Raw genomic sequence first — 144,179 nt, forward strand, 5'->3', positions numbered from 1 at the left:
AAAAATGTTGTAATAACTATGTATAGTGTCAGATGGGGATCATATTTATCAGGATGATCACTTAGTGATTTAATGTGTAATCACCGGGATGTATACCTAAAACTAATACAATATTGTATATCAACTGTGATTGACAAATAAAATATATAGAGAGAGTAAAAAATATTCCAATCATTAACTAAGACAATATGTATAAGATTTGATTGGCAGCATAATTATTTGGAGAGCTCAGTGTGACTAAATTAGATAGAGCTACTACAAAATTAGTTTAAGGCAGAAAGTGGTTATTGATTGGTAGCCCTGAGTAATTATGGGTTAAAATAAAGGGTTATTTGAAATATAAACATATTATAACTCTAGGCATTTATACAGAAAGATTTCTATAAAAGGACATTTACTATAGAATAATTTATAAGAATAGAGAGATTTAAAACAATATAATTACCTAAACTTAAGGAATTAGTAGAATCTATGATTTTAGATGTACTTGTCAAATTACTTTTGCTATTAAATATTCTAATATAAAATTATTAAATGTGAAAAATAATAATAATAAGTAATATATCATATAAGATATTTAAAATATTAAAATGTGAATATATTTATTTCCAACCTTTTTTCAAGATTTTGTACATAATACATAAATGTTGTTAAGGATAATTTGCATTTCTTAACTTTTCCTATATTTTATAATGTTTAATAAAAATATTACTACTTACCAAGTTTTTTTTTTTTTTTGAGAGTATGTTTATTAAAGCTAGGGACAATGAAATAAGGAAAGACTTACCTAGGTTTAAAAAAATAATTTATTGCTATAAATTAGTTTTAGTAATGAAACCCAATAAATATTTTCATGGAGACATCTGTTAAAAAACACACTATAATATAAGGAAATAATTGGAAATAAGTTGGTGGTTAATATGCCAACTTATAAACATAGTTGTTAGTCTTTGCTAAAAAAATCTGGTTTAAATTAACACTGGTGTTTTAACATTTCAGAGACTCTCTTAAATGCTTCTGAATAATTTGTTTTAAATTTTTAAACAAACACAATTCTTAATGGATTTGCATTTGAAAAGCTCCATGGCTATTTTATAATATATATTAACTTGTCATCAACCCTAAGTCAAGAGGATTTGCAGCTAGACATGTACCTAGAGGGCTGATAGCTCCTTGAAATGTTTTGTTGGGCCATATAGACCAAATACTAACCAACTATTTTTAAAACTAAAATAGACATAAGTACCTCAGTAACTGAAATTTACCTTTCTGGGCTGTGATGTTTGGCCACAGCTAATATTTTTAGTGAAGAAAGACTTGATTGAGTTGTTAAGTTTTAGATGAAATTATAAGGGAACAAGGAAAAACTATAACATTTATTATCAATGATCAATGTACAGAATTATATTTGATCACTATTTATTTATTTATTTATTTTACTAATGAAGACTGGCTTGTTGTTCAGCAAACTATTTCTTTTTGTCCCTAGGTTGAAAATTATACTACTTTATTCGTTATCTTTTAAGTTAGTTTAGGTCATGTGAATGAGTTTTTACTGAATATGACTGAATGTGATACACACAGCTTTTTTTGGAAAGGGGGTAATAAATTTTGAATTAAATTTATTGTGGTGACATTATTTAATATGATCATACAGGATTCAGGTGTGGGTTTTTATGTTACAAGATCTGTACTAGTATATTGCTTTGTGTACCCATTACCCAAAGTCAAATTTTCTCCCATCACCTATGGCAAAAACCACACTACAATTTGTGTCCATGAATGTCAGTTTTATATCCCACAGATACACACAACTTTTATACCTGGACTAGAGGCCTGGTGCACAAAAATTTGTGCACTCGGGCAGGGGGTCCTTCAGCCCAGCCTGCACCCTCTCACAGTTTGGGACCCCTCGGGGGATGTCCACCTGCCACGTTAGGCCCGCTTCCCAGGGGACTGGGCCTAAGCTGGCAATCAGACGTCCTTCTGGCAGCCTGGCAGCCCTGGGGAGACATCCAACTGTGGCTTAGGCCTGCTCTAAGCTACAGTCAGACAATCTCCACCACTGCTCCTTCTACCCCTGCTGGGCTCGCAGCCCTCAGCCCGGCTTATGGCTGAATGGACCTCCCCCTGTGGGAGCATATTGACCACCAGGGGGCAGCTCCTGCATTGAGCGTCTGACCCTTGGTGGTCAGTGCGTGTTATAGTGACTGGTTGTTCCCAGTTAGGGTCAATTTGCATATTATACTTTTTTATTATATAGGATGGTAAAAGCTTCTATGCAATTTTCCTTCCAGTAAGCTGGTTTTAGAGAGCCTCAGTGACCTATAGATCAGCAGAAACGTAATATGAAAAAAGCCAGTGTCTGAGTTATCGTGTTTAAGGATGCCCAATGAAGAACCGCAATGAGCTGTTCTTTAAATAACTTAAGTCAAGTCTTAGGAAACTTAGGGATTTGTTAGAGCAGTTAACATATCCTAACAGAAGTTAGTACTCTTATAGGCTGCCCTTTAACTAAAAGCTAAAATATGTGATACTAACTTAACTGATAGGAAATGATCAGCAAAGAGACACAGACCTCTGCCTTTAAAGATATCTTACAGCTAGTGAGTGTATAGCTCAGGGTAAGTCATTGGAAATAATCAGATTGGTGGTGTGTTTTGATGATTATTGGCTTTTTCAGTTAAGATATAATAAGAAAGAGATGCTCTCAGGTGAGAATTATTTGACTTTGAACAAAATATTGAAAAATAATTAGGAAAGTCTAGAGATCTAGAGACCTTTGAAAAAGATAATTTTTTTTGGATGCCAAATAATAATATCCTAGACTACTAAAAATAGGTCATGAATTCCAAAGACCCAAGATTCCTCACTTAAAATTAATAAATATCATATATCTGTTTATGAGTGCTACCTTCCCACTTAGGTTTGTTTATTTATTTAAAATTTATCTTTATTGTTGAAAGTATTATAGATGTCCTCAATTTCCCCTCATAACTCCCTCTATTCCACTCCCATACGCCACCCCCCCAACACACCCCCAGCCTTCACTGTACTATTGTCTATGTCCAAGGTAGTCAGCATTAGTGTGATGAAATAAATTAGCTTTAAGAATTATGTCTAGAAAAAAAGTTTGGGTGAGGTTAGTGGAATGATAATTAATTGGATCAAAAGATCCTAAGTTTTTGAATGAACTGTATTTCAAAGAAACAATAAACCCAGGCCTTCTACTCTCCCCAAAATCAACTGATTGTCCAAGTGTTTAAAAAATCTTTTAAGTTCCCAAACTAGCAGCACAAGAAGTAGAACTGGTAAGCACTGCAGACCTCAAGTTGGCTGTATTCCCTAATAAATATGGTCATGGATGGTGTAACCATATATTTTATCACCAAACCAATGTTTTAAAGAATGAAAGGGGGTGCTATTAAAAATAATGCAGAGATAACAGCCATATACTAGTACTAGGATGCTCTGAGCAATCCCTAATGATGGACAATAAGGAAAGACAAAGAACATACTAGAAGGAAGAGCCAAGGATTGCTAAAGATAAGAGACAATGGTATGTCTCTCAGAAAGCAGACACTGATCTAATCAAATTTTGCACACCTCCTGGGTACAAGATTTTTATATGATGATCCAGCAGGATTTCAGATCTAATATGGACTGATGCCTGCTGTTTTCTCCCAATATTCCTTTTTCTGGCTCACTGAGTTATCTGCTCCTTATTCTAATGTATTTTGGGGTGTTGGTGAGTGTTGGTGTATCATTTTCATTTTTATGTCTTTACTAGAGGTCCGATGCACAAAATTTGTGCAAGAGTAAGCCTTCCTTCACCTGGCTGCTGGCACTGGCTTTCTTCCAGCACCTGGGCTTCCCTCCAGCTGCCAGCACCCGGACCCGAGATTCCTTTGCAGAGGGAGGCCCCGCCCACCCGCTGCAGCCCTCTGGTGGGTGGCCTGGGCCTCCCTCTGCGGGGCAATCATGGGGCAATGGCCGGGCCCCCAACCAATTGCATCGCACCCGCCTTGGCTGGCCTGGAACCAGTGGGTGTCATAGCGTGGTCCCGGATGGATGGTCTTCCAGATGGTCGTCTGGATGGTCATTCTGCTGTTCTGCCATTTGGTCAATTTGCACATTACACTTTTATTATATAGGATATCAAGAGTAGCTACTGAGAACTATATATTCCTGATAGGTCTTGGACTTTTAACTGGATACAACTACTAAAAGTGTCTTTAAGTTGGCTCTGTGAGGGAGAAAAATGTATGTATTTTATAGCCTGGGGCTGAGTAAAATGGTTATTTTATTTTCTAAGGTGCAGACCATGGCAAAAAGAAGCTGGTTAATTATTCATCAAATATGTTTCATTCTCCCATTGGACTCAAGGTAGCCTGCATGTCCTTTCCTCACTTCTGTTACATATGGCAGGTTGACTGAGCCTTGCCTCATGGAGTAAGAATACAAGTGATATTCACCACCTCTGGGCCTGGCCTATAAATGCTCCTGCATGATTCTCTACATTCTCTTTTCCTCCTGTTTCCAGCTGGATGCAGAGATCTAGGACAGAATCATACGTCCCTAGGGTATGATGAAGCCACAGATGGAAGGAACCAGAGTCCTCAAATTGGCATCAAACAAACACCTGCACTGATGTGTTATATGAGTGAGAAATGAGCCTCCATTGTGTTAAGCCCCTGAAATCTGGGAGTTGTTTCTAAGACCATTTAGTTGAGTCAACCAAATACATTGTCTTAGTGACCCTACTCTCTACACTCTGTTTCAAGTTAGTCACATATAGGATGAAGACAAGTAATAATTACCCATAAGTTACTTAATTCATATAAAATCTCTCTGTCAACCTGTTAAAGTAAAATTTTTAAGAAGCCCAGAAAACAAGCAATGCAATGAGAGGATAGGAGATGTATTTCCCAGGGACATAGTGGTAAAGGCAAAGGTCATTGAAAACAGGAACTCAATCTGTTATTGGAGATTGGTCCAGATCTTGTCTGGAAGGCAAGCAAATTGATTGACAACTAAGTCTAATGATTGATTTCCTGAATGGTGAATTATTTTTTTCTAACAAAATTGAGTGATTTTCACATAGTCAGTTATTTGCAGTTTTCCACAACTTTCCTGCTGAATTATGGAAAATTAAGGGTGCATAAAAGGGAAAGTTTGATGCTTGGCTGTGTGAAAGTTCGTATGTGGAAGTAAGAGTTGAATTAAAATGAAATGAGAGTGTGGAGAGGGAAAAATGACTGCAGCTCTCTAACTGTACAAATGAACAAAACATACACAAATTAGCAGAGCAATGTATGCAGAGGTGTGACTATGTATACAGCCTCTGTTTAATGGGGATTTCCTGTTTCAATAACTGTAAGTTGGTGGTCTATCATAGTTCCTGATGCATAATAGGAAAAGTGTGGGTACTCAGTAAACTAGAGGAGAAAGGACATATGTTATTCCCGAGTTTATGTTTAGCTGATGACATTGCAAACTACTTTTTAACCTAAAAAGAGAGATGGCACTTATATCTGTCATCCCATTTGGATTCTATCTACATTTTGGTAGGTAGGATTTGAGTTTTCAGAGTTTATTTGTATCACACATGGCACATAGTATATTCTCAAAAATGTGTTAATTGGTTATTCTTATTTAAAAAAAAACACCTCTAATACATCTGAAGTTGCTCAGTAGTTCACTCAAGTTTTAAATATCACACCTTTAGGAGATTATCTCTGATTTTTTCACAAAATGTGAGAGGTGGTGAAGGCAGTGATGGGACGTAGGTGGATGTGCACTGAAAGGAAGGCTAGCTCCACAATGCTGCCTGGAAAAAAAATTGCATCTTGACTCTGTGTCTAATCCTTTCTGTCTTCTCCCATTTCTCTTAGTTGGGTGTCTGTCCTTCCACCACCTGTCTGGCAATAGCTTATAGCTGGTACTCTTAATGCTTTTTATCTGCTTCAATATTTTTTTTCTATAACACACTTGCATAATTAGTATATCTAGTGGCTTCTCATTTATCCACTTATTCTCTCATTTATTTATTCCAATGTCCTGAATTCTGTACTGCTAGCTTCAGCTAACCTGACAAATTCTAGATCTTATGAGACTAAATTTATGTATTTGGCTACTTTTTTGTTCCAGCCTTTGTTTTCAGAAGCCATGCTGTGACTTACCTAGTCCTCATCATTTCACCCTAATCGATTAATGTACAAGTACTGACATGACTCATGTTAGCTGCTAGGAACAGAATTCCTGCATTGTGTTTGCTCACTTTGTTAAAGAGGTATTTAGAGATATGAGAGAAACCCTTCCCTACATCTGACATCATGAATGATGAAGTGGAGTGATTACAAGGAAAGATAAAGAAGGCTCTGCTTACACAGGATGTCCTCAGAGGTACGTGGACTTTGAACTGAAAGAATAACGTTCTATCATTACTATTAACTGAATGATCTTTCTGCAATGGCATTGTGGAAATGCTTTATGGGAATTTTATTCATTCCTCACAATAACCCAAGAGGAGATGCTCTGCTGTTCCCATTTTGCAGATTCGAAGCACTGAGGCAGAGAAAAGTCAAGCAGTGAGTAGGTAAGTGGAAGAACTGAGCTTCAGACCCAGTTTGTCTGATTCTAAGGTTTCACATTATGCTGGTTTCCTCACTGTAAAACAACTAATGTGTTTATGTTGCTTTACAATTTGCCAGGTACTCTTCTACATATTCTTTAATTCAATCCACATAGTAATTCTGTAATGAAAGCACTATTGTTTTCCTCATTTATAGCTGAGGGAATTGAGGGTCTACAGTGTGATTTGCTCAAGGTATCATTGCCTTGGATTGGAGATTAAGATTTCCCATTATGTCTTCATTTCTCTGCCTCTCAGTTGTGACTGCACAGAGAATTTCTAATCAAATCATGTACACACACACGCATATTCCCTGTGGCCTTATTCAAATGAAAAATGCTTCATCATTATATAAGTAGTGACTGCAAACACCAAGCTAATGAGATTTGAACTGAGAACAAAGATCGGGGCAGCTATATATTCTGCTAAATAAAAGCAACACAGGGAATTACAAGAGGTCCTGCCCAGAAACTTCAAAGGAAATATGCCATTCTTATTAAGAACTCTTAATGCAACCTTATCCAAAACAGAATGCCTGCTATGGGTATTTTCTATGCCATACTCATGCATAACATTGCCCACTAGTCAATCTGACACACACACACACACACACACACACACACACACACACATACACACACACACACACAGAAATGATGGAAATTTCAGGTGTTAAATTAGTCACCCTAGGGCACTTCTACATAGTCCCTTGAATGCAGTAAAGGAAATATATGGAATGTGACAAAGAAAATTAATTAAAGTAGGCAATAAAGACTGCTGAGTTCAAACAAATTGTGGGCCCTAGAACATACGAATTCTATACCTGCACGCCAGACATCATGAAATCCAGACAAGCTAAAGCATGTTTTTATACTTTAATAAGGAAAAGAGGTTGTCATGTCACTTGGTTATTCAGAAATGCATAGTGACCACCTTGCATCTGAAAATTCTAAGAAGGAAAATTTATTGAAGTCTTACAGTAATTTCTTCAGCAAAAGCATCCGAGTGCTTAATCTAATTCCATGTGGGGTTTTCAATAAGAAATGAAGTTATTAAAACCCATTTTACCAAGAGTCCAAAGAAAAAGAACATGTGCTTTAGAGTTAGTTCACTTATTCAAAGATGTTAATGTTAGTCTGGTTTTCTATTTTTTCAGTCTCCTTGTAATGCTATTTTAATCTTTTTCCCCCTCTATAATATCTTCATGTCCATCTCTCAGAAATAGCTAGGGGATTCTCCTTTGATTTTTCTTTGTGTGAATACTCAAAAATGCTCTCTGTGGGACTTCTCCCTTAGGTAAAAACCTACTACCCCTTTAGCATTCATTCATCCACAGTTTTCTTTGTAAAATGCAATGGCAAGGTGGATAGCCAAACTCTGTGACTACCCTATGTTTTCCATAATCTTTTTATCCCATTTTAAACTCTTCACAAGTTTCCCTTACCTGCTTTGGGACCTGCCTGCCCTCTGTTTCTAAACTTCTCATTTAGACTCACCGACAACCTTCCATCCACAGTTTCTCTAATTCTTTTGGGGGAGAAAAACATCATTGAGCTGTCACTTTCAAGACTGTTTCTGTACATGAGTGAAGTCAAATTTATATCGATCAAAGTGACATGTTTGCAGAGCCAACTAAACTGAAACATCCGTATAATTTATGGCTTGTTATGTTTGATGACAAACAGACATTTTAATTAAGTTGGAGGTTGAAGCTTTTAAAAACTTCTGCCTGAATTTTATCACCCACAGCAAACTGAGCCTTGGATGAAAAAAGACATAAATAGCAGAATGGGTCCTTTACATATACATGGATAAGGATGCAGGTATTTACACTGTTTATGTAAGATGGGATCGAGAAATAAAATACCAAGAATGTCCCATTGCCTCATAAAAGACATCTGTAGGAACCCTGTCTATAAAGAAAGTTTTCTTATTCTCCCCTGAGCCAAAACTCATAGATTCTTAGTCACAGGCATAATATTAATAGTAATTTTCGTAAATACAGAGCTTTTCCCAAGCACCTGCCCATGGAGTAATGTGCCCCTGAACCCTTAGGAATGACCTCATCTGCTGTATTGTCACAGTTAGTACCATGGGAGGGGACAGAACAGGGGAATAAACCTAGAGCCCATGGTTCAGAAATGCTCTTTGGCCCCCTGGCTGAACCCCCTGGCCTGTACCAGACTCAGAAGAAGCAGAGGGCCCTTAGGATTATTTCATTAGCAACTTGTGTCTTCTTAAAGAAATACACAAAAAGTCTGGAGCTAACACTTAATGTTAAATATGACTTTGAAATTTCAAATATAGAAAAACTTACTGAAAAGTGAACATTTTGCTGTTTTGAGAGACAAGTGGGGGCATATTTTTAAAGTTTATAATTTTGTTATAGATATCTATATATATAAAAGCCTAAGTGACCAGCCAACTGGCTGACAGTCTGATAGCTATGACATGCACTGACCAATAGGGGGCAGATGCTCAATGTACAGGCATGGAAACATGGAACAGACTGATGAACCTCAGAGGGAAAGGGGGAGGGAAGAGGGAAAGAAGAGATTAACCAAAGATATTTTATGCATATTAGAGGCCCAGTGCACAGATTCATGCACTGGTGGGGTCCCTCAGCCTGGCCTCCATGGATTGGGCTGAAACTAGCTCTCCGACATCCCTGCAGGGGTCCCGGATTGTGAGAGGATGCAGGGTAGGCCGAGGGACCCCACTGGTGCACAAATCCGTGCACCAGGCCTCTAGTTAATCAATAAACATAAGCTTTTCCCCAAACATTGGTGTGCTGGTTTGCTGGGGCTGCCATAACAAGGTACTAGAGATTGAGTGGCTTAACAGACATTTATTTTCTCACAATTCTGAAGGTCAGAAGACTGAGTTTAAGATGTCAGCAGGGTTGCTTTCTTCTGAGGCCTCTGTCCCTGGTTTTCAGATGGCTGTCTTCTTCTAATCTCCACAGTCTTAATACACAATTTAGTCAATAAAGTCTGGTACAGGAGAAATTAAAGCTCATAAGAAGATGAATTATGCTCAATTAAAATGTTATTTTCCACATAAAGTTTCACATCTTGAAAAGTATTATAAAACATGCTTAAAAGAGCCCAGCCAGCATGGTTCAGTGGTTGAGCACTGACCTTTGAACCAGGAGGTCACAGTTCGATTCTTGGTCAAGGCACATGCCTGGGTTGCAGGCTCAATCACCAGTGTGGGGTGTGCAGGAAGCAGAAGATCAATGATTCTCTCTTATCATTCTCTCTCTCTCTCTCTCTCTCTCTCTCTCTCTCTCTCTCTCTCTCTCTCTTCCCCTCTCTCCCCCTCCCTTCCTCTTGGAAATCAATAAAAATGCATTAAAACATGCTTAAAACGTGTTTAAAATATAGTTGATGATATATTTGAAAAAAATAACGTGTGTGCAGAGATGTATTATTTTAGCTATCTAGAAGGGTTAAAAGCACATCTAAATGTTTTTCATTGTTTAATTTTAGCCTTGAAATAGCGAAGTGATTGCTGCTATTATTGATATGCTGGATTTTTTTTATTTATTTCTGCTGAGAGAACTAGAATGTCAGAGAGGTTGTGTTGAAGAAGAGCTCTCTTTAGAGGAGATCTGTATCTCCTCCTATTCTGGCTGGCATTCTGCTGGTTACACATTTAAAATGGGCACTAAGGACTCCCACTCTATGTTATAATTTTTGTTAAATGGGCAAAAAGTATGTTGGTACTATGTTTAAGAGACTATATTATGTGTTACAAAAGTAATTTCTACAATATTTGATATGATACTATAGTCCTAGTTTCTGAAAATACTCCTATGATTACCTTTTGTAATATAATTTTGGAATTCCATTTTATTCTTGATAATAGTTCGATACCAAGATTTCTAATTCAACCTGTCACCTTGAGTCTAAATCATACAAACACACAGAGAAGTACACTGGACTAGAACTACCTTCTAGGCAGGGAAGTAGCATCTTTAATTTTTCTTTTACAAGTTCATGTATGGAGATAAGACATAAATTTCTATTAAACCACACAGCATATATCTCTGCAAAAATGACTAATTAATTATTTTAAGGAGGAGAAGCTGTGATGAAGAATGTTCTATTTCTATACAGTAGAGTTTTTTCAGTTTTATTATGATCAGTGTCACAGACATCGATGCAGTACTTGTGTATCGATGTACATGAGCATTGTTATCTGGTAGTATTGTTATTTGAGAATTCCCCAACATAAAGATGAAGGAGCACCCAAGGTATCTATAATGAGATTTTATTTTCACATTTCCGGTAACACATCTCAATCATTTCCTTCTGTGACTCTTCCGAGGAAATTTTCAACAGGATTTACATACGAAATAAAATGTATCTTGGAGTCAAAAGAGATTGAGATCCTCCAAGGACTAATTATAAACTTGAAAAAAATTTTGGCAGCACTCAAAGATATGGTATAAAATGCTGATGAGTTTTGAAATGAATTATAGTCATGATAAGAACCAACACCTCAAGAAGGATTAGAAATAATTAAGTGGAAAAAGACCGAATTAAAATGGGGTCTATTTTAATAGGGGTAGATATTAAATAGATGCTCATATGATCTGTGATAACTAAACATTGCTAGATTGTTCTGCAATGGAATTCTTTAGAATTATAATTTTTGCTAATACTATTATTGTCCCCTAAGTGATTATCCCCACAGTGTTAATTGTCTCTTTAGGAAATAATAATTACAAATTAGATTAACAAAATATTAGTATTGTAGGGGCTGTAAAATATAGAAAAATGAATTTATTTGTTAATTTCTCAACTGATGAAGTAATGTATGCTTATTTAAAATATTCATTATATGGCCATGCAGAGAGTAAATATAGAAATCTGCTTTTATCTGTCCTTAGTCTTTTTCATGGAATATAACCATTGTTAAGTTTGTAAATGTGCATGTCAATATATGTAACCAGCATATTTCATTATCTGTTGCGCTGTCTTGACATGCCAAAGCCTTATAAACTTAGCAAGCAATAAAATTTAAAATTAATTTAGCATCCTTGTTTTAGTTTTTCATGAAAATACCAAGTACCATTTATACCATAAATCAAAATGTTTAAAAATATATTTATTCCCCCTGAACCCACCCCAGGCTCACTCTCCATGAAGCTGAATCTCTGTCTCACTCCAGTTCATACTAATGACTGTTTCCTGAATAGAGACTAAACTGGATTGTTCTTATCTCCCATTCTCTACCTTCAACTCAACTTTATGGTAGCAGAGTTGCAGTTTCTCTGTTTCCTTTCCATATTTTGTTTTGTTTTGTTACTAGAATTCTGTGTCTCAGAGGAGAATCAGGAAGCTGGCCAAGCACGAAACTGCTTTCCTTAGGGGAAGAAGGAGTATAAAAACCCCAAGATGAATGCATTCCTTCAAGTTTGCCACATTTTCTTGTCTGTACACATATCAATGTACCTGGTTTATTATCATGTACAACTTTAAATTACAGTTCTAACTTTGGATATTCACATTATAGTTCCACCAGAGGTCCTCATGTAGAAATGAGGTCCCTGGATTTAGAAATAAGTAGTAAGTAATAATATAATTTATTGAAGAGCAAGTGTCACCCATAGATGCTTAGTTTTTCTAAAAGAAAAAAGAACACATTAAATTTTCAGTAACCTCTGAGTCAGAAATTAAAGAATTTGCATCAAGAAACATGTTCTTTAAATGAGAAAACCTTTGGGTATATTGCTCAGCTGATAAAATAAGTTTCTGATGAATAAACAGAAAACATAAGTTGGAACTGAGCCAGCTATGGGATTTGCTAGCAATAGACTGTTGGGAAAAAATGCAAGTTCTTTGTAGTGTGAGTGGTGTGTTGTCTGGTTTGTTTAATTTTTGAAGTTGACACATCACACATTGTTGAACTGACAAGCTGAATGAACTTGAGTGTAGGGCAAAAACTACTAATAAGCCAAGGGCTCTGCCCTCACTCATGAGTCATCAGTGGTAAGAAATAAATGCAGATCAGTTTGTCTGGAAGAATTTCCAAACTTGTCTGGATGTTACGGACATGTTGTGAACAGTGCCATGTCATCTGAGAAACTTAAAACAATGTTATTTTAAAGCAATATGCCAAGAATTGAGATAATGCAGACGTACATTCATATTTGGACAAAGTGACATCTTAATGAGACCAAAGCAATATGTTTCAGACTATTGAAAGCTCTGAGACCTCATCACACAGGGAAGTCATTAGAAACAGTTTAACTTGAACCCCAGAATGAGATCACAGAGTTAAAGCCATGTAGCACGTCTGGTAGAGAATCATGGAAGGAGATAGGGCTGTATTCCTCAGTGTAATATTTCAGGTCATTGGAATATAATCTAAACTATAATTGAGTTAAGTCTGTGCCGATGGAAGGAAGGAAGGAAGGAAGGAAGGAAGGAAGGAAGGAAGAGAAAAAGAAGGAAAGGAGAGAAATTCACAAAGAAACTTAAACCGAAACTAATTAAATAGATTGCTTGGTGTCATAGTGAGAAAAAAAGGACTGCCCTTCCCCATAAGGTGAATGGGAGCCAATGTAATGAAAACTACTTGAGTGAATTAACATGACTTTTTCATTGTATATTCAAATAATTTAAGGAAGAAATCTACTCTTTGGCTTCCTTTGAAATTTTCTTTGTTTTAGAAATCCTTCTGCTGAGGAATCATACTGTCTATTCTTGGTATTTAGCTTTTACAAGAAAAGATGAAATGTGAATCTTAGAAGGGCTCTTGAAGATTATCAACAATAATTATTAAGGACAAAGTAACCACTGAATGGAATCCTGGTAAAAACTACAACAGGGAATGTCTGATTGTAAGTAGTTAAGAAGTCAATTCCAGGAGGCTGATGAAACTCTTTTAATAGAGAATAAGGGAAAGTAAGAGAAGATAATTTACTATAGAATAAGATTGACTGTCCTAACCTGACTAACCAGCCTTGGAGCCCAGATTTTAAGGATATAGTTGAAATACCTGTTAACATTTTTTGGGCTTTATGTTTGGGAACTATGAATCAAATGTATATTCAAACAGACAATGATTAGAATTTGCATAACCATTAGAATCATATGGGTTTATAACTATCACTAGCAGGAGTTAAATTTTTCACACAACTTTCTCATGTTATATAAACTTGTCCCAACCTCTTAAAACTACTTCAAACTAAATATTTAAAGATAATGTCCTATTTACTTTTCTATAAAGTGTAATTTATCTAACCTGATATATCTCTGATAATAAACAATATAAAGCACGATACGGTTATTAACTCATCAGTAATGTTAATTTTAATTTCTAAAACCGTGGCTATAACAATTGAATAAGTTCAATTGCAATCACATGTATTTTATACCTCTTTTGTAGGAAATTTAATTTGGAGGTCATATTTCCCCCCTTTTGAAAAATGTTCTGACCATGACGTCAATGATAGTCTTTGTCAACTGTTACCCACCAACTCACTTTCCAAAAGCCCCAGACATACATTTCAGAGGTCATGTGCTCGTGGGGAAGTTGGCACCCTCTCTGTCTTTTGCGGTGGTATGAATGATGTCAGGTAAGCCAGTCCGTACTTTCATCCTGATAGTCACTCTTCTAAAGTCAGGTGTAGGCATGAGATCTAAGCCAGATCAATTACATTGAATCTCTTCTGTACTGGACATGAATGAGGAAGCTGTAGCTCTAGGAAATGCTGAATCTGTGATCAATTTAGGCTAGGATCCAGCCTTAGACTATGAGACCGCAGAAGGCAAAAGAGTGAAAGTACTGGCTTATTTGGTGATATTGTTGTTCTGATGTTTTCACTTTCTATTACCAAGGAATGGTATGCATCAGGTTATGTCATTCATGCTGCATGTTAATGTCCATCAATGATTAGCATAATACTATTATTTGCATTGGTAGTCTACTTTTCAACTCATGATAAAGGGTTTATAACACACATCAAAAGGTTTTTAATACAAAATAAAAGCTAGTGGCTATGGGGAAAAGAAGTATAAATATAGGGGCAATTTATCACTATGCATTTCTAAACAGTAAAGAGGATGGTTGGACTGAAGCTAAGAGTTTGCATTGAAGGATATTAAGACCCAGTGTTGAGCAGGTAAGAAATTGTCTTTACATACATGTTGATTTCTTGTTTATTCACTTCAATTGCTTTTTTTGTAGATTGAAGATAAATCAGCATAAAGCAATAAACTGTTCATTGTGCTAGTGTTTTGTTTGTTCTTTCAGCCAAAGTATAAGGTTCAAAAGGATATAAACGTCTTCTGGCATTTACCTATTGCATTCCTAGAAGCCAGTTCAGTACCTGACATTTCCTAAATGTCTAATTTAAATAATTAAATAAGTTTTAATTCAGTGCCAGGCTACATAGGGAAAAACTATTTCTGACAAAATTGAAATCATAGATATTTTAAAGTAATATGATGGCAAGGTATCGTTATTCTTCCTTTCTCTTCTTCCTTTCATTATCATGGTTTAATGAAGTGGTCATTTGTATGGGGCTTGTGCATCAACGACCAGGTCATACAGTGAGATAGATAGATGATACATATAGAGATATGATAATGAATAGTTTTATGTATCAACCTGACTAAAGCGACGAGGTGCTCAGATATTCGGTTAGACATTATTCTGTGTGATCCTTGAGGGAGTTCCTGGATGAAATCTGTATTTGAATCTGTAAAGCAGATTGCCCTTCCTAATATGCCTTTCATCTAATCCACTGAATACCTTAATATAATAAAAAAGCTGAGTAGGAGAGAATTCTCTCTCTCTGCCTGACTGTCTTCAAGCTGGGACATTGGTCTTCTTCTGCCTCTGTACTCAGACTAAGAATACAACTTATACCATCGACTCTCCTGATTCTCAAGCTCCTTTGGCTGGGGCCAGAACTATGCCATTGGCCCAGCTTGTTGACTGCAGATCTTGAAACCTTTCCGTCTTCATAATCACATAAGACAATTTCTTGTAATAAGTTCCCTTATATATATACATTATACATATATATATATATATATATATGTGTATAACATATGTGTGTGTGTGTGTGTGTCTATATTATTGATTCCGATTCTCTGGAGAACTCAGATTAATATAGATAGACAGATAAATACACAATTAATGGGAATATATAAAAAGATATGATAAAAATGTTAATACTGAAGAAGTAAAGTGATTAGAGGAAGAGTTAAGTTAATGAGGAATACATATCATGGTTGTGAGCACCAACATTTCTATTTTATTTCTAAAATCTACTATTTTTACCATATTAATCCACATATATTTTATTAATTTATTCATATATTTACTCTTTAATTTATTCATAAATCACCCATCTTTAAGTCTCCAATGACTACCAGGTTAAAGACACTTGCTTAATCAGAAACCCTCAAAGGATCATTACCTGTGGTAAAAACAACAACACAAACAATGAAAGATTCCATGCTAGTGTTAGGTTCCATGAGCCAAGGGGAAAGGAAAGAATGGCTAAATCGGACTAGTGAACCAGGCTCAATTTCTGAGAATAGATGGGCACTTTAGTAGCACTCATGGGTTTCCTATATTTTTACACAATATCTTCTTTGGTCTTTCCAAATATCTGAAGGGAAAAACAGAATACGTAGCACCTTTTTTGAAATTATAGTGATTTTGTCTCTATTTCAAACTCTCAAGCTACTCTCTGAGTTTGCTGCACCTATTTTGTAAAAACTAGGTAAATGTGAAAAACATACCACAACACTGAAAGTGTTTTACTCCCTCAAATCAAAGATGCTAACCTCTTGCTTGAAGTCTGCGCTGTATCACGATCTTTGCACCCAGGCTATTGAAGCCTAGCTCTTCAGGGTGGAATCGTCTGTATAATTTACTGAGGCTTTAGGCAGGGTTATGTTGGTCTAGCCATTAAGTAGTTATGTTAGGAATAAAAAAGTATTTAATAGTTTATTGGAAAGTCAATGGCATAATGTGTGAGGTGCCTCTTTCACAGTATACTAAAAGTGTCAGAATTCCATGCAATTTTCCACACATAAAAATGGCATAATATCCTACAGGTGTTAGCTATTTATTTCTACTTGCTTTGCTCATTAGTAAAATATTTCAATACATAGTCTTCTATATATTAATCCGGCATGTCCAAATGAATAGCAAATCTACACAAGCATCAAAGTAGGTTCTAAAAATATATATTAAACACTGAGAACTTATAACAATTTACCTTAAAAAGGTTCTTTGTTGTGGTCAATTTTTACATCAACTCACTGTGTTGATTACATTGTTGAATGTAAATTCTTTTTGTAATCCAAAACCCTTTAAGAATAAGACCATTATTTATTATTTTAATGGTAATTTCCAGTGGATGTGTATTTTCAGGGACTACATGCTGGATATAGTTTGTGCAGTTTCCCAAATACACACTACACAGAAAACTCCACAACAGGTGCTCTGACTTATAAAGTTTGCCCATAATTAAAGAGTTTCCATTTAAAAAAAAATGACCTTGTAATTAATTGTAAAACAAATATCTACCTTGATATTTTCCATATTTAAAATGTATACATGTTACTTTGAGTAGATATGTTTATTAATATATTTAAACCTATTGATAAATAAGCATATTGTTTATATGGTATTTGTATAGCTATTTACAGTATTTATTTATTTTGTACACAGAGATGTATTAGCATACCCTTAGAGATCAATGTAAGGGTATATCCAATGTGAATCATATGTCATCAAATCATCATCACAAATCCTTTGTGAAGCAGAAATATAAGGCATGTGTTTTTGTATTATAGATATAATTTCTACAGAATCCATAAGAATATATAAAAAATAAAATCTATGCATGTATAAGTGTTATCCATATGGCCTATTCTTTAAACTTGGTCTCACTTAGCTCCCTTTAAAAGTCTTATCTTAAGAATAATAAAGAAACAACATCATTACACCTGCCAATTAGTAGATTGTTAGCTATGCCTTCAGTGACCTTACCATTTATTTCAGATTCATAATAAATTTATTTACAACTGTGAAAAACAGTGGTGTTTTCAAGAGGATATCCTGCTCTGTGGTTTTAAGAGTATTCTTCTGTTCTTAAGGGTACACAGTCATTCAATAATAACTGCTCTAGCAAGTTCAAATTATAACTGAATATTTTATTTAGGTTATTGTTCTAGATTTATCTAATTAATGTTTTCAATTATCAGGTCAAACAACTTAGATGGAGGTTAAGCATTTCTTTTATCTCTCTTTATTTTGTTTTCAATTACAGTGAAAGGAATTTTAATTAAAAAAGGATATATAAATAATTATTCATGTGTTTACTGATTCCCTCTTAGAAATTAGGAATCTATAAATCTTGTTATTTATTTGGGTTGGAAATAGCAACATATTCATTTAATTTCTACTGACCTGCCCAGCTGGCTTGGCTCAGTGGTTGAGCTTTGACCTATGAACCAGGAGTTCCAGGTTTGATTCCTGGTCAGGGCACATGCCTGGGTTGCAGGCTCAATCCCCAGTAGGGGGTGTACAGAAGCAGCGGATCAATGAATCTCTCTCATTATTGATGTTTCTGTCTCTCTCTCTCCCTTCTTCTCTGAAATAAATAAAAATGTATTTTAAAATGTTCTACTGATCTGTTTATATTTTAAAAATTAAATTATTCAATCACAATTTTTTAAAACTTTCAAAATTACTTATTATTTAATCTCATTAATTAGTCTTACCCTTTTTCTCATTTGCCATTTTAAGAATTTATTGATAAAACTACAAGAAAGCCCACTGCATGGGAGAACATATTTGCCAATGATATCACTGATAAGGGTTTAATCTCCAACATTTACAGGGAACTCATACAACTTAACAAAAGGAAGATAAACAACCCAATCAAAAAATGGGCAATGGACCTAAATAGACACTTTTCGAAAGAAGACAGAAGGAAGGCCAAGAGACATAGGAAAACATGCTCAAAGTCACTAATCATCAGAGAGATGCAAATCAAAACAACAATGCGGTACCATCTCACAACTGTAAGAATGGCTATCATCAACAAATCAGCAAATGACAAGTGCTGGCGAGGATGCGGAGAAAAAGGAACTCTTTTGCACTGCTGGTGGGAATGCAGACTGGTGCAGCCACTGTGGAGAACAGTATGAAGTTTTCTCAAAAAACTAAAAAGCGAACTCCCATATGAACCAGTAATCCTACTTCTAGGAATATATCCCAAGAAACTAGAAACACCAATCAGAAAGGATATATGCACCCCTATGTTCATAGCAGTACAATTTACAATAGCTAAGATTTGGAAACAGCCTAAGTGCCCATCAGTAGATGAATGGATTAAAAAACTGTGGTACAGCTACACAATGGAATACTATGCTGCGGTAAAAAAGGAGTTCTTACCATTTGTAACAACATGGATGGAGCTGGAGAGCATCATGCTAAGTGAAATAAGCCAGGCAGAGAAAAATAAATATCACATGATCTCACTCATTTATGAAAAATAATGAACAACATAAACTGATGAACAAAAACAGATCCAGAGACAGAGAAACATTGATCAGAACGTCAAACCTAAGGGAAGGTAGGGGAGGGTGGGGGTAAGAGGGAGAGATCAACCAAAGGACTTGTATGCATGCATATAAGCCTAACCAATGGACACAGACAACAGCGGTGTAAGGGCATGAATGGGGGGGGGGGGGTTGGGGGGTAATGGGGGAATAAGGACACATGTAATACCTTAATGAATAAAGAAATTAAAAAATTAAAAATAGGCAAAGAATATAAAAAAAATAATTTGAGAGTGGTGCAAATTTCCATTTACTTCTATCACCCATAACCCAGCTCATATTATGCTGTGATTTCCATTTGTAAATTCTTAAAGTTAACATGTTTCCCATCTGTCCTTACTAGATATTTGCAAATCTTGCTATCTGTTATATTTCCAGTCATTTTAAGGTAAGGCTGCCAGACTTCTCTTTCCATTTTCCTGAGAGATTTGAAGTAATGAGAGGAGAGATACACAGGCTCACATCCCCTCATCCACCAAGTTCTCCACTTCTCTGCAAACACATCCCCATTGCCCAGAATGAACTACCTGTGTTCCCTGCTAAGGCCACCTCTCCCTATGAGCAGATTTCATTATTTTTTTTACTTTTCAAGGAAATCATCCAGCAATTCTCTTTTTTATCATTAACATTCCATTCAATGTCACATCTTTTCAGTCATCATAAAAATGTTGCCAGGCCTCTAATATACTTTTTAAATGAGCAAAAATAACTAAACTAAATAAAGCAAAACAAAACACTCATGACCTCACCAATCTCCTGAGCTCCACCTGAATTCTCACCTTCCTTCAATCTCTATTCTCATTTTCTCTAATTCCTCTCGTCCCCTGTTGCTGAATCCAAACCAATTTGTTTTTCCACTCTCTACTCCACTCCACTCCACTTCCCCTTTATAAGTCACCAGTAACTTCCACATAGCTAAATCCAATAGTTAATGTGTAGTCTTTATACTTCCTCCCCAAACTCATGTCCATCTATAACCTCAGAATGTGACATTATTCAAAAAGAGTCTTTGAAGATGTAAGTAGATGAGGTCACACTGGATTAGAGTGAGCCCTAATCCAGTGACTGGTGTCTTTATAATTAGAGATAACAGGAACACACAGGGACGAAGGCCATGCGACTATGGAGGCAGAGACTGGAGTTATGCTGCCACAATGAAGAATGCCACGGATTGTGAGGAAATGCCAGAAGCTGGCATGGAGAAGACAGGACCCTCCTCTAGAGCTTGCAGAGGGAGCATGGTCCTTCTGGCACCTTGATTTCAAACTCTAGACTCCAGAACTTGACAGCCCAACTTTCCGTTGTTTTGAACAACCCAATTTGTGATTCTTTGTTGAATCAACCCCAGAAATCTGATAAGTATTATTGCTCATTTTCTCCTAATGTAAACATTTAATTCAATTGGCTACCAACACACCACATTCATCTGGCTTTTTCTCTCCCTTCTCTGCATGCTCCTTATCTGTCTCTTGGTCTTTATCTCCCTGACTTCCAAATACCAGAGCACCCTTGGTCTGAATCCTTACTTCTTTTCCTTTTTCTAATAACATTACATTGGTGTTGCCATCCAAGCTTTCCATATCATTTATCTACTCATGATTCCTAAATTTATATTTCCAGTCCATACTTCCACCTGAACTCTGTATGCAGCTTCTTTCTTAATGTTTCCACATTTACATCCAATAGGCATCTCCAAAATAACATGCCCAAACTTGGTAAGTCAATGAGTAATACTATTTTGTGTTCTAATTAATAGGGAACATTTACAGTCTCTCTCCAACTAATAAATTATGAAAATTAATACTCTGATTACAGCTTGGATTAAATGTCTTGGTACTGTTTCTTCATCAGAATTTTGGTTTTAGAAACATGAAACATGAACTCTAAAAATAATAGTTCATCTCTGCTATTTCTATAACTCACTTTGTCACTTTAATTAATAGATTAATATTATCTTTTAAGAAATTCTATAACAAAGGAGACAGTTTTATTAATTGAGGAGAGGAAATTTAAAGTATAATTTATATACTATCTTAGTGAAATAATTTATTTCCTTTTGTATATATGAATGTATTAGTATATATGTATTTGCACAATAGATCTACTTGAGTAATTTTTAGAAGAATGTAACGTCACTTGTTTTCCTTCCTCTCTCTCCCTAAAAACAATAACATTTAAAAAATTAAAAAAGTATAGACTATCTTATATTAAACCTCAGAATTTCTCAATAACACATAAATATGCAAACACAAGCAGTATTACTCAAAGTATTCTTTAAAGACAGGTAAAGAATAGAAACTCATTATTAGGAATGCTTCACATTTTCAAGCAAACTGAGGAGTGTAAGAACTCTTTTTGCTCCCTCAAGCAATACCAGGAGATCCCAGGGGATTCTTGATGGGAAAGGACCTCACAGAGGGACATAACTAACAACTAATAGTGTTAATTGTCAAAGGAGACACTGAGAAACATGGGAACATACACGTTAGTAAAAAGTGGTAGATTGGAATAGAAAAATTTTTACCTGGGTTATGTACTTGTTTAATGGATTGAGGATTCCAGGAAATGCAATGTTTCATCCTAAAATGGTAGTACATAAGCACTAAATGATGTGAACATGGAAGATATCACAATTAACCTGGATCTGAGTATGATCATGATGGGTATTAGCCAGTTTTGTGCTTGTTAGAAATATCTCATAAGCACATGGATGGAAAAGGAAAGTAGAGTAGATAAAAACTAAACAAAGAAAATGACTCATGAAATAGGCCTATGAGTGAGTGAGGTCAAGTAAGACATCCTTAGGTATTCCAGAAATAAATGGATGGCATTTTAAATAGAGGTGGATGTCCTGCATTTGTCCAAGTGGACAGGAAGCCATGACCTTCTATTTTAAATTTTCATCCCTGACTCTTTGCCTTAACTCCTGAATACCATATGTAATTGCATATTTGACTTTGCTACTTGGATGTTTAATTGTCATCTCAAACTCAGCATGTCCAAATTATTACTCTGGATATCTACCTATTTCTAACCCTCAACTTTTTCATTCATGCTCCAAAATGCATCCAGTCACATAGAACAAAAACTCAAGTTATTAATTTTGCTTTTTTCTTCATTACAGATCAGATGTCATTCCCTGATATTCATTGGTTTATAAAATAGGCCTCTCACTATCATCAACATCTCCTTGTTTCCTCTGTGTTTTTTGTTTGTTTTTTAACTTCCCCTTTGGCAGTTAGTTCTGGCTGCTATAACAAAGCACCATTGATAGGTGGCTTATAAACAACAAAAATTTATTTCTTATAGTTCTGGAGGCTGGGGGAGTCCAAGATCAAGATGCTAGCAGATTTGGTCCTGGTAATAACTTCCTTCCTGATTCAGAAACAACCATTTTTTTTGTGTGTCCTCACATGGTAAAATGATTTATGGAGCTCGCTGGTGTCTCTTTTATAACAGCCCTAAATCCATACATGAGAGGTTCACCTTTATTACCTAATCACCTCCTAAATGCCACTCTTACAAATACCATAACATGGGGAATTAGGTTTCAACAAATGAATTTGTGGGGATATAAGCATTAAATCTATAGCAGCCTTTAATCTATATTATAAGCTAGTCATGGTAACTGTATATTTTATTCAAAATCAAATCACTACTCCCTGCCTCCTCTATTACTATGCAAACCACCATCATGTCTCTGCTGGATTACAGCCCTAGGATCTAGACTATCCCTCTTAAATATGTTTCTACATAGTGCATAGGAGCCATAATAATCATTTATAAATATCAATCATATCATGTTATTTCTGACTCATAACCTCCAATGCTCTGGCACTGCATTTATTGCAAAATGCAAACTCTATCCTGGGCCTGCAAGATCCTATGGGATCTAGCTTACCATGCATTCCTCTATGACTTCCTTCCACAGCACCCAACTAATCATTCCTTGTTCTCATGCTCTGCTCTTCTTCCTTTTTCTCAAATAAGCCAAGATTCTTCCTACTATAGAGTTTTTGCCTTATTTGTCATTCATTTACATCTTACTGTAAATCTTCTTTAACTGTTTCTTGTAATTTAAGTTTCAGTTTTAATGTAACCTCACAGAGGTTTTCCATTACCATATGATTTTAGTTATACTAAGATAAAATTCACTCATATTAAGGTACTTTGTATTATGATATTCATAATTTACTTAAAAGTGTCTGGCTTTACAGTTTTATAGTATGTATTTGCCAATTGTCTTGAGCTTTGATTATAAGGGAATCTACTGCCTTAATCAAAAATTTACATTCCTGGGGTGGTTTAAATTTGCCTTTATGGCAAGAAGCATATATGCAGGGTGAACTATTATAAGTTTTTCAGCCATAACATTGAGAAATTAGATTTTGTTGGCAAAATTAGTGCTCTTTTTAACTGGAATGATGAATGTTTAGGATGGGGTCTCATTAATAAAGTTAAAGTTATTAACCAAGAGTGGTTTACTTAAATGACTTATATAAATGCAACACTTTTGCAAGAATTGGGTATTAATATCCAGAAAGGTCTAGAAAATGTGCCCTTGGGGATGGGCTCTATGAATTAATCAGTAATAGTCTATTCAACCTCTGAATTTGGCAGTTTCCCATTTGATTTTGGTTCTAAGGGGAACACTTCTGTAATGAAAGTTTATAAAATTTATAAAATTTATAAAAGGACATTTGTAATCTGTTTTGTGATTGCTTTGCCAACAAAGTTTAACTAATAACTGACAGTATTGTACCAGCAATTGGTTTGGAGAATGCTTATCAACTTGTGGGTAGAATGACTAATTATTGCCCGCCTCAAACATATTACTTTTCTGACTTACTAAAAAGAATGTAAGAGTTGTGCCTTACTATGCTAGTCTTTTCTCCAAGTCTCCCACCCAGTGATTATCAGGAGAACAATTATTCAAAAGTCCAAACTGGTTTGACTTAATTATTCTGATCGCTGCAATTGTTCCTTCAGGAAGTATTTAACTGGCCTTGGGACAGTGCGGGAGTTAACCCTTCAGTTAGACACTCCTTATCCTGTTTCTATTCTTGAGACGACACAGAAATATACCTTGAGAGGAGAAGGCAATTTTTTTTTGTTGTTAATGCTCACCCAAGGATATCTGATATTTTTCCCAGTGATTATATTTTTTAGAAAGAGTGGGAAGGAGAGGATAAAGGGAGAGAAAAAGAGAAAGAGAGAGAGAAACATGGGTGTGAGAAAGACACATAGGTTGTTTGCCTCTTGCAGGTGCCCTGATCGGAACTGGGGATCAAACCTGCAACATGTCTTTGACTGGGAATCAAGCCTGTGACCCTTTGGTGAATGGGCTGAAGCTTTATCCCTTGAGCCACACTGGCCAGGGCAGGAGAAAACATTTGCTTCCCTGTGTCAAACATAAGCAACTTGTCTTCAGTTAGAATATCCTCTGGACTCTGTATCACACAGTTTTCCATGAGAAGCTTCTTGCATTACTGCCATGTGTAGTGAAGTTTGCTGCCAAGTGTAACTCGGGGACTGCTCAGCGCCCACTCATACTCCCTGGCTAGCTAAGCTACATGCTGGCCGGAGATTCTTAGTGATGGGCCAAATTTACCATCCAGATGGTGACTTGGTTTCAACCTTGCCCTCCATGCTTGTAAACCTTGCCTTGAGATCACTTCATGTTGACATAACAGGATCCATGAAAGGGTATCTGTCATTTAAATCAAAATTTAAAAAAAAAACAGGAGAAATAAAGGTTTCTTGAGAATGCTAAACTAAATAGCTCAAGGTAGGGAGAGGAGACACTATGAAAGAGAAACTGTTTCCTGAATTCTAACAAAGAGACATCTGCAAGACACAGACACAGTCCTTGCTTTTATGATGTTCCCTTAATAAATAAAGTTATTTTACACTCTTTAAACTGAAACACTGGGAAAATAAATGCAGAACAACCTATTTGAACTCATGGCTCCCTTCTCTTTCTTGCCCCTTCATGTTATCATCTCCCAAATCATAGACAGAATTTTGGCTTGCAGAATATTTCCTCCCATGTGTTATAATGTTATCTTACATGACAAAGGAGACTTTGCAGATATAATAAATGTTATTAATTAGCTGACCTTAACATGAGGAGATTATTTGGAATATCCAAGGGAGCCAGATGTAATCACATGACCCTTTCAAAACACACACACACAAAGGCAGACGAAAAAGTGACAAAGATAGCAAAGTGAAAGTCAGAAACATTGGGAGCATAAAAAGGCCTTACCCATTGTTTCTGGCTTTGAGGAGGAAGGATGGGGGCATTGGCTAAGGATTTTGCATGGCCTCTAGAACCTGAGAATGATCTGCAGCCAACGACCAGCAAAGAAATGGGGAATCTCACTCCTACAAACACAAAATGGGGGATCTCATTCCTTCAATTGAAGGATCCTGGAAGCAGATGCAGCCTCATTGTCCCTAGAGTTAGAGTGCACAACCTTAGCTCTGACACAACCTTGATTTAGGCTTTGTGTCACTCTAAACAGGGTATCCAACCAAGTCTGTCTAAACTTCAGATTTATTAAAACTCTAAGATGATAAATTTAGGTTTTATTAAACCCAGCTTTTGTAGTCATCGGTTAAATCAGCAATAAAGGTAAACTTTTGTAGACTAGAATTATATTTTCTATACTGTAATAAAAGTCTAATAACTGAATTATAAGCATTATTGTTGACATTCTAAAGATGAATTTGGAAAAACTGAGACACCATAATAATTACAGCTGAGCATGCAAAGGTATTTTTTTGCTATGAGTTCGAGTCTCTTATGTCTACTGTTCATGTATGATAATTACACTTCATGACTACCCTGCAGAGATTCTGCACTAAGAAATGATTCAAAAGGAAATATTACAAGGTGTTTCCTGAATATTGCAAAAAAAATCACATAATTGCCAGTAAAGTTTTTCTTCAACTAAAATTAATTTATTCCTTTGCTTGGAGATCCAGGTTTAATAAAACTATAGACCAAGAGGGTTACTGAAGATAACTTTATTTTCCCTCTTCTATTCCTTATGTTGAATATCCCCAATGTGTAATTTCTTTCTCTAAAATTGTAGATTAACTTTATAAGAACCCACCTTTCTCATTTTAGTTTAGAGCTCAGCTTCTCATCTACTCATGAGTGTTCTGCTTTTGAAAATGCAAAAAAAGTAGGTATCTCTCATGAAGATATCTGAATATAGCATTATCTGAGAGTTTCTTTCCATATGTCTATCTATATGTATAAATGTGTGTATGTTTGTATGTACGTGTATATGTATGTATGTCTGTATCTTTACAGCTCCTTCAGCTTTATCCTCTATCTTACTTTGTTCACAGAGAAAATATTTTAATTTGATTTTTTGCAATTGTTTGTACAATAAGTATTAATATTTTACAAGCTCTAAAAGAGAAGTAAGGCATGTGATGAATTTATATTATTACTGAAACTTGGTAATATGAAAGTGAGGAAGTAGAATGGAAGAAAGTAAGATAAGGGTAACACACCTCAAACATCATGAGGTTAAATTTATTCAGCATCATAATCAATAGCCATACATATGACCATGATTTAGAATCTCACTTAACAACAACAAAAAAAATGCTTTTTTCTTCAAATTCTTTATAATAATCTTCCATGTATTATAACATTTGCCCCTCACAGTTTGATTTCCAATATGTAAATGATAGTAATTGGATAGTTATAATAGAGGTTCATTGAAGAAAACTGATCACAAGTAATTCCACTAGTGTTGTAATACTGGGGATTAAACACAGGTCTTTGGATATATGTGATATATCAGTTATTTTTCTGATATATTGCAAACACTTCTACTTCTTTAGGTTCCTGTTACATTCATTTGGTTCAAGTTCTTGCCATTCAGATATCTACACTAGTTCTGGACACTCACCATTGTTACTTTGACACTGTTATTGAATATATTGTTAAATTAATGTTCCAGAAATACAAGTTTTACTCATTAATTTCTTATGTAAAAAAACAAAATTTTGGCTCATAGCAAAGCCAGATTTCAAAGATCAAAATCATATGAACAATTAAGGACCCACTAAATGTATAACATAATGAATGTTATGAAAATGAAAAGCACTAAGAGGCCTCTTCCTTTAAGCAGTGAACAATTTATTTGGACAGATGTTGAAGTGTCCAAATAAATTAAAACACTATGGAAGTTGCCCAACTGGTGTGTCTCAGTGATTGAGCATCAACCTATGAATCAGGTGGTCAGAGTTTGATTCCTGGTCAGGGCACAAGCCTGGGTTTTGGGCTTCAACCCCAGTGTGAGGTGTGCATGAGGTAGCTGATCAATGATTCTCTCTCATCATTGATGTTTCTATCTCTCTCTCCCTCTCCCTTCTTCTTTGAAATCAATAAAAACAATTTACAATAGCTAAGATTTGGAAACAGCCTAGGTGCCCGTCAGCAGATGACTGGATCAGAAAACTATGGTACATCTACACAATGGAATACTATGCTGCCATAAAAAAGAAGGAATTACTACCATTTGTAGGCACCTGGATGGAATTAGAGAACATTATGCTAAGTGAAATAAGCCAGTCAATGAAAGAAAAATACCACATGATCTCACTCATTTGGGGATAATGAAAAACATTATAAACTGATGAACAAAAAGTTAGTTACAGAGGCAGTAAAGCATCAAACAGACTGTCTAATTACAGCGGTAAGGTTAGGGAGAGGTGGGGGAAATAAGAGATCAACTGAAGGACTTGTATGCATGCATATAAGAGTAACCAACAGATGCAAAACATTGGGGGGTGAGGGCATGTATGGGAGTGGGGTGGGGGGGGGGGCAATGGTAAGATATGTACACATATAATACCTTAATAAAAATTTGAAAAAAATATATATTTAAAGAACCTCGCTATGGAAGTCTATTAGTGTCAACATATGGGTATGCAAATTTACAATCAAAAGAACTAATTTTGTGAGTTTGAAATGTTTGAAATGGCTATGGTCAGAATGATTCAAAAGACTATAATGAAAATAATTTGCCTTAAACCAGGTTGTAAAATATTTAGATAGTTGAATGGGAAGAGTGACGGATATTCGAGGGATGACAAAAATACACAGATGAAAATTAACATGGGGTTTTGACATTACAGTGTGTCCCTATCAGAATCACCTATAATCCCATAGATAATTTTAAATTAAATTAGGGACATTTTTGACATTTGACATCAGAAGTTAACAGTTTGTTAAAGTCATAGAAAGTTTGTGGGCAAAGTATCATGCAAATGCAAGATTTTGGATAAAGAAATCTGATATTAAGGCATAGGATGAATTATTTAGAGGGAAATTGGAAGTAAGACAATAGTTAAGAAGTTCAAAAATAGGAATAGAAGGTGAAAGCTAAGGGGATACAATAAAAATATGAACATTTACAACACAAATTCTTCTACATGTGAATTATAGTTTTACTTAAAGTGCTTGGGAATTTAAGAATGTGCCTTCTCTTTCTCTAGCTCAATATTTGATACATGCCTGGCATAGAACTAGAGTGGGAGGAGAGGGAAGAGATAAGAGGATAAAGTCATTCCAGTCTTTAATTTCAAACTACTGCCCTGGATAACTGGGTAGAAGGGGACAGAGAAAGCTATTTACTTTAGCACCAGTGAATCAGTAGAAAGGTCTGTAGAAGGAAACCAACACCCTGTGAAAATGTATTGACAACTACTGATTTACACATAATTCTTCTTGTACATTAGACACCTTTTTCTGATTATATGGTAAACACCAATTAAACTCTTTCCCTTGCATATGCTGATTAGATAAAGAAAATAAATTAATGGTTATAGATGAGTACTGTCAAATATTTGAAATACCAAAGGAAACCTTAATTTACAATGATTTTTTCAATGTAATTTTGGATTTACTTAAATGGTCTCTTATTCTTATGTTCTATTATTAATCAAGGCAATTATCACTAATTCTACCAATCCACATGTTTCCAATGCTGGAAACATAGAACTCAATAAAGCAATATCCCTACTTACCTAAAAATTTATGTAAATATGTTATACACAATGTTAACATTTTATTCACTCACATACAAAAAAAAAAGCTATGCAAACATGGAAAGCTGATCTGTGAAAAGGATCTTCCCTACAGAGTGAGAAAGATCTGGGCTCCTGTCAGAATGGAATAGATCAAAGGACCCATGCTTCCATTTTAGTCTGAAAATAATATTTTTCTTTCTTTCCAATTTAAGAACCTACTTTATCAAAGATAGCCATTGTGCACCATCTTGTTTGGCTTCCTCATCCCATTTCTCTGTGTATCTGAGGTCCTATGGTGACATGGGGGAAAAAAAACAACTCTAATATTTCTACTTCTCAGTCTTCCATGCACCATCTGTGTGATCTTGTCACATACATTTAGAAACTTTCATTACCTATTCTGAAGGGAAAAATGTAAGAAGAAAATGAAGAAACATTTAATTGAGAAGCTGAGATATGAAAAAGCACCAAGAATTGTTTTAGTAATCTAAAATTTCCTTGAGCATATTTATAAAAATTGTGTTTGATAAGTAATAAGAAAGCCCTGGCAAGTTAACTCAGTTAGTTAGAGCATTGTCCCAATACACCAATGTTGTGGGTTCAATCCCTGGTCAGGGCACAAACGAGAATCAACCAATGAATGCATTAATATGTAGAACAGCAAGTCAATGTTTCTCTCATTCTGTCTCCCTTCACCTCTCTATCCCCCCAAAATAAATAAAAAATAACTAATAAGAAAGAGAAGCCCAGCTGGCATGGCTCAGTGGTTGAGCATCAACCTATGAACCAGAAGGTCATGGTTCAACTCCCAGTCAGAGCACATGCCCAGGTTGTGGGCTCGATCCCCAGTGTGGGACTTGCAGGAGGCAGCCAATCAATGATTCTCTCTCATCATTGATGTTTCTATCTCTCTCTCTCTCTCCTTCTCCCTTACTCTCTGAAATTCATAAAAATATGTTAAAAGAAAACTTTGTATGTAAAAATTAAGACACATTATAGAAAAGAAAATATTGAAGAAGTAGCCTTGAAAGAAGCTGACAGTAAGGAATTCAAACACATTTCAGTTTGGGGTTAAAATTTCCTAAAAAGCCCCCTTCCACCCATATGATTGACAAGGAAAAATTTTACCCTCATCCTTCTCTATCAGTGGTAGAGGAAACTTTGAAGAACGACTGAGGCACATCCAGCACAGGTCTGTGAGCACAGTGGGTTCCCAATCCCAGTTACTGTAATTGTTCTCATTGTTCATACTACAAAGGGAGTGTAGTGTATTTTTCTATTTGAAGGAAGTACATTTACCATATGTTTTCAATAGTGTGAAACACACCGGCTGGCACAGCTTGGGCATTCAACATATGTTTTTGTGATTGATTTCTACTCCGTACATCCAAGAAATGCTTATGAATCCTCTTGAATGTTTGGCCTGCCATGATGCATTATATATGCTTGAAAAACATTGTTTCCTCTTTGTCTTCCACGCCCAAAACCAAAATAGTCAAGATTTTCCTTGCTTTGAATTAACAGCCAACATGACTTCACTCAGGAAAAACTTGGGAGTGAACTCTGCCAAAAATTTAGATATGTTCACATCTATACCCACACACAAAACAAAGAGTTTAGGAAAGCTTCACTTTGCCCAAGTATCACTGTGATGTTACAGAAAAGGTTGATACAGGAAGTCAGAAACTTACCTCATACATCTGCTGATTCATCAACTTGGTTTTTTGTATGAAAAAGAATTGGTGTGTTTTTCTCACTCTGTAGAATAGATTTAATCATTTTTATGTCAGGCACTACTTTATTTATTTTTTTATCAAAGAAGGAAAAACAAAAACAAGTTTTGCAAATAAGGGAAAATAATTTTTTCTAGGTCTTTGTTTATAGCATTATCTAAATGTTGCATTGTTGATTCCCTTCCAGCATGGCCAATGGACTCCTAAAGATAAAGAATGAGGAATTCAGTTTGGTTGGTTGGGTCTTCTGGGTGGAATGTGTACAATCTAAGAACAGAATGGAGAATGACCTGCACTAAGCTTTTGGCGCTGTTATACTTATCAGAGGCTCAATGACACTTCTTTCCCCCAGATCAGGCTACCACTATAGGTCTAAGCCCTCTGATTGTATGTTCCCCAAACGTAGAACCACATGTCTTTCCTAGTAGAGAAAAGAACAAATAAGGGTGGAATTAGAAATGTTATAAAAACAACCACCTGGGTACAGGATAATTATTGGCTCAGAGGTGGCACTGAATGTCCTGTGTTTACCATCTGATGTTTACTTCTTGGGAAGAACTGATATTTAAACCTCAATCTCTAGCAAAATTGAGATGGGGACTATAGTATAAAATTTACTTAAAATACTTGGCAAATCTGAAAGATTTCCAAAATACTAAACACATGCACCTCTTCTGTCCCTTGGCAATGTGTGCCCTCAATGTGTTTTGTCAAGTTCTCAAGAAAGCAGAGCAGTTTTAATGCCCTATCTCTTCATATGCTCTTCCATACCTGTTCTGATCATGAACATATTGCTAATCTTTCTCTTGTTATTCTAAGACTATGTCCAACTTCCTTCTGGAAAGAATATATGTAAAATTTCAGAGTCTATCATTAAAAACTGTTTAAAATTGATGAACTTTTAATGAAACCAAGTTACTCTATTTTGTAAAGTTTTAATTTCCCATCCATCCATCATATTCACACTCCTTATTTTTACTGTGACTATAGCTGTATCATTCAAATAAATAATCCTTGTTTTCTCAGCTCCTTGCATTAATATTGAGGAATTTAAGACCAATGGAAATAAACCTACGCTTCTTGTGGAATTACAGTGCTGGAATGTGATCCCACATCTATTTCATTAACTACTATTGTATACTGACTCTCAAATATCTACTGAATATCTTAGTTTAAATATCACACAGCCATTTAAAAATAAACAAAAAATACAACTAACCTTTTCCCTCCTTTCCCCAATCATATTCCTAAGCCTCTTGTGCCATCTTCATTCCTCATCACAAGTGTCCACCTTTTACCTTATTTCACTATGTTTCCATTAAAGGAGATCTGGGGTCCTCCTAGAGTCTTCCATATTTCTTATACTCACCCAACAGTAAGTTTTGAGCCTATTTATGTTCACTAACCAAAGGCTACCAAGAATACAACTGTAGTCAAACAAACTTGGTCTATTACTCACTGCCACAGACACATGTACACACACACACACACAAACCATACAACATGGGACCAATGGGGTGTCACCATAAGAAGGAAGGGGTTAGCTCTAGGATTTGGGCTCATGTTAGATGACTTGGGGAGGGCTTCAAGGAATCAGGAGTTTGTTCTGGATTGAGTAATGTCAGAAAGCAGAGATAATTTGTTGATATGTTATCTTCACAATTTAGAATAAAAGTGGGTTATGTAATAGGTTTAAAAAAGTGGCACTCAGGTGAGCAAGGTCAGTGACTTCTGGGCATTTTTGTGGTTTGCACAGTCTGCTTGATTTTGTCTATGTTCAGATATGCTTGTGGAGGTGTCTTGTTTTGGTCCCAGTCCACCACAGTCACATATGTTATTCTGTAATGACAATGGCCAAGCTGTTGGTGCCAGGCCATACACCTTAGCCCTTATTGGCTCTGGTGTTCAGGTTATCCTGATCTGTCTCTCCCTCACATACATCTTATCCCTCCAAATGCATAAACCCTCCTAGTTGCATGACCACCTGGTGTTTTATATCTACCTGTCTTTGATAAGAAGTTACCTTTTCATAGAATATGACTTTTGTGTTTTTAGTTCTCTAAAATCTTTGTAAATTCTTCTGCAAACCATCCTCTAATGATCCCCTTTATAGATGATCCACCCTTCCCTTGATACCTCCAAACATCAGTAGGAGCATAAACTCTATAAGTGTGGGTTATATAGTAAAATGCTCAATGAATATTAATTGAACATATAAGTAGATCTATAGTAATTATTTCTGCAGCACCTAGAAGAAATAATGAGCTATTAGAACAGACATGTTTTAAGAACAAGTGACCAATGATTTCTGTGTACTTGTGAAGATAAGGGTAAGAAATGAGGCAGAAATGAATAACAATAACCTAGCCTTCAAGTAGCTCATATCAAATAGAAAATATTGAATGTTTGATAAATTTAATTAAAATAATGGACCTTAGTATTGTAGAGGATTTTCTTTTTTAGTATTGTAGGGGAGGGTTGAAAGAAAGTGGGTTAAAAAGAAAGTCATATGAGACCATATTGCTGCAATGGGTTCAGGAGTGCACAAGCAAAGATACTTTCTATTGATTTTCAAATGTTAGTGCTATGAAAAAAGTAGCTTCATGCATAGAAAGAATTATGTTGGTTTTGTTCTACTTCTGCTAAAAGTGAAAGTTTTATTTGGTCATTATTTGATTGACCATTTATGTCAATTTGCTCTTTAGCACCTGAGAATTATCATTTGGGAAAGTGTACATGTTCAGTTCAAGGCTACATGGAGAGAATTATTTGCTTTATAATTTAAGGTGTAGGGAATTTCTGTGCAGTACCTATAACACTTAAAAAATAAATAAATGTCAATGAATGTGTGACGTTATCTAGAGGTCCCTTGACAGAACAGCAATGTGGAAAAACTTGCCAGCTGCACTTTCCTGTGATAGTGGAGGCAAATATGGTTAGATTCTCCTTATGTGAGCAGTTATAACACCTGACAAATACAAGGGCAACTTTCAATTTGAATAATCAGCACTGTTAGCAGGCCTTAATTGTTCTTTCTCACAAGATACAGGAAGTAAATTCAGTGTCCATGGGTAAGAATTTTAAAAGAAAGAGTTTACAAAGAGTACCACCATGGGTAAAATTTCAATGTAGATTGCTCTTATTACCACATTTCAGTTCACTTTCTTCTTAGAAAACAGTGTAAAGTAGGTAAAGCAAATATTACCCCTGGTTGACAGAAGAGAAAACACACAGCTAATCTCTGCAGTACCACAGAGCTCATCACTAACAGATCACAGAACTCCTTCCTCCAGAGTTGATACAATGCAACATAATCCTTCTTAGCAAAGTGCTCTGAGAAGCTATTCAGGTATTATTATCAAGGATGGATTTATTTGTTCAAGAATATATAACTTGATTAGAGGCCCGGTGCCCGAAATTTGTGCAGTGGGGGGGTGTCCCTCACTTGGCCTGTACCCTCTCCAATCTGGGACCCTTGTGGGATCGGGCTTAAACCGGCAGTAGGACATCCCTCTCACAATCCAGGACTGCTGGCTCCTAACTGCCTAATTGCCCCTAACCGCTTCTGCCTGCCAGCCTGATTGGCCCCAAACCGCTACCCTGCCGACCTGATTGACGCCTAACTGCTCCCCTGCAAGCCCGATGGACCCCAACTGCCCTCCCCTGCCGGCCTGGTTGCCCCTACTGCCCTCCCCTGCTGACCATCTTGTGGCAGCCATTTTGTGACAATGTTGTGGCAGCCATCTTGTGGCTGGATGTCACAGGATGCCACCTAGGCTTTTACTATATAGGATGCCCAGCCAGTGTGGCTCAGTGGTTGAGCATCACCTTATGAACCAGGAGGTCACAGTTTGATTCCAGATAGGGGCGCATGCCGGGGTTGTGGGCTTGATCCCCAATACGATCATTCAGGAGGCAGCATCTCTCATTATTGATGTTTCTACCTATCTCTCCCTCTCCCTTCCTATTTTTAGAAAAGAAGATAAAACTAGAAGTGAGTTTATGGCCCTTAAAGTCTCCAAGGTCATATAATTCTAAAATATTACAAGTTTCACCAGGAATGCTCAGGGCCTACTCAAGAATGCAAACAATCCTCTCCACTAATATTTACAGGGTAAATTAAGATTGTTGGTAGAGTATTAAATTTGACAGTAAAATAATAATCAAGTTCTCAGATTAATTTAAATAGGCTAATTGAAATAAGTGAATATTCAAGAAAATTTAATTGTAATGGACAAAAAGCTGTTCCTAATGTGGTAACTAAAATTTCTATTGGTAGTTCATCTCATGGTAAAATTCCTGAACATGCAATGAAACTAAAGCAGTCATATTTTTGTCAAAAAATTAAAATTTAAAGTCATCAAGACTGCATTATAAAAGTTACAAAAGCCTCCATTAATCAAAAAAGAGGGGATAGAAGGGTAATATCATGTAAGGAAAAATATCCTATAAGTAAATTACATCTAGCAAATTTTTACTTTACAAAATTAGTTTTCATTTGTAATGCTAACAGCAAGACACGCATGAAAAACACACATGGTGTCTAAATAAGACAAAGGAAAATCGTTTGGGCAAAAATAAAAAGGATCCCAAATCAATTATATAGAAAAGATTCCTTTATTAACTTTTGGTCGAGAATATGTTTGTATATTTTCAGAAAACAACTCCAAGACCATGTGGATTCCTGCAACAGAGAGGAATTGACAGGTCTGCTCCAACCACGAAGACAAGAGGAGAAACAGTCCAGAGATGGAAGACGCTGATGACGCCTTGCCACGCGAGCAGTCAGCAGCTGTGCGACACAGCAAGTTGCCTAGGACCAAACCAGAGAGGGTCAGACCTGCATTGCCACCATGTGCCCACCATCCAGATATCATTGCTGACATGTACACATAAGGAACTGTTTGACATTGAAATGGGGACTCAGAACTGTTGGACATGGAAATTGGGACTCAAACATTTTTTGTTATTATATGTTTATTTCTAGTCTGCAGAGGCAAGATTTTTTAAAGGAATGAAATGGGGAAAAAATAGATACAGAGGCAAAGAAGCATTGAACAGACTGTCAAACTACAGTGGGAAGGCAGAGGAGGTTGCGGGGGGCGGGGGGGGGGTGCTGTAAGAGATCAACCGAAGGACTTGTACACATGCATTTAAGCATAACCAATGGATAAAAAACACTGGGGGGAGGGGGCAGGTAAAGGCATGTACTGGGGGGAAGGGGAGGCCGGGGGAAGGTTAATGGGGAAGGAAAAAAAAAAAAGGAGACATATGTACTACTATTTGTAATACTTCAAACAATTAAAAAAATAAAAATAAAAATAAATTAAAAAAATAAAAATAAATAAAATAAAATATTACAAGTTTAAAAATGATCAAATATACAGTATTATTGTGCCCCATTCCATACATTATAGTATTATTCGACATGCATTATATTCTAACTCACCTTATTAAACATTTCTTGTCTTCTTTTTGTAAAATTCTTCAGAAAAAGGAGCTGAGAGAGTGACATCTGACATCTTTGAACACTATATTACGTGAGATATTTTGTATTTAATGTAATATTAGCTGAAAAATATCTGTAATGTATGTGGCTAATTCGATAGTTTCATCTTAAAATGGCTATACTTGAGATTTACTTTTTTTTAAAGAACATTTTTTAAACAGGTACTTCAGATTATTACAATGCTTTTAAGCTCATTGACTGCTGGCCATTCATTGAATACTGACCATAGAGGAAAAAATGTGATATAAATAGTTTTAATAGAAATCATCTCATTTGTATTATTGTACACATATTCACATTAATGAATATCAATTGAATAAATCTGTATCACAGTGTAAAATACAGAGATAGTATTAAAACTTCTAAGTTACAAATTATAATTATTTAGATAATTTATTTTATATAACAAAATTTCATATATATATATATAACTTACTAGATCCTAGGTCCCACTTTTCTTTCTAATCTGCATACATGTATATGTTGGTATTACCCACTGTACTCCCATAGGCCACCATGCACAGATATTAGTTGTCCATATGTCTTGTCAAACTCAGGGCTTATGTGCAATGATGAGCACATTTTTTATTTTTCAACTTCATTATTTATGTCTCATATAGAAAGATGTTCTCTATGGTGTCTTCCCATCCTATTTAGCACTGTTAGTTTAAGCCAACTTAATTCTTCTCAGTATTTAGAAATAATACAATATTCTAAAAACAACATATTTACAAATGTTTATAGATCTTTATTGTTGCTCTATCTCTCCAGAAAAGCCAAGTTAGTAATTTACTGTGCATCTAAGTAAAAAAGCTCCAATGGCTTTTTGAAATTCAATTAGCAGACTTGTCCTAAACATCACATAAACAACATTTCAACTTTTAAATTATATCAGCAAGAAGGAACAGTTTATATTAGTTACGTCCAGAGGAGATAAGGAAAGTAGGAGATCCATCGCAGTGCTTATCAAATTGAGGCTAAACAATTCAGGGGCCACAAATTCCCCTTTATAAGTATTGTTTTTAAATTAGTTTTTCCATTTCAATGATAAAATAGAATGTTATAATAACTATAATTTGGGTTATCTTGATGACTGTACTAAACCCTACTACTGTTCAAGTCACATGTACACAATAAATATTAATTCAGAAAATAAATAAAACCCAAATAATCACATAATAATTGAAATCAAGCAATCTCTTATATACCAGATTACTACTATGTAAATACGTATAAATGCTTTAGACAGGATGCAATAATAAAAAATTGTTTTGTGTTTGGATGATTAGATTATGGATATTTTATAGTATTTTTGAATTAATGCCACTACTTAAAAAACACACACAAAACTCCCTTTAAAATTAGTATTTTTCTCCATTCACCACTTTTTGCACAACAAATTAAAATGAATTCAGATATTGTTATCTTGTTAAGGTAAGACATTTACATGTACTTTCTATCTTATTCAGGATTTTTCTGGCTTTGCTTTGATCCCCTGTGTGTGTGTGTGTGTGTGTGTGTGTGTGTGTGTGTGTGTGTGTGTTTGCGTGCTTGTAATTCTTTTGCCATTCAGTCAGCTAATCTTCAGAGAAATGTGCATTGTTTCTGAGGATGAGAGAGCCTCAAGGAAACAATGTGAGCTGTGCACTTTCAACCCGCCTGCTTCCTGCTTCTCCAGTCTCACTGTAAGTGATGTAAAGTGGCATTATCTTCTTCCTATCTTGACAGATACCAGGTTGAAAGAACACCATGTGGCCGCCAGGCAACGGATCCTCTCCTTTGTTCTATTTAAACCCAAATCGCCAAATGACAGCCTCCAGAGGCTGGAGCAGCCTCAGCTCTGAACCTCCCCTGGGAAGAAGCCTCCGCCAAGATTTCTCAGGCCGGGTGTTCAGTCGTGATGTTTGCTGGTGTAGTTTTGTTTTGTTTTGCTTTATTTATACCTCTAATGACAAAGCATTATACTTCAGCTTTAACAAAAACATTAAAATAAGTGACTGGAAAGTGTTTGAATGCAATACTTAGACAACAACACCTCTCCCTGTCCAACATATACATTCTGAAGAAATTGGAATTCCACCATAGGAGGCTGACAAGGAGACTCCGTGGGCTCATTTGCCAAGGATGTCTATTTCGTTCCATTTCACTTCATTTCTTTCTTCTCTTCCAGTATGTACTCTGCCAAACTCGGAGACAGGCTTTCATGATACGTGGATGATCAGAGAGAAAATCCTGCTCTCACATTGCTCACTGTCTGGGCTGGGGGCTGGGGGAGACAGATAGATAAACAGAGCTACGAACCATGCGGGCCGTGTTCTGTCACTGTGCAGACAGGGCTATGGTGCAGAGGGAAAAGAAGGCCTCACACGTTCCGAGGCTTCAGGGGATGCAAACTGGGGAAGCCTCCAGAGAAGGACCTCAGAGAACCATTAGAAGTCTTTAATACATACAAAGGCAGAAAAAGAAGAAACATCAGGCATGTGGAAAGCTTGCATGGGTGGCAGCTGCAAATTATTTTAAAAAGTGTCCATGATAAAGGTAGACTAGAGCTAGAGGCTGCTGTCTGAACTTGACTGAGCTCCTTGAGCAGGTTACAGGCACTTCCCAGCACGGAACATATGTCCAGTATGTAGATACATTAGCATGCATTAGATAATTGATTGATTGAATAAGTGAATGACAGCCCCTTCCTAGTCTGAGATACAATTAAAAGCCAAGCCATGGAAGGTTGACTTATACTTTCCATTTCCTTCAAGCTGCCAGTGGCGGTGAAGCCCTTGCAGTTGTGATGCTGGGCAAAGAGCAGAGTCTAGTAGTCACTGCTTTCCTATTGGGGGGCGCTGCTGTCAGTCACCTGAGAAACCATGTGACCTGCCTCATTCCCTTGCCTCTGGTAAGAGGAAAGCTGCCATTGAACAAGTGAATAGGCTGTTTTAAATGCCAGAAACACTCGGACCCTTATTTTCATAAGGACTTTAGGAACCAAAAGTTGTATTTGTAATAAATAAATGACTATTGATAAGGAAGCCAGAAAGTACAAATAGGTTATAGCAGGCAGGTTATGAAATGGCCATTTAATGTCAGTCATATGGAGGAATAGCTTCTTTAATTATAAATGCACTCATTTCAAAGGCATACCACAGAGCATAAAGTCTAACAGGAAACTGCTGAATTCATTCCAAGTGGAAAAATATTAAGAAACAACTTTAATAAATATATAATATCTACCAATTAAGCTGAAAGAAGTTGGTTTTGTGGAGAGATATTATTCCTATAAAGAGTGAAGTTTACAACATTTGTTTTCAACCACAGTTTAAGTTAACAATAGTTTAAATTATGAAATGATAGAAAATTTAATGTATTTGACTTTTGTGATCTGGAGTACATGTGTATCAAGAGATTAACATACACACACATATATGTATATATATGTTATAATACATATATATATATATATATATATATATATATATATATATATATATACTGCAGTGATATAAAATTTAGGAGGAGGGGTTTGCCTTGAGATGGTTGAAAGTAATCCTAAGAAATATAAGTTGAACAACTCTCTTAAATATCATGTCAAACAAATATACTTTATAATAATCTTTATAAAATCAATATACTAGAAATATAATGTGCATAGTCATTATAACTATTAGCACTTCTATATTCTATATTTTAATTTTGCTAATCTGAGCCTATGAATTAGTAGGGTTTAATAGAGTTACCTGCATTACATAAATTATTATTCGGGCCATTGATTGGCATTAAGGAAGTCAAATAAGGCTTATATAACCTACTTTATCAATGGGAATTACATTAGTTAATCCAGGGTTTTGTAACCTTGGTCTCAAGTAATAAAAATCACCCTAAACTAACATTTCTCCCTTTCTATTATTAGCCTCCATTGTGTAAATTCAGCTGTCTGGAAAACTATCCAGCCTTAAGAAGTAATCTAATCATTGCGCTTTTTATCACATTGAAACAGTCCAGGAGAGAGATAAAACTGAGAATGGAAAATTAATTTTTGTCAAGTTTGAAGCTCAGAGAATCATAGATTCTGAAACCTCAAGTTTATTTAAGTTTATAAATAGAAAATAAAACTTTAGCCAAGATCAATGCTAATACTTGGCAGTTTTACCATTGTTTACATATTCATTGAATTTCATCAAATGTAACTGGACTCTCAGTGTCACAATTTATTTCCAATCAGGAACAAGTGTTTTGAAATAATATCTCTCTTGGTTTGACCTTATTAGAAATGTGTGCCTATTTCTTATTTCTGATGTGTAAAGAGGAACATAGCTAATCTGGCCAAATATTTGAAGAGATGAGGAAAAAAAAAAAAAGTCCTGGAAACCATGTGTATTTACAATTGCTAAGAAATGTAAAGATTGAATCTATTTAAAGGTTATTTCTGACTCTATTTATTTTATGGACCTTAAGTGCATTCAGTATAAACCAGATGGAAAATGTTATCAACAACATAAATCCAGAGTCTAATGTGTTCAGCAATGTGGGAGACATACAATGATGCTACTTTTTAGTTGCATAAGCTATTCCCACAGGACCCAAGGGACAGAGCAGACTATTAACTCACTGCTCCATTGGTGGTGAAACTAGCTCAATATGGGAACTAGATGTCTGTCTTGAATGACTCAGAATTCACCAAATGACTGACCTTGAACATGTTCCTAGAGTGAGAACTGAATTTCACATTTCAAAATAAGAACTCTTTTTCTTTTGATTTTAAAACCTCTAGAAAATGGACATCTTCCCCATATAAAAGCAAAGTAAATATAGCAAGCAAGGCTATTTTGATTGGAAATGTCAAGTTAAACAGCTCAAGTAGAAATTATGTTCATCTCCCTTTTCTCCCCAAATGTCAGTGGGTTGCTTAGAAGAGCAGTGCTCAGGGTAACCATGTTCCTGTTATGGCCCACAGCCCACTGAAACCTGACAAGCAAAAATACACACCATAAATGATCATGTGTCACGTTCATGATCAGGTGACCCATCCTGTCAAAGAACATGTTTTCTTAATATCAAAGAGAAGAAGACTGAGGATGAATCAAGCCAAAGAATTTGGCCATTTTTTACAGTAAATATATCAGACTCCATTTAAAAAAATATATTGTTTGAGACAACCTAATTAAATATGGTTAAAAGGACTTCAGATTCTTGAAAGATGGACAGATTTTACTGAAGAGGTTAATAGAAATCAGATATGGTGAAATTTACACATCCCTGGAATCACTTTTAGAAAAGCTAAAGATTCCTGTTAAATCGTCTATCCAGGTACAGTAAGCATTGCTTTAATCAACCCAATGAAATGCTGTATTTACCTGCTGAAAGTGTCATTTCTGGGCTTTCTATATTTGGCTTTGGCAAAATGCCAACAGGGGGGAAAAACACAACAAATGAGAACAACAGAAAGTTGACTTTGACTCTCTCTTTTTGCTATCTAGAAGAAGCAGCTGTCTGCTCTGATATTTCATTTATCTACCATCACTCAAAGATAAATTTAAACAGCCTCTCTCTGCAGAGTTTTAGTATCATGCATCTGCTCAGAAGGATGTCCAGTATACATGCTGGCATAGAATTTAAAAAAGCAGAATAGAAGAAAATGGAATTCATAAAGTAATCTTGATCTGTGACTGAAAACAAAACTTCTAATTTCTCAATTTCATTTCCTTGTAATTAATTGAGATATTTTTGCCCACTCCGACCCACTTACTTCCCTCAGGAGAATATTTCACAGCTGGCATTAAGTTCTCTTAGGTTATAACTTCTGATCTTTAACGTAAATGTTCTTTCTCTAGGTTGTTTATTTTTTTCATAGTGTTAAACTTTCTTAACAAATAAATCCATTATTTCTCTTTCTAGGTGATGTCATTCACTATTTGGCACAATTGTAATAGTTATGCTTGTTTTTCATTATATTTTCCCTTTAAGATTATTTTTTTTTATCCCTAAGATATGTACTCTGTAATTATGTTAATCCGAATGCATAAATCAAGCCTGTCAGACCTTTTCATGTTTTTATTGCTCTTTTCCAAATTCCACTTAAGTCTGTATCTGCGTGCCCCAAACAGGGATTGTGCCAAAATTTCAGGATATTTTGATTTCATAAACAGTGTTATACTCGATGGCCTATTGGAAGTAAATGGGAAATAATTTAGTTATTTGCTTTCGGAACAGAATACAGACTGAAAAAAAAATGAGTGAAATTGATGAAACTAATATAGTACTAACAGTGTTAATACTAAATAATACTAAAATCGTAGAACCAAACAAATAATGGTTGCATACTTTATAAAGACCTGATTTTGTCTCACGGATTAAATAACATTTCACATTATTTTCTGTCATTCCATATACTGAATTCAACAAATATCTACAAAGACCCTGCTGTGTACAAGTTGTTTCCTCAAGGATGAATGGTGAGCTAAGAGGTAGGGGATGGAAACTCATAATTGTAAATACTATGAACCACATTGTGTTCTCTGTTAGGACTTATATCCACGATCTGAATACAATTCTCCAAGGCAGCTGTCAGAGATTTACAAGTTGGGTAAACTGGCTTCAGACATAGTACATACTTTGTTCATCTAACTTAGTTGCCATCGTAGCTAAGATGTAAACACAAAGTTTAGTAAGAGATGAAAATATTATTTAGGAATTACGTAACAAATAGCACATGACAGTTTAAATTATTTAGAGAACAATCTTATTTAACTTTGTTGGGAACTAAAATAAATGAGCATAAATAGCTCAACATTGTAACTTCTACTTAACATTGTCCATAATAATTCCTCCCAAATTCCCAATCAGTAATCATTTGCTAACTTGAAAGCTACTTAAGCCAAATTGATCATGATGTAATAATTATCTATATACAGACAGAAATTATACCTGCTTGTCCATTGGGTCATGGATGAGCATTAGATAGTGACAGGGAAGTGGCATGGCCATAGTAGCTCAAACTAAGAGTCATTCTGTAAGATAGATCTAAGCAAAGTATTTTCAAGAAATATGTACTTCTGGCTTAAAAATGGCCTGGGATCTGGGAGAATAATAAACTTTTTGTAGAAGAATGACCATTTCCCAAGGAGAACATAAAGCCATTATGTTGCTTTTTAAATAAATTCCAGACCAATCTTCTCATTTATTGATAAATATATATTTATTAATCAAATGAGTACTTATGGAGTTACTACTATTTGTCAGGGAGTATATTAATGGTGATTTATCACATTTCTTTAGCTACATCTGTAAGTTCTTATTTTTGTCTATCTCACATTTAATTATTATTTTTGAAATGTCAACATGCTTTGCTTCTCAGTTGAGCCTGTATTTTAATGTTACTTTATGTATTCTGCATCTATTTCATTATTGTCATCATTCATTTATATAAAATGCGAATGAATTAGAATAAACAGAGTTCAAAAGAGTTTTTTTTCCCCTTTGTTTCTTTTTAAAGAAGCATCCTCGCCCTAACCGGTTTGGCTCAGTGGATAGAGGCAGCCTGCAGACTGAAGGGTCCCAGGTTCAATTCCGGTCAAGGACATGTACCTTGGTTGCGGGGACATCCCCAGTAGGAGGTGTGCAGAGGCAGCTGATGGATGTTTCTCTCTCATCGATGTTTCTAACTCTCTATCCCTCTCCCTTCCTCTCTGTAAAAAATCAAAAAAATATATTTTTAAAAAAGAAGCATCCTCATGCCTAGCTGGCATGGCTCAATGGTTGAGGGTTGACTATGGACCAGGAAGTCACAGTTTGATTCCTGGTCAGGACATATGCCTGGTTGTGGGCTCGATCTCCAGTTTGGGGCATGCAAGAGGCCACCAATCAATGATTCTATCTCATCATTGATGTTTCTATCTCTCTCTCCCTCACCCTTCTTCTCTCTGAAATCAATAAAAAATATATTAACAACAACAAAAAAGCAGCATCCTCATTTAGGTATAGGTAATGGTATTACAAAAGGTATTCATCATCTCATTTTATACTCCCACAAAAACACATTATGCCGTTTATTCATTCTCTCTTTTTATGCATCATGCTTGCTTCTGATGATTACTAGCCTACTCTATAGACCACTGATTTGCCCTTGTTGGTGTTATTCAGAAGAAATATTCTATAAAGTCAGAAATACCATAGTGTCGAGAGAGTTTTACAAAAGGCTTTGAATTGTGGAAACATCATCTGAACACCTATATGACATTCATTATAACTACTTCACAGAGTTTCTGGTGAATTGAAAACAGCACTATCCATCTTTTCCTTAAGGTAATAAAGGAAAGAATTTCATCTTATTTGAAGCAAAATAAAGTTTTAGTATTTGGACTGCATCTACCTCTGTGCATTTTAAACCCAAGAGTATATAATTTTATTTCATTTGTTCCTTTTTAGAAGATACAGTGAATATCTGTGTATGGTTCATGACAAGAATTTTTATTTTATTTGTTAATTTATTTACTCAAATATCCATTTACTATACTCACACACACACACTGGACACTACTATGTTTCAGTTAATGTTCTGGCTCTGAGCATATGTCATTGAGATAAACATACAAAAACCTCTGTTTTTATGTAACTTTTGATGGGAGAAGATAAAAAAATTAACAATAAATTTAATAAATAAGCATATGGCTTGGTCTGAAAGAAGTTTGTAAGTATTATGATAAATAATGAAACCCAAAAAGGGTTATTACCAGTGTTTTGGATGACAGTTGCAATTGAAATGAAGTTATCAGGATTCATCAAGAAGGTGACTGAAAAATGATAAGAAGGAGGTAAAAAAGTTTATGATGTTACTATCCAAAGAGCAGGACTTTCAAAACAGCAGATAGTGAGTGTTGGAGCATGATTGGTCTATTTAAGGAAAAGGAGGATGCCATTGGATCTTGAACAGGATAAACAGATATGAAGGGCCTTTACTTCATTGTTAGTATCTTGACTTGTACTCCAAGAACAAGGTTTCTCAACTTTGGCATTGTTAACATTTTGACCCTCATGATTCCTTGTTTTGGGACACTGTCCTGTGTACTGTAGGATTTTTAACAACATCCCAGGCTTCTAACCACCATCTGCCTGCCCATGACCACTCTAGTTGTGAACACTAAAAATGTCTCCCAATATTGCCTAATATCTTCTAGGAAACAGAATTGCCCCAATTTAGTACCACTGCTCAAAGTGGAATGGAGGAATGCACATGTTGAATAGAATACCCCCTGAATTTGTGTCTATCTGGTACCTGTGATTGTGACCTCTTTGGAAATGGGATCTTTACAGAGTATTCAAGTTCAGAGGAGGTCATACTAGATTAGGGTGGGACTTAAATCCAATGTTTGGTGTTTTATCAAAGAAATGAGAGGGGCTTCTGTATTCAAAGGCACTGGGGAAACACACACAAAAGATAAAGGCAAAAATTGGAGTGATGCAGTCATATGCCAAGGAGTGCTAAGGAGACAGTGCAGGATATTTTCCTAGAAATTTCAGAGGGAATACCTTCCTGCTGACAACTTATTTCTGACTTTACCTTCCATAATAGTGAGAGAATAAATTTCTGTTGTTTTAGCCACCTAGTTTGTGGTACTTTGTTTTAGCAGTACCATGGAGGGCTGTCATAGATAACTGCATGGAGGGGCATCATCTGACTCAATCACCCTGATGCAGTACAGACAATAGACAGTTTTTAGATGGGGAGGGATGTAGAAATAAAACCAGTTAGAAGCTCCATGCAACATTTCAAGACAGAGATGTTGGCAGGTTGGACCAGGGAGAGATCACAACGGACATGATGAGAAGGATTTAGACCCTCATGTGTTTTGAAAATAATTAATAGGACTTGCTGATGGATTGGATGTGAAAGAGAGAAGTTAAGAGTAATTCCAATTTTAGACTGAGTATCCAGAAGACAGAGAAGACTGCATGCATCATCTACAGTTAAGATTAGCAGTTTGGTTTGGAATTGTTTAATGTGAGATGTTTATGAAATTTCTAAGAGGAGCTATTGAGTACGTGGTTTGATATGTGTCAGGATTTCAAGTAGAGAGTCATGCTGGAGAGAAATTGAAGAGTCACTGCATATAAGCGGTATTTAGAATAGTAAAACTGGGTCAGAAAACTAAAGGAGTGTGTAGATGGATAAAAAAAAAACTTACCTCAAAGTTAAGAGGCCAGGAATAAGAGAAGGAATCTATAACCAGTGAAATGTTAACAGAATCAAGAGGAAGTTGACTTTTGCAAACCAGTCTTTTTTGGCTTATTTCTATCAAATAAAATTTTTTATTATAAATGTATTTTAATGAGAAAAGTCATAGAAGTTTTTTAAAATAAATTGTACTCCAGGAAGATATCAATAGTTATTTTTCAACTTTATATGCAGCAGGTCAAAATGTGTCTAATGATACTGCATAAAAATAATTGAAATTGCAAAGTATTTTTATATTTATATTGTTAGACTATAAATAGAAGGCCTGTTCTCAATTAAAATAGTTTAGATATGTGTCTGATATTTTTATCAGCCTAGAAAAGATATCTCTGGATGAGAAGAATGATACTCAATAAAAACACCAGAAACTTCCAATGCCTAGGTTTTCCCATTTTGTGAAAGCAGACTTTGGCTATGGGACACCAAAGAATTCCATCAAAATAAAAGGGAAGAGGGAGAAAGAAAAAAAATAGTTAAATATTTCAGTAGATATTGTAGATCTTTACATTCTACAGAAACTGGATCTAGATACCTGAATCAGATTTTTACTCCATGTAGAAACTTAAAAGAAAAGCAGGTCTCCATATGATCTCAAGTTATGCTATGGGATCAGTCAGGTCCTAACAAGAAGCAGATGAACTATCAAAAATAGGATAAAACAAAAAGGTTTTATTTACAAACTGGCTAATTTATAAAGGTGTAATTATATGAAACCGGAAGAAATAATGCAGTAATCCAGGCATTCCATTCAAAATGCCATGTGAACAATAATGGCCATATTGGTAACCCTTCTTTCTGAGGTTCATCTCCTCAACCCTGATATCCATTATTCATGACAATGGAATTCCAATAACATGCTGCATGGTTTTCTACTGAGTGAGCAATCCTGCAACCTAGACTAAGAGATGAAAAAGAATTAAAATTAAAGGTTAATGTCACTTTTTACAGTAAGTTAGCTCTTTTAAACAGATGTATAAAAATGGTGGCCTTAATGTCTAAGTATATTTATTAGGCATGGCAACATCAGAAAGTGCCATGAACAATGTCAAGAAGGAGCCTTTCTGCCCAGGAAGACGAGTTACATGGGGTCTCCATGGCAGCTGGCCTTTCCATCAGAGCTGCCAGCCCGCATAAGTACTAGTGACTTGCAACTGAGTTGCAATTCTGTCTTGGTTATGAAGTCAAATTTAAAACTGAGATAAAAATGACTGTAAAATAAAAATATAACCCCATTAATGAACAATGTACATTTCTAACCAAATATAAGGTTCCATCACCTATGTGAAAAGTCTTCCAAACTGGTTTTAAGTGAAAGTAAGAGCTTCTATTATTGTTTTAAGAACCAAATAAATTAATCACCTCTCAGTAATAACCCAGTGGCATAAAACAGTAAGTACTTTCTTTTCATAAGCTGCTCTTATATGAAACAGGAAATGATATCCATCTGGAAAAGCTGGCTTTTTTTCTGATGCTAAAATATCTATACTCTCAATTTAAAAAGTAGTGAAGGTAGTATTTGCATATCAACAAGTAAGCTACCGAAAATTGATAGAGCCGTAAATCTTGCACATATTTTGAACAATATAAGGAAGAAACGCTAAATTGTATGTTGATCTCCCAAATTTAGTGCCATTTGGGAGGAAATCAACATTAATATTTGTAAGAGCTTGACAAAATTGGATTGTCACATGTGTGAAAAAATAGTTGCATGCAACAATTTTATTGAAGTATAAGTTTAATGTATTGGTTTGTGTGCACAGTCCATTGATTTGTTTGTGCTGTGGGTGTTTGCTGGGATAATGAATGGTTTCCATATGAATTGAAAACCTTTAGGAAAAAGGTAATGGTTTGCCAGTGAATCAATACTCAGAAGAATATATTGGTCATGGCTACACTTCCACATTGGTTTAATATATTAGCTTGGAACATACTTTGCATGTGTATGCAATAATACTGATTTCTTTATTAACTCCACATTTAAATAGTATAATTGTTATGACCCTTTCTTTTCAAAGGACTGAGACTTGAAATTGAGTTGAATTAGGAGGTTAAATGGCTGTTATCATCAGAATATAAACTTGTGGTAAATATAAACATGTGAAAAAGCTTATCACATCTAGTCACTGGTCTATAATTTTATTTCAACACTCAGCATTTGCACAGATTTTAGAAGACAATAGAAAAATATCATTGTTTATTAAAAACAAATTCCTGGAAGTAAAAATTATTACCATGTGAACAAAAGTAAAAAAAAAATTCATTCAGTACTAAATCCACTTAGCAGCAATATGGAGTAGTGAGATGAAAGAAACCAACTTGGATTTAGAAAGCAAACATTGGGTTTTCAGTCCACCTGCCAGTATACCCATAAGTTCTGTCTTTTTTTATTGTCACTTACTTTAAGCTATTTTACCTCATCTGCAGTATTGATAGTAATTGCTACCTGGCCACCCATAGAACCACTGGAAGGATCAACACTTGCAGAGGAGGTCTGTAAAACTAATGTTCCATATGAAGAATAAAGGTTGGTGTACACAGTTCTGAAGAAAGTTTTCATGGGCTCATTGTCCATATCTGTAACTAGGTGTTTCATTATTTTTACTTTTTATACAGATTATTGGAATATAAGTCATATACCATAAAAGTCACACTTTTAAAAATATGCAATTCAGGTTTTTTCTTTTAGTATATTCACAGACTTCTGCAACCACAATGATCTAATTTCAGAATATTTCATAACCCAACAAGAAACCCTGCATACATTGAGGAGCCACTGTCCATTGCTCCTTGATCCACAACCTTAGAACAACAAATATGCTGTTTCTATGGATTTTCTTGTTCTGGAGATTTAATACAAATGAAATCATACAATATGTCATCTTTTGTGATTGGCTTTTTCCACTTAGCATAATATTTTCAAAGTTCATCTATATTATGACATGTATCAATAAGTCATTCCTTTTTCTTTTTCCAAATAATGGCCCATTACATTGATGTACCACATTTTGATTATCTATTTATAGTTTATGAATATTTTAATTGTTTCCACTTTTTTGGCTACTATGAATAAATACTGCTATAAACATTCATGTATACATATCTTTGATTTTTATTGGTTTTATATGTGTGTGTGTGTGTGTGTGTGTGTGTGCGCGAGGGGAGAGAGAGAGAGAGAGAGAGAAAGAGAGAGAGTAGAATGGCTGGCTCATATGGAAGCTCTATGTATAAGATATCAAGGAGCTGACAAAATGTTCCAAAGTTGCTGTATCATTGTAAAATTCTACCATCAATTTATAAGGGTTCAAATTTCACCACTTGCTATTGTCTTTCTTTTTTTAATAATTGCTTTATTGATTAAGGTATTACATATGTGTCCTTATCCCCCATTGCCCGCCCCCCGCCATTGACTTTCTTTTTTATTTTAGCCATTCTACTTGGTGTAAAGTGATTTTGATTTGCATTTTCCTAGTGTTTTATAGTGTTGAGCTATTTTTTATGTTCTTATAGACCACCTCTGTATCTCTTTTGGAGAAATGGAAATTCAAATATTTTGTCCATTTTTTAATTGGGTTACTTATCTTTTTGCTGTTTAGTTGGAATAGTTCTTTATATTCTGGATACAAATTCTGTACCAGATATATGATTTTAAAATATTTTCTCTTATTCTCTGAGTTGTATTTTCACTTTCTCGATGTTGTACCTTGAAGCACAAGATAGTTTAATTTTTGTGAAGTCCAATTTATTTATTATTTTTTCACTTATACTTTGGTGTAATATTCAAAAAACCACTGTCTAGTCTAAGGTAATAATAATAATGTATTCTTATATTTTTCTAGGAGTTTTATAATTTTAGCTCTTATATTTAGGTCTATAATCCAATTTTTATTTTAAGAGCCCAACCTTATTTTTATGTTTATATCCAGTTGTCCTGGTACCATTTGTTGAAAAGAATATTCTTACCCCATTGCAATATCATGGCACTTTTGTCCAAAATCAGTTAACCATAATGTCATGATTTATTTCTGGACTCTCAGTTCTATTCAATTGATCCATGGATCTGTCCTGTGACTGCACCACACTATATTGTTTACTGTAGCTCTCAGGAAGTTACAAAGGAAAGTGTGAGTGCTCCCAGTTTGTTCTTAATCGAGAATATTTGGATAATTTTGATTCCTTAATTGCTATATAAATTTTAGGATCAGTTTGTTAAAAGAAAAAAGCATAATTTCAGTATATTTTTCTCACTTTTATATGGTCAACACCTTTTAAAATAATTTAATTGATTTTTTAGAGACAGAGGAAGGGAGAGGGAGAGAGAGAGAGAGAGAGAGAGAGAGAGAGAGAGAGAGAGGGAGAAACATCAATGATGAGAGAGAATCATTGATTGGCTACCTCCTGCGTGCTCCCTACTGGTTATCAAGCCCGCAACCTGGGCATGTGCCCTGACTAGGGAACGGAATGGAATGGAATTGGCCATCTCTTGGTGGATATATGATGCTCAACTACCTGAGCCACACTAGCCAGGCTAGTCAATGGCTTTTAATGATGCTTGGATCACAGTAAGCATTTTCAAATTAACAATTAAATAAATTGATCTAAAACAAGCCCAAAGAGTAAGTAATATTTTTAAACCAATATAATCACTTTTGAGCCCCAAATATGCATCCTCCCAGGAACCCTTTCTTTGATTTTAGTTCTTTACTTTTATTTATTATGCCTATTTTCCAAAGCTACACAGAGTTGTGGGCACAAAGAAAGCATGATGGTTTTTATATGTGAGAGTCCCAAAATATGATTTATTTTTATGGTAAAAAATTGTATTAAGATCACTTACATAAAGACAATTGATTAGGTTTGTTTGGAGATTTCTGTGCTCCTACACTACCCATCTCTCTGAATGTATGGTTCCTTTTATCAGCATCTGCAGGTCCAGTTAGTCTTCTTTTTCTTTCTTCTCTGAAAAACAGGTTTCTCTACTTTGGTGTGAACTTGGCCACTTGACTTTTCATGATTTCTCAATTCAAACTCTTAACACTTACTAAGGAGAACCTCAGTGGACAAACTCTAAATTTTTGTGCAGAAAATAGAAGCACCTCAACAACTTTGGTTGGTCACTTCAGTCATTCTCCCCTCACCCAGTCAATTGTGACCGGAGATCTTCAGGGTTATGTAACATAAACATAGTTGCAATGCTCAGAGCATGACCTTGAATTGCACCCCCAAGGGAATTGCAATATCTAGACCTGTGACTTTATGAAAGGGAAGGGTGGAAGAAAACTATTTAAAAAGTATTAAAAGAAAGACTACAGTAATAATAATATGAGAATATACAAATAGCACCATATACAAATAGCATATATAAGTTTATTACAAATAGCACCATACTATGCTATTAAAATAATCATAATGATTTTAGGATCAGTGATTCTTCCCCCTTCCATATTTTGGATGTTTAGATAGCAGTGATGAACTGAGTTAGTCTAATGTTTGAAGGCTCAGGATCTATGCTGCAGTTCTTAGAATAAGTAGCTCTCTGGTTTTGGCAAGTCATGCCATCTTCCCGCAAATTGACCCATCTGGGAAAAGTAGCTTGATTTCAATTCCTTGAACTACCTCCGGTTTTAGTCCATCTTATCGTTGGCATAAACATGGGAGTTCTTAATGATGGGAATGATAACAGCAAAACACAGTTGGTCTGATCATGACACCACCAAATATAAACTTTGCCTCTTTAAAGCAGAGCGAAGATATGGGAAATTTATAAGAGAAAAATCAATCTTTTAACAGAACACATACTTTAAGTAATTGAAATCGTTCCGATAGCACAAAGGCAGCCCTCAAGCAACTACAAACAGGAGAATGGAGAATGGCATTTTCAAATGACATCATATATACTCAGCGCTGCTTTTACTTTAAGTGATTTCCAGTGTATGCAAGCAAAGTGTGCAGCTTATTTATCATAAAGCTAAAATCCATACAAGTCCTTCAGATGTTTCAATAAACGTATGAAAAAGTATTTTTCAAGAGGAAAGCCAACTAGCAATTTATTTTTCTCGTGGTTTGAAATATGTTTAAATCAAATTTGATGTCATGATTCTTTTTTAGACTCCAGATACTGTGGGTTCTCCTTGACACTTTGATTACCTTAGAGAAATACATTCATTTGACCGGATAAATAACTAAAGTTGGGGAGAAGTAAGTATAATTTTAAAAGAATATAACTTTGGAAGGATCACCCAACTATCCCCAAATTCAAATGCAATTAATTTAAGGCACATGTATTCTGTCACGTGTAGAAGATATATTATAATTAGAATAATATGCATTATAATGGAAAGCCAATTACTTTACTCTAAGGACATGCCATTGGATTTATCTAAAGTAACAGAAATGCTCAGAGTTAATTAAGTTTGTCTTTTGCTAACAAGAAATTGTGTCATATTATAGGAAGATTTTAGAATACTAAAAGGTCAATCTGTATTGTAAAAAAAATCTGCACATAAATGTTTTATGAGGGATTGGCATAGAATAACATATGAACCAAACCACAGCCTGTGCTTAGCCCTCTAATTGGATTTTTTTTAAGTTCTGTAGTTTAATTAGGATGATATCTGCTGTAGGTAACAGAAAAACAGATACACACTTTACAATTTTGGGATGCGTTTTGGGAGTTCAGAGGTGTCTCCTGCCTGGTGTTTGGTTTAACCTAGAGACCTCTGGTTTTCATCTTGGTGATTGCAAAATGCAGGCAATAGTTCAGGCTCCTGCATACTTGGTCATTTGGGGGAAGAGAGAGCTTGTTTTCCTCCTAAAGGCAAGGAGTTATCTTTCCCAGTGTTTGGTAGCAAAAATTTATTCTTTATCCTTGCTTGAATTAGGTTGCAACTATTTTTTAAATGGTCTCTGAAATCAAGGGGAAAAAATTAAGAGATTGTTACCCTAGACCTTAATGCCTGAAGAAAAGTGGTATGGTATAAGTTTGTAGGAGTGAATTCTCTTCAAAGCATTCTGGCCCCTGAAAAGGTCAGGATCAACATACCCAAAACACATATCTAAGTGTGCATGTGAGGGGTGTGGGTAGGGGTGTATGCCTATAGAAAGTTTGCAAAAGTTTAGGAAAAAGAAAAGTAGGAATTTTACTAGATATAATACAATGTCTACCATACTCTGTGAACAGTGGCCTGGAAATATTTGGTAAAGGAGGATTGAATCCTAAAAATTTACATTGCTCTCCATAATAACAATAACAATAAAAATATATCTTAGAAAAACATCCCAAACACCAAGTTCTCTATCTTCTGCATCCCATATAACTACTGTATATAAAGAAGTTGTTCAACCGCACTACAACTGATCTTTTCAGAAAATCAAATCATAATTTGCCCCTACCTCATATGACCCTAAATGGCCATATATACCTATATAAACTACCAGCTAAAGTTACTCTTCTAGTTAAGCCTTTGGCCTCACTTCCCTTCACATATACCATGCTTATTACCCTTCTGAATCTTGCTTATGTGATGTTATATTCTCCATATACTTATCTGCCTGTGCATATTCTAATCCTGTGTTAAATTGGACCTTTCTCTAAAGGCCTTTCTAAGTTAGTGTACATGGTCTATCCAGAGGTGGGCAAACTTTTTGACTCGAGGGCCACAATGGGTTCTTAAACTGGACCGGAGGGCCGGAACAAAAGCATGGATGGAGTGTTTCTGTGAACTAATATAAATTCAAAGTAAAGGAGCGGAGGGGAGAGCAAGAGAACCGGATAGAACAGCCGGATCCGGCCCACGGGCCGTAGTTTGCCCACGGCTGGATACTGTTGCTTTTTCCAATCTCCCAAGGCAATTATAGTATAAATGATTACTATGATATTCATTTATTTAAAATATGTGTAGGCAGTGTATTAATTGGCAGACATTCTTCTAACTTCTCACCATAGAGATAGAAATATTTTTGTCTGAAATGTCTAATATATGTGTGTGTATGTTTGTATGCATATATACTTCCAATATCGCTCAAGTAAGTGACAATTTTCTTAAATGTTAGAGCTATTTCATAGATTTGTTTCTATTCCCACAATCTACTATTGATTTTTTTCCTAAGAGAAAACAGATTCAACAAGAAAGTAGGAAACACTAAAAAATTGTTGTGACTTTCTTTTCATGTTTCCATGGCACTGGTAGACAAAGGAAATGTTATTGAATTACTATTGCCAAAGTGGGACATTTTCAAGTAATTCAGAGCATTTACTATGTATTATATGGGAGTGAAGCCCTGGTCTTTGGGAAATGTTGCCTTTATTTTAACCAATTTGTAGATGAAACTATAACATTTCTTTAGTCTGGTATCTTTTGTCAATACCACAGATTTGAGTCTAATTTCATGTTTTGTATAATTTTTTGTTAAAGTTGGTTTGCCCTTGACCTAACCTTGTCTAGCTTTCTCTATTGTCTACTATATTGATGTTACCTATAGCAGGAATTGCAGAATATTACATATAATCAATGATAACATCCCTGCTACCCAAACATGTATGTACTCACACACACACACACACACACACAAAACAAAGTTTCTGGCCAAACTGTAGATTGCCTGCCAATTTACATGGAAAGCTCCCATTGTTTAATCTCAGGAGGTAAGAATTACGACCTTGTTCTTTAGTGCTGGACACATGTTTACTAACCTTGGTATGGCCCCGTATTTAATTGACACACCAATTTGAAGACAGTTCATTGACTCACAAATATTCCATAGAGAAAGGAATATTTCTCTTTACCTTCTTTTGTCTAGTCCCTCTAGCTTCATAAATCATGCTTGTTCACTGATTAATTACTGTCAATGAAGAAATGAACATTTTGTTCTCAATATATTCACTAGAAATCAGAATCCTAAACACATGTATAACTTATATTCCTGCATAACCTATTTCAACTCATCCTTACTTTTAGCACATACATCTTATTCCACGCAATGTCAGATAGGAATAAAGGAGTGGGTTTAGGGATTCCCTCTTTTTCACACTGATTTATCTTTTTTCCTATGGGCCTGAGAGATGAGTTTGCCATTAATGAATTTGATTGATTAAGAAATGTAGGCACTCTTTCATTTGATTTGGGAAATGATAAAATGTCAATATTGAATGAGAGGAAAATTAAGTTCCTCTCACCACTTTTAGTTTGTGATGATAAATATATCTATATCTATATATCTAGAGATGAATCATGAACAGTCAGGTTTTCGCAAGATATATGGGAGCAAAGAAAAAATAGAAGGTAAGAAGGAGTGGATAGTTAATGGTGCACTTTCACTTCACAGACTGAGTCTCTTACTAGAGATTGTCAACTCTTGTTTGAATATATTTATTTATAAATTAATTTGTGCTTAGTACTTAAAAATTATATAATCCATCAAGTATGGAAAAGTACGGAAAAGAAGGTTTATGCCATTTTAAATTGTTTTTCATGTTTCTTAGACTCTTATCACCTTAATGTGCAGGTATGCTCAAATATCCTTTACACTTGAACTTATTAACTTTGATAGATTGAAATGTAATTTGGTCCCAGCCAGCATGATTCCATGGTTGAGTGTTGACCTATGACCCAGGAGGTCACTGTTTGATTCCTGATCTGGGCACATGTTCAGGTTGTGGGATCCCCAGTGTGGGGTGTACAAGAGGCAACTGATCAATGATTGTATCTCATCTTTGGTGTTTCTATCTCTCTCTTTCCCTCTCCCTTTTTCTCTGAAATCAATAAAAATATATATAAAAAAGAAATGTAATTTGGGGTACCCCAGTGATATTATAATATTTACATATAGATAGCACACATCATTTGTGCCTTTCATTAAAGAAATCTTTAGAATATTACAAATGAAACTTTTCAGCTGCAGCATAAAGAGGAAGATTTAGGAAAAGTGTAATCACTCTTGGGGAAGTTTGATTTTTAAAAAAATCATTTCTGAAACATGTGGTGAGCTGATATTATGTTGGAAATGAATTTAATCTAAACACGCTATGGTTTATGAGCACTGTCAAAGCCAAACACAGCATAATGAAACTTCATTTTAATGTGCTCCTGTGTAATATTTTCTAACATTTGCCAATTGTTTATTAGATTTATATAGCACCTATTATCCAAAGAGCTCAAGACATGGTTCAAAGAATATTAAACTAAGGCCTTCAAATAAACTCTCCTGAAAGAATTGGGACAATAGGATAAACACCTTAAAAAGCCACATGCACAGAACAGGAGTCATAGCCAGAACCTATGAGGCAATTTGTCTCCATAAAATGGTTTTTGGTACTATATCCTGCCCAGTGATACTTCACTCTAACTTGATTATGAACTCACAATTTAACTTGTTATGATTCAATTTGGGTTCTAAGGGAACTTCCATGATTTCACATGCATTTGTAAAGAAATATAAAGTTTGTGATATTAAAAAGGAAATGTGGCATCTAAAACCTGAAGTTTCTTAGGTTTTTAAAAAAGTTTATATTAAAATTACTTCATGTTTTGCAATTATAGATTAGTTTTAGTATCTGGAACCAGTTCTTAAGCTGTAATATTACATGGTAGCTGACTTAAATTTACCTGGATAATGTTTTCATTCTTTGATGATACACACAGGCTACCAAACAACAGTCACTAGATATTTTTCATGACATTTAGTGAACATGTCACTTTTCTACATTCTCCCTCAATACAGGCATTCTACTATGAATATAAGTCATATAATTTTAGAAAATGATGACACTTTAGAGTTCAATTACATCCTTTACTTTGAAAATGAAGTTTTTGAGACCCAGATATTTAGATAATCTGTCCCAAGCCACTGCCTCAGTTTTTCACAGGATTAGAACTAGACTGAGTTCTAGCTTGTTCATCTTTCTTCTTTAAAACAGTGCTTTTTATAAATTGCTATGATTTTTTTTAAATGACATTTCCAAGCAACCTGGGTATATTTTTTTCTTAAACTCGTAGGTATGTGGAACCTTGAGCACACCACTGTTTTGAGCGTCACTCATGGTGATAAACTTTGCCTTCCAGCACAGGACATAATGTAACCAACCTTTTTATATTTTATTTTTGTAACCAACCTTTCTTGTCACACTTTTACTGATGCTTCTACGCAGAGGGATGGATTAGACAGTCTGAATGTTCAAGGGGTTTGAATTCTTGTCATTGAAGAGGAATTCACCTTAGCAGCCTAAGTCAGTGCCTAGCTCTCACTATCTGACAGAGATGCCTTTCGCAGCTCTGAGCTCTGCCCTGGATCTTGCTGATGAATCATTCCATGCAAGCATTGCATTTTACTGCAGAAGACCAGTGATGTAAGTGTCCTGCTCAAGGTGACACTTCTTGGTATCAAGCACTCTTGACTCTCTAGTGTTTGTTGTGTTTTATACCTGAGCAATAATTTTGAGGTCAGGTAACAAAGCAGACTAGAAACCTGGTCTCTCAGACACCAGAGCTCAACTTTAGGACTTACTACACGTTTGTTCTTGGTTTCATTAATTAAGTTCCTTAAGGTTCAGTTCACACACTTATAAAACTGAGATTATAGTAATGCTTGGATCATAAAAGATGGTGAAGATTTATTGATGATATGTTTATTAGGCTAACTTTAAAGATTCTTTAGTAGTTCTACACACACACACACATTTAATTAATGCCATTATATCATTCTCCACTATCCTAGCCATATTTCCAGAGAATGACTGCAAAAACTTTTGGTAAATTCATTTGAAAGAGAAAATTCTAGTATGATACCAAATAATATGTCCTGTTCAAATTCCTTAAATAATTCTTTTTAATTCTGCCTTAGATTTATATATTCAAGTTCTCTTCTTCTAGCCACATTCTAGTCTTAAGGACAAAATTGATCGAGATAGGAAATACACCAGTATAACTATTGCAATCACTATTTTCATGAGGGTGAAATAAAGTGTGTACTCTCCACACTCTCATAGAATAATATGTGGAAAACAACAGGTATAATCAATCCCAAATAGAAGGTAATCTCAAAGTCTTTCCTCATCTCTATGATGCAATACAAAATATTTCCACATGGTTGAGATTAAACTTTCTTTTGTTCACTTCTCTTGGGAATAATTTCAAATTTAATGTAAGTATTGTGTTATTTTAAGCTTGAGATGGGCTATTTTGTTGTTATATCAGCCTTCAGTTCTCAATAAGTTAACTATGAACAATTGAAGTGTTTAAGCTTTGTAATCTTCCTCCTAGATCTCAATTTACTTTCAGAAAATACATAATAGCGGCTATTATAAATTGGCGTAAGAATCTAAAGAGATTGTAGGCATGTTTCTGGACCTACTCGCTTTCCAGTTTATGTATATCTTATAGATTTTTTTTTGTTAAGTCCTGCATCCTGTTACTCTGCTAGGAAGTCTGTAATGTGAGGATACCAGCCTCACCCATGCATGAGTAGTATGTCATTTATTGCTGGTGCGGTGGGTTCACTTGCTTAACAACCTAAGTTTTCACTTGTGATTTTCTTCTCAGTCTCCCAATTGCTCCTACACTCAGACATCAGTTTTCTGGTGTGGGATACACGGCCTCTGTTTACCTAATATAATATTACTAGAGGCCCGGTGCATGGATTCGTGCACTGGTGGGGTCCCTCGCCCTGGCCTGTGGGGATCAGCCAAAATCGGCTCTCTGACATCCCCTGAGGGGTTTTGATTGTGAGAAGGCATAGGCCAGGCTAAGGGACACCACCAGTGCACAAGTTGGGCTGGGGAGGGGCCACGGGAGGGCTCCAGGGTGTGTCCGGCCCATCTCACCATCTCACCTAGTCACGATTGGCCGGACCCCAGCAGCAAGCTGACCTACCAGCTGGTGGTCAGTGCATGTCATAGCGACTGGTCGAATGGTCAAAAAGTTGGACACTTAGCATATTAGACTTTTATTATATAGGATATGATGATATGAATCTTGGCCAGCTTTTACTCTGACCTTTAATCTTTTCCCAGTTCATGTAACCCAGACTGTTCATCTCTGGGCAAAATAACATGTTTAAACTCTTCACTCTTTATGGTAGCCTTGTCAAAATTTTACTAACAAATGACAGCACAGAAAATGGGCTATGCTCCCCCATAGTTGTGGGGTTATTGCTCACACTAGCACCCTTCAGTGTCTTTGTTCAGCATATCGATATAGCGTCACATCATTTTTTAATGTTCACTCAAAGACTGTGGTGGTCAGCCATGGGCATTGAAACAAATATTAAAGGAATCAATCCACTAATTACTAGTTTAAGGTAGCTTGAACATATATATATACAGTTTTGACAAGAAGCAGCTTGGCCATGTCCAAATGTTGGAAATAGCATTTGACCTATTTATCATCTCCTTTATCTTCATCCTTCAAATGGACCCCTTATTAATCTCAGAGGAAAGACTGGGGTGGGGAGAGATTAACAAGGGAATTTATATGCATACTAGAGGCCCAGTGCACAAAATTTGTGCACGGGGTGGGGGGTGTCCCTCAGCCCGGCCTGCACCCTTTCCAATCTGGGACCTCTGGCTCCTAACTATTTGCCTGCCTGCCAGCCTGATCGCCCCTAACTGCCTCTGCCTCGGCCCCCACCACTGTGGCTTTGTCCAGAAGGAAGTCAGATGTGCAGAAGATGGCTAGTTGACCCAGTCTAATTAGCATATTACCTTTTATTAGTACAGATATGCATAGCCCATGGACATAAACAATAACGAGGGGAAGGCCTAGGAGGGGTGAGTGCAGGCTGGAGGAATCAATGGAAAAAAAAAGGGGATATCTGTAATACTTTCAACAATAAAGATGTTTTTAAAAAATGTTGGCACATAAAAAAGGGACCCCTTTCTTCCTATCTCATCCACTTAATCTCTTACTCCTTCAGTACTTTACTATCAAAGTTGGGATGACACTAATATTATTAGTTTCAATAATTTCCAATATAAATATTTATTGATTGGTTAACTGTTTGCAGTTTTAGTATTAATTACATTGTATCCCACAGTCCAGTTGGAATGATGGCTTATAGCGTTCAAACTGCCTGGGAGCTTTGTTATTTTTTCCTCTAAGAATTTCTGGGTAGAAGAGCAGGTGTCAATTTATCACCAAGTTCTGGAAGAAGCTTTTATAAAAGCTCTAGTCTCTTCCCCTCCATCCTTCCCAAATCCTTTATTGGAGCAATGAAAGTGAAAATATTTTCTTCACTCTCTTAGGCAGCAGCAACAAGGACTGTTATAATTATGTAGGTTAAGCATGAGAATTGGAAAATTATTAGCATTATTTGCAAAGGAAACATAGGTTAATTATCATAAATGTCAAGCAAATACCACTAATCCTTAGTTATTATGCATATGAATAACTGTCAAAATGAAAATACTATTTTAAATGTGTGTGTGTGTGTGTGTAAGGAGAGCAAGACAGAGGGGTGGGGAGAGAGAGAGAAAAAAAAAGAGGGAGAGAGAGAGAGATTTCAATGGCCATAGAGAATGGGGCTTTTGTATCTTTGAGTTATGGAATCATTAGGAACTTATATTTTAAAAAATAAAGACTAGTGAAAGCAGTTGTATTATTTTCCTAATAATAAGAACATGTTCAATTACTAAAAGTTTACTTAAGAGTATTTGATAAAAGCTCTGACGTGATAATTACAAGGGTCCAAAAATATAAGAACATTCTGTTATGAATGTGGTGTCTATATTTTTAAACAACACATAGAGAAATAATTTATAATGACTTTATCCTGATAGAAAGTTAACAAAAATATGCTTTGTAGTCTCTGGAAAATAATTAATTCAATGTATTCAGAGAGAAAATACCTTCATGAATTCTAATATTTAGAATGACTCTCTCAACGTATGTCTTTCTCCAAAGTTTAATATTGTATTCCTCTTGATTAAATAAGCTATATATATATATATATATATGTATATATATATATATATATATGTACACATACTAGTGGCCCTATGCATGAATCCGTGTGTGAGTAACTCGCTGATGCTTGCCTCAGCTGGCCGCCCCACCCACTGCCGCTCATAGCTCTCTGCTGCACGTAGCTCGCTGCCCCGCCCTCCTGTAGCTCTCCGTTGCTCATATCTCACTGTCTCGCCCTCCTGTAGCTCTCCACTGCTTGTAGCTTTCTGCCCTGCCCTCCTGCTGATTGGTCATTATGTGACAGTGTCCCGACCAATTTGCCTATTACCCTATTATATATATATATCCTCTATAATAATAAAAGGGTAATATGCTAATTAGACCAGACATCTTCCAGATGTCAATCCAGACATCCTTCCTGATGAAGCCAGGGTCTGAGAGAAGCCATCCTGGGTCCTGGTTGCCTGTGGGTGCTGGAGGGAAGCCGGTGCTGGCAGCTGGGGAAGGAAGGCCTATTCTTGCATGAATTTTCATGCATCGGGCCTCTAGTATATAATAAAAGGCTAAGATGCAAATTGTCCCCTTGGGAGTTTGACCAGGAGATCAGGAGTTCAATTGCTCATTATGATGTGCACTGACCACCAGGGGGTGGTGTGGAACATGGCGGATGACCAGTGGTGGTGGTGGGGCACTGAGGAAGCAAGGGAAGGAGGAGGTGGGGAGGCTGGGAGGCGGGGAACCTTATCAGCCCTGATCGCTGGCCAGGCCTAGGGACCCTACCTGTGCACAGATTTTGTGCACTGGGTCTCTAGTGTGTGTGTGTGTGTGTGTGTGTATGTGTGTGTGTGTGTGTGTGTGTATATATATATATATTTTTTTTTAAACTTTGTAAAATAATATTCATACCATTTCCCATAATCTTCATGCTCTCATTACACAGTTAAATATTAAACATAGTATGACAGATCACAATATATAATTAATTTAAAGGTTAAAAATTATTTTAAGGATTTGAACTCTATAATTTCAATTACTTATTTTTGGGTTTACTTTGATCATTTGTGAATTTCAAAATCCTCTAAGGTTAAAGCAAATACTGACTGTACTTACAAACTACCTTCTGTACTGTGAAACTTGCAGGGGAGTAATATCTAATACCAGCCCAAATCCTACACTTAAGTCCTTCCAATGCCAGTCCTGTTGCCAAAGGAGGTAACTAAAGTTATCAGTTTTATGCTGGGATACTGCTGGATCAAACACAGTACTACCGTTTCACTTGGTATTCATGTCTGCCTGCACATGTGGGATGGCTACAGGGCTTGTCCTGGTGATGGTGCAATATGAAGCTCAAAGGAGGAGAGCCATGCTTCCAAATTGGCCGCTGTCCTCTGAATGCATTCTCAACATCATCGGGGCTTATAGCATTGTCATTAATTTGTGAAGAAGCAGCATTTTTATGATTACACTTTGAGTCGTTGTTAATGGGGCATGTGAATTTGATTGGTTGTTCATTGAAACGGTGGGTTAGACAATCTTCAGATGTAGTATTCCTACTATCAAATCACAGGTCCTGAACCTGCAGCAATGATCTGCTCTGAGAAGGCAATTCTAGAAACTTTAGTGTACAATGTAGAATACTAAACATCACATTTACTTCCAAATCCATTGTTCTGTTATGAGGCCTGTGCAAACACAAAAAATCAGCAGAAGTTAGGTTTTTTGCAAATCTTGTGTTGTGCTGCAGCACCTCAAGGTGGTTCCGTAGAAGGCAGTCATCCATGTGCAGGACACGACTGTAGCACGTAAGTACAGTTTCAGTTTTGATTGCTCTAGTGATAAGTATCTTGATATTCCCTTTGGTATGAACATTCCAAAGAAGACTTGTCTATTCTCATTTTCTTGGTATCTGCACACTCATCAATGCTTACAAGTTTGTCTTCTATAGATACCAGCCAGCTATGATTAGAACAACTCTTCTGTGTATGTCTTGCAAAGGAAGACAATTTATGACAATTTATGTCAGTGTGCAGACAACAAATGCCTATAAACCTAGAGGTGCTAAGACAAGATCAAGAAAGAGGGTGAGTTTCAAGAGAAGACAGAGCAGCCTTAGATGTGGTGTGTGTGTGGGATTAAGGTATCTGGTCCAACAGTAAAATGTATTTGCCTTTGCTTAACACAGAGTAGCTGTAAATCAGAAACCAGGAAGGGCAGATTCTCTTAGAAAACATTTATCCTGTAGGGATTAAGTGATCAGAGATCAGGAGAAAACTCAAAGAACCATGAACTGAAGAGGGAGTGCTGGGTGAGCAGGAAGCAGCTGTATTATAGCAGGCCCGGGAAACCTTGAAATGTCCCAAAGGAGGAAATTATCTCTCTACATCAGGATGCTTGATGATGCTAAGTGCAGAATTAACTTTTCAGTTGGGACTAGCCTTGAGCTCAGAAGAGGAAACAAGCAAAGTGGAGCTTTTAATTGTCTGTGAAACTAAAACGAAATCAGAACTGAGACTTGAAATAATGAAATAGTGTGGTTAAAACATTTATGAAGTTATAGTGACACCTTTTTACCATATTTATAAACTATTTATCTATTCATTTATTCCTCTATTAAAGTGTTACTGATCATACAACTGTATCAATTTTTTGCTATCTTGATATATAAAAGACTAAGCGTCCGTCTGTCTGACCGGTAGCTACTATCAGGGATCAGACTCTCAACGCAGGAGCTGCCAAGACATGCACTGGCCATTTAAAAATAAACGGCACCACGGACCTGGCGCTGACACATCAACACTCAGCTTCCCCCAAGTGGGACACAGGCCCATCACCAACGCAGAGCGACACCCCACCAAATTGCAGCCAACACTGCCAAAACCCATGGCACAAAATGTGGCGCACAGCCCAGCCCAGCTTGGAAACAGTGGCTGTGGGCACCAGGTAATGACATCACACAGCAACGTCCAGCTTCCTCTCCCTAGCAACTAGCCTCCTTGCAGTTTCTTCAGCCCAGGAACACAACTTGCTTTATAGCCAGGTGCAAACATTTTACACTTTAACCAAATGTCTGTGAAGTGTTTTCCTGTGCCTCATCTCATCTGATCCTGTAGTAGATAGATAGGAGACTCAGTATAATCCTATTTTCTTTTCATTAGCTGGAAAATAGAGATTTAGAAAGCTTAGAAACTTGACCCAACTGAAAAGAAGTAAAAAAATGGTGGAACTTGAAAATGACTTCAGGTTTTCTCACTGCACAGAATATAGTCAAATATTTGCTACAGTTAAATATGTTACCCTTTGTTCTCCCTGTGTGATCTACAATAATAATCTGATTCATGTTGCTATTTACTGCTGTGTTGCTGACAATTACCTGAAAGAGAAGTTTGGGTGCTTCATTGCACTGGAAAAAGTTTAGCTAAATCAGAAAGGTCTAATTAAGCAAGTTTATTCTATCCGATATAATAAAAGCCTAATATGTAAATTGACCAAGTACAGAACATCCAGCGGAACGACCGGTCACTATGATGTGCACTGACCACTATGGGGCACACACTCAATGCAGGAACTGCCCCCAGCCTGTAGGCCCCAGGTCAGCCAAGGCAGGTGTGAGCAGGGGCCCCTGATTGCCCCACTGATCACCTGACAGAGGGAGGCTACCTGCAGCAGCAGAGGGGGTGGGGCTGGCAAGCGGGCGGTGTCAGGCCGGCGTAGGTGGGTGCGAGTGGGGGGGCCCTAATTACATTGCTGGTCTCCCCACAGATTGGCCCTGATCACCGGCCAGGCCTAGGGACCCTACCTATGCACAGATTTTGTGCATGGGGCCTTTAGTTCTATATAATTAAAGGCTAATATGCAAATAGACCGAATGGTGGAACAACCAGAACAACTGAACAACCAAACATCAAGTTGCTATGACATGTGCTGACAACCAGGGGGCGTGTGTGGAACATGGCAAGCATTGGCCATGGTGGGATGGTGGAGCAGATGAGCAGGGGCACCAGACTAAGGGTGCCGGTCGCTGTCATCAGGTTGAGCCTCTGGCGGTTACTGAAAATTCTGTGCTCCCGCACACCGTGGTCCTGCCCAGTGCTCGCATCCAATGCCAGTACCAGCCTTGCTCGAACCCACAGCCAGTGCTGGAGCTGCCATTCACACCTGCTGCTGGCATCCGGCACCAGTCCCGATTGCTCAGCACCATCAGCAGGTGCAAGCAGGGCCTGCCAGCCCCGATCGCCCCTCAGGGCTTCTCCACCTCCCCCTGCTCTTGAGGGGCAATTAGGGCCAGAAACCGCCTCTCACACCCACTGCCAGTGACCACCTTGTTCACACCCACTGCTGGCTCCAGAGCTGCAGCTCGCACCCATTGACAGCGCTAGCCCCACTCCCACCCACTGCTGGAGGCAGCCCCAATCACTCCACTCTGTCAACAGGTGCGAGCGGGGCTGGTGCTGTCAGTGCTTGGGAGTGACAGCAGCAGGAGTGGGGCTGCTGGCAGAGAGGGGACTAGGGGCCATGGCAGGAGGGATCCAGCAATGGTGCAGAAGATGGGCCGAGACCCACTCCTGTGACCACTGCAGCCTCTCAAATTGATGTTTCTCTCTGTCTCTCCCTCTCTCTTCCAAGCTCTCTAAAAATCAATGGAAACATATTCTCAGGTGAGGAAAAAAGAAAGAAAGAAAGAGAGAGAGAGAGAGAGAGAGAGAGAGAGAGAGAGAGAAAGGAAGGAAGGAAGGAAGGAAGGAAGGAAGGAAGGAAGGAAGGAAGGAAGGAAAGAAGGAAAGAAGGAAGGAAGAAAGAAATGTCCTATGAAAGACACATCTTGAAAATGCCTAAAGAAAGTTGTCATTTTTTCATGGTGAAGGCACTGGAGTCCATGTTGATGAAAACACCTTGGCAGCTGTGACAGTGGCAGCAGCAGTGGGGGGATGGGGCTGGTGCCTTCCCCTGATTAGCCCAGTCACCTCATGATGGCTCCCAGTCTGTGAGAGGGGGCAGGCTGGGCTGAGTGACAGCACCCCCAGTGAACGAATTCTGTGCACCCGGCCTCTAGTATATCCTATCTAATAAAAGAGTAGTATGCAAATTAATCATCACTCCACTACACCCACAAACCACGCCCATAAGCCACACCCACCAGCCAATCAGGAGTGAGTATGCAAATTAACCCAACCAAGATGGCTATGGACCAGAGAGAGCAGGAGGGAGGCTTGGGTTTCCCCGGCGATGGAGAAAGCCAAGCTTTCCGCACACCGTGGCCGGCCTAGGCCTGCACTCCAGGCTACAAAGTTTCAATTATAGAAGATAAATAAATCCCAACAGAAAATGGCTGCCACCACGGAGCGAGCAGAAGGCTTGGCTCCACTCCAGGCTACAAAGTTTCAATTGTAGAAGATAAATAAATCCCAGATACCAGGGCTTCCACTTGGGTCTCTGGGGGGCATGGCCAGCCTGCAAACCACCACAGGCCCCTCGTCCAGGCCACCCCATGCCCCAAGGGAACCCTCACCCTGATCCTGGACACCCTTCAGGGCAAACCAGCTGGCCCCCACCCATGCACCAGGCCTCTATCCTATCTAATAAAAGAATAATATGCAGATTGACCATCTCTCCAACACACAAAATTGCTGCCCCCATGTGGTCAAAGATGGCTGCCCCCATGTGGACACAAGATGGTCACCACAAGATGGCCAGCAGGCGAGGGCAGTTGGGAGGGACCAGGCCTGCAACGGAGGGCAGTTGGGGGTGATCAGGGGTCCCAGATTGGAGAGGGTGCAGGCTGGGCTGAGGGACCCCCCTCTTCCCCATGCACGAATTTCATGCACCGGGCCTCTAGTATATATATAAAGGCTAAGTTGACTCATGCATGCATGCACGATACATATAAAGCTCTCCCTGGTGCCAACCATAAGCATGTGCTTCAATCTGTCATTGTTGATCATGAATTTGGTTGACACTTCTATTACAGAGAAAGGGCAAATAGCAATATTAAAATATTTCTTCTAATTTCCTTTCAGTTTGCACAAATCCTTGCACTGGGACACTAGTGTATATATAATGCCTGCCATTACCTTAGAGATGCATTTTTTTAATTACAAAAGTTATTCAGATAGCCTGAGTTTTAATCCCATTTTTGTCAATGTGTCTCCTGTGGTTTTATTTTCCTCTTGTGTAAAATGGTAATAATAATACTGATGTCAGGGTTAAGTGGGGATTATTTGGGATGATTTATATAAAGAGCTCAAGTATTTTCCACATTCTGGGCACTGTGCTGCATAATGAAGACACATGATAAACTTACCTTTTTGAGTGGTTTATATTCCACATCTGTAAAATATTTTCTGGTTCGATTTCCAAATCACTGAAATTTTCCAGGGCACTGCTTTTGCTTTATATCCATCCTCCTCCAGGAACTAGCTCGATATACAGTATTCAATAGAATGCATTTGATTTGCTCTATATCTTTGTAAGGTAAGAGGGCCGCTGTGTAATTTCTATTGTAACCATACCCCGAAAGTGCAAATATGCTTTTATGGTGCCTGAGGGTCGAATTGCTAGATTATGGTGAAGGCTGGTCAGCAACGAAGTCGTTTGGATTCCTAACCTAATGGATGTTCCCCTACTCACATCTAATCTACTACTTATTATTTTAATTTTTTGAACATATTTTATTGATTTAATTGAGTAAGGGAGAAGGAGGAAGAGATAGAAACATCAACAATGAAAGAGAATCATCCATTGGCTACCTCCTGCATGCCCCCCTATTGGGGATCAAGTCTGCAATGTGGACATGTGCTCTGGCTGGGAATTGAACCAGTGAACTCCTGGTTCATAGGTCGATGCTCAACCACTGAGCCACACCAGTCATGCTACTTGTTAATTTTATGGGAAGATAATTTAGCAGAAATAAAGGATTGAGAAAGCTGGGCTTTAAAATAATAAACATTTCATCTTTTTTTTTCATGAATTTTTATAGAGAATTCCTGAAGATAAGCATGTCTCAAAAAGGGATGAATTGCTCAATCTGATGAACAAGCATGCAGAAAATGTATGTACTCCTTTTCTATGCAATACCTTCTAACCCCCAATTAGACAATTTACAGTCTTTTGTATAGATAATGGGTAAAAATGGTTAATGCTTTACATAAAAAAACAAAGTTAGTAATTCACCTTTGAGTTCTAACTGCTAAATACAGTTGTATAAAATAGATATATTTAGATACCTAATACTTAGGCTATTCTGTACTTAAGTACAGAATATCATGCCAAGTTAACTTTTTTCAGGAACTATTCTTTTTGGTGGTGGTTAGGTAAGGGGTGGTGGGGGTGTGGAAGGTGATATGGAAAAATCATGAACAAAGAAAGACTACACACAGAAGATTAGAGCCTAATCTTGCTTGTAGAAAATATACATGACTATATATAATTATTTATTCCTTAAAACAAAACTCAGGCTCTTATGTCCATTTGCCATGTGTCACATACTATATGGGAGATGGTTTTAGGATTAGAAGGGTTGTAAATTTTTTTAATTGAATTATAGTTTTATTTAGCCAGTGCAGAATAAAAATGGGAAAAAATGATTATCTTTTTCTTTCTCTCTTTTTTTTTTCATTAAAATGTAGACATAAGATTTGACCTGGTAAATTGAAGATACTTTTGAGTTCATTGAGTTTAACCTCCCACTTAATGCAGAAATGACCAGTGTAATAGTTTTAATAGGCATTCATTCAGTTTCCATTTTAACTCTTAAAGTGAGTATCTCCATAGCTGGCTTATGTCATTTGAAGAGGTCTGAATAAATTCTTCAGCATATTAGGAGTAAATTTGATTTGCTGTAATTTCTAAATGGAGGGTATGATGCTGCCCATAAAATTATATGGAATGTCTAATTTCTCTTTATAATGGCTCAAATATTTAGAGAAAATTATTTTGTCTCATCAAAAGTCTTCACAGGGATGTTGTTTTAATTCTTTCAACTATTCTTCATATGATATGCCTTTCAGACATGTCTACATCTTAGTCTCTCTAAATTCTTCTCTAAAATAGATCATCTAAAACTGAACACAGTATTTCAAATGTGTTTTAACCAGGTACAGAATATCATGAAAGGTTAACTTTTTATTTTCAAAAACAATTATTTTTGGTGGTGGATGGGGGCTAAAGGGTGGAAAGTGATATTCTTTTTTTCAGTTACATCATCCAATGATTATGTTCACCTCTTTTTGAGCATGTAACAAAAGTTTTTCATAGAACATTAGTGGTCCTCATTCTACAATGGGGGAATGAGTCTCTTGAGTTGATTTGTGTAACTTTTATTTCCTTTACTTTGAATTACTTTTGTTTGAACTTATTATTCCAGTAATTTGATATCTAATGCATGTGTATATATCAATTCAAAACATATGCTCCACTGCAGTCTGCTGCCTGAGTTCTAATCCTAGTTCTGTGTATTGTGGGCAAGGCAATTAGCATCACTAAATTTAATCATCTGCAAAATAGGAGCAAATAGAGTAGCTTCTCATAAATTAGATGCAATTTGTAAACCAATTAGCTTGGTGCCTGACACATGAAAATTCTGGAAAAAATGTTTGCCATTATTAAAGTTACTAGCTGTCACAGCAAGTATGGTAACCTATGCAAACATATAGCTGCTATCTATTCTCAAACCATAGTAAGAATCATGATCAAAGAAAGACTGCACATAGAAGATTAGAGCCTACCTCTACTGTTATTACTATCTCTTTAGGGTATTCTTCCATATGAAAGCCAACTAAATTAACATTCAGGGAAAACTCCCCTTATGCATCAGATATTGACTGCTGAGCATCATAATGTTTTCAAATTGTTTATATAAGTAATATTTTAAACTATGCTATATTTATATTTAGTAAGTAATGTCAAGTTTCTTAAATTTCAGCTCCAGAAATAAGTTTTTCCCAAGTTACAAAACATCAGAAATACATGTGTTTGGTCCCAGTTTTGTTATGCTATTCTCAGTTTCTATTATTTTTAAAATGCACTATGACTTTGTAAAAAAAACAATCCATGCACTCATTCAACACACATTTTTTGAACTCCTGGTATGGTAATGTATGTTTCTTTATTCTCAATAAATTAATGATCCATGGGACAAACTGAACATGATCTTGCATTTTAATGTTTGATTTATGTAAGATTTCTAATAAAAGCATGGACAAGAAGAAAATGACTTATTTTGGTAAGATTCTTCAGTTCCTTGATATCTAATTTTCATGAATGTTGGTATTTGAATTCAACAGAAATACCAGTGTTTTCTACAAAAATTTTGACCCATTATGAATTCAGCACCTTCACAGCACCATGTTGTCTCATAGAATTTCTATGAAGCTCATTTTTATTAATAAAAAGTTATAAGCAAAATAATTTTCAAAAGTTTTAAGCTTTTTCTGTCATCTCAATTACATATGCCCAAAGAGTAGACCCAGAAATGTCTCCTTTGAGTTGTAACATAGCCTATAAAAGTCTACCTTATTCTTAGCATAGTTAAAATCCTTGCACGGTTTTGCTTATAATTGTATTAAGAAATATATCATATGTAAAAGTGAATATATAAATTTATATGTGCCATTTTAAATAATAAAATGACCAACACATATGCTTTTAAGCCATTAATTTATTCATCACACTTTCCACTTAAAGGTAACCATACTGACTTGTGTATGAATAAATCAATTGCTTTTCTTTGTAATTTCTAAATATGAAAATCTCTTACCATATGTATACATGTACCAATATATTATATATACTATGAAATTTTACATAATATTGACTCACTGTTGCTAATATCTTGTGAAGTGAGTTCTGTTTTGTATTTTATTTTTAAAAATCAATTAATGTTCAATTTTTAATGTTGAAAGTTCACTTTAAATGTTGAAATTCCATTATATTGATGAATTGAGTTATGGTGCTTTGCATTGTATAAATAAACCACAGATGTTTTACACATGATAATATCATGACCAAATTTTATGTCTTTCTAGAGCATACATGTAAGAATATTTTCAGATACATATACCAGGGGGGTGGATTGTGTGGGTTTGATATTGTCATCCTTACATTACTAGATAATGTCATATTAGTCTTCCTAGTGTGTGAATCAATTTTCCACAAGCAGTATATAATACCTCGCCTGAGTTCACAGCCTTTACCAACACTTAATATTCATTTACAAATGTTATGAGTATAAAGTTGCACCTATCTGTGATGTTGTATTAATGGATGTCTCCTAAAGCAGGAATACAGAGACTTCTAAATAAGCCAATCATTTTTAGCAAGTAAATAATCACCTATATTTTTACATGTGGGATGTGGAGAAACATTCTGGGGCTGGATTGGAGGCTTGAAATTTAGTAAAAGAATAACATCAAAAATCACTAGGAGCCAAGAGAAAGCATTGGGCATCTCCGGAACTGAAAGAATTTCAGAATACTGAGGAGTAAGGTAGGCAGGAGGCAGGATTAGCGAGACCTGAAAAGAACGTGAGAGCCATATAAGGAGTTTGAACTTTATTCAATGACTAAATCCAATGAATGAAGAATTCTTACAGTGATGCCTGTGGGAGATCTACTCATGATACTTGACCTGTTAGAGAGACTACTCAGGATACAGTATGTGAAGTGGACTAGAATGAAGTGGCCAAATTAATGTAGATTGTGGAAGCCAGGAGAAATGGAGAACTATTCTGAAGATGAATTTGTAAGACAGAAGAAAAATATCAAGAATGACAATCAGATTTTTAGCATAAAATAGAGGATAAAGGGAGAGAATTTAACAGAAAGATATGCAATTTCAAACATGTGGAAAATTTTCAGTGGGATATCCAAGAGCATATGCACAGTAGAAATGGGGTTTCTGTTAAGCAAATATAGAGATTCAAACATTACTGGCTACAGACTATTCAGAATCACTGGTCATAAATTTTTTAAAAATATTATTGAGTAGTTTCCAAAGGGGGAAAATCCTATTTCAAAGTAATGCATTTTTAAAAGACCACGGTGATAAAAAAAAAATCTTTCTGAAACATACACACTCACACCTGTCGGGCAAGTTACTGGCTTTTTTTACATTGAAGAAAAGTTCTTATCTTCACCCGTATCCTTGGGATTGTCCACAACTAAATCTGTGAAATCTGTGAAGGAAGATTTGAAGAAGGTCTATCTGAGCCCAAGCGACATTAACTTGAGAATTATCGAGAACTAGCTGCATTTGTGTAGCATTTTCTTGTTGCTAATGGTGTCCAATAGTTGGCATGTAGATAGAGGACTCCTTAGGGACTTACTCTCAGGCCCTTGATGAAGCCTATAGATTTGGGGTTTTCAATAGCAGCACTATCGACAGTGTGGGCCAGTTAACTATTTCTTGCAGTTGCTGTCATGTGCAATGTAGGATGTGCAGTGGCATTCCTGGCCTCTACCCACCACATGCCAGTGGCTCCCCTTTCCAGTCATGGCAATCAAAAATGTCTCCAGACATTGCCAAAGGTCTTTGGTGAAGTAGATCCAAATTGCCCACAGTTGATTTTAGAGACACAACTATAGATATGTGAGAAGACATGTTAAGGTAATGTTTGAAGTAATACCAGTTCCCTATGTCAATTAAAAGCATTATTCTTATATTTTGCTCTGTTTTACAAATTCTTATTCCCTTAGCCAAAAAAAAAAATTACAAGCAGAGTTTTTGTTATCATTTTAGCTGCAAGCTGTGCTCTCCACAGCTGGTAGCTGTCTCCATTAAGAAGAAATGCCTGCCAAGACAGCAGTTCACAATATTACCTGCCCTGTAAGACATGTGCTATGATGAAAATCAGTCGCTCTCATCCCTGTGGCCAAATCACATGAAGAATGAAGCCACCTCACAAAAACAACTGGCAGCCAGACACCTTATTCTTGAGCTAATTTAGCAGGGGATGTTTTTGGTTGGGGAGGATAGGGAAGAGATTGATTCTTAACTGCTGTTTTGACAGTAGGTATTGAAGTAGGTGACACTATGTTTCTGCTAAACTAGAGATATCATTCCTGTTTTTTCTTCATTCACTCTGTCCAATTCTCTCTAGCATCTTGTGAATTTATGTCACTCAAAGATGTAGAAAGCCTTGTGATGACATCTGTATTGCTGATCAAATAATACGGTGTGCCATGCTGTTCTTTTTCACCTGTAGTAAGTTTAGATATGATTGTGTAGGTGTGTTTTCCACACCAAGTTTAATAGTGTGATTTGAAATTCACAGAAAACTAAGTAAATATTTTAAATTGAATTTGCTTAGAAACAGTTGGACATGTGATGGACCTTTCAAATGCTGATTTTTCCTTGACCTCCTTTTAAAAAGGGATGACCTGAGAAACATAGAATCAAGTATCAGTAGAACTAAGTTGTGTTTGAATGATTATATGCAGTGGGAAGGTGACAGATGCCGAATCAATAATGAATGAATAATAAGAATATGATTGTATAAACAACTGTGCGCAAAGAGCTATAACAGCTTATTTTCAACTTTAATTTTTGAATAAACCTCTTCAGTATCTTACAAATTCCTGCCAATAGATTTGAAAATCCAGCCTGTCAGTAAAGATATTGCTTCTCCTTTACTCTTTCCTCATTCCCAACCAATGCAAGAAAAGCAACTTTTGTAAATGCATATAAAGTGCACACCAACATTTCCCCATATGGCAAAAGTGTTCAATATACTGTTACCTGTCATTTAAGTTGGCATTATACAGATAAAAGGCTTACAATATTTCCTGTTTTAAATTAATATTTTTTTAATTTTAAAGTATAAATTATTAAATATTTGATACATATAGAACCCATATGCTACATATGTAAGTGATGAAGCATAATAATAACATGGATAACTAGGAACCCATCTCTTATAAGAAATGGAACATTGTGTCTAAATATGTGTTTCTCTCCTTTCCTTGCCCCTTTCCTTCCCCAACAGGTAACCACTTCTCTGAATCTAGAGTTTATATACTTTGATTTCCAAATTTCATTTGATGAAGTGGCAAGGGAGGGTTTTAGATAGCCCACCTAAAGCCTTCTTGATCATTTTCCATGATCCTTATTTTGACCTACTTCTGCCCGGTTCTCTGCAGCCTCCTTTTAGATTTGGACTCTGGCTCTGTCACCCCCTAGTGCCCTGATCCACTCTCCAGATTTGATGTTTCAAAACAGATTGAGTAACCTTTAGCCATCAAGAAAATGCTCATGCTGTTCCTGAATATTTGCTCTCTGTTCCTAAATATTTAACCTTTTCTCTAGTCCTAGGCAAGAGTCATGGTCACCAACAACTTTGACTAGCCCTTGAGTCAAACCCACCCTAGCATCATCCTAAGAAAGAGACTTCATTAAAGTCAATTACTTTTGATTGAAGATCAAATAAACATGTCTTTCATAGTCAGGGTTTCCTTCAGTCTAACCCAGTTCAGCATGATTAACAACTCACCTCGAATTAACCTACCAGGAGCTTGTTATTCAAAAGCTGCTTCAAGAAAAGTAGTGCATCCCCACTCCACAATTCTGATAATACCCAGCAATGGAAAGCTCTACAATATAGAAATGTTGGGGCCACCCTTACACAGAAGTTTCTACAGAGCATGGAGTGGAATCTAATGCTGCATGGAGATAGCAGCATTTTATTAAGAATAACTATAATTAAAGAGTGCATTTTCTCAACTTTGATAAAAAGAAACTCCCTCTAAAGTATATAAGTAGAATTAAATGCCATCAGGTCCCCTGCCCTAGTCTACACAGATCTCCCCTAGAATATATTTTAGGGTGCTTTTTTAGTTCTCACTGTTACAAGTGATAAAGTTTTCACCTGTTCACATGGTGATTGTGCTGGAACATAATAATTCTCACTGTCAGAAACTTTTATAGCTTAATTTATCTTTTTACAATTTCAACCTTTTGAGATATTTGTACTTCCCCAATTATTCCCCTTCTGTATATATGTTTGTGCATGATCAATTTTCTACATTCCTTTAGTCTTCTGTTTAAAACTACTAGTCATTAAATTCTCTTTATCCTTTAGGAATTAATAACTTATGACAAATGTAGGTTGCATACTGAAAAATTGTGGGAATTGATCAAATATATGATTCCTTTCTTATCGGTTATCTTACCTGTGGCCCATTGTCCAGTTGCTGTCATATCATCTCACTTCTCCCTAAAAAATAATGATTTGTTGTCTACTGTTCATATCACATACAATTATATATACAACAGTTTATTGACTTTTTTTCAAACACTGATGTTTTAAATAATAAATGACTGTTAGTTTATTTTCATTTGTATAATTGTTTTACATTCACTTGTTTCTGAACGTTGTATCTAAAAGTTGCCGGGATACAGATTTTTAAATGTAATTTAATTGCATTTTTCATTAATTAGGTCATTACCTATAACTCCTTTCCAAAGATTCTAACTTGATATGATCTAACAATGGTTATAACCTAACCCTGCTATTAATTCATTCTCAAATAAAAACATTGCTATTGCCTATTATTTATTGAGAAATACAGAAACTTTTACGATGATACTTTTATCTAGGTAGATTTAGCTCGAGTTTGCCAATATGCTCACTCACAGATCTCAATTAAATTACATTATACTGATACTGTTGTAATTAATTAGTTATTAATAACAAAGAAAGCAAAGGGGAGGCCAGACATTGCAGGCATGTCATTTGGGCAGCTTCATCAGGAAGCTGCAACTTTACTCTTCCTGGGAATCCAATGCAGAGAAGGTGAACACATACCTGGTGAAGTTAGGGTGACATAGGCAGGTGCTTTCTGTCAGTCACAGCTGAGAACAGAGATCATTGGCCAGATTGGGTGTGCCTTCTAGAAGGGTGCAAACATTTAGGGATATACAATCCCCTACCAGGGGTCCTCAAACTTTTTAAACGGTGGGCCAGTTCACTGTCCCTCAGACCATTGGAGGGCCGGACTGTAGTTTAAAAAAAAAAAACTATGAACAAATTCCTATGCGCACTGCAGGCCAGGAGGAGTCCGCTGCTAAGCAGGACAGGCAGCGGCACCCGGCAGGCCAGATAAATGTCCTCGGCGGCAGCATGTGGCCCGCGGGCCGTAGTTTGAGGATGCCTGCAACAAAATAGTTTTCTCTCTTGTGCTTTCTCAGGGCCCTTGGAACTCCTGTTACTTGGGGTGCACGCTCTTGGCTCCCTGGCATTCTACCGTGTAGCCCAGGGCCATGCTGACCGCGCCCCCCCCACCCCCACAACACACACACAATGGACTAATGGACTGCAACTAGCCTAATGCTGTACTGGACCCTGGAAAGGAAACTCTGACTCTGATTTTAGCTTTACTGAAACGCCAGCTACACTTCTTCTATGACTGGACAAAGGGAAATGGGACTTTGGAAACCCAGGGGTGTAATTCCACAGAAATAAAGCTTTCTACTAGATCACATCCTCCCTTGCGAGTCTTAGAAAATTCTTTTTCTAGGGATAGTGCAAGGACCCCAGCCCCAACAGCAACCTGGGGAGACAAGGCGCATTTTTCTCTGTAAACAATACCAGCAGCTCTTTCCCTTCTGCACGCCACTGAAGATCCTGTGTCGCCATGGGTCGCCGCCCCTCCCGGTGTTACCGGGTATTGTAAGAACAAGCCAAACCCAAAGTTTCACTTCTGCTGAGGTGTCCCTGATGCCAAGATCCAAATCTTTGACCTGGGGCAGAAGAAGGCGAAAGTGGACGAGTTCCCACTCTCTGGCCACATGGTGTCAGATGATTATGAGCAGCTCTCCTCCGAAGCCCTGTCTGGAGGCTGCCCTTATTTGTGCCAACAAGTACATGGTGAAAAGCTGTGGCAAAGATGGCCTTCACAACCGAGTGCGGCTCCACCCCTCCCACGTCATCCGCATCAACAGGATGTCCTGTGCTGGGGCTGACAGGCTCCAGACAGGTATGCGGGGTGCCTTTGGAGAGCCCCAGGGCACAGTGGCCAGAGGCCACATTGGGCAAGTCATCATGTCCATCCACACCAAGCTGCAGAACAGGGAGCATGTGATTGAAGCCCTACGCAGAGCCAAGTTCAAGTTCCCTGGCCGCCAGAAGATCCATATCTCCAAGAAGTGGGGCTTTACTGAGTTTAATGCGGATGAGTCTGAAGACATGGTGGCCGAGAAGCACCTCATCCCAGATGGCTGTGGAGTCAAATACATCCCTAATCGTGGTCCCCTGGACAAATGGTGGGCCCTGAGCTCCAGGGAGTCTCCGTGCTGCCCCACCTTATACCCACCAATAAATCAACTTTCTATTCCCCCCCAAACAAACAAACAACTTTCTATCCCCCCCCCCCAAGAAACAAAAAACAAAAAAAAAACACCAGCAAGTGATTTTTTTCTAAAATGGAAATTTTGAGATATTATTATTAGCAATTGATAAAAACAAAGTGTAAAATAGTTTTGCAAACTTCAAGAAGGTGCTTGTTGGTACACTATGTTTTATTACAGAAGTTTACAACCTTGACCTAATTTCCATGTTTTTTAAAAACACTAATGTTTGGACCCAACATCTTAATATTCTGCTTTAATTTATGTGACTTGAGGTTCAAGTTTCAGTATTTTGAAAGCATCCCCAATGATTCAGAAGTGCAACAGATTTAAGAAAACTGCTGTATTAAGACACCTATTTCCGTATGTATGTGAATCTAGCAACAGTTCTAGACTACACTGCAAATGGAGAGTCTATCTCATCAAGACAGTTTTGCCTTGTGGTTCAGGTTATACACTTTGAAATCAGACAATATGCCATTAGAATTCTGAATATATTGGACCTGCTATGTTGGAAAATTACCTAAACTCTCAAGTTATTTACGTTTATGTTCTCAAATATAACACTGAACTCACAGAATTATGGTAGGGATTAAATGAAATAATAAACACCCAACATATAAACTATTTGTTAGAATACTTAACATATAATAAACTTTCAATGAATGATCATTCTTTTTACTAGATTACCAAGAAGAAGAAAAACTCACTTAGATAAATGTTTGAATAAAATAATATGACATCTAAAATATATTCTAATATCTATATGCACTATTACTTTAATTATACTGTATTATGTTAATGCAATGTAAACAATGCATATATATTTCCAAATGAGAGAAATAAAAATAACAAAAAATCCAAAAAGTAGTCTAGAAAAAAATCTTTGAAAATTAAATGGACATGTATCAAACATTTATCATGCCAGGGATTGTGCTATTTCTATCACTATAAATAATGCAAGGTATAAAGTATAAAATAGGAAATTTAATTTGAAATAAGATGGCAAGAAGTGAAGCTAAAAGTTGCTTCTACGTGCAAGCTCTATTGAATGAACTGGGCTGACCTTCAGCAGAGGTAGCTTCCTAATGTACCATATAAATACAGGGGCATTGGCTCCTAAAAAATAGACAAAAACACAGAGACAGTGGAGAAAAAGGATCCCACGGAGAGAGATAAATATACTCACTGTATTTCCCAACATGTATTTTTTTTCCACAGGAACAATGCCTAAAACGTAAAAGAAAAATTAATTACAAGGAAATGCAGTTAATCCTAACTGTACACAGTCTTACACAACGAGACAATCAAGACTCAGTGTCCACACTGGGAGAGAGAATGAGTGAATTAGAAAGTGTCCTGGAAGCAGTAGTGTGTAGTGGTTAAGAACATGCCTTGGCCAATCCTGGTTCTGTCACCTTGGGTATATCAATGAATCTTTATGCCTCATTTTACATAGCTACAAAAGGGGCATAGTGTTTGGTGACACACAAATGAGGTGACCAGTTAGATGGTTAAAAAATTGACATCCTATTAATAAGTGCTATATACTAGTAAGTCATATATATTATTACTAATACATTTATAGCATAGAATGGTATTAGTCTAGTATGTTTTTGTGATCATAAGAAAAGGAATATACTTTTGAGTGTTATAAAAATAGTGTAAAAGGTTTATGATTTTTAGCTATGTAACTATCATACCGGAAGAACAATTGAAAAAAATAAAATAAAAAGCAACAGCCATGTTAACATGAGACCTGTGTGGGAAGTGAAAAGGTAAATAATTCCATATTATTTTTATCTTAATTTGCATTTGTCTTTGTATTATAATTTTCTAGAATAAAGTTATACTAATTTTATAACTAAAACAATATAATATATGTATGTATATTTATATAGGAGTTACCCCTCATTCTCTATGAAAAGTGTTGGTATAACAATGATAGCGTTTCCATCTTAAATGTTTGGCGGAATTCACAAGTGAAGCAAACTTAGTGAAATTCCTCAAGGATGGTTTCTGATCACTGATTACATATATATATATATATATATTCTCTGTCAATGATATATATTTCAGAGATGAAAGGAAAGAGAGAGAGAGAGATCAATGATGACAGAGAATCATTGATCGGCTGCCTGCTGCACATCCCCTACTGGGGATCAAACCTGCAACCTAGGCATGTGCCCTTGACTAGAACGGAACCTGGGACCCTTCAGTCCACAGGCTGATGCTCTATCCACTGAGCAAAACCATCTAGGGCCCGATTACATTTCTTGACATCTATACTACATTTCAAATTTCTGATTTTTTTTTTTTTTTGGTCACTCATGTATTTTTTCAAGGAACCTGTTTACTTTGTCTAAGTTTTATAAGATGATGTTCATAATATCTTCTCATCATCTTATTAATGTCTATAAGATTTGTAGTAATCTATACTAAAATATTTTCTCTTTAATGTCTTTAGAAGTTTATCAATTTTACTGACTTTTCAAAGTGCTCGCTTTGGACTTTGTTGATTGTTCTTGTTTTATCTCTGGTTTTATTTTCATTGATTTATGGCTTTAATCTATTATTTGTTTCCTTATGTTACTTACTTTTTATTTGCTCTTTTTCTAGTTTCTTGAGTAGAAGCTTATATTGTTGCTTTTACTTTAATTAAAAATATATTATGAAAAATGTCAAATTTTCATTGAAGTAAAAGAGAATACTATAATGATTACCCATTAATTATCACCCAACTTCAATGATCATTAATATATTACCCAATCTGGTTCCATCTCTACTGCCCAATTGACATCCTTGTTGGTAATTTTTTTACAATTTTGTTGAGGTATAATTTACATGCCAATCATCTTCTGTAAGTTCACAAAAAGTGATTTTTAATAAATGTATAGAGTTGTGAAACCATCACCACAATCCACTTTTAGACCATCTCTGCCATCCCAACCTACATTGCATTAGGGATTCAATCTCCCAAACCTAGCCCCAGGTAACCACTAATCTTTCCTTCTAAAATTTATGTCTTCTGGAATTTTATTTAATTGAATAACATAGTGTATAGTATTTTGAACCTAACCATCTAACTTCCTTCACTTAGCTTAATGTTATTAGGATACATTCATGTAGCAAGCACCATTTTATTGCTAAATAGTTTATGTTATCTATATAAACCATATTTTACTTATCCATTCATTAATTGATGGATATTAAATTTATTTAAGGCTCTTGGCTATTACATATAATACTGCTCTGTACATCCATGTATAAGCCTTTGTGTGGACATATGTTTTGATTTTTCTTTAGTTGATATTTAAAAGATAAATCACTGGATTACATAATAAAGTTATGTTTAGTCTTTGTATGAAGTGCCAAACTTCCATTGTTTTATGTGTCCTGGAGTGATGCATATGGTTTCTAGCTTCTCCACATTCTAGCCAATACTTGTTAGTGCCTACCAGTTTTATTACAGGCAATCATATGTGTATAAAGTGATATCTTACTGAAGTTTTAACTTGCATTACCCTCATAATTATTGATGTTGAACATCGTTTCATATGCTTACTGACAATTTGTATATCTTTTGGGGGAAATTTGCATTTACATATGTTATGAGTTTAATTATGTTCCCCAAAAAGATATTTTGAAGTCGTAACTCCTGGTACCTGTGAATGCTACCTTATTTGAAAATTGGGTTTTACAGATGTAATCAAGTGATGATAAAGTCATACTGAATTAAGGTAGGACCTTAACCGAATACAATTAGTATCTTTATAAGAAAAAGAGAGATGTGCCCAGCCAGCATTGTTCAGTGGTTGAGCATTGACCTATGAACCAGGAGGTCAATGTTTGATTCCCCATCAGGGCACATACATGCTTAGATTGTGGGTTCAATCCCCAGTGTGGGGCGTGCAGAGGCAGCTGATCAATGGTTTTCTCTCATCATTGATATTTCTATCTCTCTCTCCCTCTCCCTTCCTCTCTGAAATAATAAAAATATATTTAAAAAAATAAAAAAGAGAGACAGGCAGGGAGAATAGCACATGAAGATGGCACATGAGGGAAGAACACTGTGATGACAGAGACAGATGGCAGGGATGCAGTTGAGGAATGCCAAAGACATCCCACCCTTGAACTTTGTAATAATGTTTATTGAAGTGCACACATTTTTGTTGTGCATGTGAATTTCAACTTAACATTTCTTTTTACTTTTCTGGCTCCAGTTGTTGGTGTCATATTAAAAATTCTTTGCATAACGCAAGGTCATAAAGTTTTTTTTCTGTTTTCTTCTATAAGCTGTAAAATTTTAGTTCATAAATTGAGGTCTCTGGTCAATTTTTATGGCTGAAATTAGAATAGAAACTAAATTAATCCCTTTATACAAGGGATTCCTATTGTTCCAGTATCATTTGTTGAAAATTCCCCCATTGAATTCCTTGGTCATCTTTGTTGAAAATTAGTCAGCCATAAGTGTGAGAGGTTATTTCTGGATGTTAATTCTATTCCATTGATCTAATGCCTGTCTCTATAGCAGCTATCTCACTGACTTGATTACAGTAACTTTATTTTGAAATCAGGTAGCATAAGTTCTTCACTTTGTTGTTGTTTTTTAAATATACATATATTTATTTATTTATTTCAGAGAGGAAGGGAGAGGGAGAGAAAGATAGAAACATCAATGATGAGAGAGAATCATTGATTTGCTGCCTCTTGCACATTCCCCACCGGGGATTGAGCCTGCAACTTGGGCATATGCCCTGACTGGGAGTCAAACTTTGACCTCCTGGTTCATAGGTCGATGCTCAACCACTGACCCAGGCAGACCAGGCTTTTTTTTTTTTTTTTTTTTTTTTTTTTAACATCACTGTGTGAGAGACACATAAGTTGGTTGCCTCCCACACATGCCCAACCAGGGCTGGGATCCAGAGGAGCCTGCAACCCAGGTACTTGCCTTCTACTGGAATCGAACCTGAGACCCTTCAGTCCACAGGCCAAAGCTCAAATCACTGAGCCAAACTGTACAGTACATCTTATCAAAATTGTTTTTTCCTATTTAGGGCCCTAATCAGTTCATATAAATTTTAGAATAAGCTTTATAAAGTTCTATTAAAAACTTGCTGGTGTTTTAATTAGAATTAATTCCATCAATAGGAAAATTTGGGAAGAACTGTCCTGATAACACTTATTTTCCTATCCATATACATTAAAATCTTTCTATTTTTTAGATTTAATGTCTCTCAGCAATATTTTATAATATTTAGTATACATATCTTACCTTTTTTGTTGATTTTTTTGCCAATAATTTTATTCTTTTTGGTGCTATTATGAATAATTTTTTTAAAATATATTTTATTGATTTTTTACAGAGAGGAAGGGAGAGGGATAGAGAGTTAGAAACATCCATGAGAAACATCGATCAGCTGCCTCCTGCATGCCCCCTACTGGGGATGCGCCCGCAACCAAGGTACATGCCCTTGACCGGAATCGAACCTGGGACCCTTGAGTCCACAGGCCAATGCTCTATCCACTCAGCCAAACCGGTTTAGGGCTATTATGAATAAAATTTTAAATTTCTACTTAAATATTGTTCATTGTTATTGGATAGATATGCTATTGATTTTTGTATATTGATCTTGTATACTGTGACCTTGCTGAACTCATTGAATAGTTCTAAGCAGGAATTTTGTGGATTCTTTAAGATTTTAACCTTTAGGAACATACTAACTAAGAATAAAGTCAGTTTTACTTCTTTCTTTCAAAATGGTATGCCTTTTATTACTTTTTCTTTCCAGACTTCTCTGGCTAGAAAGAATCTTCAGTATAATATTGAATAAAAATGTCAAGAGCAGACACTTGTCTTGTTCTTGATCTTAGGAAGGAAACAGTCTTTTATGATTAATTTTGATGTTTACTCTAAGTTTTACAGATGCTGTTACCAGCTGAGAAAGTTTTCTTCCGTTCCTATTTAGATAATTTTTATCAGAAATGGAAGTAGAATTTTTAAGTGTTTGTTATATATGTGTTTAAATGATTCTGTGATTCTCATTTTTAAATTTGTTAATATTATGTATTACGTTAAATGATTTTTGAATTTTACGCCAATCTTCCTTCCTCTTTGGTCGGTTGTAAAATTCCTTTCATGTGTTGTAAAATTTTGTTTGCTAATGTTAACTTAAGAATTTTTGCATCCATGTTCTTGAGGGCTATTGGTCTAATTTTCTTGTGATAATTGCTTGTGATGTCTTGCTCTGGCTTTGATATCATCAGATAAATACTGCTCTCATAGAATGGGCTGTGGATACTTCCTCCTCCTTTATTCTGCTGAAATATTTTGTGAGAATGGATATATATGCTTTAAATATTTGATGAAAATATTCAATGAAGCCATCTGGGACTGACCTGTTCTTAGTGGGAAGGATTTTAATTACTAATTCAATTGTGTTACTAGACTGAGATATTCAATTTCTTCTGTTGTCAGTTTTGATCATCTGCATCTTTCTAAAAAGTTCTTGATTTGGTTATTGTGTATGAGAATGTAGTGTATAGTTAAAAACAAACAAATCTGGAAATTAGGACACCAGAGCCAAGTCTAGGTTTTTCTCTGATAATATTGGTAAATCATTTCATATCTTTGGGCAGTTAAACCTCTTATTGCCTTAGAAGGAAGTAGCCAGATAACCTTTGAGAGACCAATAATTAAGAGATGCCTTCACATGAGCATGTACAGTTGAACGGTAACGTATTTAGTTGCTGACTTCTGGATGATGTACTTTGAAAGTTTTTATATTGTTTATCTGTCATTTTTCACCGATGTTTTGTTTTTTGTTCTATTTGTTGATGTTGCATATTCAAAGCTTTGAAAATATTTACTATAATATGTTTCCTTACCCCATTGTTTCTAGAGCAAGAGACCTGGTTAACCAGGAAAACTCATTTAAAGAGAAAATATAAATTTTATGATATTTAAAACTTTTTGGAAAGTCTGTGATTAAAGACAAAGCAATTTGGCAGTCATAAAATGTTTTTGTTTCTCACCACAAAGCCACAAGTTTTCATCATTTGTAGAAAATAATAAACCTCTGCGGAATTATGAGATCATTGCCAATGTTGTTTTTTGTTTTGTTTTTTTTTTTGTAAAATAAAGCACATCACGTTTATTTAACTTTTTTTCTAGATTACCTAATGTTATAAAGTAGTGGTCACTTAGGAGATGTAACATAATCCTGAATCTTTGAATTATCTTTTTCTGTGATCCATAATAACAAATATACTTTATAGTACAACTTAAAGCGGCGCACGCGCACACACACACATCTCCTCTGCCACAGTCATAGACTTATAAATGTTTCCAAAAGAATACTTGGAGAATGTACAAGTGCACTTCATAATTGCAATTCAATTTTATTCAATTTGGTTTTATTTGGGGATGAGGTTCGGAATTCCCCACAAATGTATTTTATCACTCGCTAATAGGTCACAGCCCACAATTTGAAAACTACTGTTCTAGTTAATATAATTGGCATTCAAGTCATGTATCTCATACAGCTCAAAAGTAAGTCACCCTTACAGAGGTGTTCTGCTTAGTATTATATAGAGAGCTGTTCAGAGCAGGCCAGTCAATGGGTGGTTAGAGGCCTTTAACATGCAGAGAAATTTGGGAGATGGCACATTTGCTTGAGGGATGTGTCAACACCCCCACCATTTACCATACCTTCCCTTCATGTACATCGTCCCTGATACAACTTAGAAGGTGAAAGAATATATGCAGACATATTGCTTTTGCAGTCAGAAAAGCTAAAGTTATTAAATATATCATACTACGTATATCCTAGGCTTGCCTTAAGAAAGCACTACATACTGGGTGGCTAAAAGCAGAAATGTATTGTCTTGTAGTTCTGGAGGCTGGAATTCCAAAATCAAGGTATCAGCAACACTAGCTCCTTCCAGAACCCACAGGGGAATCCTCCATGGCCTCCGCCTGGCTTCTAGTGGCTTGCTGGCATTCTTTGATATCCCTTGGCTTGCAGCTGCATCACTTGAAGCTCTGCATTTGTTAGCACATGGCATCCTTTCTGTGTGTCTCTGTGTTCACATGGTAGTCTTCTTATAAGGACTCTGGACATATTGGACTAGCAGCCTCCCATTCTCCTCATGACCTCATCTTAATTTGTAACATTTGGAATATCTATGTTGAAATAAAGTCACATTTTGAGGTACGAGGGCTGGGACGTCAACATCTTTTTTGAAGGCACACAATATAACCTGGAACCTAGGAGATCCATTTATCCACACTCTCTCATTCCCAGATTTACCTATCAAATATCACGGTGTTAAACTTCACTGTCAGGAGATTTTGAGAGAGGAGAATTGATTGAAAAGAAAAAAAAAATTGATTTCAAGTTACAAAAAAGGCAGAAGAAAAATGTACTTTAATTTGCAGTACCACCTAAGACTGTGTGTTCGGCTTTCTAACTCAGAATCATCCTAAAGTGTCATTCTTGAATGCATACTCTAGTTTGCTTTCAACCCCAAATGTTGACATGGAATCTTCTGTTTTCCTCTCTCCTCTTCTTTGCCTGGTAAATAATTCCGAATTCCTACAGTCATCAATTCAGTGTAACAAACCTCGCAGGGATCACTGTTGTTCAGTTATATTTGCAAGAATGCTGAGCTTTGGATTAAAAAGGAAAATCCATCAGCTGTGTGGCTTTCCCCTGCTGAACTAGAGACCGGAAAATAAATGTTTTCACCTTTAATGACCTCCATTGTCCTGACTTCACAGAATCCCCAGTGGGTGGCTAATCCTTTGGAACAATACAGTACAGATGTTTCACATGATAAGAGGCTAATTCCAGACCAATCAGAGCCGCTCCAAATGTCAGGTCACCAAAATAAAGTTAAAATATGGGGCCAACAGATGCAGCCTCCAGAGTCTGGTCCCTTTGTAGGTGAGGTCATCCCACAGCGACGGGAGATATCTTTGCTTTGTTTAAGGCAATGGCAGCTTTCTCCTCAGTGAGATTTGAGCTGCTCTGGGTGTTCTCTTATACTTACTCTGTCCACTACTGTCAGAAATTTCTCTCAAAATAAACACTGCTCAACGGTATCTGAACTTTTACACTCCCATCTATCTTCATAGGAATTACTGCCATGATTTTAAATCTGAATAAATAAGTAGTTCAGCCCTAACCGGTTTGGCTCAGTGGATAGAGCACCGGCCTATGGACTCAAGGGTCCCAGGTTCGATTCCGGTTTAAGGGCATGTACCTTGGTTGCCTGCACATCGCCAGTAGGGGGTGTGCAGGAGGCAGCTGATCGATGTTTCTCTCTCATGGATGTTTCTAACTCTCTATCCCTCTCCCTTCCTCTCTGTAAAAAAATCAATAAAATATATAAAAAAATAAGTAGTTCAGTTATATTTAACAATTAGGAACAAAGTTTTGATCAAGCAGAGAAAAGTCCCTAATTTTCTACTGTGAGATAAAGAATTATTTTGCATAAATAAATAAAAATGTTGCAAAATCTTCTGGAATTATCCAGATAAATGCACAAAGTTTCTTTTAATTTTAGGTTTATAGTAAAAGTAATTCTAATATTATAGTCTCTGAAGTAATAATACAATTGTAGTTAATATTAACAATTAATTCATATACTTATTTCTTATATATTTTATTTTACAACTTACTATTTCACCTATAAATTATTATTTTCTTGATTCTAAGGACACACTTCTAAACAACAGTTTTTCTTTTAAAAGAAAGATCATATTCAATGACAATTCAACTGTAAGTTTTTTTTCTCAATTTGCGAAACATTAAAAATGTGAAGAATCATAAATATTAAGATTGAGAAAATACAGAAACTCCCAGTAATATATAAAAATGTCCATATTGCAGAGAGTTTAAAAATTCTTTTGATAAAAGAATGCTATTTAGATGTCTTAGGATATATATTATTTTAAACAAGTTTAAAGCTATGTGTAAAAAATAATAATAGTTTTGGAGATGTAAGACAGTAAAAATATTTTATATGATTCATGAGATGATTTCATTTTTTTCTTTGTAAATCTAGGTTGGCTTTAAACTCTGTGAGTAGGCCTTTTGCCAGCTACAAGTCATGGAAAATCTTCCCCAATTTTTCTTGTGTTGGAGCCAGTGGAGTTGCCAAAATAAAATAACTGGGAGCACCAAGTTAGGGTAATAGATTATCTAGTCTATTGCATTGGAAAGAATTGTGGTCTATGTCAATTTTCCAGATGAATTTCTTTGTTAAAATGAGGTAAATAAAAAAAAAATTTATCTCCCCTGTGGGGGTGGATTTTGCAGAATAATTATCTCCTTTAGCCATTATTTCCTTTTGGCTCTTTCTTACCCATATCAGCACAATCTCTCACCTCCCCAGCAATACCAACTAAAACCTTTGTTTTGTTCTGTTTTAACTATTCTTTGCTCTTCTTTGAAAATATCCTGGTTTTCCTTTTACTTGTTGAAGTTTAAAACTGAGAATGTATTTAGCAAAAATAAATAAATGATGTGTGTCTGTTTAACTTGTTTATCCCCCAAATTTTTTTACAATAGTTTGTATATACTTAGGAGTTCAGTTAACTTCTGTGATCAGCTACCTTTCAGCACTGTCATTTGGGTACAAAGAGGACTATATCTCTCTCTCTCTCTGTCTTCTCCTCTCTCTCTCTCTCTCTCTCTCTCTCTCTCTCTCTCTCTGTCTCTCTCTCATGTGTGTGTGTGTGTGTGTGTGTGTGTGTGTGTGTGTGTGTTTGTGTCTCCCTTCCTCTCTTTTTCTTTCTCTCTCACTGTTTTTTAAAATCTTTTCAGATCTTCCTTCCTTCTTTCATTCTCTTTGTTTTCCATCATCCTTTCTTCTTCTGTTTCTTCATTTTATGCTTGATTACTTTTGCTATAAAGAATATTTTGGCCTGGCTGTGGTGGCTCAATGGTTGAGTGTTGAGCTATGAATCAAGAGGTCATGGTTTGATTCCCAGTAGGGCACATGCCAGGGTTGCAGGCTCCATCCCCAGTGGGGGCATGGAGGAGGCAGTCAATCGATGATTCTCTCTCATCATTGATGTTTCTATCTTTCTCTCCCTCTCCCTTCCTCTCTGAAATCAGTAAAATTATATTTCAAAAAAGAATATTTTGTAGTAAATTTAGAGTTGAAAATAGATGCACAGAAAATTAAAGTTTTCTGGTTAAGTCAGCTCAATTATGTAATACATTCACCATTGTAGTATATCACCTGCTCCCCAAACAAATTCTTATACATAAAAGAGGTTTTAATTTTACACTTTGTTGTATTTATTTGTTTTTATTTAGTTTCTTTAAAAAATAATAATATTAAAATTTGTAAATCTAACTACAGGTCAGCTTTACCAACAGAACTATGGCCAGCCCATTAACATGTTTGTTTTAGGTTATTTTTTCAAAGCTGCCTGCACCCAGGAGCTGAGCAGTTAAGAGATGGTAGTTCTGTGAACATAAAACATAATCCAGGTTGATTTTTTTTTCCAGGCAAGGCCAAGGCTTCTGATTAGTTTATGATCAATTTATGGTACTGGCAGTTGAAAATAAAGTAGAATAAGTTAACTCAACAGGCTTGATTTTTAGAGTGTTCATTTAGACAGCTCGCACATTGAATGTTGATGTGGTCTTTGCACTTGAAAAGAACCTTATGGAACATGAATTATATTTTTAAAGTCTGCATTTGGCTACTGCCTTATTTTATTACAGTGTTCCCATAAAATCTTAATACTAATATTTAAGAAAAAAATGAATATCTATGCCAAATTGATAATAACAACAAAAGAACATCCAAAAGTCAAGGAAGTTTAGAATCTTTGGGAAAGAAGAAAGTACTTTTTAAATATTAATAAACACTTGGGGATAAAGATGGGAAGAAAATTAAATGTTTGGCACCAACTGGCCTTATGAGAACGACAGATAATTTAGCAATCTACAAAGTATTTCTTAGAAGCAAAACCCAGGAGATCCATTAGATCTATAAGCCTTTACAGTGAACATCTGTGGTTTATCACATTATGTAACATTACTTATTTTATGTAATATTATATATAATTTGTAACATTAATTGAAACTCATTAATAAATGGATTGAATATTACTTTAAATGAAGTCAAACTCATGAGAATTATAATGAGACATTTTTGCTTTTCTATTTTATCAAATCCTTTCCTCTAAAATATTTTTTACTTAATCTGTTCTGAACAGTTATTATGAATTTCTTGAACTATTTCATAATTTGGGATTTCTAACTATTAGGCTAATAAGAAAACTATGCATGAAGATAACTATCTGAACATGTGTAGGCTCATCCATCATACTGAAGAAAGCTTTAAATATTCTGGGGAATTTCTGCTTACAGCCCGAGAGAGAAAACTTATTTAAAACAATAGGATTTTTCTGGTCACGTGCCATATTTCCTGATCCATTGTGTTTGGCACCAGGAAACAACTTGGCATGAGCCCCTAAAAATCCATCAGCAACTGTGTCAACTTTATCACTTCCTGAGCTCATGCTTGCAGGAAATGGATACAAAAACAATGATTTAAAAGGGGAAAAATTACTCTCTGCCATTGAAAAAAAAATCATATACATTCAACACTTACTTGCTATCGCCTTACTGTAAATAAACTGGAAATTTGTCTTAATGATAGGCAATGAGTATATCATATCAGTTGAGCCTTCGTCTATGAAATAAAAAAAAATGCATTACCTATTTTTCATGTGCTTTTTAAAAACTGGAACAGATTATATGAATTTCAGTTTGTCTGGAAAAGGTAGTAAGAGATGAGTGATATATGTCAAATTCAGAAACACTATCAATATTCTACTTCTGGAGAGAAATAGTTATTTTACTTGTTATATGGAAAGGTAATAGGTGATCAGAATAGATGACCAAATGAGAAAGAGGATTCCTAGAGCAGAATGGCATAATGGCAGAAACTACTCTTCATTGGGGATTTTCAAAGAAATGGAAATATACAAAATGTTACCTTAGATTGCTTTCAAATCAGAAAACATAACCAGTAAAAGGTCATAAAACCATTTAAGTATTGGTGACCTGATACTTTTATCTTTTTTAGCCATGGACTATAAAACAAACTCATCCCTGGTCCCATCCCCTCAGCATCCAGCTTGGCTACTGGCTGCCCTATTCTGATTATTGACAATATTTGCAACTGAGATATTAATAAGTGATCATTGCTAAATATGCATTCCCTATAAAACAGTCTTGGCTTTTTATCAGAGTTTTATTGCTTTTTTTACTACACAAAATTTCTTCCAGAGAGCTCTGCTTTCAAATTTGATTAGATACTACATGGAAAATTAAATATAGATATTCCTTGAATAAATTGGCATTCAGGCAGATATAAGAGCCCCTAAAGTGAAGGACAAGTAAAAGCTAAGATACTCCCCCACCCCTTTTTTTAGTAACATCTGTCTCTTCTGAAATATGTCTCATGCTTGGTCATATTTCTATTAGACTGATGATTTGGAGATAATACTAGATGATGTCTATACTCATATACCCAGCCATGTTTCAAGTTTTCATTGTATTTTAGAATATAGTTTTGGACATTTGGATTCTTATTTCATAATTAAGAATGCTGAATCCAGTGACCTAAATGAGTCACCTATGTCATAGAAAGGGTAAGTAGTGTCTCTCTTGACTCTTGACTTCAATACAGTGTCCCCACATATTCATGGTTCTGAAGAATACTAAAAGGTTTGAGCTGAAACCTCATATGCCATCATTGAGACTAGTTAGGGTCATCCCATTGGATGCCCCAAGCATACCAACCATTATGCAACTCAAGCAAGTCCATTTGGATCTATTTTACATATTGAGCTTTCTCATACATTTTTATTGGGAAAGGAGGTTTGAAAACAAATCATAGCACTCTACCATTACTTCACACAGATTACTGCCATAGTTACTTAAGCACTACATTTAAATTTGAGTTTTAAGTGTGAGAAAGACTAAGCTGGAAGTTTTTCAAACAGGCTTCCAACTTGATTTCATAAAATAATGCAACTTAGAAGTGCTCTGAAGATCAAACTGTACTTTTTTGAGGTATATTATTAAGAGCAATCCAAGGAAAATGAAATAAAAATGAATACCAAATAGAATATTTGGCACTTCTTTGCCAGAATTTTAAAAGGTAGATGAACAAATTATTTTGTTTGGACTACAAAACTATGTCATGAAATACAGAAAGCACTACTCAATTATAGTGACCAGGTATTCTTTGTATTCTCTTTGTTGAAAGAGAAATGCTTTTCAACTCTTCAACTGAATGTAAAGGTGGTACAAAAAAATCCAAGTTTATACTAAAATAAAGAAAATAGTTATGCTAAAATAAACAAAGTACATAATGAATAGAAGAAATAGTAAGAGAGTTTTCAGTAAATATTAGGATCCTTTAATATTAAATTCAAAGTTAAACATGATTATTTATGGTGACAAATTCTATAAGTAAAAATATCTAATAAACATTATATCATTCATTTACTACATATTGATGATTATCATTATGCTTGGTTGTTTCATTCTACAATGCCACCATGAAAAGAGCTATTTTCTCCTAGGAAAAATACTGGTTTAGGCTCCTGTGAGACTCTGGTCACAATGGGTCAATACCTGCTTTAATGTATCTTTCTGTTTAAAGACACCTTATTTAGTATGACTGGTGATTCTTTAACATTGAACACAAAGCCAATAGCACTATAAGTCATTTGTAAATGAAATTTATCTAATACATGTATTTTCTTGATAAGGCACATCACAGGCTTCTCAAGCTTAGTAACACAGACAATAACTTTAGAAATATTCTTGGGTGATATTTTCAACAGTGACTCACCAACCAAAAACAAAAACAAGCAACACACAAATGAGAAAAACATGGCACTAAACTTACTGTGGAAAAAAAAGAAAACATCTTTATGATAGAAGAGCTAAAACAAGGTGGCCTTGTTGAACTTCAAATGAGAACATATGTGACAGGCTTATCATTTATTTTTGCCCCTCTGTCCATATCTACAAATGATTGTGAAGGCATTACAAATATTGATTCCAGGATAGGGGTGTTTACAAATAAGTTTTAGCGAATAGTTGAATTCACAAGTTGGGAATCCATGAATAATGGGGATTGAGTTATTGATTGAGAAACCTCCATATCTCCAAATGGAATGCATGTTTTCATTATTTATTTTACTGGAACTCTTAACAGTTATAACTATTCCACTCCCTGCTTTTGGGGGAGTTTTTCTTCCTTTCATTACCAGAATATTACACTCTTCTTCCAGATGTTCAGCTCCTCCCACTGCCTTGCCCTTCTGAGTTCCATCTCCTTCACCACGTTTGTAAATATAGAATTTTTTTTCAGGAACAGTCCCCAAACCTCTCCTCTCACTCTATTCACTCCCTACACAATCTCTTCCATACTCAGAAGACTATCAAAATTTTATCTCCTGCTCAAATTCTCCCTCTGAGCTTCAGACATATATACAATGGACTACTAGACAGTTGCCTTCACTGTCTCAAAAGCACCGAGAAGCCAATGTGCATAAAAGTAAATTTATGATCCTTCTCCACAAAACTTGAACTTACAATCTGAAGAATTTACGAGAGAAAGAAACTTTTATAGCACAGGTTCTGGGAAATATTTTAAGAATGACTTTAGGTAGCACACGGTGAAACAGTTCTCCTCTCCATATTAAGCAACTGAGGTTATTTTGCAAAAGAGAATGCAGACAGGAAACATCGCAGTAGTCATATATAAGGCCTCCATTCCCAGGAGCGGGGCCATCATCATCCCAAACTATATCATCACCACCTCTGGTAGTATAATACCCTGAGTCCAGGATTCAAGGCAAGCTGATAAACCTGTCAGATGATTTCATTAGGCTTCTTTGTAATCAGATTAAACTTCCGCAACTAGTCATGACATAGCAGCTAGATCTATAATTTTCACACACATTTCCCCACAGTCTTGTGGTGAATGTTTCTACATTGAACCAGTGAGCTAAATTTTACAAGATAATTTTTCTGATTACATATTTATATCTTTTAAATCTATACTAAGAGTATATATTACTTTTAACTGATAAAGTAACTAATATCATCCATAATTATAATAAACATATATAACAATTTTGGTCAGCCTTCTACATACCATATTTATTTGTAGTATCAAAAAATTAGTGTCTGCACAGACCAAAGTAAGTATTTATAGAAAGTGAGGTTTCAAAATTCAGCACTTATACTTATTCAGCATTCTAGTTAATATAAATTTTTAAATTTCAAATTTCAGCTCTTGAAATCTTGTTGCTATTCAATACATATTTTTAATGAATTGATGAGACAAATGATGAGAGATTGAGAAATTATGTATTTTTACCCATTTTCTGGCCTGTAGTTTTCCTCATTCCAGACACAAAATACACTTTTCTACATGGCCATCATGACTTGTCCTTTTTAGACTAGTTTATGACTTGGTAGCTTATAAAAATTCTTTTTAGAATTTTCAGTATCGGTCAACTTATTATCAGAATCATATTTTGAGTCTTCGTCATACTTAATAGGACTTTGAGAAAGATTGCTTCAAAGAAGATAGCTGATGAAAACTTACCCTGTAGAATAGCTATTAAAATATTTAATGTTATTACACAGGCCTTGAAAAATAACTATCTTAACACTAGCTGTTTCCATAGAAAATTTGGAAATTTGAAAATATGTACCCATGTAAAATGAAATATAAAACCAATAATAGTTTGCTCAGCATATTGTATTTTTAAGGTAACATTAGCTGCTGAAACAGGCACTTCCCCAAGTTTCATTGTTTTAATTATTATTATTCCTCATGGAACATGTATCCTTCCACATAATTCAGGACTCAACCTTCTAGCATATGGCTCTTATCATAAAACTTTGGAGATAATACTTTATTCTTAAAACAAATATCATTAGAATCATCTATTTGATGATTGTTTCTCATCATCAAATAGCTAATCACTCCAATGTGAAAAATACCCTAAATATATCCTATATAATAAAAGGCTAATATGCAAATCAACTGAATGGCGGAACGACGGGTCGCTATGACGCACACTGACCACCAGGCGGCATACGCTCAATGCAGGAGCTGCCCCCTGGTGGTCAATGTGCTCCCACTGGGGGAGCGCCGCTCAGCCAGAAGTTGGGCTCATAGCTGGCAAGTGCAGCAGCAGTGGCAGGAGCCTCTCCTGCTTCTGCAGCAGCGCTAAGGATGTCCAACTGCTGGCTTAGGCCTGCTCCCTGAGGGCTCCCGGACTGCAAGAGGGTGCAGGCTGGGCTGAGGGACCCCCCAAGTGCATAAATTTCGTGCACTGGGCCTCTAGTGTAAATATAATAATCTATTATGGAAGATCCTTGAGATCAAGGACTTCTTTGTTTTGTTTACCTTTGTTATCCATGTTCTTGTTGCTATTTTTTTCTCTCCTTATGTTAATTCATCTAATCAAGATGCTCAAGCCATCTTGTCTCACAATCTGAAAGTCTACTAGTACATACTATCTGATTCTAATTATATGCCCTTTTAGAAAAGATAAAACTATAGAGAGGGTAAAAAGATCAGTAATTGGCAAGCATGTGGAGAGATGAGAGGATGATTGAATAGACAACACTTTAGGGTAGTGAAGCTATTCTCTGTAATCCTATAGTGGTGGATACATTTGTCAAAACCCATGGAACTTTAAAGTACAAATAATTATTGCAAATTTGAGAATGTGCCCAAAATAAAAATTCAGGAGTTCAGGAAATGCCAGCAGGATGTTTCACAAAATGTTACAAAGGAATCTAATTTCATTGCAAATGCATAAGATGACCTCAATGAAGGATGTGAGGGAAAGGTATTGACCTAAGTAACTTTGGAAATGAAGTGGGTCTGCAAGACTAAAAGCTAAAGAAACTGCACATGGGTACTCTACTTTAGATGAAATGTGCCCCTCAGAGGGGTATGGGTTAAAAATGTAGATACTGATTCCCATGTACACATGTACATTAGGATGGAATTATTTAGCAAGTGGATGGCAGTTAGCAGAAGCCAGGGTATCACTGTTGGAGTGGGAATTAACAGGCACATAGGGGAGAAGGCTAAAATATTACATGTGGGAACTGATTAGAGTTGGGAAGATCAGTAAAGACATAATACTGATATTTATATTTATGCTAATATTTAGCTTAAATGCATATAAAGTTGTATAAAATGTTTAAATATATATTATGTGTATGTTATTTATATTACATATGGATTATATATTATATATAAGTATTATATATGAGTTAATTATATATATACATCTATTTCCTCACTTTCTCAGCTGGGAGAGTCCAGAAGCAAAGATATCCCAGTAGCAACTAGCACTCCAACCTCCCAGATCTTGATTTATAATATTGTTTTTCAATAAAAAGAACTAGGAACCTTGGAAAATGGCTTATTTTTCCAAGGACCTGAACAGGAAATATACAAGATGCACTTGAGCATCTTGTAATTGCTGAAAGTAAGCAAGTACTCAAACATAAAACCATAATATGGGACAGGAGCCAATTAAAAGCACTCCCAATGGCCAAAGCTGGAACAATTAGAACAAGAAAACAGACAAAATAGCATTGGAATTTAACCCAAAGGGTAAAATAAATATCTATGAGTCCATAGTGATATAAATAACAATAGAATATTTTAATAATTGGTCAAGAGGAAACAAATCTCCTGTACAATCAAATTCTGAATCATTTATGTAGATACTCTATTCTCAGGGGCAACATCCTTCCCATGCCTTATTTATAAATTTCACACAGTGACTCCTTCCAAGGAGTGCAATATGGAAAAGGGGAAAAGGAGTAACTTTAGAGTGCAAAATCCTGACAAATACTACTTCAGCAAGTGATTATGGTCACCATAAATCATGTTGATAATGTGTATACTTGATATAAAGTGAAAACGGCACTTCTCTCTGTGACCTTCCTCCTTAAAACAAATAACCCTAGTCTAATCATGAAAAACATCAGACAAATCCCAATAAGGAATGTTTTACATAATACTCTTGTGGATTGCTCCTCAAAACTCTCAAGGTCATCAGAAACCAAGTCTGAGTAATTGTCACAGGCAAGACCATGCTTAAGAGGACAGGGACTAAATTCAGTGAGGTGTCCCGGTTCATATCCTGAAAGAGAAAAAAAGACATTTAATGAAAACTGAGGAAACCTAAATAAAGCATGGACTTTAGTTAATAACAATGTCTCAATACTGGTTCTTTAATAGTGACAAATGTACCATGTAAGATGTTAATAAAAAAGGAAACTGACACTCCAGGTGTAAGATGCCAGCCCAACAATGGAAAATTGAGCAAATAAAAAAAAATAAATGATGCAAGAAAATAGGTGAAAGCATGCTATAAACTACTAGTAAGTATCTTTTCTGTGAATGAGAAATGAATGGGCAGAGAGCCAATACTCATAAAGTATATGAAGCAGTCTAGCTCCTTGGATAAAAGTCACAAATTATTGAAGCAAAATGTTATTTAACAAGCAATAAAAAGCACAAAATTAAAACATAAGCTTGCTATACTTGTAAAACTTTAAAGTGAAAAATTAAAACAAACCAAAATTCTTTTAATATTTATAATTATCCAGATACTTTTTAACAGAAGGACAGTGCTTATAAAACAAAGGATTTATTATTTCTAAGAAATGGTATGATCAAATTGATTTCTTCATAAGTTGTTGATAGAATCATGTAATTCTTTTGAATAAACATGTAGCTAATAACTATCCAGCTCTTTTTAAATTCATATAACTTACCCTTCACATTTTTCTGAAACTTCTCTAAGGAATGATCAATATATGGGACTGTAATGAAGTATGAGGTTTATGCATGGATATATTTCTAACATCATCCTATATAATAAAAGGCTAATGTTCAAATTGATGGAATGTTGGAACGACCGGTTGCTATGATACCCACTGACCACCAGGGGGCAGACGCCCAATGGAGGAGCTTCCCCCTGGTGGTCAGTGTGCTCCCACAGGGGGAACACCGCTTAGCCAGAAGCTGGGCTCATGGTTGGCGAGTGCAGCAACGGTGGCGGGAGCCTCTCCCACCTCTGTGGCAGCGCTAAGGACCCCTCGGGGGATGTCCGACTGCTAGAGGGTGCAGACTGGGCTGAGAGACCCCTACTCCCCCCAATGCATGAATGTTGTGCACCAGGCCTCTAGTTTATAATAAAAATGGAAAAAATAATGTGAAAGCTAGGCAACTTATGGTTCATAAACATGGCAGAATATTAAACTGTTCTAGTTCTATACAAATTAAATTTTATAGCTAATGTTAAAAACAATTGCATGAAGAATAAAAGGAATGTAGACAATTGTATCCCCTTTGTTTCTTTTATAATTCATTTAACTCACTGAGTACTATTCTGAGTTGAAATATATATTTAAAATAAAACACGAGTTGCTTTTTACAGTCTTTGCAAATATTATCTCTCTGCAATTTGTAAAATGTAAAAATTAACAGCTTAATTCATTAGAATCATTTAGAGAATTATTACCTAGACATTTATAATTTAGTTAGATCTTCAGTTAGTAGAACATTTTATTCAGAGCAATTGTACTCTTCAGAATTTTTTTAAGTAGGTTTTTTAATTTGTTTCTTGTTTTTGCTTTTTTATATTACCACATGCTGCTGTGTGATATTGATCTAATCCAGGGGTGGGCAAACTTTTTGACTCGAGGGCCACAATGGGTTCTTAAACTGGACCGGAGGACCTGAACAAAAGCATGGATGGAGTGTTTGTGTGAACTAATATAAATTCAAAGTAAAGGAGCGGAGGGGAGAGCAAGAGAACCGGATAGAACAGCCAGATCCGGCCCGCGGGCCATAGTTTGCCCAAGGCTGACACTGTACCTTCACTATATGCATTTGGTTAGGAGGTTTCACAAAACAGAAGCTAAAGTTTCCAGACACAGATGTGAAACACTAAGCAGCTCTGCCTCTAAGATTTTAGTTAGAATTTCAGCTAAGCAAAGAGGTAAAGAATTGAGATCAGCCCTACCTGGTTTGGCTCAGTGGATAAAGCGGCAGCCTGGGTTCGATTCTGGTCAAGGACACATGCCCCGGTTGCAGGCTCAACCCCCAGTAGAGGACGTGCAGGAGGAAGCCAATCAATGGTTCTCTTTCATCATTGATGTTTCTAGCTCTCTCTCTCCCTCTCTCTCTTCCTCTCTGAAATCAATAAAAATAAAAAATAAAAGAATTTAGATCAGCGAATACCTCAGTGAATATTACGATGCACCAGGATTCCATTTTAGAGATGAAAAATCCATTTCCTCACTTTTCTTCCTCCTTAACATAACACATAATGGCACATCCATTTTTTTATATGCTATTGCTTTTATCCCTTGTACTTTTCAACCACAGAATGATATACAAGACAGTGATATCCAATTGTATACTATTGTAGGAGTACAGACTTTAAATTGAGAAGTCAGAGTTGCAATATTGATTCCATCTGTGACTAGTTTATGTAGCTCTTAGACAAAGCATTTACTTTTGCTTTGTCTGAGTTTCCTCATCTCCAGATGTAGAGTTGATGTCCATTGGGCAAGATTCATGGTGAGAAAAAAATAAAGTATAGATCCTAACATGCCTGGCATGCAGAAATTGATCAAAACATTTTATTTTCCTTTTTCTTTTTTGAGTGTCATTGTTTCCACAAAACTTACACTAATTAAGATTCTATTAATCAACACATTCCACCTAAGAGACTGGTTGGTAGATTCTTCTGTTTAATTGAGCTAATTAAACAGAGGACAAACTGGATGCTGTTCTATTCAATGCAAGTATCTTCACAAAACATGCTAAATAATTATCATGTACATTTCATAAAGTCATAGAAATTGATAAAGGTGTTGGTTTTAAGTAAAGCCACTGTCATTTTACAGCCTGTCGAGATTGTACAAATACACACAAGAAACATTATTTCTTTGAGAACTGATTGTTGTTTTTTTGGTTGTTGTTGTTAAAATATATAATTTAAATGTGTCTTATATCATCAAGATATTTCATCTCTATAGTAACTGGGAAAGGGTCACAGTTGCTTTAATCTGAGGAATAATATACGTGTGTCACTGTTTGGATGCAAATTGTCCTCCGTGAAAGCAGCTCATTGAGATGATTGATAGTCATCACCTTCAGCTCACTGTGAATGGATAGCATTTGGTAAAGAAATAACTTCTGTAATAAGACTGTCCTGTCCCTGAAGTCATTTGTTGACTACTCCCAACACACACTGGCTCTGCAACCCAGCGTGTACACAGACTTTGGCTATGGTTGGAATTCTGGCTCATTGGCTGCTCTTATTATGACAGCCATTTATCATAGACCTGGGACCATGTTGGAGGTCATGTTCTTCCAAATGGATAGGAGTTATATTAAAAACAATTGGAGCAGCAGTTCCCACTCACTCTGTTCCCTACACAGCATCTGTCCATCCAATCAAGTGAACTTCTTGTGAAAGTTAATAAAAAGCACTTACTCTAATTATCACAGATATAAATTTTTATTTATTTTAAATTTTAACTTCTTGTTGTTGAACCTAAATTCAATTACATTTTTGTTGTGTTGTTAATGAGACCCTATAAATAATTGTACAGCAATCCACAGATTAAATATATCCAAATTATCATGACCTTACACTCTTTAAGACTTCTTTTTTTATTTTATTTATTTTTTTATTGCTAAAGCATTCTTCTGGATTCCCAAGTACATGGAAACCATTAGGTTGAATATTGAGGGAGAAGTATTTATGAATAAGTCAATATAAGTCAATATTTCTGGTCTCAACATTATAATACTCTGATTAGTGTTGCAGTGACTTTACACAATTTCTGTTATGACTATACTACCTAGGCTATTGTACTGAGAATGGTAAAAATTGCATTTATTGAGTGTTTTATATGTGCCAGGTACTGATTTGTGAAGACAGATGGTATGATGCACAGTGCATGGGTGATGGAACCATGTGTCTTAGATTAAATATTTATTCTGACATTCAGTACCCATTGTGGCCTAGAATAAGTCAGCATTCCTGAACTTAATTTTCAAAAAACATGTGATAGAAAAAAAAAAAAAGGCTTTCATTGTTGTTATAAGGACTAGAGATAATGCATATAAAGCAAATGTGACCTACTATCTATACTAATAATAGAGGAATATGCAAATTGGCTGGGATGCCATAACATAATGACTGAACAACAGGGACCTGAGGCTGCATGGCACCTGGCTGGGGCAGGGGACCTCAGGTCATGCCCCCTGCTTGGTGGGGCCTGACGGGGACCTCAGGCCACGCCCTCTGCCCAGCAGGGCTTGATGGGGACCTCAGACCGTGCCCCCTGTCCCAGCGCTGGGCTGGGGGATCTGAAGCTGCGCAGAGGGACCTGAGGCTCCACCCCTTGCCCAGCGGGGTTTGACGGGGCACCTGAGACTGTGTCCCTGACCTGGTACAGGGCTGGGGGACCTGAGGCTGCACCCCCTGCCCCGAGGGGCTTGTCGGGGGTGGGGCCAGCCAGGTCTGGGTCTCACCCAATGGGGGTGGGGCCGGCTGGGTCTAAGTCTCCTGCATTTTCTAAGTGTGTGCGGGTGGTGGGCAGGGAATTGACTCTAGGTCCTGAGCATGCCCCAGACTCTGACAGGAGGAAGATTTTCAATATACATTTTACTAATTTTCTATGATCTCTGACACTTCTATTACAGAGAAAGAGCAAATAGCAATATTAAAATATTTCCTCTAATTAATTTCCTTTTAAGGTGCATGCATTTCATGCACCGGGCCACTAGTATAATATAAATGGCTGTAATACTCATATTGCTGGGGAGGAAACAAACTTTCTCTACTCTTCTAGGTTCTTCTGGCTAGTCTAAGAATTAAATTGACATGTGATAGAGTGACAGGAAAAAATGATGAAATTTAATTATATATGGATATACTGGGTGGGGTTCCAGAGAATATGGGGTCTAAGGATAAAGTGGGAAGTTAAGGTGTAAAGGCTATGTTGAACTAAGGCTAAGGAGATAGTGGTTTGGGACTTCAAAGGGGAAAGCAGATGTTTGGTAAAAAAAAAAAAAAAAATGTGTGCTGGACCAGGTAGAGACAATGTGGCACAGAGTGGACTCTGGTCTCCAGGCCCTGCAGTCTCCCCCACCACACAACATTGTATTAAGCTGTAGTTTTCAATGATGATAACTCTCTTCCTGAAACAGGCTCTCTATCTAAATTATTTTAGGCAGTAAGTTCAAAGGTTCTTCCCAACTCTTGTTTCTTAAAAATAAAGCAATATTTATGCCAGAGAGACACATTTTGGGATGGTAAATTTTGCTTTCCTACAATCTATATATATAAAAGCCTAAGCGACCATTAGGACCAAATGACTGGAACGACCAGAACAACTGGTCGACCAGTTGCTAAGACGTGCATTGACCACCAGGAGGCAGACCCTCAATGCAAGAGCTGCCTTCTGATGGTCAGTGCACTCCTACAGCCAACTTCCTGCAGGCCCCCCCTCCACCTGACCACCCCCATGGCCCCTCCCCTCACTCCCCAGATGACCAACCTCCTGTGGCCTCTCCCCCCTTCTGGCTGCCCCTCCCATAGGCCTCTATCACCAGTCAGGCCGAGGGATCCCACCCATGCATGAATTCGTGCACCGGGCCTCTAGTAGCATTATAATAGTCCACCCATATTCACAGTTTCACTTTCTGTAGTTTCAATTATGCAGTCAATGGTGGTCTAAAAATATTAAATAGAAAATTCCAGAAATAAACAATTCTTAAGTTTTAAATTGTGCACCATTCTGAGTAGCATGATGAAATCTCACACCTTCCCACTCTGTTCCACATGGGGCATGAATCATATCTTTATATCTCAGTGTTTGTGTTCAACTAATCCTTATTTTACTTAATAATGGCCCCGAAGTACAAAAGTAGTGATGCTGGCAGTTTAGATATGCCAAACAGGAGCCATAAAGAGCTTTCTTAAGGCAAAAAGGTAAAAGTTCGTGACTTAATAAAGAAAGAAATGTATGCTGAGTTGCTAAGATCTACAGTACTGGTAAGAACAAATCTCTTCATAAAATTGTAAAGAAGGAAAAATAAATTTCTGCTAGTTTTGCTTGTTGCACCTCAAACTGCAAAAATTATGGCTACAGTGCATGATAATTGCTTAGTTAAGGTGGAAAAAAATTAAATTTATGAGTCAAAGACATGAACCAAAAACGTGTTCTGATTAGCAGCACTGAGTTGCTCCAGAAAGCATTGAGCCTATATGAAGAATTGAGCAAGGGATCCACTGAAATGAGTGACATGAAGCCATTCACTGCAAGTAAATAATGGTTATACAGTCCAGGAAGAGATTTGGACTGAAAAATATAAAGGTTACTGGAGAGGCTGGATCTGCCGATGAGCAAGCTGCTGCTACATTACCAGCAGAGTTGAGGCTGATTAGAGTCTGAAACATCCACTGTAGGTCTTGGAATATATCTACTGCACATAAATGGAGACTACTGCCCTAGTCAGTTTGGCTCAGTGGATAGAGTGTGGGCCGGGTTTGATTTCGGTTAATGGCACACGCCCAGGTTGTGGGCTGGATCCCCAGTGTGGGATGGGCAGGAGGCAGACAATCAATGATTCTCTCTCATCATTGATGTTTCTCTCCCTCTCTCTCTCCCTTTCTTTATGAAATCAATAAAAATATTTTAAAAATAAAAAATAAATGGGGACTACTATATACATATGCTTATCAATTAAAAAATACCTTACAATATTGGTATTATCCTTAAAAAGGTAAGAAAACTAAGGCAGAATAAATTTAAATAATTTGCCAAATTTATCAACATAGTAAGAAGAAACTGGTTCTCACTTTATAACACTCTCACTTAAAAACCCAATTCTCTGCCTATTACATGTTGGCTAGAAAGAAATGAATGCTGAAAATCTCTTCCCTAAGTCATACAATCAATTCAATCCAAGGTTGTGAAGGCTTGGCAGGAAGAGTAGAAAAGACAATGGCTCCCATCAATACAGTGCCAAATACCAATGGTGTATGGACCAGTATTAAATTAGCAAAGCTGAAGGCACGTCTGAGGGGATTGGTGCACAGGGTGAGATGGACCACAGAAGAAAGGACTTAAAGATCTTGGTAAAGTGGTGCCCTGGAATCTGAGTTAATGCCAGGAATTCTAGAACAGAATCCAGCTTCAAAGGAAAATGCAGTACATGTAAGTTGGGTGTGTTTGTCATATGCTATATGAAGATAGATGTTCTGGCTGGCCAAAGTCTTAGAGGGAAATAAGTAAAAATCAGGAATTTGTATAGAAGGTTTCAGAAAAGTTAAATAATTATGTGAAGAAACCTGAAATAAGGCAATGAGTGAAAAGATTTTGCCCCACTTAAACTCATTCAAATTTTAAAATTAAGGATAGAAAAATCCTAAATGTAGTACAAGGCTGATGAAACTAAATATATCAGTGTGCCAGTTTCTGCCAGCAGACTCACAGGATTTGAACCCTGGTGCCATGGTAAAGGTCTAATAGAGAGTTGTTTCAATGAATTTACACATTAGATCTCAGAGAGCACAGAATAGATACAGCAGATCTTTTCCAATAAATTGCATATTCCCAGTTAATAAGTAGGTTTTATTTTTAATGGTTCCAGGGCATAGTGCAGAGTATAAGGATGTGTGTGTGTATATTTGTAAGGGCACAAGAAGGTAAACCTGAAATTCAATTATTCCTTACCACCTGCAACTGAGTCAAACAAAGAAAGTGAGAACAAACATAGATATAAGCATTGGATTAGTAGCTCATACAGATTCTCTCTATGGTTATATTGTCATTATGGAATTACTGTAATAAAAATGTAATTTATAAGTACAGTTTACATATCATATGCTATACACACATATTCATATTACCAAGTGAAATGAAAGTTAGGGGAATGTCAAATAGGAAATGATAATAATAATGAATCAAGATATAAAGAATGAGTAATAAGTTGGATTCCAGAAGCCATACACACACAAAAATTAAACTTGTTATTTTAGAAATCGCCCCACAAAATTTATTGAGTACATGCAATGTTCTTTAAATATGTGAATATTAAAAATTTAAAAATTCATTAAATTATTCTTAAAAGAAACACAATATAAGATTAATTGTGTACCTATTGATACAATAGAATGTAGATCGATGATTTATGTTTCTTCAATTACCCAATTTTGGAAGATGAGTGAGAGAAACAAACTTGTGAATTCAGCATTTGCTTTTTATAATTTAAATCAATTAGGATATTCTTGAGGCAACCTATATTCATATTTCTGCTTTACAACTTGTATAGTCACCTCCATAATTCAAAGAACATAGAATATTATATAGATTACTAGAGGCCTAGTGCACAAATTTGTGCACCAGTGGGGTCCCTCAGCCTGGCCTGCAGGATCAGGCTGAAACTGGTTCTCCGACATCCTTGAGGGGTCCCTGATTGCAAGAGGGCACAGGCCAGGATGAGGGACCCCACTGGTGCATGATCGGGGCCAGTGTACATCATAGCAACTGGTCGACCAGTCGACTGTCTGCTCCCTGGTAGTCAGTGCATGCCATAGCGAGCAGTTGAGTGCCCTTAGCATATCATTAGCATATTACCCTTTGATTGGTTGAATGGAAGACTGGACGACCAGACACTTAGCATATTAGACTTTTATTATATAGGATCTTTTTATATAATTTCAGCATTCATCAAATTCTAATTTATTATTTCTTTGCACTAAAAGTTTCATGAGGATAGCAGTGGAACTTAGGGGAGCTGCTTGGCTCACTAGGCATTTTATTTGTTTGTGAATAGACCAATGATAATGAAGGAAGTTAGGATATGCCATCCCAAAATATGCTTCTTTGGCATATTGATTATTTGGACTTAGTGGCACTTGAAATACAGCAGATGCAAGAAGGGCACTATGACTTTTTCTTCCTCAAAGCAGGAGATAAAGTTCCCATGTGAAAGGTGCCTTCCTTATACCAGGATGAAGAAACATTCTTATCTCCAGAGATGGGAACTCAAGATAGAGAAATCCAGGCAAACAGATCCTTTTAAAATAACTCATACCTTCTATTAGTCTCCCCTATATTTTAGTTGTTTTTCCACAATCACTACTCTTTGTGCAATCCAGAGTATAATCACTTAGGCCCAGTTATTTATGTGGGTCTTCATTTTTTCTTGTGAGGGTTCCCAAGTGCATGTAAATAAAATCTGAACGCTTTACTCCCACTGATCTGTTTTACATCAGTCCCAGCCAGAGACTGTAGGAGGGTGGAGAGAAATTTCTCCTTCCCATGCAATACAGAACAGAAAGTACTGACAAAAAATCAATGATATTTGACAATTTCAAAAGAGTGAGGTAAAAGGCTTTTCTTCCTTTTTTATAAATGGTGTTGCAACAAGATTGACTTAGAAAATGATAAAACTAGGGTCTAATTTCCCACAACATAGCAGGATACATTCCAATTGTATGAGGTACCTAACATTAAAAACAAACAAAACAAATGCTGAATGAAGACATGAGTGTATTCGTTCATAACCTAAGGATAAGAAAGTTCCTCATTGTGACTCAAAACAATAAGGCAACTGAAAATGTTGATACATTTAACTATACAAAGATAGACACATTCACTTCATGGGGAAATCTACTAAGCAATGTGAAAAACTGCAACAAAAAATTGCACTATAAAATATTATCTGATAGAAAAGATACAGGAAAAATTGAGATTCAAGGAGCTATAGCTCCTTTTTTTTTGTCATTAAAATGTGACTGGTCTTCTTTGGTTGTTTCAAAGTTCAGGAAAGCTCAGACAGAGTGTATAAAAACATATTTTTCTCATCTGACAGTTCAAAGAATAGTTTTTCTGAACAAAGATTGTTCTCCCATTGGGTCAATTTTTATAATTATAATCAAATAAAATAATTAACCTAAAATAATTATAATACAGATTTTCTTACTTAAATTTGCTAAATTATAACAGCAGCAAAGGTTTGAGGAGGAAAAAAAGCCTCATGTAGAAATACAGTAGTTTGTAACCCCAATGCTTTATTTTACTCTTTTGAAAAAGCAAGAAGCATTTTAATGCTCTTTCCAACATTCATATATAAAATGTAATCAGCGGGATGATATTGTAATAAAGCAAGTCAACATTCTTGGTAAAGGGAATAAGTAATGCAATATATACAACTTGCCTTGCAAAATCACCAGGGAAAGAATCACGAAAATATTTACAAAAATGTTTCAGCTTCAGGAAAATTATTGGACAGAGTTAAGCATAAAAGCATGGATTCCCTTGATGCAGAAATGTCTTTTTCCAGCATAACAAATCATGGCAGCACCATACTTGTGACATAAATAAGATGATAAGCAATTTGAATTTGACTCTAAAGAACCCCACAGAAGAACCCAGTACATATATAAGGAGAGGAGATTCTTAGCCTTTATAAAAGAGATTCAATGTGCCAGCTCTCTTGAGACTGTGCTGGAGGGATCAGCTATGTCAATCTCAAACTCAGAATGGTCCACATGTTATCAAGATTGTTATTTTTTTTCTTTTCCCCCTCCTCCTTGGCAGCCAGGCTGGGAGCTGGAGCCATATGGTCAATGACTCACTGAGAAGGCAGAAAGGGAAACTTAAGATACAAGACTAGCATTGATCAGGCTAGACAAAAACACAACTGTGTGAAATTCTCACACACACACAAAAATTCTCTCATCATATTTCCAGGGCAGCTCTACTAATGGACATCCTCACGTCATACTAGACACTCAGCAATTATTTTTCTGATGGATTTCCTCATAATCTGTTTCAGATTAGATTGGCTTACAAAAATATTTTTTCTAAGATTGCAGACCACCAAGGAACTACTTATTCCCACATATAAAATATCATTCTTTTAGTCCTGAAGTTAGAATATTCTTTAATTTATATCTTTCCCCAACACACATACATAAAAACAACCCAAAAACCCACCAACCCATTCCTTACCAAAAACTATAACTTTGTAAAGTGGCTCTAGGTAACAAAGGGAAAATTTCACTGAGGTTCAAAGTTACTCCAGCAGTTCTGGGATAGGTTCACATTTTGACAATTCTTATTGTCATTTTTACATCCTATCTAATAAAAGAGTAATATGCAAATTTAACATACCTCCGCTACACCCACAAGCCCCACCAACCAACCAATCAGGAGCGAGTATGCAAATTAACCCAACCAAGATGGCTGCAGCCGCAGAGCGAGCAGGAGGCTTGGGTTTCCCCGGCAATGGAGGAAGCCAAGCTTTCCACACACCCTGGCAGGCCCAGGCCTACACTCAAGGCTACAAAGTTTCAATTATAGAAGATAAATAAATCCCAGATACCAGGGATTCCACTTGGGTTGCCGGGGGGCATGGCCGGCCTGCAAACCACCACAGGACCCTCGCCCCAGCCACCCCACGCCCCAAGGGAACCCCAACCCTGATTCGGGACACCCTTCAGGGTAAACCAGCTGGCCCCCACCTGTGCACCAGGCCTCTATCCTATCTAATAAAAGAGTAATATGCAAATTGACCATCACTCTAACACACAAGATGGCTGTCCCCATGTGGACACAAGATGGCCGCCACAAGATGGCCAGCAGGGGAGGGAAGTTGGGAAGGAACAGACCTTCAAGGGAGGACAGTTGTGGGCAATCAGGCCAGCAGGGGAGGGAGTTAGGGGTGACTAGGCTGGCAGAGGAGAGAAGTTGGGGGTGTCTGGGGCTGCAGGGAAGGGCAGTTGGCGGGGACCCAGGCCTGCAGGGGAGGGCAGTTAGGGGTGACTAGGCTGGCAGAGGAGAGAAGTTGGGGGTGTCCGGGGCTGCAGGGAAGGGCAGTTGGCGGGGACCCAGGCCTGCAGGGGAGGGCAGTTAAGGGTGACCAGACCTTCAGAGGAGGGCAGTTAGGAGCAAACAGGCTGGCAGAGGAGCAGTTAGGCATCAATCAGGTTGGCAGGGGAGTGGTTAGGGGGTGATCAGGCTGGCAGGCAGAAGCGGTTAGGGGCAATCAGGAAGTCAGGCAGGCTAGCAATTGGGAGCCAGCAGTCCTGGATTGTGAGAGGGATGTCCGACTGCCCATTTAGGCCCGATCCTAAACAGGCAGTTGGACATCCCACGAGGGGTCCCAGATTGGAGAAGGTGCAGGCTTGGCTGAGGGACACACCTCCCATGCATGAATTTCGTGCACCAGGCCTCTAGTCTATATATATAAAATCTCAGCAACCAGAACAGCAGAACGACCAGAATAACCGGTGGCTATGACATGCAATGCAGCAGCCAACCAGCCTGATCTAGGCCCCGACTGGTTCCCCCTGCACCCTAGCCACCCACCCCTGACCGCCCACCCCTGATTGGCCCCCAACACCGTGATCAGAGGGCGGGCCGGTTGGCCAACCACCCATTGCCCCTCTCCCCTGCCAGCCCGCCTCCCACCCATGCACAAATTTGTGCACCGGGCCTCTAGTTTTATTATACTCTATGATGTCAGGTGATCTGCTGCCTGACATGTTTGTCTCTGTTACAATGACTCAAATGGAGAAGCTGCCTCTTTTAACATGGATGATGGTTCTTGTAAATATTCTCTTTTATCTCTGGTAACTGATGTATTAGACAGATCTCAGAGAACATATTTTAGGGTTACTTCTGCTTATTTTGGTCTAAACTGAGAGAGAAGACAAGGAAAATACCCATTTTGAGTACCAAGGTTTTGCCAGGGATTGTGCTAGGTTTTTACTCACTACCTCAATGAAATCTCATGACTGTCCCTAAATCAAGTAACTTGCCCAAGGCCATTCAGAGAAAGCTTGGTTCATTACTTTGGATTAGACCTTAAACTACATGACCACAAAGTCTATATATGAACTTTTTATTTTCTTAGGACAATATTTGGAGTTCCAGATGTTGTTGCACAACGTGAGAAATTCTGTAATTAGTTTTAGGAATTATATAATTGGTTCTTTTTTTTTTCAAGTCAGTTAAATGAAGTCTTTTTAGCAACTAAATGCTGATATTTTGCTTGAGTTAGTGGTTAAGTCATGATTCTATCCCTATAACACCCTTCTCTGTTCATGAGTACATGTGATCACTATTATGTCTATGTTATTTAATATGTTTATGTAAAATAATGATGACATAATATTAAATAACATAGTATGGGTACATTATATAATATATTTATGAAAATAATGATGATGTAATATTAAATGGCATATTATCAAATAAATTATTGATAACTAAAAGGGGAAGGTCATAGCTGTCCAAAACCATCTCTCAGTATAGACAATTCAATGTTTTAACCTCCTTCAGCAGCCCAATAGGGTAGTCATGTAGTCAAGCAGTCTACTTGTTCTCCAACTCATGGCAAAAAAGCCATGCCATAATCAACGCCATTAAAACATATTGGCATGGCCTTAGAAATGCAATAACTTTAAAATTGTATAATGTTTATTTTAATTTTGAAAAGCAACCTATTTTGCTCTTACCAAGTATAGCAAAAATTCATAGAAAACCACACTTACCAAATTATATTGCTGGATTTGCCTTGGTAGCATCATCACCCAAGATAAATATATCACTAGAGAACTTTGCATTTCAAAAGAATTTCAGTAACTAAACAACTCAGAGAAAAAAGGAAAACCCAGAGAAACTATGAGGATGAGAATGAGCAGCTGTAGGACCTATTCAAGGATTTTCCTCGATGATATTCACTGTATTAGTCTGGGTCACGTTGACCTGAATCAAGAAAAAGAAAAAGAAACGGTGTTTAACACTGAGGACATAATATCCTTCACTTACTTCAAAACAGGTTTATGATGAAACAGACTTTTGTAAGGCTTGCCAAATTTTGAAACAATTCACTGCAGTATGTGCATAATCTGGAAAAAAATCTACTAATAAAAATAGTGTCACCAATGCTCTCTAGCCAGCTGTGTTTTCTGTGAATTTCACACAGTTTCCACATGGAATGGCTTTAAAGGTAAGGATATTGAAGGTATTTTCCTCCTGAAAGCTACCCAAAGTACACTGCCCATAGGAATCATTTCATTCAACATTGAATTCTGTAATGGGGAGCAGCAGCTGGGGAAGTGTTGTCCAGCTGCTCTGTGAACCCCGGTGTGGTAGAAGGAGATGGTTTATCAAGACCTGACAGATTTTCTTATTAAGAATTTGGCTGACACTGTTAAATTAAGCAAAGCAGCTAGACATCATGACCCTCCAAAGTCCCCAATGTGATGAGTGTGAAAACAAAACGATGCTTTAGCAGACTCCAGCAAATGGGAAGTAACACTGATGATGTAGAGTTGTAGATTGATGAAGATGTGGTTTTCTAATTGATGTCTGTTTCCACCATTATGGTGACAGGGAAACACTGACTGGATGAGCTCAGTCCAAACTATGCAGATTTGACTGAGTCCCAGTAAACCATGGGCTCTGCCATATACTTCAGTTCCAAGTTCTAACATTAACACAGGCCCCACACAAGTTTATTGGAGAAACCACACAGCCTGTGACTTGCAAATCCGTAATGATATACTTCATGAGGATTTGGAAACACTTGACTTCCCGCCCACACATTGTGAAATGAAACACAGAGATTCTCCTGCCACAGATTGCGTAATCATTTACTCCACTGTAGGGAGAGAGCTTGATAAATTAGCATAGTAATTGTCAAATGAGCTTGAGACCAAAACTGTATGCGTCAAAAGAAATGCTGAATGAGAAGCTAAAAAAATAAAATAAAAAAAAATGGCAAGGTGGCCATTTCTTGGCAAAAACTGAGAAAGATCCTTTGATGTCAGTTCTCAAAGACAGAGCTTCCCAGCAGCCCAGTCCTTTGGACAACTTAGACCTTGTACTAACCACCACCTAGATTAATACCATTCAGAAAGGCAAACATGCTTTTCAGTTAGAAATGTATGTGCCCAGCATGCAGAATGGCAGTAAACTAACAATTCTGTGAGTTAAGGTTTTCTTTTGGTCTTCATATATCCCAGACTCTGTGCTGTAGAAGGCAACATCCCAAATACCAAGCAGGTACAGACAAAAAAAGATCCCTCTTCTCCCAATGATATTTCTCTAGTCAATGTCTACTCTCTCTATCCAAAGAACCAGGAAAGTTTAGCAAGACCATTTTTAAACAAAAACATCTTTACTCCAGCCAAACATTATAGAAAAATATGTGACCTCAGCCCATCACATCAGCAAAGGCCAAGTAGGAGCTTAGACTTTGAACCTGCTACTCTATTTAAATCCAAAAGTTGTCAATCTAGAGACCCCCAAATAGCAGACTTTTTAGACAGAATTAGAAGGCAAGAGAAGACCAATATCCAGTTCAGCAGTTAGGCAAAAAATACACAAACACACACAATGGATAAATAAATGAATTAAAAATAAGAAATATAATAAAGAGTTCCTGCTTACTCTCTTTTGTTCTACTCATTTCTTCAACTGATTGGATGAGGCCCACCAAGATTAGGAAGAGCAATCTGTTTTACTCAATATACTGATTCAAATGTTAATCTAATGTAGAAACATTCTCACAGAAACACCCAGAATAATGTTAATAATGTTTAGCTGAATGTTTGGGCATCTCAGAGTAAAGTCAAGATAACTCATAAAATTGCTATCGCAGTCAGGAAAATATAAAATTTGTTTTACAATGATTATACAATTAGTATTTGCCAGACATTTTGATAAATATTTGACATAGATCATGTATTGGAATAATTCTTCAAGCTAAATAATATTACTGTCCATATTTTAAAGGTGAAAAAACTTAAGTGAGAGAAGAAAACAATCTGCTTAATTTAAAAGACAGAACAAAAATTTGAAGTAGGCCATCAACCCTTATAATACACTAGAGGCCTGGTGCACGAAATTTGTGCATGGTCCCTAGGCCTGGCCTGAGATCAGGGGCGATCAGGGCCTTCTGGGTGCTGGCTGGTGCCTCCCTTCCCTGGCTGCTGGCTGCTGGCCAGGGCCTTCCTTTGTTTTGCTCCGCCTTCTGGTGGTCAGCACATGTCATAGTGAGTGATCAAACTCCCAGTCTCCCAGTTGAACTCCTAGGGGACACTTTGCATATTAGCCTTCTATATATATAGGTTACTTTATGGCAGTGGTTCTCAACCTTTCTAATGCCATGACCCTTTAATACAGTTCCTCATGTTGTGGTGACCCCCAACCATAAAATTATTTTCGTTGCTACTTCATAACTGTAATTTTGCTACTGTTATGAATCGTAATGTAAATACTTGTGTTTTCCGATGGTCCTAAGCGACCCTGCTAGCGGTTCTCAACCTAGTAGTTGCTATGAAGTAGCAACAAAAATAATTTTATGGTTGGGGGTCACCACAACATGAGGAACTGTATTAAAGGGTCGCGGCATCAGAAAGGTTGAGAACCACTGCTTTATGGGGACATGCTGCTGTTTCTAAAATCTATATGCCTTTTTGGGGCAGACACAGAAGGATTATCTTTTCTTTTTGGGTTATAAATAAATGTATAATCATAATTCTAGCAGAGCATAGTTGGCAATTAAGCAATTTGAGGACAGTTTAATGTCTATTATAAGGGAAACAACCAGAGACAGTGAATACCACAGCAGATAATGGCAGGGCTATTTCCATTCCCAGGGATAGAAGGGTTATTGAAAATGAGGAAAGCTGTGTGGAGGGGTGGTCTGACCACAACTGTAGCTTCTCCATGGGGAAAACAGTAATCTGCAGGGGGTGGGGAGGAGGGAAGATCATATTCAACTCTATCTCTCTTTGCCTCCAGTCTTCTCTGTGTGCTGCTTTGCATTATCAGAATCAATAGAAAACCAGAGGTCAAGAGAGCCCATTGGGGTGTACATACAGGACAGATAGCCTCTCAAGATTCAAAGCAGGATAGAAAAGAACAGAGAAGAAATCAAGAAGGGAAACAGGAGATGCTCAGCAAAGACAGGTCACTCTGCCATAAAATTCTAATCTGGTGTTGATGAGATGGAGACAAAGTTGAAATCAATGGGGCGCTATAGAACTGGCACATCACCTAGTAGAAAGGAAGTGTAGGCTGCATATCCAAAAATATAGGCTCACACAAAATACATAGATTCAATTAGCTGAATTTGCACAGTGCACCAAGCTGAGTGTCAATGTTAACTAAGTTGTTTGTGCATGATGAGGTGAAAATGTCCTGCTCCCTAATTCTGATTCACTCACAATGAAATCTAACCTGGACTTCTCACACATTATGTGGCAGTGATTAGTTTTCAACAGAGTCTTTGGAGTAAATATAGAACCTTAGTTAAACAAATCCTGTCTTTCTGGAGGTATGATTGTCCAGTTTTATAAAAACAAAGTGCAGAATTTAAAGCAATATTTTCCTATTCATATTCTACTTAAAGAACCTTTTAACAATAGAAGGAATATTAAAACCATACCTTACTCTCTCTCTCTCTCTCTCTCTCTCTCTCTCTCTCTCTCTCTCCCTCTCTCCAGAGAGAGAGATTAGTGGTCTGGTGCATGAAATCGTGAACATTGAAAGGAAATTCATTAGAAGAAATATTTTAATATTGCTATTCACCCTTTCCCTATAATAGAAATGTCAACCAAATTCACAATCAACAATGACAGATCGAAACACATGCTTGCAATTGGCACCAGCGAGAGCTTTGTATGTATCATGCATGCACGAGTCAACTTAGCCATATATATATATATATATATATATATATATATATATATATACATATATATATATATATATATAAAAGTTATTTAATTAGACCTGCTTTCTGATTTAGCTAAACTTTTCCAAGCTCAGTGAAGCACCCCAAATTCTCCTTCAGATAATTGTCAGCAATACAGCAATAAATATCAACATGAAGCAGATTATTATTGTAGGTCACACAGGGAGAACAAAGGGTAAAATATTTAACTGCAGCAGTATTTGACTATATTCTGCACAGTGACAAAACCTGAAGTCATTTTCAAGGTCCACCAGTTCTTACTTATTTTCAGTCAGGTCAAGTTTCTAAGCTTTCTAAATCTCCATTTTCCAGCTAATGAAAATAAAATAGGATTCCACCGAGTCCCCTATGTACCTACTCCAAGGCTTCTGTAAGAATCAAATGAGATGAGGCACAGGAAAATGCTTCACAGACATTTGGTTAAAGTGCAAAATGTTTGCATCTGGCTATAAAACAAGTTGTGTTCCTGGGCTGAAGAAACTTCAAGGAGGCTAGTCGCTAGGGAGAGGAAGCCAGATGTTGCTACATGACATCATTACCCAGTGCCCACAGCCACCATTTTTGGGCTAGGATGGGCTGGGGCTGCATTTTGTGCCATGGGGTCTTGGCAGTGTAGGTTGTGATTTGGTAGGGTGTTGCTCTGGGGTGGCGGTGGGGCCTGTGTCCAACTTGGGTGAAGCTGAGTGTTGCTTTGTAGGTGCCAGGTCCGTGGTGCCGTTTTTCTGTAAATGGCCAGTGCGGGTCATGGCAGCTCCTGCTTTAAGCGTCTGCCCCTGGTGGTCAGTGTGCGTCATAGCGACTAGTCAGACAGTTGGACACTTAGCATAACAGCTATATATATCCTATATAATAAAAGCCTAATATGCAAATTAACTGAATGGCAGAATAACTGGTAGAACAACTGATGGAACGACCGGTTGCTATGATACGCACTGACCACCAAGGGGTAGATGCTTAATGCAGGAGCTGTCCCCAGCCCGCAGGCCCCAGGCCAGCCAAGGCAGGTGCCAGCAGGGGCCCCCCGATTTCCCCGCCAGTCACCCCACAGATTGACCCTGATCACCGGCCAGGCCTAGGGACTCTACCTGTGCATGAATTTCATGCACCGGGCCTCTAGTATATATATAAAAGCCTTGCCCTAGCTGGCTTGGCTCAGGGGATAGAGCATTGGCCTTGAACTGAAAGGTCCAAGGTTTGATTCTGGTCAAGGGCACATGCCTGGGTTGTGGGCTTGATCCCCAGTGGAGGACTTGCAGGAGGCAGCCGATCCATGATCCTCTCTCATCATGATGTTTCTATCTCTCTCTCCCTCTTCCTTTCTCTATGAAATCAATAAAAATCTGTAAATATTTCTCTCTTTTCCGCGACCAGCGTGGCTAGGGAGCGATCCGATTCCTGAGTAGGGGCTACTGGGGATTGAGAAAATGAAAGAAAGAGACAGACACAGAGATAGAAGGAAAAAGCTGGGGCCAGGTGGGACCACTGTGCTCTGAGAGGGACAGGGACAGGGTCCCAGAGCCAATACAGCGTGTTTATATTATATAGCAAAACCCAGGAAGTTTTACTAAAAGTCAAGAGGAAGGAGATTATGCGCATTCTTGGGTGGGCCCTAGTCCTATTCATTCCTGGTGCTTGGCTGGATTTAAATAACAAAGCCCAGCTCCTGGCACCTGGGTTGAAGGTCAAGCTGACAGCACTCCTGCCTCTGGCAAAGCGTGTTTCCAGGACTTGGCTTTGCCAACACCACTGGATTCAGCTGACAATAATTAAAGAAATGCCCATGTGCCTTCCCAGACGCTCTCTACCAAAATCTATTCAAAGATAAATAAATAAATAAATAAATAAATAAATAAATAAATAAATAAATAAATAAATGCCTAAGTGACCGTTATGACAGAACAACCTGAACAACTGAAACAACCGGTCGACCAGTCGCTATGATGCATACTGACCACCAAGGGGCAGATGCTCAACACAGGAGCTGCCCCCTGGTGGTCAGTGCGCTCCCATAGCCAACCTCCCACGGCCAGCCAACCTCCCTCAGTCCCTCCCCCCGACCAGCCAGCCCCCATCCACCCATCCATCCTCATCAGGGGGAGGGGGTGTCTGGCTGGCTAACCTCCCATGGCCCCTCCCCAGCCACCAACTTCCCTCAGCCCCTCCCCCTGGCTGGCCAATCTCCAAGGGTCCCTCCCCCAGGCCAACAGGCCCCCCAATAGGCCACGATTGTCGGCCAGGCCTAGGAACCCCACTTGTGCATGAATTTGTGCACCGGGCCTCTAGTGTATAGGTATTTCATTAGGGCGTTGTTAACAAGGTAACTGTCTATGCTAACTAGAAAATTTTCTAATTAAAGGATAATTATAACGACAGTAACTCACATTTGGATAGCTTTGCTAGTTTTTATACTTCTATGAACAAGAATGCTATTTCATCATTTATTGAACCATCGTTTGCTAAGCATCTGTAGGCACAATGTAAATAGCAAATGATGTAATAAATAATAAGTGATGTAAATACCAGTTCCCATCCCAGTGAGGGAGACAGGAAAGAATTCAAGCAACAGCAGGACAGCCAGCATTCTAGTAGCAAAGGGGTAAGGGTAAGACAGATAGGGGATGCAGCTGGGAGACAGGTAAAATACAGATCATGATGGGAACCAAGGGCCAAAATAAGGATGTTGAACAGAGTGATGGAAAGACAGGTGAGGCCTCTGAGCAGGTGAATAGTGCAGTCCAAGTCACATTTTTAAACAAACACTCCAGCTGCTGGGTAGAGACAGCTTATGCAGAAACAGTAGGGGAATTAGGAAAACGAAGCCAGTGTTTCCAAATAATTCGAACCAAAGCCAGGATTAAAACCCAACTATACTTTCTTAGAAAAGATGCCTTGCATCATTATACTAAATTCTTTCCCATGTTCTGTTTTTAACCATCTTTTTTGTTTTCTGAACAAACCAAATATTTGACTGATGCCATCATGACATGTGTAAACATAAAACTCTTCATTAGAAGCATCTGTGTGTAAACATGTTTAAAAAAATGATCATTTCTCCTTCTTTCTTAAAAAGATAAATGTAGCTGTCCACACCTCCATGAAGTTGCAGAAACAGAGACAGCTGTTTAGGATCCTTAGGAGTCCACACAGAGGCTAGGATAACAGAAGTAGACTTGTCAGTAAATGATCATGTGGATGTACACACGTCATGAAATTACTTTTTACCATGCTATGTCCTATGGGAAGATGAATTAACTGCATGTGTGTATCTGAGTACACATGCCTAGTATAGAACATTACACAGGAGTAGAATAAAATAAATGTGCATTTTACTCTTGGCTGTTGTTATGAAATGATTGTGCTTCTATCCCCACCCCCCAAATGTGTATGTTGAAGCCCTAATCCCTAGTGTGGCTATATTTGGAGATAAGGCCTCTAAAGAAGTAATTACAGATCAACCAAAGAACTTGTATACATATATGCATAACTCATGGACACAGACAATAGGGTGGTGAAGGCCTGGGATGGTGGGTGGGGGTGGGCTAGAAGGTGTCAATGGGGGGAAAAGGGGACATATGTAATACATTCAACAGTAAAGGTTTAATTAAAAAGAAAAAAAATAGGTTCTAGTATGTACTCCTCACTTTAACTTTTCTTCATAAATATTAAACTTGTTAAAATGTGGCTTATTAAAAAGACCTTGCACAAAAAAAGAAGTAATTAATATTAAATGAGTCATAAGAAGGGACCCAATAGGGTTAGTATTCTTCCAAGAAGACACACCAGAGAGCTTGCTTGTCCCTGCTCTCTCCATGAGTGCACAAAGAGGTCCCCTGAGTACAGAGCAAGAAGGTGGCATCTGCAAACTAATGAGAGAAAACTCACCAGACACCAACCCTACTGGTATCTTGATATTAGACTCTCAGTCTCCATAAATGTGAAAAAACAAATTTCTGCTCTATAAGCCACCTAATCTATGATAATAAAAGTGTAATATGCAAATCAACTGAATGGCCAAACAGCAGAATGACCCTCCAGATGACCTTCCAGATGAAGCCAGGGCTGCAAGGGCCTACTCTTGCATGAATTTCGTGCATCGGGCCTCTAGTCTATGATATTTGGTTATGGCAGCTCAAGCAGAATTATATAGTTGTTGAGAAACTGAGGTTTCTTTTTGTTGTTGTATTGTTCTGAGTATGTAGACCAAAGCCAATAGGCAAGGCCACTTCATTACTAGGAACCAAATCTTACAACAGGAAGTATGTCATCTCAGGCATTAAGCTTTTCAGAAAATCTCAATACTGGAATTTTATAGCATTTCACAATATTATGCCTGGGAGGACATAGAAACCCTAAAGTTTTGACAGTACTGAATTTTGGAAAATGAGGAAGGTAGTGACTTCCTACAAATGAGTAGTTAGCATCTACTTTCCATTTTTTGGCACTAAAGTGATTATATCCTCAGTTTAAGCTCATTTTATACCAAAATGGGTCTAAATGTCTTGATGACTCATTTCAAACATTGAATTATCATTTGGGATTAATCCCACCCATACTGAAAAGTGTTTGCTTGGTCTCCCTAAAAAATGGTGGGATGCACAGTTCAGTGTCCTATGGATGTTTAATGTGAGTAGTCAACTTTGTGTTTGGGGGTGGTGGTGATATGGATTATGAGGATGGAAAATGAGCTGGTGAGTTTCCTTCTTATGAAAGATGAAACACTGGAGAAATCCCAGGAAAAAGGGAAAGACATTCTCACCAAGGAAATAATAAAATAATCTGCAAGCCATGTTCTTCCATCTCAAAAACAAAGAAAAGTAGTCTACCTCTAGCTCTGATGCCTATTTTTGAAAATGATTCAGCTTCACCACATCACAGGGAAAACTATCAGAAGCATATACCTGGGAGAACTAAAGGCCCTTGGGAGAAAGTTCAAGGTCAAATTTTTAAAACATTAGACATAGAACATGCATTGTAATGCAAGACATTGCAGACTCAGACAACCCCCCCCCCTTTATATTTATCTATTTATCATGAAAAGGATACAAAGCAGGGATTTTTTTAAAACTTCCCTATTAAATATCCATTATCTTATATAATAAAACCCTAATATGCAAATCGACCGAACTGTGGATTGACCAGTGGAAGAACTGGTCACTATGACACATGCTTACCACCAGGGGGCAGATGCTCAACTTAGGAGCTCCTACAGGGGGAGTGCCACTCAGCCAGAAGCCTGGCTCATGGCTGGTGAGCCCAATGGCAGTGGTGGGAGCTTCTCCCGCCTCCGCTGCAGGCAGTCAGTAAGGAGCGAGGAGTCTGGGACTATGAGAGGGACCCCAGACTGCGAGAGGGCACAGGATGGGCTGAGCCCCTCCCCCCCCTCAGTGCACAAATTTTGTGCACTGGGCCTTTAGTATTTTATAATAGATACGCACATCTCTAAAACACACAGAGGTCAGACTGACATAATCTGTTTGAAGATGAAAAATGTAATAATATAGCAGATCAACTTCCTCCAAAAGAGAATTCTAAACATTGCTCCCAGAGCTCTTCTTGTTGTAAACATGTTAGGAGTTGGCAGAAATATTGAGGAGAGGACACTAAGAGAGGAATTATTTAATAATCATGATTCAGACCATGCGATAGTCAGTTAACCTCCAGAAGCTTCAGGTTCTTCATTTGAAAAATGTACCAAAGAACATGCATGTCATGGAGCAGCACTGAGGGCTGAATGAGGCAATGAATACAGAGTACCTCAAATGAGGGTCTCAGAGAAGAGGCAAGAGATCACCATGACCATAAACCAGATGACCCAGAGGGTAAGCATTATAAAGTTATAAAAACATAAATTTTAGATTTAATGAAGTGCTCTGGACTAAATTGTGCCCTCCCCTAATTCATATGTTGAAGCCAAACTCCCAATGTGATTACTGCTAAAGACAGGGTCTGTGAAGAGGTAATAAAGATTAAAGAGGGCCCTAATCTTATAGAGCTCTAGTTCTCTCTCTCTCTCTCTCTCTCTCTCTCTCTCTCTCTCTCTCTCTCTCTCTCTCTCTCTCTCTTTGCCATATCACAGCAAGAAGGTGGCCACCTACAAACCAGAAAGAGAGACTCACCAGGAATCAAACTGAGCAGTATTTTCATCTAGAACTTCCCAACTCTCAAAACAGTGACAACATAATTTTCTGTTGTTTATACAACCCAGTCTACACTATTTTGTATGGCAGCCCAAGCAGACTAAGACAGGACACATTATGGGCTACTTTTTTTATTTGTTTGTTTGTTTAGGTGTTTTGCTTTTTTTTTTTTTTTTTTTTTTTTTTTTAGCTCACGCATATATAGAAAGTAGTTAATATAACAATAAATCACATTCTCTAAAAATAAGTAAGAAATACTATTATTGTCTTCTGATTATTGAAACAGATTTAAGCAGCACTGGCATTGTATTAGAAGCTGCATTTCAATGGGTCTAGCATTTCCCCCTCAGAAATCATGAAAGATTGTGCAATTTTAATGTTTGTCACACCGATATTATTAAGACATAATGCCATAGAAGTTTGTTCAGATGAAGATTATTTTACATGCAGGAAAAATGCCTCCAAGGAGTGTGAGAGTGATAGCAGTAACACCATATGATTTGTGTAAAATCACAGTGAGAGCAAATGGCGATATTTGAAAGCAGCTGGCTGTCAGAACCATATTAAAGAAAATACAAACAATTAATGTTTTCATAAATCTTATTCTTTGTTAGGCTTTTGGTTTAGTCTTTAACATTGCCAGAAAGCAGGGTGGTTTTATTAAGTATGTCTTTTTATTCAAATTACTAGAGGCCCGATGCACGAAATTCGTGCAAGAGTAGGCCTTCCTTCCCCTGGCTGCTGGCACCGGCTTCCCTCCAACACCTGGGACCCAGGCTTCCCTCGCAGCCCCGGCTTCATCTGGAAGGTCTAATTAGCATATTATGCTTTTATTATTATAGATGTGTACAAGATTATTATACCAAAAAAGTACTTTTCCTATGAATGTCTATTACTCCTTGGAAACACTGCCTTACATACATACATGTTCATATGTATATGTACATATACACATTTGTATGTGGAGGTGTGTGTCCATGCATTTATTTGTATCTTGGCAAAACCAAAATGCCTATAATAGAAAATATTCTCTCTTTTTCTTTTTTTTGGTAGAGAAGCAACATTTTTGACTTATTTCGTACTACAAAGAATGACACACAATTGTCTGAAGAAAAATTTCAGGGAAAAATGTTCAAGGCAAACATTAAAACAGACTTATTGCAATTTTAGTTTATTTTATATGGAAATATGGATTAAGAATGAATTTTAAACTTACCATGTCATTTCTCTTAATCTAATATAAACTGAAATGAGCTAATGACTTGTTTTCAATCCCTAGACTTACCTAACATGCCTGGGTCTATTATGCTAATTAGCTCAAAGGAACAATTCCAACTTCTCACTACTTCAAGGAACACAAAAACATGTCCAATTTCGATTGGCCATACAACTTTTTGGGATTTTTTTTCTCCAGGAACATATTGGTTGTTGTTGAAGTACATTTGAAGTTAACCTCTCTGTTTTTGAATGTCAATTTTGTATCTGAAATATGGTCTTTTTATGTAAAAATCATGTGTAACTGACAACCACTTTGACCATGTGTCAACAATAGAATCATTACATTTGGGGTTTATGTGTCTGCTTTTCCAGCAATACCATGGGAGACTCTAGTGTTTGTGGCCTGATCAGCTTTTAATTCTAAGGGTATAGCAAAATACACAAAAGCAGGATTCAAAAACAAATATGTTGGATTGAATTTTAAGAAATTAGCTACTTAGAGAAAAAATATTTTCTTTTTTCCTGAGAGCCTGTATTAATAAAATGTCTGTTAAGCAATTGGCTAACAGATATTTCCATGATGACAGTTAAATTCATACAATGATCATCTGAAACATCATTGAATGACATATACTAGGAATGTTTTTCTACCGGGTATCCACGTGTCCTCTATGACAGCTTTTAAAAAAGTCTGCTGATTAATTATAGAAAGACTAGAGGCCCAATGAACGAAGATTCATGCAATAATGGGCCTTCCTTCCCCTGGCTGCTGGCACCGCCTTGGCTCTAGCCGGAGCCACCTTTCTGCCTTTGCTCCGGCCCAGAGCCACCTTTCCACCTTCCCACATTGCCCAGAGGCCCAGAGTGGCTGGTGTGGTGCAGAATGCCTGTGTCATCACTGTGGTGATGACGCAAGCGTCCCACCCCTGGCTGCTCAGTGCCTGTGCATGCAAATTAACACACCATCTTTGTTGGGTTAATTTGCATACTCACTCCTGATTGGCTGGTAGGCGTTGCAAAGGTACGGTCAATTTGCATCTTTCTCTTTTATTAGTGTAGATATGCCATTTCATATTCTCTAATTTCAGTGTCTGAGTGAATGGGAAACCCTCTTGAATATGGCTTTAAATCTTCTTGGCCTCCAATCCTGTTCTAGCCACTGCTGCTGTGAACAGTTTCACACAGGCTTGGTGCAGCTTGGCACACGTGTTATCTGATGGAGCCTGGACAATGCACAGCGGGTCCTCTGACTTTCTGCCCAGAGCTCCTCAGACGCTGAGTGTGCGAGCCCTGCAAAGGGTTTGGCAAGCACACAGGCACAATACTTACGTGTCTGAGGGTGAACTAGCAGATAAATGATTTCCGTTTTTACTCCTATGCTGGGTGGTTCTGACACATGCCAGAAGGCTTCTTAGAACTCCCTTGGATCAAGCAAACAGTCTTCCCTTGAGGCAGCCAATTCAATAACATATTTTTGGATGAACTCTCCCTCTTATACTATCTGCTCCAAGGTTCTTTATTCTGGCTCTCTAACATCATATTTCCAAATAAACCACTCACATATTAACCTTTTTCTCAGAGTCTGCTTTGGAAAAACTCCGACTAAAATACTGAGTCTCCTTTTTATGTAAAATATTCTTGGTGCCAAGTAGTTCTGTGAGATGGTAGAGGGCTAACATATCAATAAATAAAATGATTTTAAAACAGATTAGTTATACTAATGATAAAACTCTGAAAAGTCAATGAAAATATGACACAGAACTCTTGAATTAAAATTTTCCAGGAATTTGGATAGAAAAAAGTGATGGGAAAATTGCATTATCTCCTGTGCTCAGTAGTAAACACAAAATAAATTCAAGAATCTCTCTAACTACAGCTATTAGTACTATAGTCAGGTAGGAGCAGCAATGTAAACTTTGCAAAACAGGATCCACCCTTGAATTGAATTAATGCAGTTAATTTGAAATGTGTTGATTTGTAATTTAGCTTATAGTTAATGTTTGTATGTGTCTTTTTTGTAATATAAGAACTAGATGCATAAGAAATTCAAAACTAGATTCATGTCTGTATTTGTTTATGTAACAGTATATGAAAATATTTTAAGTCAATACTAGTTGATGCCCCCAAAATGTACTCATATATTACTTAACTTTCATGCACTGTTCAGAGGTGAGGACCTGAACTAACTTCCTTTGGCATTATTTATTACAATTAATTGAAATTCAGGAACCATTTTCCTGTAATCAAGGACCATCACTTTATATTACATTATGACTTTTTTATTAAAAATGGAATAAATTATTTCCCACAACTTTCTCCAAGTTTTGTGTGGTTTTTTTTTTCTCCTCAAAGAGTAAGATGACAATGCATGTGGAATCTAAAGTTCATGGACTTGAAAGATCTGTCTGTATTCACTCAAGATCAATGTAACCCAACAGCTGTTTCTGCTTTAAAGGTCATTGAGAATTTATAAACAGTTAGTTCTTTCCTGTTTTTCTTAAGCTTAAATAGTCCTGTAGTTCCCCCACCCCACCAAATTAATATAAGTCTCATGAGCAAATTCAAAGATAACAAATATCTAGAGAATCCAAGCCTCTGTGGAAGGTTCTTTTGTAAAAATTAGAGAAACCTGTGGTAGGCCTTGTGGTCACACAACCTGGGTTCAAATCCTCACTCTGCTACTTTCTGTCTGAATGACATGTGTGGCCTGAGAGAACCTACATATCATTTTTGAATCTCAGTTTATTAATCTAGAGAGTAAAGTAAAGCATTTTAATTTAAGTAATCTATGCTAAGATCTTTATTTTTTAAACAGTGTCTGGAGTATATAGAACATAGGTAATACTGAAGTAACTATATACATACACTGAGGGGCCTGATTATTATGATCTCTGAATGCATAATAATCTGGCCACTCAGTGTACTTCTCTTGAGTACCTCATTTATTTGATATCAAAGATACTATAAATCATGCACCTGATCAGTTTTCCCCTTTGCACTGGCTGATAGAAAGCTCAGGGCAAATAGGTTGGTTGATCTCCAGCAAAAGTCTAGAATACTTTTGGTACCAATTTGAGATACAAATACACTGAGTGGCCAGATTATTATGCATTCAGAGATCATAATAATCTGGCCACTCAGTGTATATTTACATTTATATGTAACTGACATATATTTATATATAATCTATATGACATGTGTCTTTAACTGTTTTTCTAGGTATCCTCTACAAGTAGTCCATTCTCTTTCCCTAGAAAAGAAATAAAAATAAAATAAGGAAGTGATTTCAAAACAAATCTATACATCAACTTAGGTTTTGTGAAGAATAAATAATATAATGCGTGAAAATGGCTAATCACAGTGCCTAGCAAAGTGTAAGTACTCACAAGTTTTAAATATTTGTTTCTGAAACAGGAAACAATTTAGAATGTTGTTACCTAATAAATAACATTTAAAAAACTAGAGGCCCAATGCACAAAATCTGTGCACAGTAGGGCGTGGGGGCGGTCCCTCAGCCTGGCCTGCACCTTTCGCAATCCAGGACTCCTTGGAGGATGTCTGACTGCCAGTTTAGGCCTGATCCCGCAGGGCTCTCTGTGGGATCAGACCTAAACTGGCAGTCAGACATCCCTCTCACAATTTGGGACCGCTGGCTCCTAACTGCTGGCCTGCATGCCTGCCTGATCGCCCCTAATCGCCTCTGCCTTGGCCCCCGCCACCACAGCTTTGTCCGGAAGAACGTCCGGAATGATGTCTGGAAGGTCATTCATCAGTCTGGTCTAATTAACATATTATGTTTTTATTATTATAGATAAGAAATGATTTTGAAACTAAATTACTAACCAAGGTAAAGGAAACATCAAATGGCATATTAGAAAAATAAATGACTTGATAAGAAATACGGCATTGTTTTCAAGCAAAAGAAATGGCCTTGATGATCTGATGATTGTCTGAAAAGATATGGGTTAACTGGCAAAATGGAAGTAAACCAGGCTTGGGAGGGATAGAAACCAGTGCCAACAGGATCTGGGCTTTTATCTAGTGAAGACTGGTGAGGAATACCGTCTGGTTAGGGCCCTCACACAGTATGATTAGTTTCGCCTATGTTGTTGTTGTTATTATTATTATTATTATTATTATTATTTGGTTGCTCTCATTGCACTCAGTTCTATTTTCCAGCATTTTTGCCAGCCTTCGTCACCTAATAACTGACACGAGGAATAACAGTTACCTCCGGGTTCATCTTGATCACTGTTAAACTTCAATATTTTTTTCAGATTTTATTTCCTGTTGTTGAAATCTCTTTGGTAAGAATATTTGAAAGTATAATTTTTCTGTGTTTTTTTTTTTCATTTTTTTATATCACAGAAGCTGAAAAGAGCCATGAAATTCAATTATTCTGATTGCTTATGGTCCTTCTGTACTAGAAACTTCCCTATTCCCATTTGTGTGGCATCAAAAATACTTTGTTGAAATCAGCCACAGACATCTTGGTCCTGTTAGAGAGTGGGAATTTTTGAGCACTACTGAGGCCGTGGACTATGCCCCAGATAGAGTTGTCAGTGCTGACACCAGGCCAGGCCTTGAGATACGGTCTCATGGTCCCTTCCCAGCACGTAGGCCTTGAAAGAAAGAACACTGTCAGCTTTCTGAAGAACAGGATGACCCTGTAAATAACATGGTCGTCAATGGCATGATCCTGACGTTGCTTAGGAAAAACTGTTTTGTCTTGGGTTACTTGCTCTGCAAAAACAGGATGTGGTTAATGTGCTTAAAAGTTGTCCTGCACAAAGGGTCCGGACTGCTCTCTGGATTCCCTGCGTGGAGAAAGGCAGAGCAGTCGCTGGCTGCCTGGCTGGCTGGCCGGCCGGCTAATAAAGGCTCCCTAAATTTTAATTTGGTCTGGACTCCAGTGGTCGTTCACTTGCGTTCGCTCCACAACAGTCCTATTTTCTGTCCTCATGTGTGCTAAACCAACATGTGTAGGGGAAACGCTCACAACTATGGCTGGAGATGGGTATGCGATTTTCTAGCACTGCTATCTGAAAACATTGAGGCCAGATGCATAGATCATCACAGGTAACTCCTCCACCAACTCTGTTAGCTGAAGCCATATGTTTAAGTGGACAAATTAAGATGGAAGTCAAAAGGTTTTTGTGTTGTTGTTTTTCCTGATACCAGAAATTTAAACACTCACAGAAAATGATGACTTCAAAATTTAGTTTCATTGGATGGCCATGACAGTATTGTGTAATACTTAGTTTCAATGACAATAAATTTCAGGCAATTAGAAAAGCTTTCAAACAGGCTGTATTAAAATATTTGAAAGATTTCTAGAATTTTAGTTTTTGAAATACACTTTAGTCTCTTTCTGATGGAGGGAAACTGTTTACAGTAGTCCTCCCTTATCTGCAGGGTTTCAAGACCCCCAGGGAATGCCAGAAACCATAGATATTATTGAACCTTTTATGTACTATGTTTTTTACTACCTACCTATGATAAATTTAATGTATCGATTGGTACAGTAAGATATTAACAAGAATAACTAACAATGAAATAGAACAATTATAACAACATGCTATGATAGAACTTATGTGAATGGGACATTATTAAGTAAAGTAGGGTTAATTAGACACAAGTGACAGTCGATCTGAGATGGCTACTAGGTGACTAATGGATAGGGAGTGTATAAAGTGTGCAGATGCTGGAACTGGACAAAGGGATGATTTACATACTGGGCAGGGCAGAGTGGGATGATATAATCACACTACTCCCAAGGGCACATACTTTAAAACTTAGAAATTGTTAATTTTGGGAATTTTCCATTTAATACTTTCAGGCATCAGTTGACCACTGGTAACTGAAACCACAAAAGGAGAAACTTGAATAAGTGGTACCACTGTAGTTTGAATTTTCTCAAAGCAGAGACTTCTAAGAGTTTATTTGGAAGGTAATTCAAAGTAATCAAAGGGATTGGGAAAATGAAGCAAAGAATGGATAGAAGCCCATAAGGGAGCATTATCAAGACATGACCACTACAGACAACGGAAGCTTTAATCGCACTGGAGAGTCAGAATCAACCATGCTACAGTTATACCCTGTGAGGTATGGGGAGTAGGATATTATCCACCAACTACCACCACTGATTCATGAACTGTCCTGGAGGTTCTAAATTCCTAGCACTTTCCAGGCAGCTCTACCCTAGGCAGAGCCAGCTCTGGTGGCCAGAAAAAGCCTTTAGGCATAAAACCTGTAGATTTTAGTAACTGGAAGTTATATCAGTATGCCAAGGGGATATAGGCAAATCACTGAAAGTGTCTGCTACAGAAATTTGTCCACATTTCTCTTTTTACATGTAAAAGCTAGGGCAAAAATTTTCTGTGGTTTTTTAAAATATATTTTTATTTATTTCAGAGAGGAAGTGAGAGGAAGAGAGATAGAAACATCAGTGATGAGAGGGAACCATTGGTTGGCTGCTTCCTGCCGGTTGGATTGAGCCCCGCAACCCAGGCATGCGCACTTGACCAGAATTGAACCTGGGACCCTTTAGTCCACAGGCCGATGCTCTATCCACCGAGCCAATCCCACTAGGGCTCTGTGGTTTTTATTTCAAGAATATAAAGATGTCTACTGGGCTCATTGGCATGGAATACTTTCTAATGCCTATTAAAATTAAACAACAAATTAAATCTATTTTAGTTTGTGTACTTAATCCCCAAATATATATAAAGATAACAAAGAGTAGCAATGCCCATTCCCACTCTCCATTTTCTAGTCATATACTTTTCCAGCAATGCAGTGAGAAGTCATATGAAAGTAAAAATTAAATAGCATTTCACAATTTTAATTTACTGTTTGGAAGTTGAAAGAATCACACTTACATCATGCTTTTGATTATACTTTTACTATCTGTAATTTCAGGTTATTTCACCTGAGTTCGGGTCAGATATGCAATTTAATTCCAGTTGGAGTGTATTATTATACTGCATAATAGCCTATTAGCATTTATTGGGTGCTACCAATCTGAAATATAAATGTGATTTTTAAAATTTTTCTTATGGAAACTAACTTGAGTAGGAAATATTAATCTCTGTAATATGAATAAGTTACCGATATAGAAATTTATCCATAAAGCAATTTTTTATTAATTATCTTTGATCAACATATTTTTTCATAGCATTTTTCACAATGTACTATTTTTTTGGTTTGTCATCAAGTCCCATATTTATTTATTTTGCGTGTTTTAATAAAACTTCTTTAAATATACAGGTAAATTGGAAGAAGTGTACAGTGTGTACCCACATAGCCATGATCTACATATAATTAACATTTGACTATATTTGCTTTATCACATAAATCTATTGGTTTCCTAATAGTGTTATAGTAAATTACCACAAATTAGTGGCTTAAAACAACACACATTTATTATTTTACAAAGGTGGATGTGAGAAGACTATGAAATGGGTTTCACTGAGCTAAAACCAAGGTGTTGGCAAGACTGTGTTCTCCCCAACTCATTGCCTTTCTTGAGGCTCTAGTGGAGAATCTGTTCCCTTGCATTTCCCTGTTTCTATAGGCCGTCTGCATTCTTTGGTTTGTGGGCTCTTCCTCCATCTTCAAACCCAATAACAGCATCTTTTTCTGACTCTGATCTCTGCTTAAGTGTCACATCTCCTTTTCTCTTCTACTGCATTCTTCCCCCTTTTAAAGATTCTTAGTGATAATATTTGACTCAGTATAATTTTCCTACTTTTGGACTCATAAATTAATGATATCTGCAAAGACGCCATTGTCATGTAAGCTAAAATCCACAGCTTCACATTATTCTGCCTACTGTACAATCTATCCTCTGTCCATCCCTCCTTCTCTGACCAATCCATTTTGGGGGTGCATTTTAAAACAAATTGCAGAAAGCTTATTCCTAAGGGTCACACTTTATTTTCTTAGTTCTCAGTGTTCTGTAAGCAAAAGTTATCTGTATTTTTAAATTTCACTTAAAGAAGAGTATATTATACATGTCTTCTCTCTCCCCCCACCCCCCCGAGGAATTTTGTTTGTGCAAATGCTTGGAAAGTGTTGCTAGTCTATGCATGCATTTTTACTACTCTGCTTAGTGTGTTAAAATAGCATGCCAATTTATGGATATTTGCAATGTTTGTTCTAACATTTGTTTCCTTTTTACTGCTTTATGTAAATTTTTTGCTTTCAAGAAGCCCATATCAAACCCTTCTCACAATATTGGATGATATATAGAGAAATGATATCCATGTTCAAATAGGGTATTTCATTTCTATGATCCAAGCTTTACAGCAGTGTAGTTCATTGGCTATATATATCCAAACTGCTCTAAATAATCTCCTAATAAAGCCAACATTTTCTCCTTCAAGGTGAGTATGTTGTTATAGAAATATAAAATGGTGAATAATCCAGCTATTTACATTTGCTTCTACAATATGATATCAACTCTGAATTTAAAAATTAATACGATAACACCTAATGAACTAGAATTTACCATGTTTTCACTCAAAAAGTAAAAAAAAATTCACAATGGTAATAATATCAATTGACATGTATTGAGTATTAAATATGTTCCAGACATTGCAAATTATTTAATATTAGCACCCCTATTGTATAGATGAGAGAAATATGCATAGGCCATTTGAGTAAATTACCCATAGTCATATGAATAATGTGTAGTGAAACTAAAATTGAAGCAATCCTTCTGAACTTTGTGCCTGGGGCTCAGATGGAGACAGTAATAAAAAAACTCATCTTATTCCATCTGGAGGTAATAAAAAGAGGCTTTCCAATGGAGATAACTTTTTTAAATCTCCAATTACATAATACTAATACAGTGTTATCAGCTATACTCACTATGTTTTACATTGCTGGATCATATGGTAGTTCTATTTTAATTTTCTAATATATCTCCATACTACTTTCCATAGTGGTTGCACCAATAGAGTTAACATGTTCAAGTCAGTCAATAGTAGAAATCAGAGTCTTTCAGGACAAGAAAACAGAATGGAGGAATACCTAGAACAGTGTTTCAAAAAGGATAATTATTTCACCATCATTCTTACCCAAGGGGCATTTGGTAATGTCTGGAAACATTTTTGCTTGTGACAAATATGCAGGCCGCTATAGCATCTATTGGTTAAGGGTTAAGGAAGCTGCTATGCATCCTACAATGTACAGAACAACCCCCAGAACAAAAAAATCATCTGGTCCAAAATGCCAGTAGTGCTGAGGTTGGTTAACTAACTGAGAGCGTGTATGAATGCCTGAAGAATGGCATATGCAGGAGTCAAGTAGTTTTAGCGGCTAGACCAGTGGTCAGCAAACTGCGGCTTGTGAGCCACATGCGGCTCGCGAGCTGCGGTTTGCCACTCTGTTGACTAATGAGTTTGCTGACCACTGACTTAGACTCTCAATTCCAATAATTACAGGCTGTTGTTGTTCCTTGTGATTAAGCCCCTATCCCAGTGGTCGGCAAACTCAGTCAACAGAGTGGCAAACCGTGGCTCACGAGCCGCATGTGGCTCGTGAACCGCAGTTTGCCGACCACTGGGCTAGACAGAAGAATGAGTAGAAAAGTGGGAGTGATGAGCATGACAAGACAGCCATGTGCTACTCATGAATAGTTTTGTAAGTTATCCAAAGGAGTCTGGACTTCATCTTCCAAGTAATGCAGAGCCAAAGAATTTTTTAATAGTGGGATGACTTGACAAACCTATTTATCTTGGGAGGAGAGGTTGGTTTATGAGAGAGAGAAAAAAAAGATATGCATATTAAAGCAGTTTATAAAATTCTACACAAATTTTAGGCATTATTATTTTATATAGTCAAGTCCTCATCAACATAAGTTGATATTTAGTGATATTTATTAGAGCAATAAAAAATATCACACCATAGGCAAGATCATCTACTAGTGATCACTCTCATGATCTAATGCATCATCACTGCACCCTAAATAGCTCAGACATGTGTTCTTTGATTTCTATAAAAATGCCATTTCTTATTCTCCTCACACCTGTTTATATTTCTAACTCTCAGATGATGCATTCATATTGTGAATCTGTCCATCTATTAAGCCATCTCTGCTCCAGCATACACTGTGCCCCCGTGGTTTATATTGCTTTAGCATTGACAGTGGAATCCAGTACATTGCTCATTCAGATACAGAAAATTGCAAAATAAAAACTAAAATAGATAGAAATTAATGTTTCTATTAATTTCTCCATATTTCCATTATCTTTTCTCTTTCTACTCTTTCTCTTTGTCTTCTTGTTCTTCCTTATTCTTCTCTCTGTATTATGTACAGGATCTGGCTAATGGCAATAGGAAAAAAAATAACAGCAGGAAGGAAACTCTTACCAAAGTCGGACTGAGGCATCTGATTTGGTTACTTGTGAGGTATAATCATAAATGACTTTAAAGATGGCCTCTGGCAGGCAACCTCTAAGATAGCTCCCAATAGTCTTGCTTCCTGGTATTTACAGCCTGGAGTAATTCTCTCCCCAAGAATAGCCAGCAGAGAAATTAAGTTCTTAATTTGGCAACACCTGAGGAGCTGCAGAATTGCCAGTAGCCCTCTAACTTACTTGAAAGTGGATCCTTCCATAATGAGCCTTCAGAAGAGACACTAGCAGAGACCTTGGTTATAGGCTTCTGAGAGATTAAGGTAGGGGACCATCTAAGCCATGTCCAACTTCCAGACCACAGAAACTTTGAGGTAATAAACCTGTGTTGTGTTCAGCCACTCAATGTTGTGGTGATCTGTTACACAGTGATAGATAAGTAATGTATGGCCCCTAATCTAGTTTCTTCATGAAATTAAATGTCTTCCTCAGCACCTCTTAGGTACTGAGGATGCAAATCTGAAAAAATGTGTGGATTTCAAATTGTAAAATCCAAAGAAAGGTTTGTCTTATTGTGAGATAAGTGAATTTAATGAAGATAGTTTACACATATATTTAGTTATTTGTGACATTTTAAAAACATAAATGAGAAAAAAGTAATTTTTCATCTCTGCTATAGACAGTCACCTTAAGACTTTAACCATAGTGTGGAATGACAAAATTAAAACATTTTGGACCTAACAGCTCTCATAGCCTGTACTAGTTGAGGTCATCATAACAACTGAAATAGTTAAATTCAAAATATCAGCCAAACACAGTAGCCATTTATTTCATTCTCATAAAGTTCAAAACCAAGGTTTCTGATCTACATGAATCTCTCTTATCAGTTATAAATTTGAAATCCTACTTTTTCAATCTTGAGGCTCTATCATTTTCAATTTATTCCCAAGTTTCCACAGAAGGAAAAAAGGATGCAGTATTGTTCATAGGAAGATTTTATGAGCAGTGTCAGGAATTGGCTTGAATAACTTCTGCCAGTATTTCTTTCAGCCACTATATCTGTGGTCATGGCTAACTCAGGGAGTTGAGGAATTCAGTCCAACAATGCCCTGCAGGAGGTATAATTGGTTTAGTGACCAGCAAATAAGGCTCTACCATAATTTCTGACTCTGCCACTTTGCAAATGAGAAAATAGAGATTTAAGGAGAGTACAATACACTTTGACAATGTTCACACCATGAAAGTAATTATAGAAGGTCTAGAATTGGTTCCTCAAACCTCTTGTTTGCTACATTTTCTGTCAGTAATTATATTTGAAAAACATGGAGAATAAATAAGTAATTATTTTATAGAGTTCCAAAGACTAAAGTTATTAAAAATTTTGGTAGAATATTATTAAAGGTCATTTGCAAAGATTAGAATATGTAATTAATCAACATGTAATTACTTAGTGTGTCAATTTAAAAGAAGTAGACCATGGGTCTCGGTTTATATTGAAAGGGCAAATGAAATATAGCCTCTCTAATCTTACATTAATGAAAATTAATTAATAAAAGCATAGTTCAATTGCAAGAAAACATTTGAGGCATATGTAGGGGTCCTAGGTGCATCACTTTAATTAGAAATATATTTTATTTTAACTAAACTTAAATTTCATGCAATTAAACCAACAGCACTATAAAGAAAAAGAAATTGACATTGTGTCCCAAATGATTTGTGTAGATTCTAGCATTCATTAACCTTTACCTAGATTAGCCATTTCAGAAAGGTCTATGTGACCAGGAGGTTAGAAAGTTTAGTTAGCCTGAACTTGGCAAAGAAGTCACATTGCTTCTGAGTCCTCAACACTAAATTTTACTTTCACATTAGACTGTCCAATTCAAAAAGCCTTAAACTAGTTCACAAAACCATTTTTTCTCTTTCCACTTAACTCAACACTAAAATATATAAATCGTGCTTTTTCATAACTATGTAATCCTAATATATAAAAAGCCAGGGGCTGTCATGAATGAAACAACTGGATGGATGACTGAACACAGGCTGCGTGGGGCAACCAGGCCGGCAGGGGGGTTAGTGAGGGATGACCAAATGACTGAACAGCAGGCTGCGTGGGGTGACCAGGACAGCAGGCGAGCAGTTGGGGGCAACCAGGCCAGTGAGGGGGACAGTTAGGGGTGACCAGGCTGGCAGGGGGACAGTTAGGGGTGACCAGGCCAGCAGGGGGGCAATTCGGGTGACCAGGTTGGCAGGGGGGCAGTTGGGGGCAACCAGGTTGGCAGAGGGAGCAGTTGGGGGTGACCAGGCTGGTGGGGGGGTGGCAGTTAGGGGTGACCAGGCCAGCAGAGGGGGGCAGTTGGGTGCAACCAGGCTGGCATAGGGGGCAGTAAGGGGTGACCAGGCCAGTGAGGGGGGCAGTTTGGGGCAACCAGGCTGGCAGGAGGGGCAGTTGGAAGTGACCAGGCCAGCAGGGGGGCAGTTAGGGGTGATCAGGCAGGCAGGCAGGTGAGCAGTTAGGAGCCAGTGGTCCCAGATTGTAAGAGGGCTGTCCGACTGCCGGTTTAGGCCTGATCCCTGGGATCTGGCCTAAACCGGCAGTTGGACATCCCCTGAGGGTCCCGGATTGGAGAGGGTGCAGGTTGGGCCAAGGGGATGACCCTCCTGTGCACGAATTTCATGCACCGGGCCTCTAGTTAAAATATAATTATGTTGTTTATTGTTTTTCTTTAACAGGAATGGGGTTTCCTACAGCTTTTAAGTAAAAGGGCTCACCAGGATTAATTTTCAATTAGAACACATCTGGAAATTCCTTGCATGTGATATTTTACACAAATTCTTTTCACCATAGAAATGAGAATACACTGGACTTACCATCCATTATTTCACAGGACACAAGTATAGCAACACATTGTGATCAATTGAAGATGCTGCATTTAATTTATTTAATAAATAAATAAATTAAATAATATAAAAAATAAAAGTATATTGAGAGCAAAATATCTCAGAAGTACCAAAGGAGAAAATAAAAATGTGAGACTGTAAAAAGGTAGCAGTTAAAGGAAATAATGATAACTATAATGGGGAAGGGTGGAGAAAGAATCTTAAAGCCTCTATTATTGTACAAATAGTCAAGCCATGGGGAATAAATGTGGGATCAGCTAATGGTAATATTTCAGCTTTATTGAGTGAACATTTCTAAACCTCCATTATGTATATGATTTAGCAGTCTCATTGAGTCCTGGTCAGTATTCCAAAGGAGAAGAAAATATAATGGAAATAGAGACTAGAAAAAAGTTTCAAAAGCTGTAAAATCTCTGTGGGGTGAATAATCCAGCAATTGAAGCTGGAGATATAAGGAGTGTGTCATATTTACCTCAGGCTCACCACCAAATCTGGCCAATCTCCACTAAACACTATGAATTGGTGAGTTCCCAGCTAATTTAAATACATGATTCTCAAACTATATTAATGTTAAAACAGAAGACACACTTTTCCTGCTTGCTGTTCTGAAGGTACGTCCTCTGACTACAGCTCCAATAGTGTGGTCCCTTTGGCATGGATAACAATATTTTCCCCTTTCCACCTTCAAGTTTAGGGACAGTAACAGCTTTCTGCCCTTGCTAGACACTGAGTGCACCAACATTCCTCAACCTAGCTTACACCTCTGCAAATAGCTCCTTGGTCAAATTCTCTTTATGAGCCTGTTTAAGTTCACCTGCTTTTTCATGACCAGAACCTGTATGATAAGCTTGCCTGAGTGACCTTTTATAAGATTGTTACCTATCGGCCACTCCCCCAAGGTCTTCAATTCCCTTTACCCTGCTCTGAAGTTTTCCCAAAGCACTTATCATCTTTCCTATTTTTAAACTAGAGGCCTGGTGCATGAAATTCATGCACGGGGCTGGGGTGGTTTCCCCTCAGCCCAGCCTGCACCCTCTCCAATCCGGGACCCCTCGGAGGATGTCCGACTGCCAGTTTAGGCTCAATCCCAGAAATCGACCTAAACTGGCAGTAGGACATCCCTCTTACAATCCTGGACTGCTGGCTCCTAATAACTCACCTGCATGCTTGCCTGGTAACCCCTAACTGCCCCTCGCCCACTGTCCTGATAGCCCCTCACTGCCTCTGTGTGCTGGCCTGATCGCCCCTAACTGCCCCCCCATGCCAGCCTGGTCACTCCTAACTGGCCCCCTGCCGGCTTGGTCGCCCCTTACTGCCCCCCCACCCCCCGCTGGCCTGGTTGCTCTTAACTGCCCCCCCTTGCTGGCCTGGTCACTCCTCACTAACCCCCCTGCTGGCCTGGTCGCCCCACATAGCCTGCTTGTTCAGTTGTTTGGTCATCCCTCACTAGCCCCGGCCTGGTTGTAAGTAGCCATCTTGTGAGAGTGTTATGGTCAATTTGCATATTGCTTCTTTATTGTATAGGATAATTTATAATGTTGGTCCTTTACAATTGGCCTTCCTTTGGTAGAGACAAACTATCAAAACAGAAATCTTCATACAGTTTGTTCACTGAGGCATTATACACAAGTACTGTGAAAGGTGTTTGGTGCATCACAGATACTGAACAATTATTGAATAATGAATAAATGCATTCATCTATTAGCCATATATGGTAAATTTCCCAGGAAATGTTTCTGGGTCTTAATGAATATTGGTAAACCTTTCTATCAATTAACTACAATTATGCCTTTCTCTTTAGCCTTAACAAACTTTAGAAAAGAATATAAGGCTCAAAGTGGCCCATCAAACAATACTTGTAGAATTCAGTGAAATTAAGTGAATATATTTTAAGGCAGTTTAGTTAGTTCTGTTTGCATGTGTTGATCATTGGCCATTTTTTTATTGTAGCAAAGAGCCAAAATTTCAGAGGCTTAAAGTGAAAAGGGTTTGAAAGTTCTCAGTCTCACTACATGTGAGGGACTCTGATCCATGTCTTCCTTACAGATTAGCTAATGAAGCTTCTCTATGTCATTGGTTGCTATGGAAAAGGCACATGGAGATTCACATACTTGCTCAGCCATTTCTGTTCTGAGTGACACACATTAATTCTGTTCTTATATCACTGACTAAAGCAAAGCACATGTCTATTTGAAGAGAGTAGAAACATCCAAGAAGGAGGAAAAACAGAAATATTAATAATGTGCATGAAACACTATCCATTGTATCTGATGGCTTCAGCTAATAGACCTATGGCACATGTTATCAAAAGAAGTATTTTCAATACTTTTTAAAATGTACTTTTTGTATATATCTATGTATATGTACAAATATGTATCAATCATCAACTATAATCACCAACTATACAAATCACAATCCATTATATATAATATATGCAGGATAACAAGGTAGAGGAATTCAACAAAATGCAAATTTTAATTTGTCCACAGGTCCTTGCAGTTTATTTTAAGGAAGATGTTTTTTTTTTAAAAAAACACAACAAAATAAAAACAAACAAACAAATAAAAAAACAATAACATTAAAATGATTTATTTCTGAGGGGGTAAAACATTTTTACATTTCTTGCTTCTGATTCTCAAAATCAGCATATTTCTTGAAAAAGTTTAAAATAAACTTGTTTTTAAATAGAATTGAATGAAACTTTGAAAAGAAAAACCCAAGCCCAAATGTACTGATATGATGTTTATAAATGGTGTCACTCAGCTATTATAGGAATACCCAGACCCTCCTTGAGCTGTGCAAAATAAAACTAAATTGTTACAGATTGTTTTGTTTTGATTTTTGAGAAGAACATGCGGACAACAAGGATAAAAGCACAGAGCCATCTTATATGATTTATGATGTTTTCTGCTCACCCAAGGCTCATTCTGTTCTCTCGTTACTCTTTAGTAATATAACTTGGTCATTTCCCAAGTATTTTAAGATACTATTCACTTTATGCCTGTCTCAATAAATTTACAAAAAAATTCATGTTTCTGTCCAAAGAATCTGTTCAAATCACAGATTTATTGCTCCCTATATGGCTAAATTCCAAGCAGAACTCTGTCAGTAATGAGAATGACAGTAAGTATCCCGTGGGATCAGAAACATGAAATCAGAAATAAAACAATTCCTCTTTTCTGCCTTTGAGGTTTTCTTAAAACACCTTTATGGATATAATTAAGGTAATCAAATTCATATTTAAACAGTAAAATGCTGCTGGTAAACTTTAAAAAGTTGAAAAGTCTACCCTCCCCACATTTAATGGTTTTAGCTTATCTAATCAAATGAGAAAATCAGATTTTCCCACACTACACCAATTCAATATGAAAAACAAACATGAGCCAAGATCAGGGGATGTGCATTGCCTGGCCAACTGCCTGAAAAGTTATGGAATAACACGCTTTTATTTTCAGAAATGTTCAAGTTTATGCTAATAAAACTATATTGATTTGGTTAAAACAAAATTAATTCTTTTAATGTATAGTTTATATTAATTTTTGAATATATAATGTTCACATTATCTATGCTAAGTTTGTTTTATTTCCTCGTGCTGAATAAGTGGACTAGCCCTTGGAAAAACTGTTTTGGATTTACCTTCTATTTGTTGACACAAATGTTTCAATATCTTTACCTGTTTTTGTTGCTGCTGAATCATATTGCAAAAAATAGCCATCGACAGGGATAGGAACTAATCATTTTTTACTTTGCCTTCAATTGAGAATACATCCCATTGTATTAAATGATGTATGTTTTCTATAAAATTGTGAAATGCAAGTCTTTCAATTCTTCTGATTGCAAATGCAAGATCATAAACAAATGATAAAGAGCCACTATCTTTGTGACTAATACAGTGGAGACCTAACTCCAGAGGTGGCTATACTAGAAATATAGCCATGCAAACTAATACTGTAGGGTACTAGAATTAGCATAAGAATATTAGAAATAATTTTATATTGTTGCAGAACATTGTTCATGTTGTGTTGACTAGTCAGAACATTGACATGCTTCTCTGACCTTTGACCTTGCTTGAAAGGATGTAAGATTCTGGTGAGCAGAGCAGCATGAGCAAAGCAGTGTAAGGGAGTTCTCCTCCCAGGGTTCCATTTCCTCCCGAATCCTAGCTTTAAATGAAAGTTTCCATTGCCTGATCTATTGAAAAGTTTAGCCTCATTCTGCCACTAGAAGACTAAAGTATCCACCGCACTGATCAAAAAACAAAAACAAAAACAAAAACAAACAGAAAACCTTGTCAAGTATTTAGGACATAAAGCTGGGCTATCTCCCAGTCCATAGGAATGGGCTGCAAGTATAAAGTTAGTGTTTGCTCATTTTGTCTGAATGTCTTAATGATCAGCTGGACCATTCCACACATCCTCACCTTTTGAATACTTTCCTGATTCCTGAGCTTAGTCTCAGACACCTTGCTCTTTTGGTCCCGTTGTCTTTGTTAGTAATTCTAGCAGAGATAGAACTTAACCTTATTTTACTTAATTCACAATTTCAGTTACTATGCTTGCTTCACCACATTCCATTAATTTTTGCCATTAGATTTGTTTTTTGCCTAAAAAATGAGTATATTGGCTAATATTAATTTTTACATGGCCTGGAGTTTTGCTTCGAAATAATAAGTAACTATTCACACATCATAATCTACTCTATGAAGATAAGTAATACATAGCAAAATTCGTATACTTTGAAACTCTTTTCTTTCCCCTGTAGCCCGATTTCTTGTGCCTCATGCTGTCTTACTGGTTCTATCTGCTAGAGCCTGCTAAATAAATCCTCCATCATATCAAGATATAAAAGAATCCCAGAAGTTTAAATGATATTCTTCTCTCCAGGTAGTTAGGAAGAATCAGAGCTTTAAAAAGTGAATTAACTTATTAAAGTTAGATCTTCAGACTTGACCTGAGGGGCATAATTTTGAAGAATACTGCAATCTTCTTGTCTTGAAATTCTAACTTCTCAGTATTTGCCTATATACCTCTTAATTCATGAGGGCAGACTCTTGAAGAGTATGGTCCTAGTACAGACTTAGCACAATAAGTAACTGCCATTTGCATTGTAAACAATATATTTTTGAAATTTTAGAAATAATGCAAAATCTTCAATTGGCTACATGAACCATGGTCCTGGGATTTTATATTTTACATTACATCTAAGATTTCCTTCCTGTGCTGGTCAGACTTTAAGGTAACTTCATGATTCCACATTCTGTTGTCTTTGTCTAATCCCCTCATCTTGAGTGTGGGAGGGATTGGCAACTTATTTTCAACCAATAGACAATGTCAAAGGCACCCATTATACTAGTCTCTGTCTTGCTAGCTGGCTTTCTTTAGTGTCTCTCTTTCCTTCCCTTGTAGACTTTGAAAAAACAAACTGCCACAAGGAAATGAATTCTGCAAACAACCTATAGGAAATTAGTAGTAAACCCTCATTTAAATCTAGCCTCTGATGAGAACCAAGCTCTGGCTACCACGTTGATTGTTGCCTTGTCACACCTAAATTAGTGTTTCTGACCAATCCCAAAGTAGGGTTGTATGTGTGAGTGTGTATGGGGGTGAGGGGTGGGGCTTCCCACATGACACTAAGCAATTCTCAGAATACCAGGTCAGGTTCTGAGAATTCAACTCGGGTTTGACACCTACCTGGAGATAGATCAAGTCAGTCTTACAAGACTGTAGCCCCCTTCGCCCCCAGAAGCCAGCTTGTTCTCTGTACTTCAGACAAACCAGCTATAAATCAGAGGTTCCCATGACTCTTGCTTAGGGTCAATTAATTTACTAGAGAGGTTCACAGAGCTCAGAGAAATATTTTACTTAGTAGGTCACTGATTTATTATCAGAAACAGCCAGGTGAAGAAATGTACAGGGCAAGACTTGGGGAAAGGGTGTGAACTTCCATGCCCTTTCCAGCTGCACCACTTGCATCAAATCTCTACGTGTTCACCAACCTAGAATCTCTCCAAACCCCATCCTCTTGGGTTTGTGTGGAGGCTTCATCACCTAGGTAGGATTGGTTAAGTCATTGATCATGGAGAAGGACTTCAATCTCCAGCCTCTCTTCCCTCCTAGGGGTTAGGAGTGAGACTGAAAGTTCCAACCCTCCAATGGTTTGGTTGGCTTCACAGTCAAAAGGCCCATATCTTTAGGTGCTTTCCAAAAGTCGCTTCATTAACATAACAAAAGACACCTGTATCATTCTCAACACTTGGGACATTCCAAAGGTTCTGGAACATGTAAATCAGGAACTATGGACAAAGACCAAATACATACATACACACGATTTCAATAGATAGAGTTACACATATGTTGATATATAGGCGATTTGCTATGTATGCTATTTTGTTGTATTGACAGCAAGCTTCAAAACTTCATATGTCAAATTTTTTTGAAGGTGTTAATATCATAGGTATTTTTACACTTAAAAATGTCGAATTTCGTGCCAAAAAAAGAGCATTTGCCGGAAGTTATAATTCATTATTTTGAAGAAAAGTGCTGCTGAAAGTTATTGTATACTTTGGGAAGCTTATGGTGAACATGCTCCATCTCAAGATACTTGTGAATACTGGATTAAACACTTTATTTTTATTTATTTTTATTTTTATTTTTTTTTATTAAGGTATTATATGTGTACATATCTTACCATTGCCCCCCCCACCCCACTCCCATACATGCCTCATCCCCCAATGTTTTGCATCCGTTGGTTACTCTTATATACATGCATATAAGTCCTTCAGTTGATCTCTTATTTTCCCCACCTCTCCCTAACCTTACTGCTGTAATTTGACAGTCTGTTTGATGCTTTACTGCCTCTGTATCTATCTTTTTGTTCATCAGTTTATAAATGTTTTTCATTATCCCCAAATGAGTGAGATCATGTGGTATTTTTCTTTCATTGACTGGCTTATTTCACTTAGCATAATGTTCTCTAATTCCATCCAGGTGCCTACAAATGGTAGTAATTCCTTCTTTTTTATGGCAGCATAGTATTCCATTGTGTAGATGTACCATGGTTTTCTGATCCAGTCATCTGCTGACGGGCACTTAGGCTGTTTCCAAATCTTAGCTATGGTAAATTGTGCTGCTATGAACATAGGGGTGAATATATCCTTTCTGATTGGTGTTTCTAGTTTCTTAGGATATATTCCCAGGAGTGGGATTACTGGGTCAAATGGGAGTTCCATTTTCAGTTTTTTGAGGAAACTCCATACTGTTCTCCACAGTGGCTGCACCAGTCTGCATTCCCACCAGCAGTGCACGCGGGTTCCTTTTTCTCCGCATCCTCGCCAACACTTGTCGTTTGTTGATTTGTTGATGATAGCCATTCTGACAGGTGTGAGATGGTATCGCATTGTCGTTTTGATTTGCATCTCTCGGATAATTAGTGACTTTGAGCATGTTTTCATGTGTCTCTTGGCCTTCCTTCTGTCTTCTTTCGAAAAGATTCTATTTAGGTCTGTTGCCCATTTTTTTATTGGATCATTTATCTTCCTTTTATTAAGTTGTATAAGCTGCCTGTAAATGTTGGAGATTAAACCTTTATCAGTGATAACATTTGCAAATATGTTCTCCCATGCAGTGGGGTTTCTTGTTGTTTTGTTGATGGTTTCTTTTGCTGTGAAAAAGCTTTTTATTTTGATGTAGTCCCATTTGTTTATTTTCTCTTTGGCTTCCATTGCCCTAGGGGCAGTATCAGTGAAAAAGTTCTTTTGGCATATGTCTGAGATTTTGCTGCCTGTGGATTCCTCCAGTATTTTTATGGTTTCCCGTCTTATATTTAAGTCCTGTATCCATTTTGAGTTTATTTTTGTGTATGGTATAAGTTGGTGATCTAGTTTCATTTTTTTGCATGTATCTGTCCAATTTTCCCAACACCATTTATTAAAGAGACTGTCTTGACTCCATTGTATGCTCATGCCTCCTTTGTCAAATATTAAATGTGCATATTGGTTTGGGTCGATATCTGGATTCTCTATTCTGTTCCATTGATCTATATGTCTGTTCTTGTGCCAGTACCAGGCTGTTTTGAGGACAGTGGCTTTGTAATACAGCTTGAAATCTGGTATTGAGATCCCTCCTACTTTATTCTTCTTTCTCAGGATTGCTGTGGCTATTCGGGGTCTTTTTTTATTCCAGATGAATTTTTGGAGAGTTCTTTCTAGGTCTGTGAAATACGCCGTTGGTATTTTAATGGGGAGTGCATTGAATCTATAGATTGCTTTGGGTAGTATGGACATTTTGATGATGTTGATTCTACCAATCCATGAACATGGTATGTTCTTCCATCTGTTTACATCTTCCTCTATCTCTTTTTTCAGTGTCCTGTAGTTTTCCGCATATAGGTCTTTTACCTCCTTGGTTAGGTTTATTCCTAAGTATCTTAATTTTTTTGGTGCGATGGAAAATGGGATTGCTTTTTTAGTCTCTCTTTCTGTAAGTTCACTGTTGGTGTATAGAAATGCCATAGATTTCTTGGCGTTAATTTTGTATCCTGCTACATTGCCGAATTCATTTATTAAGTCTGTTAGTTTTTTGATGGAGTCTTTCGGGTTTTTTATGTACAATATCATGTCATCTGCAAATAAGGACAGCTTTACTTCTTCTTTTCCAATTTGGAT

At 36.9% G+C, this 144,179-nt stretch overlaps 1 pseudogene across 1 annotated transcript; it reads left to right on the forward strand.

Moving 5' to 3' along the window:
- Positions 1 to 77,282: 77,282 nt before the first annotated feature.
- On the forward strand, positions 77,283 to 77,733 carry LOC308250393 (large ribosomal subunit protein uL16-like; annotated as a pseudogene). Its single transcript has one exon. The product of its transcript is annotated as a large ribosomal subunit protein uL16-like (transcript).
- The last annotated feature ends 66,446 nt before the right edge of the window (positions 77,734 to 144,179 follow it).

Source organism: Plecotus auritus, assembly GCF_963455305.1.
Source record: "Plecotus auritus genome assembly, chromosome: 1".
Classification (NCBI taxonomy): Eukaryota; Metazoa; Chordata; class Mammalia; order Chiroptera; family Vespertilionidae; genus Plecotus; species Plecotus auritus.